We start from the raw sequence: 128845 nt of genomic DNA on the forward strand, positions 1-128845 counted from the left end.
CCTTCTTGGCCACAAGGGCACATTGTTGGCTCATGCTTCACTTGTTGTCCACCAGCACTCCCAGGTCCCTCTCTGCAGAGCTGCTTTCCGGCAGGCCAACCCCCAGCCTGTACTGCTGCATGGGATTATTCCTGCCTAGGTGCAGGACCTTGCACTTGCCTTTGTTGAACTTCCTGAGGTTCCTCTCCACCCAGCTCTCCAGCCTGTCCAGGTCCCTCTGAATGGCAGCACAGTCTTCTGGTGTGTCAGCCACTCCCACCAGTTTAGTATCATCAGCAAACTTGCTGAGGGTGCACTCTGTCCCTTCCTCCAGGTCATTGATGAATATGTTGAACAAGACTGGACCCAGGACTGACCCCTGGGGGACACCGCTAGCTACAGGCCTCCAACTAGACTCCGCACCACTGACCACAACCCTCTGAGCTCGGCCATCCAGCCACTTCTCAATCCACCTCACCGTCCACTCATCTAGCCCACACTTCCTGAGTTTACCTAGGAGGATGTGATGGGAGACAGTGTCAAAAGCCTTGCTGAAGTCCAGGGAGACAACATCCCCTGCTCTGCCCTCCTCTACCCAGCCAGTCACTCCATCAGAGAAGGCTATCAGATTGGTCAAGCATGATTTCCCTTTGGTGAATCCCTGCTGACTACTCCTGATCACCTTCTTGTCCTCCAGATGCTTAGTGATGACCTCCAGGAGGAGCTGTTCCATCACCTTTCCCGGGATGGAGGTGAGGCTGACAGGCCTGTAGTTTCCTGGCTCCTCCTTCTTGCCCTTTGTGAAGACTGGGGTGACAACGGCTTTCTTCCAGTCCTCAGGCACCTCTCCTGATCTCCAGGACCTTGCCAAGATGATGGAGAGTGGCCTACCAATAACATCCGCCAGCTCCCTCAGCACTCGTGGATGTATTCCATCGGGGCCCATGGATTTATGGATGTCAAGTTTGGACAAAAGATCTCTAACCTGATCCTCCTCAACCAAGGGAGAGTCTTCCTTTCTCCAGACTTCCTCTCTTGTCCCCAGGGTCTGGAATTCCTGAGGACTGGCCTTAGCAGTGAAGACTGAAGCAAAGGCAGCATTCAATAACTCTGCCTTCTCTATATCCTTGGTCACCAGGGCACCCGCCCCATTCAGCAGCGGACCCACATTTTCCCTAGTCTTCCTTTTGCTGTTGATGTATTTGAAGAAGGCCTTCTTGTTGTCCTTGACATCCCTTGCCAGATTTAATTCCAACTGGGCCTTAGCCTTCCTTGTCACATCCCTGCACCCTCTGACAACGTCCCTGTATTCCTCCCCAGTGGCCTGTCCCCTTTTCCACATTCTGTAGACGTCCTTCTTCTGTTGGAGTTTTGCCAGGAGTTCCTTGCTCCTCCATGCAGGTCTCCTGCCCACTTTGCTGGATTTCTTACTCAGAGGGATGCACCGATCTTGAGCCTGGAGGAGGTGATGCTTGAATATTAACCAGCTTTCTTGGACCCCTCTGGATGTCTGGAGATCATGCAGACCTACCCCCCCTGCTCAAGCAGGATCAGCTAGAGCAGGTTAGGTTACTCAGGGCTATGTCCAGTTGGGTTTTGAATATCTCCAAGAATGGAGACTCTACTTATGTTTAAAAGGATTTTCTTGTATTGCAGCTTGTGCCCATTGCCCTGTCACTGGATACCACTGGAAAGAGTCTGGCTCTGTCTTTACTTCTTCCCATCAGGCATTTATATACATTGATAAGATCCTCCCCTGCACCTTCTCTCCTCGATGCTAAACGATCCCAGCTCTCTCAGCCTTTCCTCATGTATCAGTTGCTCCACTCCCATAATTATCTTTGTGGCTCTTTGCTGGAGTCGCTCCAGTATCTCCGTGTCTCTCTTGTACTGGGAAGCCCAGAAGCAGACACAGCACTCCAGATGCATCTCGCCAGCGCTGAGTAGAGGGGAAGGATCACCTCCCTCAACCTGCTGGCAACACTCAACCTAACTTGCATTAGGTTGCTGTAAAAGATATTTTACTTTCCATTCTTGTTATCTTGAGACAGTACTTTCCTGAAAACAAAACTTTTAGATCGGCTTACTCCATCTCACTGTCAGTGTCACCAATTCATTCGCAAGAACATACCTCACAAAATCTGTAAATTTTGGTGTGTGGAAATCCGTTCCAAGAATAACGTAAGGACTAAAAGCAGAGAATTTCCCTAAGAAAAGTAAAGACATTCAGCTAACTCAGATCTATTCATTTTATCTAAACAGGGCTCTGTTGGCTTCAGCTATGTTGTTTGGTAAGATCCAAGCAAAGAATTCACAGCACCTTCAACTCTTTCCACAGACTTTTCTCCCACGTTTCTTTTAATTAATCAAAATGTGTCAAGTTTGATCTTGTTTCCTGTGCAGATTATATCTAGAAATGGCTGCAAACGGACTTTTGTGGACTTGCATAGGACTGCAGAGGGAGCAGACTACACTTCTCTTCCTTGTCAAATGCCTGTAGACAGAGGTAGTTTTTAATAAATGGCACATATCAAGCAAAGGTTGGATTTAAGTTTTATATTTTAGCATTTTCAACTTCTAGAGCTGCTTTATCTTTCCAAGAATTTTGCAAATCCACTACCAACTGCCAAATAATGGAAAGATCCAGGAAAAATGAGGTCCCTATGGTTTTCATGGTTTTGTATATCTGTAATGTTGATACAGAAATGTTGATACAGAAAAATACAGGATTAATGCTAAAGGTTAAATCACTTAAATGTGTATTTACTTATTCCTCCACCAACAGTATCAAACATCTAGTTTGAAGGTGCAATTTCTTGGTGAAATTCCTGTAACTTTGCTGTCTTAGGACGGATGTAAGGTCAGTGCCCACAGCTAGATGCAATCCAGAGAAGTGTGTCAGTTACAAAACCGTAGAAACATGGAAATTCTCACTGGCAGCAGTGGGACTGCTTGTACATAAAGGCATGCATAGATGTCCTCCTGGTTTGATTTTGAGCTCAGACTGCCAAAGGATGTCCTTTTTGGTTGGGATACTACCTTCTGTAGTGGTTAAATCATTGTTACAGTTCATTGCCAGAATAGTTCGTCTCCAATCTGGGGCTAAGTTTACCTGTCCACAACTCTGTAGAAAACATGTAGTCTGTTAGCAGTGTTCATTAATTTATTTATATGAGCCACTTGCTGATATGACCTATACTTAATATAATTCTTTTCTACAGTCTCAGAGCAGTTGTTAGTTCATTCTATATAACATTTGACCGAAAAGTAATTTTACATACATTTCTATTTTATTCTTTGTTTATAGTTACACAGTTCTTGATTGCTGAAGAGGGAAATAGGCATTCACCAGATGGTGTTACTTCAGATCATCTTGCTACTTCTGTTTACCCAAATGTTAAGTCTAAGAAAAACAGCTCTCATCAGTTGCTGCATAGTTTTTCTGTATGTTGTCAAACACACCTTCTAAAGAAGCTAGTTCCTTCAAGCCTTTGTATCTCCTAATTAAGAATCAATTTTTTTCATTACAGTTCTGCCTATTTTTTTTTCCTCCCCCTCTGTTCCTTCAGGCAAGCAGCAACAAAGCTCAAAATTCTGCAGAGATATTTTAGATATCTGTTTTAGATAGCTACAGATCTAACAGATCAGTCTGTCTATTGATGAAAAAAACAGATAGAATTAACTAATGTTTGGCATAGGCATACGGATAAGAAATCATATCAAGGCAACGAACATAACTGCTGATGAAACTGTGCTTGAAAGGCATAAGCACTTGCCATAAGCTGTGAGATCTTCTGACTGCCCACAACTGTTTTTAGATTGTTGTCTGCACGCCCTGAATAATCACAAGAATACGCCTGTTGTTTCATGAGGAATTGGCAAAAAGCCCACCTATCCTGAATTATGTCAATTACTTTTAAAAGCACCCATTCAGCTCGAGTTTTTGGTTTCAAAGAGGAGTCCAGATAACCTGCAACCTTGTGATTACCTACGAAACCCCTTGCCACTGAAAATTAATGTGGTACTCGGCAGAAAAACTCTGGAGAATGCTAATGAAAATTGCTTATTTTGTACTTTTAATGCTTTTAATGCTTAAAGTTTTAAACATTAGGTGTATTGCCCATATTTCAAATCCAATTGTTTCTGATAAGCTATAAGCAAAAAGTTAAGGCTTATATTTAATTAAATGGCACTTTCCAGAATTACTTTGTCAGTCGTACTATAATTAAATGATGTGAGAAGTCTTTGATACATATGCTCATATTCTTTGCTAATTCCAAAAATAGAATCTGTAGATCTGTAAATAGAAAAACTGGATGCATTAAGCACCAGGCCAGGAAGGCCACAGCCATTACCACATTCAATGGACTAATATTAATATGTCTCTAATGCAGCATTTTCAAACATTTCTTGTGTTCTGATGGGCTTTTCATAATTGACCTCCATAAGTCATAAAAATGATTACAAAAAGAATCTGGGAACTGTATGAATTGCTAATACCTCCTGGAATGATGCCACCTTATTTCCATCATTAGGTTACAACTGAATTCAGCAGTTGGGCCTGAATTCACCTCACTTAACTTCAGCCATCTGTAAGAGGGTTGTCTAGGCACCTCTCAATGAAAGAGAGAGGCAAGCCTAGCGAGAGAGCTCCTGAGTGCTGTTCTTTCTTTACTTACATATATCTACAAGGTGGGTGGAATAAATCATGCCCTGGAGGTGCCTCCTCCTTTTCTCTCTTAACAGTTAGAGGGCTTAAACTAGATGCTTCACTTTTAGACAGCTGAAGCTATATGAAGTGAAACCAGATCTTTGCCTCATGTTTTCAGGTGAGAGTTCAAAATTCTTGAAAAATGAAGATCCTCTGATAATAGAGCTTGTTCTTATGACTCAGTATTTGGATACCAGCCCAGGTCTGCCTGAATCTTTGATAGCAGCTTCTACAGACCCACCACACTTTATCAGCTTTTGTTATCTGAACGTTAATCCTAGCCCTTCTCTCTGCCAGGAACACCAGATTTAACACCATATTCCATGCTTTTGCTGTGAGCAGCTAGCCATTCAAACATTTAAAGCTTTTACTTCATACTTTTGCAAATGCCTCTGTACAACTGCAAAAGCTTTTCTGAACGTAAAAGCCTTTCTTTAGCTTTATTTGACACATCAGTAGGTCTGACAAAACATGTTAATTCTTCTTACAAGACCTGCCTCTAAAATCTTGCCCGCAAAATTTCTTTTGATGAGGAGGAAAGTGGTTCTGCCTCCTTACCTTTTGCAGTTCCTCTTCCTTTGGGCTATTTACATTAACTTTTAAACAGAGACTGCAGTTTTCTATTGTATGGGAAACACTGACATGGCTACTTCTCTTTTAAGAGCTTTTTGTAAGACACCTAAATATGATTAAAGATAAGGTTTGAAAATAGTTCTGAGAACTACTAACTGAGATGAGTGTGACTGATATAGAGATCAAACCTCTAACCATAGGTTAGAAATTTATTGACTTCTTGGCGAAAAGAGTCAGCCCTGTCTTGTGGCACCTAAACTAGGTACCTCAAAAAAGAAAAGGGAGGTAAAAAGGTGGTTCAGTAGTAGCTACCTATAGTTACATACACTGTTTATAAGAGCATGTTTGTGCAAAATTAGACTTGGTTGTTTCGCTGAGGCTTGATTTTAGAAGAAGTAGAAGAGCTTTCAGCTAGTATGCCTGTTTTCAGTGGGCTTCCTTGACTCTGCCCTTGAAAACAGACTTTCTGCTTGTACAGGTAGTAGAGTGGAGCCTTCAGCCTTTTTGTGTGTTTGGGACCCTATGTCTGCTGGCTCAGTACAGCTCCGTGCGCTCTCAGGGCTCCTGCAGCCTAGTGAGGTTAGGAGGCAGACAGGCCAGCCAGCATGCTGCACGTCTTTAAAGCAAAGTAGTCATAGCCACCATACTTGTTTTGAGCTTCAGGTGATCTAGGAGAAGCAGAGACTTTGCCTAACATGTAATAGGTTAGATTTCATTAGCCTTGAAAATCTCGCAGGTTGAGGTATCAGCTGAAGATCTGAAGGGGTAAGAGATGGATGACCTGCCATACCAGGCTAAGACAACAAGTGTAGTGGGCAGAACAGCATGAAAGCAGCATTTCCTTTCCTGCTTACCAGCAAGCAACATTCTTCTGATCAGAAAACAGAAGCTAGGAAAACAAGACCTTGTATGTATATGTTCTTGACCCACTCTTGGATTTATGTCAGAGGTATGTTTCTCTGTTAAGTTCAACAGGAAGTAGAAATATCAAAAAGGATAAAAAGCTGACTCTCTGCACTTTTTGTAAGTTGGTCCTGTTAGTCTTGCGCTTGCAAAATTACCGTGAACGTCTAATCTACTTCTGTCCATGAAAAAAATTGTAGGGTCAAACGGAATGACTGGTCATTAACCGATAGGGGGAGCTTGAGACCACACGTCAGAAGCAGAGACTTCTTGGTTTGGTAGGAGCTGAGCAATCTAATGGATGTTGTGTTAGAGGCAATGTCAGCCTGAAGTCTCTGGAGTTATTCCTGCCTGCTCCTAAAAGCTTAAAATATCTTAATGAAGCCCTTAGCTGCTATCTCTGTCCCTTTGTCTCCTAACTTCACCAAGTCCACTGAGGTCCCATCAGCTCTCAGTCTCAGTGCGAGCCTGACAGACTTTGAGCTGCTTCTTGGCAGAATCAGTTTGATGTCGCTGCGTTGGGCTGCTGCCTAGGTACACTGCCAGAGCTGACCTAAACCTGTGTTTATGAATCCTTGCGCCAAGATAATAAAACCTCCCAGAACTGGAGCACGGGGGACAATGACATAAAGAGGCTCTGCAGAAACCAGCTCAGGTGTGACAGGGACAAGCTGGGGTCATGTTGTTTTATGATATAAGTTCTGGGGATGCTTTGCGCAGTCACCCAAGTCTCTGCAGTGCGCTCTGCAGTACAACGCACACTTCCCCATCTGGCTGGCTTTGTCATTTGCTGAAGTTCTTGCAATCTCCTTCCTTTCCCTATAACCTAGAAAATGGAAAATTATATGTGAAATGCATAATGTAAAGCTAAAAAAAACCCCTTCTTGTTCTCTTTCAGTGTTAGATAAGCTCAGATCTCACAGATAATAAGTTAAAAAATGTTCCCTAATATCAGTATTTTTATTGGTGGTTCCCCCTTGTGCAAAGTCTCAGGAAATTTACTCGTATCTCACTTCTAAGACAAGTGCCAAACGATTAAACATATTAAAATATAATTATGTTACCTTTTGTTTCTTCCTACAACTTTTTTGGAAACACGTATTTTATGTGTTTTGCGCTAGCCCTCCCCTCAGCTGTGAGCAAGGCATTTCACCTTCTTTTCTCCAGTGGCAAAATAGGTCTCAAAGCCTTCCCCATTATTTTGCCTCTTTCTGAACAGTGCTATTGGAGAGCTAGGCAGTCTAGCATTAGGGCAACGGTGTTAGAAATTCTGTGGGCAAGTTCATGCAATGCTATCATACTTACTACAATTGTATTTAAGCAGAAACGATACTGATTGCATTCAGGTAGAGGGTGTTGTGATTCAGTCCTATAGTTCCATCCAGAATTACATTTCTTTGCTAGTCTTGTTCTGCTTGCGTGAATAAATGGAAGATTTTACGGTCTGGATCCATTGGGCTACCACTTTAATACAAAATCTACTCTCTAAAAAAGCAAAATTCACACCAGAAGACTGTGCTGCCATTCAGAGGGACCTGGACAGGCTGGAGAGCTGGGCGGAGAGGAACCTCAGGAAGTTCAACAAAGGCAAGTGCAAGGTCCTGCACCTAGGCAGGAGTAACCCCATGCAGCAGTACAGGCTGGGGGTTGGCCTGCTGGAAAGCAGCTCTGCAGAGAGGGACCTGGGAGTGCTGGTGGACAACAAGTGAAGCATGAGCCAGCAGTGTGTCCTTGTGGCCAAGAAGGCCAATGGTCTCCTGGGGTGCATTAGGCAGAGTGTTGCCAGCAGGTGGAGGGAGGTGATCCTGCCCCTCTCCTCAGCCCTGGGGAGGTCTCAGCTGGAGTCCTGTGTCCAGTTCTGGGCTCCCCAGAACAAGAGAGACATGGCACTCCTGGAGAGAGTCCAGCGGAGGGCTACCAAGATGATGAGGGGACTGGAGCACCTCTCCTATGAAGAAAGGCTGCAAGAGCTGGGCCTGTTCAGTCTGGAGGAGACTGAGAGGCGATCTCATCAACGCGTACAAGTATCTGAAGGGGGAGTGTCGAGAGGACGAGGCCAGCCTCTTCTCCGTGGTGCCCAGCAACAGGACAAGAGGCAACGGGCAGAAACTGAACCACAGGAAGTTCCATCTGAACCTGAGGAAAAACTTCTTTCGTGTGAGGGTGACAGAGCATTGGAAGAGGTTGCCCAGAGAGGTAGTGGCGTCTCCTTCGCTGGAGATATTCAAAACCCGTCTGGATGTGATCCTGGGCAATATGCTCTAGAGGCCCCTCCTTGAGCAGGGAGGTTGGACTAGATGATCTCCAGAGGTCCCTTCCAACCTAAACGATTCTGTGATTCTGTGAAAATAACTGTTTCATTTGCTACTTTTTGTGTATTTACTGCCTGTGAGATTTTTAAGAGATTAAAGACATGATACTTTGTTCTCATTTGTCTACCACAGGTTGAGGAAAAACTTATTTCTACATCAAGAAATGTTTAAAGAATTAGAGCAAGATTTTATATAATCTTCTCCTGAACTAGAGAGTACTCATCTGCAGTTTGCCCTTGAGCTTGCTAGACCTTGAATCTTCTGAGGTTTGCAACTGCACCTGTTAGAAAGAGCCAGTCTAACCTACTGTTCTTCGTTTTTTGTTTTTCTTTCCAAGTGGGTCAAAAACTTTCTGCACTTCACAGCTAATTGCTGACGGGAAACTTACACTGGTGCTAGGTATGTCTTTGATGTAAATTAAGGACTTGTTTTCATGACCCCAGTTTGGCATCAAATCTCACTGCAGCTAAATTTCTTTCGAAGCCAGGGCTATCCTACCAGTTACCTTTCTGATTTTTATTAGGTTTTCCTCTGGCTTATTCCAAGCTTGCTTGTTCCTTCTTGCGTTGGTACATCTTACTCCGACATAAGCATTTTCATCTCCAAATTCCTGAGTAGCCTTTGAATTAACTTCATTTTGGGAGCAGATAGGTTTTACATTTGGAAACTCTCTAATTTCAGTTCACTGATCCATAAAACAATGCCTTTATGCAACTTCTTTTAAATAAAGGGCAAGAAATACAGTTTTGCAGCAATTTAAAGCATGGATAAACTCCATTTTTTTAAAATAGAATTATTACTTGGCAGCTTATGCTATGCTCTCCCTGCTCACGCTTTTCTCACAGCCGTCAGAAAACCACATACTCAAAACATGACCCAAGGGATACTTAAATTTCAGACAGCACAGTGTGAGCCACAAAGGAACCTGTACAGGTGCCAGCTGGAAAACAATTAATGTAGCCTTAAAATAAGCTCAGGGGAAGGGTTACAATTTTTGAGGCTAAAAAAGAGATGGGCATGTAGGGATTTTAATCAGCCTTTTCACTTTTCCGTGCCCTGGGGCAGGGAGGGCCGTTGCAGAGGCTCTTCTGCCCCCGGGGCTCCGGTGAGGGGCCGGCACCCCCGGGCGCGGGCGGCCGTTACAGCCGTTGGTGGGAGGGGGGAGGTTCGAACGCAGCCCCTCCCCACCCCCCCCCCCCGGCGGCGCGCGCGCGCGCGCTGCAGGGCGGCGGGCAGCCAGCAGGGGGCGGGGTCGGCCCGCGCGGCGCCCGGCGGGCGGGCCGGCCGCGGCGAGAGCACGCCTTTCCAGAAACTTCCGGAAACAGCCGGGCGGAAGTGACGGCGTCGCGTTGACGAGACTTCCCGTTTGAGTCCGAGGAGAGGTGCCGCTGCCGCCGCCGCTGCCGTTGCGCCGGGCGGGCGGGGAGGGTGACGGCCGCGCTGCTGAGGCTCCGGGGCCGGTGAGTGCTGGGCGGGCCGCGGAAGGCCGTGGCGGCGGGCAGGGCGGGCCGGCCTCGGCCTCGGCTCTGGGCAGCGGTGTGGGGCCCGGCCCGGCTCGGCCCGGCTCGGCTCGGCCCGGCTGGGCGGCCGCCATGCTGCGGGCTGGCGCGGGGGCGCCGCGCTGGGGAGCCCCTGCGGCGGCTCCTGGGAGGCGGGAGCGAGGGCTGCGTGGGCAGCGGAGCGGGGCGGCGGGGATCCCCGGCCCTCGGGGGCGGGGAGCGGGGGAGCCGCCCCCGCGGGCAGCGGCCTCCTTGGGCTTATCCCGGGAGTCGCGGTGGCGGAGCGGCAGTTCGGGACTGCGCAGCGGAGGATCCCGAGGCGGCTCGGCCTCCTTCTCCTGTTTACGGCAAGCGCAGAAGGGCTAGGGGGAAAAAAATCCGCATTTCTGTTTTTGTTTGCATCGGTTGCCAGTAGCAAAAAGGTGAGGGGGAGTCTCTGTTCACCCATGACTCTTTTGAGTGTGTTGGATCGTCTTTTACTTGAACTTCTTTTATTCGTAGTTTACTTTTTGGTGTGTTTATAAACTGAATGTGCTTTTGCTTTTTTTTTTTTTTTTTGCGATGGAAGCTGTATTCTATTTTGCTGTTATTAACTTACAGAGTAGGCTCAGTATGATGTGCTGTGTTTGAGGGCAGCACATCATTTGAGTGGTGGCCAGAGGTGTCCAAGTTATAAATGGCTTTGTATTTTCAGGACTTAGGAGAGGGCCGTGGGTTGGGAAGTGAAGTTATTTATGACCAGTATTCCTGCTTGTAGTAACACTTTATGCTGTATTACAGTTTAACAGTCAGAGCTTGTGCTGGTTGATGAAATGCGCCACAGACTTGAGCGTTAGAAGAGACTGAAAACATTGAGCAAATCTATCATGAATTCTGATAATGAGATAATGCTTGGTTGATTTCATTTTGGCCAGGATAACATTATAGAAGCTGAATTTGCAGCGATGCTAATGTGCAAATGGTCAAACTTGCAACATTGCATAGTCAATCAGTTGTCAAGTGCTTTTTTTTTTTTTAATATGATGTAAAGCATCAAAGAGTGATAAGAACAAGGTGTTGACATAGTGTGACTAGCTGGAATGAAACTGGGTTCAAACTCTTGGTCCTCTGAGATTGCAGTTACTGCTGCTTGCTGGACTTAAGTTTTGTTTACACTTTGGGGAGCTCCTTGTTTTCCAGTCAGGAAGGATTATATGTTCAGTTGATGAATCAAGAGCCCAGTGGTTAAAGTACAATTTAGTTTGCTGGATTATGTTGTCAGAGAAGATTTGTTTGGACCAGTGAGTAAATGCTTTCATAAATTTTGTTCCTATGTTTACTTTTTTGTGTAGTTTGTTTCTTTTGCTTTTCTTTCTGGAGTCCTACAACTGACTGAAATGCCACACCACTTGTGTTAGCCATTCTGCTCTTGTGCTGCAGGCTGTAGAGAAGTAGTGCATCTTGACTGAGTCAATGTATTGGACTTTCAGGTTTCAGCAAACAGTCTGTTTTTACTGTATGTAGTGATGATTTTGATAGAAAATGTGAAGTCCAGCCTTGATTTTAGAAAATGTGAAGTCCAGCCTTGATTTTAGAAAATGTGAAGTCCAGCCTTGATTTTAGAAAATGTGAAGTCCAGCCTTGATTTTAGAAAATGTGAAGTCCAGCCTTGATTTTAGAAAATGTGAAGTCCAGCCTTGATTTTAGAAAATGTGAAGTCCAGCCTTGATTTTAGAAAATGTGAAGTCCAGCCTTGATTTTAGAAAATGTGAAGTCCAGCCTTGATTTTAGAAAATGTGAAGTCCAGCCTTGATTTTAGAAAATGTGAAGTCCAGCCTTGATTTTAGAAAATGTGAAGTCCAGCCTTGATTTTAGAAAATGTGAAGTCCAGCCTTGATTTTAGAAAATGTGAAGTCCAGCCTTGATTTTAGAAAATGTGAAGTCCAGCCTTGATTTTAGAAAATGTGAAGTCCAGCCTTGATTTTAGAAAATGTGAAGTCCAGCCTTGATTTTAGAAAATGTGAAGTCCAGCCTTGATTTTAGAAAATGTGAAGTCCAGCCTTGATTTTAGAAAATGTGAAGTCCAGCCTTGATTTTAGAAAATGTGAAGTCCAGCCTTGATTTTAGAAAATGTGAAGTCCAGCCTTGATTTTGAACGTAGAGTTGTGCAGTGTTTAGTATTCCAGTATTTTTCTCCTTACGTAGTAAATGATGCATTTCTTCAGTAGCATTTATGAAGAACCTAATCAGCAGTATCCTGAACTCATTTTCTGCTAACGGAAAATGATTTTTTTTTTTTTAAATCTATAAAGTAACTTGATTTATTCAAGGAATGGAAGGATTAGTGAAAACTTATCTAGCTCTGTTAAAGCTTAGTGGATCTTATGTATGATGATTGTGTATTTCAAGATAAATTTAAATCAAAACTCCTATATTTGATCTGGGGTTTAAATTATTGTTTTCTTTACTTTTGCATGAGATTTGAATGGATGTTAGATTTCTCTTGAATTTAGACTTAATGAAAGTTTAATTCTGTTTCTTTGCTTTACAACTAGGTAAGAAATAATTCATGCGTATAAACTTCACTCCTTAGGTTGGCATTTCTAGGTTTGGTTTCTGTTTTTCATTTGTTCTGAATGAATACTAAAATTCCATTGATATGAATGGGGACCCAGTCCTTCAGGTTGAAAACAGGAATATCAAGAGGGCCCAATGATGTTTTTGGGCTGTGTATGTTTCACAGATGGCTTGCCAGGTCATTTTTCCCTAGATAGAAGAAGAAAACTAGGATTCAAGTTTTTCAGTTCTTTCTTGATCTCTTACTTTAGTAGCTTAAGTTAGTTTTGCAGTATTTCTGCACAGTAGACTTTTTCTAAGGTTGAAAATTAAGAAATGATTGAATTGGAAATAGATCTGCTACAATGTTCACCTGAAAACTGAAATGTTTCCTCTAGGTACACAATTGAAATTAGTAGCATTTGAGGTTGGGCTCTTTAGTTCTTAATTTTTTTTTTTTTTTTTTTTTTACTTAAATCAGGTTATTAATCTATACTGCGGTCTGTCTTTACTGTTAAGGTTGAGGTTATGACAAGCTGGCTGGTCTTAAAATAGATTTAGTTATAATAAAAAGTTGTCTTCTGTATGTCCCACTTAATATTTTATTTAATTTTTGTATTGGTTTACAGTGTCTCTGTTTCTTTTCTGCTGAAGATAAGCCTGTGCTAAAAAGTCCTGTCGTTCATATTTCTATCCTTTTGAGACTGAAGCCATCCATGCCTATATTGCGGAACACTTACTGTTTAAAAACTTGTTTGCAAAGAAAAGTTATTTTGATTAGTAGAAATTTTTTTTCCATTCTAAAATGCAGTCTATATCTATAAAGTTTGTCTTTCTTTTTGTTATGAAAAAGAAACATTAATGTTGTTTCACTGGTTGGCATAGATAAAATTACTGCGACTGCAAAAACTAAATCAAGGGAAGTACGTAGAAACTGTAAACTTTTTTTTTTTTTCCCTAAAGGATCTTTTAGTTGCATGTGAGTATTTGGTTGAAATGTTCTGGACCCAGTCTCTGCCAGATGAGGCTTTTACTATTTTTTAAAGCTTAAACACACACAGATCAGGCATTTTAAAAAATGAGTTGGGAATATTTTTAGTGTATATAAAATAGCCTTTTATGGTTACTTTTAGGAAGGTGTCATTGCTTCAGAAATTTATATGACACAATTCCAAATTTAGACACCTGAATTTTTGTGCTTTGGAAAAATGCCCCTTTGATTTAAGGCATGATCATAGATCAGATAAGTAGTAGAGTATCAGCCAAGAGTATAAGGGTAACCTCTTCACTTGTCTACTTCCTTTTCCAGTTTTTGTTAGTTATTTTAAATTTCTTTCACAGATAAAGACTTTATTTCTTCTGTTTGCAATTTCTGTAGGTTAATTCTTTTTTTCTTACCTTTTTTCCTTATGTTTTCTTGCTGGTTGCCTTCTGCAGACTTTCTGTGTAACTACCATTAATACGAACAAGAAAGGTCTGTGGTTGTTGCCTGTTGCATCTTGCTCTCATTGGAGAGGAGGGTAGTGGACAGAGTTCTTGAACTCTTGCCTTGAGGGAGTGAGCCCTGTGGAGGTGGCTTTTTTCCAAGAACCTGAACTACAGGGTTGGTGGTTAGCCCAGCTATCTTTTTCCCCCTATGAGCTGTATCCTGTCTTACAGCAATCGCTGTATTCAAATCCACTCTGTTTTCCAACCCAGAGATAGAGTGTTTAGATTAAACATGGGATTAAACTAAGATTTTGAAAAGTTTATTTTGTTAGGTGCGTTTCATAGGGATGCTGTGGTAGTATTAGAGTAATGTGTGTACACGTTATGATGTAAGTGCCTTTTGTTAACTTTATATATATTGTAAACTGACAGACCTTTTATGGAATAGGAATTTAATTTCAGGGACCTGTACACAAGTTAACCTTTATGGGCAGCCTTTCTAAGCTCAGGTAGATGGAAGTGAAAGTACTAACGTTTTTAAGACACTTTGGTCTGTGTACGTATCAATGGAAAGAGGAATTTGATCTTGATGCATTGTTTAAATATATTTCTCAGATTAATTATGTAAATGACAAGCCTTAGAAAAAATTTCTTGCTTTGTTTGCAGCACTCATCAGAATTAAGGCAGCCTTTTTAGCTTCCTTTGCAATCTTAAACCTCGTTATGAAGACTTTCTGGTATACAGTGTGGATTTTTATGTTAGTGTTTGTGCTGAGTTAGCACAGTGGATCTTTGCTAGTGTAGCCCAGAGACTGCTGGTAGTCTCCTTCCAGTTACATAAGGCACATCCCAGACACTGTTGTTAGAACTGACAAAGATCTTTTATTTTATTAGGTGTTTAGCCAAGGTTTTGGAAGATGTATAAGTTTGTACGTTGCTGAGTTCTGCTACGTAAAATGCATTTGGTTGTCAACAGAGCGATGTGCACTGAAGAGTTGCAGTATAATGTTTTCCTTTTCTTGGTTACTTGACGTAGGATGACACAAGAGTGCAGATTCTATTACCAATACCTGTGTGTAGAAGGCAGTGACGTCTTCAAGCCACTAAGGACTATCCAAGCCACTGATACGAATGTGGCTTGGAAGCCTTGGCTAATACAGTGATAGTTAGTGCTTTATGGTTGACCTTTATTTTATACTTCATGGAGTGCATCTGAGATCTGTTGTATATGAGCAAGTGAAGTAACTGAATTTTGTCTGATATTTGTTACTTTTAGACTGAAAATGTTAGTATATGTCTCTCAATTTCCTGAACTTAAAAAGAAAAAAAACCTGCCAAAACAGAAACTCAGCAAAGGTGCCTTTGCTATATAACGATCAGATGAAAAACATCCTAAAGATTTTTTCAGAGTGGTTGTAGTGCATGCCATTTCTCTGTTATAGTCGTGGATCCACAGCAGTGTTAATATTACTGTAGTCTCATTCATAATTGAAGGCATTTAATAACTCATTGGATCTGGCACTAGGTGATAAAAATGCTGCCATTGCTTTCTAATAAAAACTCTTGGAACGTGGAAAATCACGTTTTTTCTTTAGGTATAGATTGTAATTCCCCAAAATTCTCAAGTGTGTTCATCACTTGCTCACTTCCCAGAGACATCTCAGAACTGCTCTATTGCTGTTGAGTAGATCAGACGTTCGCTTAAACCGAAGTGAGATTCAGAGCAGGGTATTTGTTCTTCTTCTGTTGCCAGCAGGATGTAGAAGGCAGACAGGTATTAGGAACTGAATGACTGCAGCACTTACATAGCCAGTGGATGACTGGCTTCTTCTGTAAGTTGCTTGAATTGGGAATTTGGAACTGGATCTCTCTCCGCTCAGGTGACTGCCCTGGTCACTAAGCTTTCAGCTATTCTGGAGTCTTTCAGGCCTCTCCATGCTATCCTGTTGCTTCATGGCTAGAAATAGATAACTTTTTCTGACTAAGCTGACTGCAAATGTGCATGCCTGTTGCTGTCATCTGAATTCACTCCTGACTGGTTTAAGAACTTCTTATTTACTTACTTTCCTCTTCTCTGTATTTAGTTAGGGGTGCTATTTCATCATCACTGAAGGTGATGCAGGTTGTGCATCTGACAGCTTTTTTTTTTTTTTTTCTTCTTCTCTCTGTCATAATGGCCTGATAAAATTTTATAGCTCTTCACTGGTCTTGCTTCTCTTATTCTCCTTATGCCTTTTATGTAGTTGAGGACTTTGCTGTTCAGTGAGTATATGAGACCCGTTTGAAGATAGCTGGAAACAGGCCTAGCTTTGGGCTGTACTGTAAGAGGGAGGTCTCAAACCGCTCATGTATTCCTAGCGCTTGCCTTGTGTCGGTATGAATGCTCATGGTTTCTGTTTGGTGAGCCTGAAAAGAACTGACTCCTTCCCCCGTGCTAACTGAGAGTTAAATCTATAAGCTAGTAAAACCTTCAGTTCACGTGAAGGTTGGGATGTTCGATTTGTTGGTGTTATAAAGGAGTTAAGAGTTAGCCGTTAACTTCATATAGACATAGTGAAATTATGAGCCCGAGTAACTGGACTTCTGCAGGCCAGCACCAAGGCCATGAAACAGTTTCTTTTGTCTGGAGTTTTCTTGCTCTTTTTTTTTTTTTTTTTTTCTGAGGCTTTGAAGATTTTCTGTGGTTGGAAGCAGGAAATTAGCTGATGTGGGCTGGATTCCTTGTGGCTTGGGAAAGATGTCTTGAGTGACTAGTTAATGACCTTTGCTTGTGTATTTGGAGACAAATTGTTTGACAGATTTGGAGTTGAGAGAACATTTCCTTCGTGTCATTGATTAGGGCAGTTGAGTATTTTTGCTTTTCACTTAGCAGGAAGGTTTATGGTTTGTTTCTTGGAATCGTCTGTGCGTTTCACCAAGCAGGTTCCTGCTGTGCTTAACGTTACTGATTTTTTTTTTTTTTGTCACTCGTATTCTGTTTTAAGTTTGTAAGTTGATGGTAGTTATTTTGCCGAGTGAATATTTCAAATATTCCTTCCCCCTAGAAAGATTGCAGGGTGAGGTCCTTTCCAGTTTGTGGGTATGGGTGGTGGTGTGCCTCGCTCTTCCCTGTTTACTAGAATTTGTGCTGAGTAACAGTCCAAGCCCTTTTAAAGGGGCTGAATCATACCTTATACTACCAGTTTTATGTTTTTGGGTGTTTATCCTAAGCTGCACCCAAAAAAACCCCTGGAAAAAAGCATATGTAAAAGTTAGTGTATTGAACCTGAACTGTTAACACTGGAGCACCTGTTGTTTAAACAATTGACCAGCTGAAGTATCTAAAGAAATCTCTCTTAAAATCAATACAACGGCCTGCATGAGGAAAGTTCTTTAATTGCTTATGGAAAAGTTATGATCTGTTTTTTTTTTTTTTTTTTTTACTTGAGAGAGTTGCTTTTTCCACCTCCTTGCTCCAGCAAGAAGATTGAATTTTATTCTTAAGACACCTGTCTAAATTGAGAGGAGTACTAATATAGTCTTGACTTTAAGGAAGAAAACAATAGGGAGGAAATACTTAAGTATGGTAAATGTTTGCGTGTGTTGTGGCTTCCCGCTCTTAGCTCTCTTATTTTTAGGCTTATATCTCTTGTTAGGAGGGGCTCTGACCTCTAGCCTTGAACTTGACTCATGCTAGATTTTTTTTCTCCTTTTTTTTCTTTTTTCTTTTTCTTTTTTTTTTTGGTTGCAGAAATGGTATGAAAAGCTTCATGATACTGATGAGCTTCTGGTCAAACTACTAATAGCAGAGCAGTCCTGTAACTAAAACTCTAAAGACTTTGATTCTGTGGGTTTTGTTTGTGGTTTTTTTTTTTAAATAGTGTATAGGGGACATGTAGTTTATTACTCATAGTTGGCTACATGGTTTGATAACATATTTAACCCATGGTAACCATACTCCTGGCCTGTGTATTCACAGAGCTCTTCTAAAATCATTGTTTGGGAAACAATAAATCTAGGGAGGCGAGCTGATTGCAAATATCCTGTGATGTTTCTTGCTAGCCCCTATCTTTTAAGTATTCAAGCTTGCCATTGTTACAATAGTATTGGCGTACTTAGTGATCAGTTTAATGCACGTAATGTCTCTAATTGTCCAACTTACCTTCTCCGTGTCAGTCACAACACTGAAATAAACAGTAAGGGTATAATTTAACATGAAGATTTCTTCAAGTGGCAAAGTCAAAGTGAGGTCTGTTCACCTGGTACAATTCAACGTCGGAGGTGTTTGTGGGATTATATGGTGAACCAGATGGCTAAACACAGGCTAAAACAACACAAGTTTTACAAAAATGTAGCTAACTCCAACACTTGTTTCTGTAAGCAGTTTGGAGGGGGGAGGTAATGTGGCCAGTTATCTCTTAAACTGGCTTTGCCACTTGAGGAAATGTTTACGTAGCCACATCCCTAATTAAAGTTAATTAGGCTTTAACCTACAACGGCAATATATTTTGAAAATATACAAATCATTTTAAAAAGGAAGTCTCTTTTTAATGTCTTTGTTGAAAGATATGTGTAGTACTAGTATACTAAGTAAATTTCAGAATACTTAGCTGGTGTATATTATAGTTGATTCTGTGAGGGCTTATGTAAAAGAACTGGAAAGTAAGACTTTGCCTGGTTTTGAAATGAGAAGTACTGGATGATTTAAAGAGGATGGGGGGGAAAAATGGATTCAGGGAATTTTTGATTCTGACACATGGATAAGAACTCTTGAATAATAAGTTCTTCTGTATTCTCTTACATCTGAACAATTTTGTATTCTGGGAGTTGATAGCGGATGGACAAGATCAGTGTTGCCTTGCTGATAAAGCTTGAAACTAACCTGTGAGAGTAGTAGGATGGAAAGCTGGTTGGAAGTCTTGGCGGAATGGAAGCTTGTTACAGGGACAGGAAGAGGAGGCTTAACAGTAAGAGATTAAATGTTGTTGAAATTCTTAGCAAGGTTCTTTAGTCTTAGGGGTCATTTAGTTGAAATAATGGCTGGTATGACTGTTCCTGATAACCATCCTTTAGTATTGATTAGAAACTATCATTCCTTAAGCTGGAGAAGGCAAATGCTTTTTCTTTTAACTTGTAGGTTTCTTAGGGCTCTTGTGAAACCTGGGACTTTTATCCTCTAACACTGAAGAGATACCACGATTGGGTTGCTGTTGTTGTTTTTCCTTTAAACAAGATGCCTCCTTTCTTTAGGCTGTTTAATAGTCTGACTATGTATTTGACATTGATAAATGTAAAGGAAGAAAATGGAATTTAGTAACTTTGATATGTTTTTTTTTAATATGACTTTTTGGATCATGATCCATTCTTGTGAAGGTCTGAATATAAGGAAGACTAGCTGGAAACTAGATACAACTTCACATTTCTGAGAACTGCACATGCTGTATGCTTTTCTTGAAGGGAGCATCACAGTAGAAGTAATATTTTGAGAAACATATGAAATACTGCCGTTTTTGTTTATGCTCGTATGTCCGTAGTAGGTGACATTAAGTGAACTTGGTATACGATTTGTTTTGTATTCAGAAGATAGTATATATTTAGAATTATGGCATACTGTGCCTGTTCCTCTTAATGTATTGATAGAGCTAGCTTTTTCACCTAATCTGATGCCAGGGACCTGTTGTTTAGGTAGATCTTTTTACGCTGTATATCAGTAGAATTAAGGACCATAAACACGAAATTAACAATCAAAGTAACTGTTTGATCTGTCAGCCTAGACTAAGGTAATTTTGTGTGCGTATGTGTCTGGAACATCTGAATTTATAAAAACAAGCAGCTCTGTATGGTCACGTTTGCTACCCGAAGGCACTAGGCTCCTACCTGATTTTTATGAAGTAGCATTACTGTGCGAGCTTCCTTTACAAGTTCTTCTTATTGCAGGACTTTAAAGACCAGCTGTTTTTAACCAAGACATTGAAACATGGTGGATTACTATGAAGTTCTGGGAGTGCAAAAGCATGCCTCACCAGAAGATATTAAAAAAGCGTAAGTGTCTCTTTGGTGTATCTCATATAAACTATATATTTTAATGAATAAATGTAATCACATGGTCTTTGGATACTTATTTTGTTATTAATATTAGCATGAGTAATAGTCATTTGTGTGATACTTTTACCAACAGAGAAATACTTGGTGGTCTGAAGAAAAAGCATTCACTCATTTTTATGAAATTGGGAGAAAAATCCTGTGTACATTTAAAGTGAAAATTATGTCAGTCACTTGTCATGGTCACTGTTAAATACAGTTCCATACAAGCGTGCCTTGAAGTTTGGTATGGTACAGGCAGTGATAGCTCCTTCTTCTGTAACTGAATGGAAGTTACTAGCCTTCCACTCCTTTTGCAGTGAGTTAGCTTGTTTTGCTGAGAATAATACTTTTTCCTAAGGGGTTAATAAGTATGTAGCACACTGCTGTTTTGGAAACTTAGCTCTTTCATCAGATGAGGCCTTCTGTGCCTAGATTTTAATACACGGAATACCTGTTACTATTTAAAAAAAAAAGAAAAGAAAAAGAAAAGTCAGTACCACATATAAATTAAGAATATTCAAAGAAATTTAATACAGTTCTTAATTTAGATTTACTACTTCTGTTAAAAATATCTACCTTAATACATATCTTTAAAAAAAGATTCCTTTTAGTTTTCCACGAACAGTTGGGAGGACACATTCCTGTAGTAGAATTTTCTAGTATAACAAAAATGTTTGACAGTCAGTTGCAGTTTCCAGTGACCTGGAAATGCTGTCTTTCTCTCTTGCCTTTTTCCTAAGCGCCTGAGCTTGATTAATCAAGCTGCCCTAGTCATAACAATTTGATTATTATTATTTTTTTTTCTCCCTTGTTCTTCAGCAAACTCCTGCAGATTCTTTGTAAACTCAAATGTCTGAACTGTGTTCTCATACCACTCTCTAAAACACTCCAAAGCACGTTCTGGTGCTCTGTTCCTCTAAGTAGTTATGAACGCTTTGCCTAAAATATTTCTCCTAAGGATAGGAGTTATATGCAAGTATAGCCTGCAGTCAAGCACACATGCCATTGATGTTAGATGCTCCCACAAATTGGAATCAGAGTATCCTTGCAGCCTTATCATCTCTGTACCAGAAGAGTATTCTTGATGCTTATCACAAGTTGGTTGGTTGTAGTATTGAATGATTGTGCTGCTCTAAGGAGCAGCCCGTGGCAGAAAAGTTACGGGATGGTCTTGTAATGTCTCCTTTACTTCTCTCTCCTTTTTGCTTAGACCTGCCAACTCCTTTGAATGAAAGGAAGCAGGTAGATCAGGTTGATTTCGTTATTTAAAAAAAAAAAAAAAAAAGCTTTGGAAATACTGTTAGAGGAGCAATCGATCCATTAAAAAAGCAGCATACTTCAATAGTGCATATTGTAAACAAAGTTGTGGATACCACCATAAAGTTTAGTAGCAACAGATGTTCAGCATCAGAATCGCACAGGAATAATTGATCTCAAAGAGCTACATTCTTCTAGCAGACGGGGCAGGTGGTTCTTTGCATACCCGCAAACTTTGTTGGTAGTGGTCTAGAGAAAAGATACAAAGCACTGAGAAATCTTAAATACCTTAATCCCTAACAACTTATTTGAGACTTTGTGTAGCCTTATAGCATATTTCTTTATTTTAAAGTATTGCATCTTTTTTCTCCTTCCTTTTAGGTACCGTAAATTGGCATTAAAATGGCACCCCGATAAAAATCCAGACAATAAAGAAGAGGCAGAGCGGCAATTTAAACAAGTAGCTGAGGCCTATGAAGTTTTGTCAGATAGTAAGTATTTTGAAAGGGCTCCTGAACTGTAGGTCTCTGGTTACTAGATATGACACTAGAAATGCTCAGGAGAACATTCATAGCACTTTAAAGGGATATTTTAAACTTGGTTCTCCATCCAGCTCAAGTACTGCCTTCCTGAAAGGAAGAAGGAAAAGGTGGAGGAGGTCTGCAGGTGATGCAGAATAAGCAGAAATTTTGAAACTGAAAATTCAGGATCTTCCTAGCTGAGTAGCTGAAACATTTACTTCTAGAAGCTGAAATCCTAGGCCCTGTGTGTGAATTTCTGAAGAGACATGTATGAATACCAACAGTTTACCTAGTACTTTGTAGGTAAAATCAGTTACTCTAAGGGAATTGTTAAGAGAGAAGCTTCAGGTATATGGTGCTCTTGTGCTGTGGCTGTGTGGTATTAGTTTTTAGGGAATTTCATTGAGTAATGCCAGTAAGCTGCTTCATGCATTTGATGTTTCAGTGAACCTTACTGTGGGAAATGGGAAAGGCTTACCAGTTTCTGTTTTAAGATATACCAATAAAAGCAGGTGAGACAATCTCTGAGCTATCAGCAGGCTTCATAGTTAGCTTCATATTCAAGTGTTTCTAGTTCCAGTAATACTACTTAGTCCTTACAAAGCCCAAGCCTTTTACAAACCTTGCTCAAAATTTGGATTTCCTTTGGATGAATTTCATAAATCCAATGAAGTATGATACCCAGGGAAACCTTTATATTTAGAATAGTTCTGAAACAGTTTTTTAGACTAATCCATGTGCTGCAAGAATTCAGCTTATAGTTCACCCCTATCTTTTTGCTTAAAAAGTAGCATTAGCTTTTCCTTGTGTTTTGGCAAAAGTAATCTGAATCACAACAAAGTGATTTAAGCAACTTTGATTATTTTTGCCTATAATTGGCTGCAGCTGTCTACATGCTATTTCTGAAGTGTCCTTGATTTCACCTGAGACCAATGAGCTTGGGAAAGCTAAATTTAAAGCAGCAGCATCTAGATTAGCTGTCAGAAGTTGGCCTGGTTTACCAAGCTGCAGACTTGGTCATCCTGTTTCCTTAGTTTTGATATTTAATTGGCATGGGAGAAACAGAGGTTAATTTATGGATGGTTCACTGCATTGTTGTCTTCTAGATCTGTTGAACCTTCTTAAGCACATTTTTGACGAAGGTCAAACAAGGATACTGATCTGGTTGATAGGCAGGTGATTAAGTTTCCTTGGAGACTACACTGCTAAAACTTTAGAACTTCTAAAAATGCTGACTCTTTTGGGGGCTAGACCAAATCCAAAGTTACTGGTGTCATAACTGTCACTTGTGCAGAAGACATAGCTGAATCCTGAACCCGGTGGTTGAGAGACGCTCAGCTGTCCTGAAGGTTTAATGAAATTATCTGACATCATTGCAGTCTTGAATAAAGATTTTTAGCAGAAGAATATTTTTGTAAGGGTTTACTTATGCAAGGAATGTTAGTGTTGTGTGATCATAGAAAACTCTTCCCTTGTGGTTTCGAGAACGCTAGGTTTTCAACATAAATTTCCAGTTCTGTGAGCCCTCAGGTCTCCCTTTTTCTGCTACTTTTCTGCAGTTTGTCCACCTTGCTACTTTGGTCCTTTTTTTATTGGTGGATAGGTTAACCTTTCTTTACAGCGTACCAGGCTTTCAGAAAAAATGAAACTAGCGCAAGTTTCTGTAACTTGTAAATGATGACCAGTATATAAAATCATAACTCCCTTTAGTTAGGAGTGTTTTACTTCTCAGCAGTTGTTTAAGGTAACTGCATGTTCTTTCCGTGATACTACTTAAATTTCAAAGAGTCCTTCACTGAAGAGATTCAAGTGGTATTCCCATACCATCCTGCTATTGAATCTAAAATCATGTCCCCTAACTCATTTTTTTTTGGCTTACGCTTTCAGAGCGGTGCATGCGAAATAAGATGACGTTCCACATGTTTAAGCTCTTCAGGTTCCACTTCAGTACCAGCGATGCAGTCTCATTTTACGTAGTAGTGCAGACTTAATTTGTTTCCTCCCCTTTCTTGTGGGTACTAGAAGGGTAATCTGCAGTGAAATTAAGAAAGAACCTTTCCATGCCTTCTAAAATAATACAAAGCAAGCAGTTTGAATCGATCCTTGCATAGCCCTTTTTGTGTGTGTTTTTAACTTGTCTTCCGTCCCCTTTATTAAACTGGAAATGATTATAATCAACTGGAGTGTTTTTGCAGTCACTGGTAGAAAACACCGTTCTTCCTTTTTTCATAACTGTGTCACAGTGGGTTTGGACAGGAGGCAGTGGTCTAGAGTTGTAGCAAGGGAAATTCCAGTTGGATAGAAGGAAAAAAAATGCCTGCAATGAGAGTGGTTAAGCACAAGGACAGGTTGACCAGAGAAACTGTGAACTCTGTCTTGGATACTGATGAGATCAGGGCTTTATCTAGTCAAGTTTTGATTAACTTTGAGATTAGCCTTGTTTGGAGGAGGGATTTGGACTGTACGACCTCCAGAGGTTCCTTCCAGCCCAAAGCTTTGCACAGTAGCTGTGTGAAGATCAAGACACTAGTATTTCTTTCAAAGACTATCTTCCTTCCAAGATTTGTCCTTATGCTAGAACTTACCACAGTATTGTTTCTGATACAGTAGGACCTGAGCTTCTAGAACTAAATGGTGATGAGTCTGAAGTTTAGTATCTGCTCTTTTAGTACCTAAACTGCTTTGGCAATCCTCAACAAAAATGTTTGTCAATTGCATGTCAGATCTTGCTTAAATAAGCTAGCTTTGTGGAGATGATTAGCTGAGAATACCAGTTAAGTGATTTTGGTTTTTTTTTCCAAATGTAATGTGCTTATTTACTGACACAATGTGCAACTTCTCTTTGTAGCTAAAAAACGTGACATCTATGACAAGTACGGAAAAGAAGGCTTAATAAACGGAGGTGGAGGTATGCTGACAACTAGCAATTCTGTTTCCTGTGTTCTAGTGGAAAGCTATTTTCTGCAGCTTTACAAGACAAGAATCTGGAAATGTCTGTGTCAAGGGCTAAAATATAATCCCCTGAAAATTGAAATTGCAAACCATTTACAACTTTTCTAGTTGTGGTAACAGATGCTACTGATATCTGGAATCGTACAAAAGAATTAAATGTGAAAAGCATTTTGTATACTTAAGTTAAATGGTATATATGAGAGAGAAATTTTAGAGAAAGTTCAGTGTTTTTGTATTTTCTTAGATGTTTCAAATACCATATGGGCATGAACTTTTTTGCTAGCATGAATGTGTGAGCATATTTGAAATGTAACTTCTTTTTCTGCAGAAGGAAGTCTATTTGATAATCAGTTTGAATTCGGATTCACATTCCGGAACCCAGAAGATGTCTTTAGGGAGTTCTTTGGTGGAAGGGATCCCTTTTCATTTGACTTCTTTGGTAAGTAATCCACTGTCTTTAGTTAAGTGCATTTAAATCATGGCTACAACTTACCTCTTACAAAACAAAAGTAGGTAATGTTAGCAGGATTATTAGAAGTAGCTCTGAAAATCGTGATAAACATTGCTGTAATCTTTTATGTTTAAAATGTCTGCTTGCTTCCTGTTACTTCGTGGTTTATTTGATGGTAAAGAACAGGTCTGGCTTGACAGTTCCTATTTTATCTAAAGGCATGGTTATTAAAAACGTAAAATCGTGGGTGCTGTTTCTCTGTAGGTTGGAAGGAACATTGGACAGAAAAGGTACATACTGGAATTTTTTCTCAACCTGCTGTGCTGAATTTGACCTCTTGTGGTGCGTAAATATTTAATGTAGCTTTGAGAGCTCTTGAACAGGATAGATAATTTGAACTGTTGAAATGTAGCTCTCAGTATGAGCTTATATCATACCAAGCATGATTTTCTTGTATCGAAACGTAAACTGCCCAATACATAATCTAGACACTTTCTCGGATTTCATATCATGTGCTTGTTTGGGGGGATGGAAGCCCCTAAAGACACGGATAACTTAAATAGCTACTAAGGTCTGTGTGTTTCCTTTACTTAAAGGAAACAATATGCGATGAAGTTGTGAAAGGGATCTTTTTGGCATAGTGCTTATGCTCTTTTGGCTTGTGATATTGCTTGCACAGTGTATGAAGGTCCTTTTGGAAGGGCTAGAGTTCTCATTCAGTCTTTCAGCGCAAATTCTACTGCGCAAAATGATGACCGACAAAGTGGAACACAACTTATGTTCAGTGTTTGCTTAGAGGAATCAAAGTTGTATGTAGAAAACTGCAGAAAGAGTACTTAAAATATCTACGTACACTACTGTGCAGATTAATATGAAGACACTGAACAGAAAGAGACTTATTTTTAAGATGGCTTTTTCACCTTTGCAAGGAGCCTTAACGGGCCTGTTAAGCTCAGATATAATTAAAATCTTTCTTTAGTTCCTATTCAGTGGTCATCACTTGCTTTTCAAAGGACTCTCGTGAAAGATTAGAAAGGGGTTTGAGCAGCTAGAAGTTGAATCCAGTAGAAGGTCAGTTGGAGAACCAGCGGAGCAGCTAGAAGAAGTATCCAGTATAGAATAAGTAGTAGAATTTGAGCCATTAGAGAAAGAATGCAGTGGAAGACAGATTGGAGGAAGCATCTAGCAGTATACAGATGGAGGAAATAGAGGATGACCTGGGAAGATGCAAGTCCTTCAGTATACCCCCAGCGGGAGAAGCATCTTGAGGCACTAGAAGAGGATTTCAGTGCAAGATCAAATGAGTTGTAGAAAAGCATAGAACATCTGAGCAAGATACTGAGTAGGAAGCCAGTGAGGAGAAGCTGGAGCAGGTATCTCGCTCTTAGAGTACCTTTTATTTATTTTTATTTCTAAATAAAACATTGGGTTCACGGTCAGATGTCGTTCACTAGAGTAAACTGTGTAGGTAAAATATGTTTTTGCTCTTAGGAGATTGGCATAGCCTATGCTTTATTCATTTATTTATTTTTTATTGTGCTTTACTTCAACAACACTCTCTCAAAAGATTTAACTTGGTGTCTCTGAAAGTGTCAATGTTCATGAGTGATCTTAAAACCCTGCAGTGAAGTTTTGCCCGTTAAATGGTGGTGATTATATGAGATCAAAAAAAAACCCCAAAGATATTACCTTTTGGATTCCTTACAAGGAAGGAAAGTTGTACAGTATATTGCCTATAACTCTCTAGCATATCAGATGGAGGTACCATTGCTGCCAAAGTTTTCCTAAACGATAACAGAAGTTTTGGTCTGACTTGCAGAGAAGTAGTGGTACATCTTACCCTGCAGAAACGTTGGACCGAAAACATAGCTCTGGTGATGCTGGTGGCATCAGGGTATGCTTCAGCACCCTCCCCAAGCAAAGAAACAGGATTTTATTTAAAGCAGGTTTTGTGTGTGAGGTATGTATTGATCACTATAGTCGTCAGCTTTAAGAGTAGGAGTTCTTGTAACGCAAGTTCTACTTCTTGCCAAGTAAGAATCTGGCACGGTTAGCAATGTCCCATATACTCCAGTTGATGAAAACTAATCGTTTCAAGGCTGCCTCCACTATGTGAACACTGCAGCGTCAGTTACCTCAATTCTAAAACCTGTGTTAAGCCTTGGATTCTACGTGAAAGTGCTTGCGATTTTTCTGGCCAGAAGGCTGCAACGTGAGCATCTCTTACTTTCGTCCTTTTTTCTTTTTTTGCTGTAATTATGAAGCTTAAGACAGTCTTTAATATGGAAAAGTATAATTCAACAAATTACTCCATTTTCTAGAAAGTGTTTGAGGCAGTCCCTGCAAGATTTTAAATCAATGTTTAATGTAGTACAAAATGAAGTCGATGTAGTGCATTTAATAGTGTTAAGAGAAAGCAGTAGTGTTCTGTGTAGAGCGTGAATGTTTCTGTTGAACTAGATAGCGTTCTAGATACTGCTGTCTTGAAACACTGGTAGGACAGCTGAAGAACGAGCTAGTTCCTCATCTGAAAATGAGGAATTTTCAACTTGATCAATTGTATGTGAAGCCAGTGACTTTTTAAGGTGCTACTCACATAGACCATAATTAATTTTTTAGTCAACTGAATAAAGACTGAGGTCATGCTTTCTATAAACATGTTGATGAAATGAAAGATGAAGTTGAACAAATACGTTAAAATGTTTGCACCTTTTGTACGATTTAAAGTGGAATGGGGTGAAGCCCACAGAGTGCAGGTGGGGTTCTGTATATCCTGATTACCATTTAGTATTCCAAAGGGCAGCATTCAGATGCATAATCTCTGTAAATTTATGGGTGTGAAGAATTTCTCAATTGTGCTGTGAATATAGTCTGTTTAAATTCCATTGGTCTATGTTGCACTGCTACTCAGCTACCTCTGCTAATAAAGAAAACTTTTTATATCTATTTATCTGTAGAAAAGAGGAGAATACGTGAAAATTTCTTCAGAGATTTTCATATATATATTTTTATGTATTTATCCTTATATAAACTGATGGGTCCTTTCAGACTTCTCAAAAGAACATTTATAATGCTCTGTTATAGACGGCTCTGAAAACTTCCAAATTCAGCAAAGTTGACGTTAAGTTACAACTTTACTTTTAGCGTTGCACTGGAATTAGCCCAGCCAATGAGAATTTCTCGTCTGATTTGCAGGCAAAAACTTTGTGAAAGTAAGGGTGTGCAAAGGCTACTCCTCTTTTTTTTTTTAACTTGTCAAGGTAATATGACAGAAGATCAGTTCTGCAACTTATGAGGCATGTGGGCTTACTTTCTGTGACATCTTGTTAGAGCATGATCTGCTTTTTCCTACAGAACTTTCTGTGATAACTTTCATTCTGTTTGATGTATGGGCATGTGATAATCCTTGTAACAGGAAGGAAGGAAAAGTGTGTTGTACTATACTAGCAGCAGAATGTGGTACTGCTGTACATATTGCAAAGTACTGCCTTGAACCATCAGTGTTTGTGTAATTGTTATTCCTCTCTATACTACATAGCTCTTTGCAACTTTGACTACCTTTGATATCAGAACTGAGCAGTTGCTCTTGATACAGGGATTGATTTCTCATTTTGATAAGTTTATTTTATAATTAAACTACCACATACTCAACTCGTTTGTGATGCTTGCCTTGATTTGGTTTGTGTGTGTTCCAGGCAGTGTTTTGTTCATTTTTGCTTGTAAACTTTCAGGGACGTTCTTCTGTATTTTAGCAGTTCGTAAAGAGGGAAGGAGCTCAGTGTTACCATTGGTAATGGAAGGATAGTCCTTAATTTAAGGGTGTCTCATCCAAGCATTGTGAAGAACAAAAGCTGTTGTGTTTCAGTGTAGGCAAAACCACTTCACTGTGATTCTGGGCTCTTAAAGAATTGACTTACTTTTGGTTTAGAGGCTTATCAGATTCACGCTTCAAGAACAGGTTACGTATTAGAAGGGATCATCGTTGAGGCGTTGCATTGAAGTAATGGAATGGACATCACAGGGGCACAAAACTAACCTGGAAGGCAATTTAGTGGTGCAGACAACCCCTAAAGTAGCTGAGTCACCTTTAATGTACATTGAGCTTTGCACATAGGCATGTGGTGCCATTTGAGATGGCCTAGGGTATCTTAAGATGCCTGGGTATTTTCAGCATGACCTGGAACCTGTAGGACCTATAGGAGACCACTCGGACTTGTAAGAGACCGTTATCTTGCAGCAGCAATAGCTAGAAGCTAGACAGGATGTTTTAGGGCCTATCAAATGGCATTAGATGCCTGTGTGTCTAGTCAACTGAATCCCAGCAGGAAATGTTCTTTCTCTGTGGTCAAATGCGTAGAAAAGTTACTCTAGAAGGGATGTCCTCTCTAGTTTTTGATGAAGGCTGTTAGAGGAGTCTGTGGAGTATCTTCCTACGTAGTTAGTTATCTCAGCGTTTTTGCTATAGTGTGTTTAAATGCCTAGTGTTCCCAGGGTACCTTCTGAGATAGTGCTTAATAAATGCCTGAATAGATGTTTTTCTTAGTCCGTGGAGTGGAATTTAGGATGTATTTTAATCTAAGCTTAATATCAAATGAGGCATTTAAACCTTTATATATTCTGTGTAATTTTCTCTTCAGAATCCTAGTTACCTGATTACTTTGATTTTTCAAAAATCTGTACTGTTGGAACACAAAGGTGAGCTTAAACTAACACCTCTGTATGGCTAGCTAGCCATAGGAGAATGTGTGTGTGTAGCTTGGTTCCATTAAACAGCAGGATTCTTGCAGATTGATTACTGTGACATTGATTACATAAAATAATATGTTAGTGTTCTGGAAAAGTATAAGAAGTTGCTTTAAGCATCCAGGCTAAGGAGTCTTCACTAGAAGAGAAAGAGGAAAATCTATGTGCAGTAGTCACTGCATATCCTATATCTTAGGATGCTGTTTCAGGAATGGGCTGGTTTCATGTTTTAGCCTCAGGGACAGAAAGTGACTAATAATCAGTCCAGGGTAGAAATTTCAGCTTCTTCCATCCTGAGATGGAAAGTTCTAACGATGAATTTAAAATTTGTTAGTTGATAAAATGCTTGTTGGGGCAAAAAGGTTTTCATAACAGTCAGATCATGACCTTAACCCACATGTAATCCCATTTTGTGATAATTATGATGTGCAGGTGTTTTAATGCAAAATATATCTGTTACTCAACTAGCTTCTTAAATTTGAAATGGAGGAGGCTTTCAATTAAAGCCATCCTGCACAACAGTGTCCTCTTTGTAATTAATCTTTTTGTTGACACAAATTACAACCTTTTCGTATTTCTGAAGTGCTCAGACACTTGCGTGTTCATTCATTGCTTTGGCATGAACGGGCACAGTTGTTTATTTGTATTTTTCAAGCACCAGTCTTAGGTCATGGCCATTCAGTGAATAACTCAAATCTGTCTGAAAAATTCATTCTAGCAAGAACTTCTGTTGAATTCAAAGTTTGTATTTACGTTGCAGGAATCATCTCGCCTAGACGTGACTATCAGTTGAGAAGCTGTAGAAGTAGGGCTGTGACTCAACTAACACAGTGTCTGCTTCTGAAAGGGAGGAGGCCGTGGTCCAAATTCTTATGTCTCTTAAAATTTGAATAATCTTTGACTAATGTCCATTAGATGTGTTGAGGAGCTGTTTGACAGCATACTGGTCAAATGTGTGTGTTACTTTTATTTAATAGTTTTATTTACACTATACTTTTAGTTAGTTTTTGTGTTCATTGTGTGCCTCTGTGAGTCAGTTCAGCTCGTTAGTCCCTTGGAAAATTCTAGGTTTTTTGGGGTCGTGGGGTGTGTGGGTTTTTTTATTGTTGTTCGTTTGTTTTTCTTGAATGGCTAGTGAATTAAATTGGTCTTCTGAGGAGTGTGGCAAATGCTGAACCTAGCACAAGGTGAGCAGATCAAGTAATGGTAGTGGAAGATTCTTCCAGTTTTAAGGTGTGCCTGAGCATTTGGGCAGCAATCTAATAAATATTAAATGCTTTGTAGAGTTGGACTTAACCCTAACCTAACATCTGTGTAGTTATGGCATAGATGGAGTTCAAAGGTAGTGTCCTAAGTTTTCATTGCCAGGAAGTTAGTAATCCTAGGATATCTATTATATGTTATTATAAAGACTTTCAAATGCTATGATACTTCTGCTGGTAACCTTTCTTAAGAAACTGAGGTAAGCATCTGTTTGTGCAACTTGTGGAAATGAGCAGTTATAAAAGACCATGTTAAAACACTCTTAAACAGGTGAAACAACAATGTGTGCGATGGCATCTTAGTATCTCCTCTGAGTAAACAGCATCTACAGTATGTTTATTTTGTACTCAAGGAAGAGACTATTTCCATGCAAATTGTCTGTAGGTTTTGATGGCTTTGCTGTGCAGTTCTAGTGATACCCTTTGTGCTTTGCATGTAGTCCAGAACTTAGCACCAGCTTCTGGGTGTAGTTACTTCAAATATGCATTTTGGAAACTTTTTTTTGAATAGGAGACAAGATAGAAACACCTCCCCTGAGAATCATGTTTTATTATATATATATCATACATCTGTAGCCTTTTGCATAAGCACCTTATTCAGTCACATTTGTTATACTTGATTCTTGCGTGATTTGTTAGGTCACTTACAGTATGTTTTTGATACAAAGCAGCAGGGTGGGCAGGCAGCATGTACACTCCCTTGGCATATGGAAACTCTGCAGACTATAACACTGAATGCAGTTTGACCTCTCCCTCGTGTAAGGGATAGAGCAACCTTTCAGCATTACTTTGCTCAGTCCATTGCAGTTGCGTTGTCATCTTCCTGCATCTGTAATCCAGGTGTTCAGCTTTTCCTCAGTGTCATATTTTGGCAGAGGTGTTAGCGTGGCTCTGATCTCAAAGAATAAAGTAAGATGCCGGGTTGGCGGAATAGTCCAGTGAGTGGTAACTAAACAGTGATCCTGTTTATACAGAGTAATGTTCCTTTGAATGCTGTCCTTATAAGTTTATTAACATCTCTAGCTGCAGCAGCATGTGCGTGTGAGAGAACATCTGCTGGCAGTGCTCGATTTATCTTGACTCTTATTTTCTGGCCATGAACGACGGCACAGCACTGGAATGTGCTGAACGCTTTCATCAGGGATAACCTGGCAGTGGCGCTGAAAGCATCTTCCCAGTTCAGACTGTCCTGTGGTGATTTGAGCTAATGCTTTAGATGAATTGAATGAATAATGAATATCCTGAAATTTAACTGAATTACAGCCTGCTTCAAATTGGAAGGAGGGAGACAAGCACAGAACCTTTCCTTTCCTGCCCTGTTGTGCTATTCCACCTGCTTTCTGTCAGATCTGCCAGTTTTGCCAGTACTGAGTCAGACTAGCTCATGGAGGCAGCAGAAAGCTAGCGATGCAAGCGATTAATGCTTTCTTTTGGGTCACTGAATTAGTGCAACTTGCCATGCCGTTCCATGATCACAAGGCAGGAGGAACCGCTGAAGAAGAACAAGTAGGCCCACTTCTTTTTAGTAGTAGTCTCTGATCGGATCATGTTGCTCAGAGTGAGAAAGCGCTGTTTCTGTATTACAGCGGTAGACTCGTGAGGGTCCTCATTTTGAACTGTGGCGAGATATTTAGTGTTGTTGTTGACTTGTGAGGTTAATTTCTTTCCTCGTGTGTGAGGACAGAAACTTAAGGTAGGATTCTGTGATATGCGGTGAGCTGGTGTAACGTTTTATCCGGATGAAAGTGGCAGTGGTTGTGCGTTTGAATAAGTGCAAAAATTTTTCTGATGAAAGTAAACTTCTTGGGGAACATGTTACCTCTAACTTCAGAATTTTCAGATGGATGTTAATCTGCAAGCTTTTGTGTTGCTGGTGGTTTTGCGTTCCATCCATACGCGTTCCTACCTTCACATCAACTCCCTGGCTTCTGGAACTGCAGTCTCCCTAGGAACAGCAAGAGCATGGGAGTCCTTCATTGTATCATGAGTTCTTTGCTTAAGCATCTGACTTCCTGTTGTTGATCCACTAGAAGTCTGTCTCACTGGCTTCCTAGAAATTGTTCCCATTTTGGTCTGTCTTTGTCCTTGTTTTGCCAGTTTTATCTTGGAAGCATGCTGCAACGTTTCTGATGAAACAATCTGGTATTTTAATACTCTTCCAGGGTTCTGGTAGTACTTAGATTAGAATCAACACTCTAAGGTGAAACTTACCCAGCATTTAAGTTTTCTGAAGCTTTTTAAAATTCATAGTATTTATATAATATTTTCCACTTTTTTAGAAGGGCGTTCACTTGTGGGTTGTTTTTTTTCCTTTCCTGCTTCAAACATCCGGTAGAATTACAAGAGTTTTAAGTTGCACAAAGGTGACTGTCATAAGAGGGGTCATAATAAACAGCTGATATCGTGGTATTCACTTCTTTTGAACCATTCAGGAAAAGCCAGCTATATGAAAAGGTTATCATGCATGGAAAGGCTCTGCTAAATCGCAACAATAGACCTACCAGGCTGGATTATTATTTTATTGAGTGGTACTATTCATCACCTGGATTTATGGACTAAAAGCATAAGCAAGGTCTGAGAGATTGTAAGGTCATACACTACGCTATACTGATGTGTAGTTGGTGGGGAATATAACAAGTGACAGTGCAGAACCCTTCTACTGACTGCTCCCCTCAATTTTTTTTGGCACACTTTGCATACTGTACCTGGATGTCTGTAAGCATGGTCCTAAGGGAATATTCCCTCCCTGCCCACCTTCCCAACTCCGAAAAATCCCTGTCTTGCAGTGGCCACAGAGGATTCATTAGTCAACTGCCGGACTGGTTTGGGTATCTTATTTTTTTTTGGAGAGGATTACTGGAACAGTGTTAGAGGATTATTAGCTCTGGCCTGTGGCAGGGTTGCAAACAGAAATCACCCAAGGCTAGAACACTTGCTGAAGCGGAGCATTGACCTCTTTTGTTGCTGTATAAAGTTGCCAAAGTCTATAAAGGCATGCCCGAGTCTAGGTTAGGTTTTTGCGTCACTAGGCATCGGCAAGGTTATAATCCGTTTAGAAGTCCAGTTAATAGCAGGGACCTCTGGGAGGTTCTGTGATCTTCCCTTAGCCTTTGCACTTCTGCTGCTGTTGTGCAGACAGTAGAATAGACTGACAGTGCGGAGGTTTATAAACTCAAGCTTACATTGCAGGTTGTTCTGTTTTTATTTTAACTCCAGGTAGCTGAAGAAAAATTGGTCTATAAATAGAAGGCTTAACAGGGGGAGTAATATAATATAGACCATTTGTACACGTGAGTGAATGACCTTCATAACTAACCTGTGAGTCATTCCAGCAAGAATAAATTGGACTGCACAACCATTAACTGCAGTGGTTTTACTTGCTAGTTAATATGCTAGTCTTAAATAGCTTTTTTTATGATACAGTGCTTGCTTTGGAAATACTAATTTTCATGGTAGGTTCCTATATTTCTGTGTCAAGAGTTGGTTTTGTTTCTTTTATTTTAATGGTAAAAACAGGTCCTCTTTATATTGAAGATAAGCTTGTTCTGCATTTAAAAAAAAAAAGCTGGAGCACAAGAATATGGGGAAAAATAGGGAAGAAAAAACCTGAACATTTTTTAAGTGACTGTATGTAAGATAAACTTTGTTCCTCTCATGTTTAACTGAAAACTATGGCTACTACTTTTTTGCTGGCCTTTTATATCTTCATTGATGGGAGTATGTGTTTGGACCCGAGAAGCTGTCTTTGTTCAGCCTAAGTACATTGCAACATGTCACTTCTTAAGTAATTGCATGTAAACCAAAATGTAAAGGTAGCTAAAATCTTTTTGTTCTCAGCTTGTTTGTTTTATTGATGTTTCCGCTGCGTTAGCTTGATCATTTATTATAAATCAACTTGGATTTTTGCAGTGGTAACAGAGGTGGGATAAATACTACTTTTCTGACCTTTGCTCTGTCAATTTGTAGTTCTAAACAGTCATGCAGTAATAAGTCTTATTTTGCTTTCATACTTCTGTTACTGCTATCTGCAGTTTCTGCATTTTTTTTCAGTATGGTGTAGCTTATTCTGAGCAGTGTTTAAAAATGTTATCTTTCAATATTAAATCCACAAGTGGAAAGCTTGGTAGAAGATCACTAGTACCGTACTGCACTAGTTCTGGGAGAGTTTGAATTGATGGAAAGAGTAGTTATGAAGCTCAAACTTCTTGATTTAACAGAAGTGTTATGTTTATTGAGTATCTGTTACGTGATTGCAATTTTCTGTTTTGTTCTTTTGGTTTTAAGAGCCCTCATAAAATGGAATTTTCAGATAATTCTAATAATACCTTTCCTATTTTTTTTTAGGAAAATTTCATTATCCAAGTAAAAATGGATTGCTTGTGTCTGTGTTTTGTGTGTGTGTGTGTATATATATGTGTGTGTGTGTGTATATATATGTGTGTGTGTGTGTATATATATGTGTGTGTGTGTGTATATATATGTGTGTGTGTGTATATATATGTGTGTGTGTGTGTATATATGTATGTATGTATATATTCACTCACTTAGAAAGAGACTATTGTCTTCCTGTTGAGAAATGGATTAGATAACTGCTGCTGTTCTGAATGACCTAAGTGTTGTACTTGAGTTTGAAGTAGTATTTTATTCGTGACCCTTTTCTCTTATATCTCTCTTCTTCCTGCGCAGCCTTTCCGGGTCAGTAGGGCCTGTATGCTTCTTTGGGATACAGTACACAAACCTCCTTGTTACCTAAATGTGCACCAGAGTATGTGTGTTTGAGGTACCTAATGTCGCTGTTGCTAAGATAAACGATCTCTTAGATCACTTTAAGGTTATGAGTCATCAGTCCCTGACTGCTCTTTTTATATTTCACTTGTTCAGTATAGCATATCTGGAAGTTGCTTTTCAGAGCATTCATTGTGGTGGTCCACAATAAGTCTTGAGCAGAAATAAGCCAGAAAGTTTGGGTACGTGGGTGTGATAGCGCAAGCTTTGTTAAATTCAAATTCTAAAAGTTTGTTTTTGTCTGCAGTGTTACTTTTCATTCTGTATTTGGGAAAACCTCCCTTTGACAGTGGGGAGTTCTGTAGAGACGTAACTGAGGGACTTGCCTTACAGTGACTTTGCCTCTAAAACTCATGATTATGCCTCTAAAAAGTTCCAAATCTCTCAAACGCTAACTAATTGGACATAGTTAACTTCAAATAAATTTTTTTTACCATATCTGCAGTGTACTATGCTGTGTGTGATGTGTATATATGCTGTTTATGCAGTTCTTACTGCTTTTATTCTATTGATAAACGAGCAGGAGTTTGTATGAGTGTTTACAGTTTTTAATAGTAAACAGGTAAAATAAGGAAATCAACTACTTTTAAAAATTACTTGGAGTTCTGAAAGGGAGGCAGAATTTAGTCTAAAAGGAGTGCAGGAATTGCCTTCCTGGTGGGCTGCTTAGCTCAGTGGCATCAGATATTTCGAAGGAAGGTGATGTCTTATCTGTAACAGGTGTGAGGGTTTTTTTTGTTTGTTTGTTTAATTGAAGAACCCATAATGATTATTCGCGGCAATGACTCAGTAAAGTTGACCTCTTAAATGTGTTTTTTTTTTTCTCTTGTTTTGTAGAAGACCCTTTTGAGGACTTCTTTGGGGGCAGGCGAGGTCCAAGGGGAACCAGAAGCAGAGGTGGTGGATCATTTTTTTCTGCCTTTGGTGGATTCCCTGCTTTTGGAAGTGGTTTTTCTTCATTTGACACAGGTAAATATCTCACAGTTTCACAATGAATGCATTATTTGTTCACAGGGGATTTCAATGAAATAAGTTGATAAATTCTTTTTTAAAAATTGCCTTCTTCATTCAGGAAATTCTGAGGCTATTTTTGAATTAAAACTGCTCTCTGAAAAGTCGCTCAGAGTAAACAACCTCAGTTAGTGTTTGGTATACCCGAAAGTTCATGGGGGGAAAAAAACAAACCGCTGAGAAGTAGGATGTATTGTGTTCTTAGCTTTTGGTGCTACAGTTTCTCTATGATTTAGATTTGTTTTTGATCTGTTTGCTTTTTGATGTTGGTGTGATGACCTTAATTTAAGGTCCTGAAAATACACTGGGGAAAACGTGTGCCTAAAACCTATGGTATTAGCGTCAGTTCTGGGGTACTCAGCTGGAATTGCGAAGTTTAATGTTTGTATCTGAGAATTTGATGAGAGTTGCCAGGAGCCAGCACTCTTCAAGTATTAAGATTCTGGGTTTTAGTTGGGAAGTTACGGGTGCAAAACTTACTCAGTCTGCTAACATCCCAAAATCTATATTTAAAAAAAAAAAAAGAGACTTATTAAAGTTTCTACTTTTACCTTAAGGGAAAAAATGATTTAATGGCTGAGTTCAGCTGACAGGCTTGAATGCCTTTTCTTCAAGGAAGGTGAGCAGTCTTCTGACAAGACTCTGCACAAGGAGCCCAAACTGTGGGTCCATATAGGAGAAATAAATGGGCCTGGAGGCATATATTTTATCCTCTCGTGGAGGATGCTTGGTGGTGCTGTGTTGACACAACCAACAAAGACACCCTGAAGTTACGATGTAGTCCAAGCAGCTGATAAATTTGGATTCCCACGGTCGTACAAGTATACATGTCTTTGGTCAAATACCTTTCATGTCAAATTTTTTTCTCAATAGGTTTTACTTCGTTTGGTCCACTGGGACATGGAGGCCTTACTTCGTTCTCCTCTACGTCATTTGGTGGCAGTGGGATGGGTAACTTCAAATCAGTATCAACTTCAACTAAAATAGTTAATGGCAGAAAAATTACTACGAAGAGGTAACAGTCATCTAAATATGTTCTTATGAAACTATACATATATATGTATCTGTATGTATTTTTACTTTTAATATTGTGGCTATCATAGAGTTTGAATTTCTCTGAATTGAGAAAAAAAAAAAAAAAGACAGTAAAGATGAGATTTGGATTCTCTGGCTGCTCTTGCCATTGTTGAAATGGGGAAAATAGTTTTTTTCTGAACTTCTGACCGTTGAGGAGGACTGAGACGTGGAAGACCTGCTGTCAGAACTGCCCTGCTGAAAATGAAGTCAGCAATTAGTTGCTGCTTGAAAGGGAGGTGACAGTGGAGTTCTTTCCAGGCCTTCAGAACCATCCGTTTTTTGATACTTTTTTTTTTATCATGGTGCCTGACTACTGTTCATCAGGTAAACTTGGCCTTCTGGAAAGGAGAAACTTGCTTGTTTTCTGTTGTCTCCGGGCAATGAGGAAGCCTTTCTATTTGGTAGACGTTATGAACTGTGAAACACTTTTCCCTAACTTCTGCTGTAGTGTGCTTTTCCAAGGCAGTGTTTGAGGGAAGCTAATGTTTTATGTAACAAGTAATTTTATTTCATCTGTTAAGTGAAACAAGCAGCTGAAGCCTGCTTTGGGAAATAAGTTCCTGTGTACTGGAAAGTGGATTTTCAAGCACTAGACACAGCCCGCTGCCTGACTGCTTCATGCTGGTGATGGGGAACCCTTGCGTATAGGAAACCCAAATATTAGTTAGCAATAGGGTAATGTATGTAACACTATGATCAGTAAGTTTTAGGAACGCTGAACAAGTAATTAGATGTCATTTCAGTACTTAACCTCTCTGGAAAAGCAAGGGAGAACCAATTATTTGGTTAATAATTTAAATAATTTAAATTTGCATCCTCTTCCCATTTGTAAATCTTTTTTCATGAGTTCTGCAAGTGTGTTGCTGTCAGAACTGAACTGTTTCGTGATTGTATTTTAAAACAAAATATCAAAAAGTTCTTGGCTCTTTAATGATGCCTAACTCCATTCAGAGATGCTTAAATTCGGTCTAGTACGTGCTAGCCATAAACTTGGCATGCAATATGCCTCCAAATTAATTGCTTTGATCAAATTAAAAATGGATTAAAGACTGTCTTGTGTGCCTTTTATCATCCAAAATTGTGATTGGATCTAAAATATTATGCATATAACAAATGGGGCAGATATTAAATGCAACATCAAGACTGTACACTTCAAATCTGTCAAAAGGCATTTAGTTCTAGATAATAGTGAATAGTATCCCTGCCGTTGTGAGCATGTATGAAGTGACAGCTGTAACTGGAGGATTCAAACCTCCAGAAAGCAACTTTCTTGCTATCAATGAGCAATATCAATGAGGCAGTGCAGATGGTTACTAGTCACAGCTTCTGCACTGTTAAATACAAAAAGCTTGCCAGCTACAGTTGCATTCAGTAGTCGCTACTCCAGATATGGCATTAAACTTAATTATCTAACAACCTACCTCTGGTGTATGTTTTCAGGCAGCTTACAGGGCTTAAAAATGTCTGTGTTGTGTGATGTCTTTTTTTATTTTTTTTGTCTTACAGAATTGTTGAGAATGGACAAGAGAGAGTAGAAGTTGAAGAAGATGGCCAGTTAAGGTCGCTAACAATAAATGGTAAGGAGCAGCTGCTACGCTTGGATAACAAGTAATTCAACGCACGCATTTAACAGAAATTTTAAGCTCTAACAGCCACCATTTGAGGATTGACAGGAACATTTTTTGAAGATTTCAAACGAACTCAACTTTCTGTATATCCGTACTTAATCTTAAGTAGTATAAATAGCTCACCGGAGCTTGTATTTGTCATAGACTTTTGAGTTAATTGTTGGGACCACATCAATAGGACCATTTTTTGTCCTTAAAATTGTTGTAAATTTCTGTATGCACTTTTCTTTTTATTATATATGATCCAAGGTGAACCATGATCCTTCAGAAGTGCTAGGGCGAGATGTACACTAACACTAGCATGAATCTTGCTTTTTTTCCAATTTGTTTGAAATGTGAGCCAATTAGTAGTTTAAGTCTGCTGTGAAGTTAACATTTCCAGGATAACATTTTTAGTAATTTCAACTTTTTTTTAAATATTTAGTAGTGAACAATGTTAATACATTTCTGGTAATGCATTTCTGGTTTAAATAAATTAAGGATGTTTTCTAGTTGTGCATGAACGCAGACAACTTAGTAAGTTTTGACAAATGTTTAAATGTGTAATGTAAGCAAACAGTAAACAAAAGTGAAGCCAGTGAGCTGGGTCTTTTGTCATTTGCTTAAAAAAAAAAAATTCAATATGAATAAATGCTGATGTTTGTGGTGCATTCTTTCACGAATGGCATTGGTAACCTTCCTGTGTCTGTGTGTGATTTGGGCTTCTTGGGAAAACAGTGCTTTTCTTTTCTTCTCTGTTTTTCTCCTCCCAACACTCTTTCCTTCAAGCTTAAGGATGAGGGCCTTTATTCTTTGCAGATGTTTTCGTCAATGTGAGTGAAAACATGATTTTTAATTTCTTTTCTAAACTTGTATTTGAAGCACCTATTTTCAAGGAGTATTCAGAGGTTGACTTTCTCGCTCCATCTTTCACCTTAATATATTACTTTTTTTTCTTTGGTCCTACATTTTAAAACAAACAAACAAAAAAAAACCCTCTGAAGCTGTAAGTTGAGACCCCTTTAAACAATGATCTGTATTGGGCATAAACACCCAAGGAAACAATTAAACAAAAAAACTTTATGAATTATAACATTTTTTACTCATATTGGGGATGAGCATGATTGCTTTGGAGAAGGCTTACAAAACGAAAATGAAAGCTAACTAAAGTATCTTGCTAAAATATCTCTTATTTTTACACATTAACCCAAAGTAAAAAAAAATTGGTGAATTCCTTTGTTACATTAATGAATGAAGCAAAATGTTAATCTCTTAGATAAGACCAGATTTTCAAAGTTTCGTGAAAGAAATTACTGTCTGTGATGTCATAGATAAAGCATGCAAATAAGTATTGCCACATGTGAACACCTGCCAGGCCTTGGATACTTTTGTGCATTCATGGATGTGCAGTTTTTAGTCTCTTTACCAGCTTTGAACATCTGGCCTTCACTGAGCTCTGCAGGCTGGCTAACTGTTTTTAAAGGAGAGGGGAAAAAAAAGAAAAAAAGCATAGTATTTTCAAATGATCAGTTAATGTCTTTTACTGAGCACCGTCTGCTTTGTACTAACAAATGCAGCTATTACTAAATACTGCAAGGAGTTGCTCATGTTTCATGCCAGATAACTTAACCCAAGAACAATACTAACAAATTGCTGCAGTAGAATTCAGATTCGTGTTAACATGCTTCCCTCTGCCATTAGTGTCAGTTGCATAGAACTAAACAAAATAGCAGAGGCAGGAGAAGGAATAAACGTATACTTCAGTTTTGGGACAACGAAAGTTATGCACCTTTTAAAGTTTTTGCAGATTTTTGGCTACTTCAGTGTTGTGGTTTTGGTGCAGAAGCACAAACTTGGGCTAGAAACTCTATAAACAGTGTTTTTATTTTTGTCAGTCTTGCGGTGTTTTTGTTTTGGGGGGTTTTTTGGCTTCCTCGTGTGTGTTTCTTCTTGATAGAGATGATAACAGTTTATTTCAAAATCTGGTGGTCTTGTGATGTCTTGAGTTATTAAAAGAAAAATGTTAATTTACGTAGATTTATAGGACACACTGCTCCGTTATGTAAACTGTAAAAAGTGCTTCGAAACTGGTTTACCAACTCAAATAAAATTAGGACAATCTGGAGTTGTTTGAATTCCTTTTCATAGATACCTGTAGGTTTTATGCTCAGCTGGGCAAGCTTTACCTTCTGTTTTAATCCCAGTTTATCTTCCCTAGGTTCACTCAAGTTAAGAACGTGATGATGATGGTACAGCTGCCAGGGCAAATCTTTACCCATATGTTTAGCTTTGATCTTACCAGAAACATGTGGTCCTTCACGCACTATGAGCTACATATTAAACCATTCATTCAGGGGTTCCATAATGAAATATTTTAACTGTGTAAATTCCCTGAAGATGCAGTGTTTTGGATGGTCTCTCTTCTGCACTTAGATTCCTGAGGCTGGTGTTGTCAGAGCTGGACAAAATGAAGCATTAAATGTCAGCGTTGCACTTCCTTGATAGGAAGAGAAACTGATAAGACAGAGAAGTAGACCAGAAGAAATGAGTCAGCACTATTTAAATTAATCAGTAAAGATTTCTGCAATAGTAAGCAGATACCTATACATTGGTATTTGAATAGACTGACAGATGAACTGGATGAATATTTGGTCTTGGTCCAAGCATAATATTGGACTCCCCTTGCCAGTTTCAGATATAAAAATTGGTGCCATATTACACTTCTCCTAAGCCTATTAGTCTGTGGATCTAATATAAATTCTTCTTTTTCTGCTTATTCTGTTAAATGTTCAGACTTTCTTCTTAATTTTACTGCTGAAATGAGTTTCTTTTCTTGAGAAAATACGCTTACTAGGTTGCTCTGAAAACTTTTGCGTAGTTTCTTACTAATACATACTTTGCATGCAAAGTATACAAAACTGACTTAATAGGAGTAATGGGTCATCTAGGGCAACAAATTTCCTTAAACTTTCTTTTTGGCATAAATAGCACAACATACTAATGAAAGAGATTTCTAATTCTAGTAAATGACGTGCATCAAAGGTGAAGTGGGATGAGAGCTTTCAAAATCTAGTACTGCTTAAAAGTACCATTTCTTCATATGGGAAGGAGGGATTCATTTTCAATGTTTGGGGACACCATCCAGTTTAAATTGAGCTTCCTCCAGTGGTCTGGAAAAACTAAGATGGAGTTCTTGAAACTACTAGGTCACTCTTGTTCAGAACTTTTTCATGCTCTGCTTCAGAGTTTATAGACGGAATACAGTAATTTTGTAGTGCTTTTTCTTGGTGCAAACTCTGTCTCGTGTGTGACAGTAATTTCAGTGTATTGCACTGAAAAACTAAATTTCTCTTTAGATTGCATGGCATCTACCCCTTTCACTAGTAGAAATGCTTTACTGAAGAAGTTTAGGTTATACCTTAGAATATTTCACACACTAAAATTGCTGACTGCCGTTCTCCATTTTTACGATATCTGATGTGGTGAGAATCACAGATACTGTTTTGTGATATGTGGTGAAGCTATTGTGCAGAGAAAGTGTATATAACACTTGAAAGACACATGTACTATGTCAACTTGTGACTCATAGATGGATCGAGTCTTAGGCCGCTGAACATGAGACAAAAAAGAGGAAAAAAAAAATACTGAAGTGACCTCAGACAAGTCCAAGTTTTTGACACGGCTCTGTCAGTGTGTGTTTGACTTTCCAGTTTACTTGCCTGTTTCAGTGTGTTAGCTTCATATATAAGCGGAGGTTTGTCTATGTTGTATTTAGTTGTGCTTCTGTGTTTCAGACCATCTGTGGGATTGTTCAGTGGTGAGGGAAGTTAGATTTGTGGAGTCTTCCTTGAGTTCTGTTCCTGAACCTGCTGCTGTTCTGTTCAACAAAGTGAGCTTATTTCCTACTTTGCCTTAGTTTTTGTCTGTGATCATAAAAGGATAACGTCAACCTCCAGGATGACAGCATTGTAAAGTGAGTGTGCTATAGCTGTAGGATGCTTAGGAACAGAGTACTTTTCAAAAACCCCCCGTATTAACATAATGTTTATTTTAAGTTAACGCTAGAATTCTTGTTAACCTTTTCATTGAAGCCTTTCAGAATTGTTTTTTGGAAAACCTGTCTCTTCGCTCCTCATGTTTGGATGTCCTAGTATTTAGGCTTGTTTTAAGTCATTATTTTCTCACAAGATAGTGACAGTGTAGAGTTCAGTAACCTGTCGGTCAGCTACAACCCTGTCTTTGAAACTCTTTAATGGAAGAAAAGTGTCTGCTCCCTCTGGTCTTGTTTGCTTTGTAGCTGAATTGTCACCAAGAAGTTGCTTTACGTACTGCTAAACAAACAATTTTGGTTCTCTTCCTGTTATCACTTGGCTTAAACTGGTTGTCTAAGTGAAAAGCTTTTTATCTCCCACCTGAAACATTGAAGTTGTCCTCACCTTGCCTTACTGTTGGAACCAAGCAAATTTGCTTTGTTGGCGATAGAAACTATACTTTTGAATTCTTAATTGTAGCGGATCTACTGCTTGACCTGCCCCTGTTTTGAGGGAAAAAGGCCTGCACTAGAGCTGGTTGTTCAGTGCAGTGTTGTCCGCGCTGCACTATTGAAATGTTATAGGGGGGAAGACGTTGGCTTGTGTTCTGCCATGTAGGTTTTGAATTCAAAAGACATTAAATGCCTTTTCTGAGATACTGCAGTTTAAAAAAAAAAAAAAAAAAAAGTTGCTGTGACCAATAATCCTGAACCTATGTGAACTGACTGCTGTTTCAAACTTACTGAAACTTTCTGAGAACTAACTTTTTGATGTGGCAGACTAGTGCTTGGTTAGGTATCTGACTTACCTACAGTTGGTGGAAAGCTACCTGAAAAGCTGCATGAATACTGTATCCCCTGCCATGCTTACAGAGTCCAAAATGCATGCAGTAGTTTGGATTGGATAATAGATATATCTGAAAGATATGAATGAACAGCACATACTAAAAATTACAGAAATTAAAAATTTGTCATCCTGTTGCGATACTTGTCTTATTCGGCAATACAGGATGGCCACTCGAATAGGTAAAGACCGTAGCATCGTTAGTATCAGGCTATCATTCTTCTAAAGAGAGTTAGACTATGGATACTTTTAAAATTGCTTTGGACTTCTCTATGAAAGCATTTCTGGAGGAAAATGGAAAAAAAAAAATCACATCACCAAAGCTCAGTCTTCCCTCCAGTCTCTTTACTAGAGTCCTAGGGCTAGACATTTGGTCTTTGAAGGACCTTTGCTAGGCTTTACTTAATAATACCGCCTTTCATCAGAAGGCACTTTGGTATTTGATTTGCTTGGACGTGCCCTGTTACAGTAATCATTCAGGCACCTCCCAAAATAAATCTCCTAATCTCTACCTACACATTTCTTACTACTAGGTGCTAGGAGATCCAGTCAGCTCCCTATTATCAAGTATATTGAAAGAGTTTCAGTAAAGAAAGGGAGTATTGAGCTCTGCAGTGCAAAGTGGGAGCTGGATGCTCAGGAGAGCAGTAGAGAGCTGGGCATGCACTTAAGCTGTTTTGGATGCACCTGGTGTACTTGTGAGCATTGAGTAGTGTTCACAGACTTCTTGGCTTCACGCTCTGACTTTGCTCCCGAGTGAGTCCAAACTGGTAGAGGATTTTTTTCCCTCGAGACCTTCTGAGTTAGACACCAGAACAACTGCCAAGGCACTCCTTTCATTAAATACCTCCAGTGCCACTTCATATTTTCTGAGCTTGTGTGTTTTAGCCCCAAGAAGAAAGACAGATCTTAACATTGTTGGTATTGCATGCTGCTGCTTCACAGTGTAACCTGAAGGGCGTGAAACCAATAAGGGAGAAGCAGGAAGCCATCAAAGCCTCTTTTGTCCTCTTGACATGAATCCCAAGGCCTTATTTGGGAAAGGCCTTTTCCTTATTTGGCCTTTGCCTTTCTCATCGAGAAAACCTGACCGAGAGTTACCACAGTGAATCCAGAAGCAAAGGGCAAATGCCTGTATCGCCTGTTCACCCTGCCTACTCTTTGCTGGCAAATCCTCTGTGCTATCTTGGAGGCTGGTTCCTCAGCTGCTGCTGGAAAAGGAGGTGCTTCTACAGGCCCAGAGCTATGTGCCAAGTTCCAATTTTCATTCTAAAGAAATGCGTACGTTAGTAAGATAAAACTGTGGCTATTAAAGGTCATCTTGGTTGGAAGAAGGGTATAAACATTTGTATAAGGCTAGACAAATTCGAATGAGAAGATAAACATAAGTTTAACATGTGCGTGATTAACCATTGGAAGAACCTGCCAAGAGCAGGTTTCTCAGCTCTTGGGTGTCTTCAAGACTGTCTTTTCTGAAAGATACGTTTCAGTGAGGAGTGAGTGGTTGGAGCTCTATGCAGAAATAGCCTAGGCTTCGGAAGGCTAGGGTCAAGATGCAACATATGGCTCTGTGTTCCTTCAGGCCTTTGTTTATATTCATAGTCTGTCTTTCAGCATGATTTTGTCATACTCTTATTTCTTTCTTCCCTCCCTCCCCATCGCTGATGTGTTAACATGAATGCATAATGCTGTATCCTCTTACTGTGGTTTTGAGACTGTGGGTATCCTTTTGTGGTGAAGGAATTTGAGGGATGGTTGAGGTTGCATTCGGTTGCTCTTGCGACTGTTCGGATTGGGTGTGGAAGCCGGGTAGGAGAGGAGACAACACATGCAGCTAGGGCATGGATATTACTTCCATGATGACTATTGCCTGAAAGAATCCTCTTCAGGATGTGTAGGTGCCAAGAGTGGAAGTCATGTGGGAGAAGACATTCTAAATCTATTAAGGTAAGTAGTTGCTTTTTTATGGTGGACAAATTGGATGTTTAGTGATGAGGAGGAAACCAGGGTGAGGACCTTGGTGACTGTCCTAAGGAGTTTGCTTTGGAACGTGCTTTGCAATGAACCCCTGTATGTCTCCTGTCTCTTCTCACCAAAAACAGGCTGCAGAGCTTGAGGGAGCCTGATTCCAGCTCCTGAGGTGAAGAGTAAGAGGTCTCTTGTTAAAGTAATGTTATGACAAAGTTTCATTTGTCAGAACGTGCTGCTTTTTAAATGTAGACAAAGTTTTAGCAGGTTAAAGTTTTTATTTTTAGGGTGTGTTAAGTCTTACGTGGATGGCACTTTGTGTGTTTGAATTTTGAGTTATTACAATGGAAAAAGCTGCCTTTTTTAAATTAGATCGTTTTTGGTAGCGTGCTACATATCTAAGACTGCATTATGTTGGAAAAATAGTTCTACAGGGAACCGCCAGAGAAGCATCTCCTACAGGGCTTATGTGTGTGAAAACACTGTCTGTAGGCATGCATTTGTCTTGAACGTACCCAGGGTTGCATTTGTTAATAATCATTTTTAATTAATTAAGTTTGTTTCTAAGTGAAGCTTGTGGACAGCCACGTTCCTGGAATTGTTACTCGGTAGCATTTGGGTCGTATAACTGTAAAACACATCTTGGATCACAACCAAAAAGTTAAGCACTTATATGGCAAAATCCCTCTATTTCTAAGCCCTTCCTAACTTTCTTTGAAAGATACTCTGCTTGGAGAATAACACAGCTCCAGTGCTAAGACTTCAATTCTTCTACAGAAATTTACTGTAGTTTGAGATCTAAACGGCTGCTTTCTGTATAGGTTATGTTATGAAAACTTTCACTTTACTGATAAAAAGCTGGATCAAAGCAGTGTAGCTTCACCGATGTAGACGTAGCCATAGGAACAAGGAGACTTGCTGAAGGAAAAGCAAACAAGTGTATGTGCTGTACTGCTGAGCCCTTTTTCTGATTTAAAAGAAACAAGTCTCTAGCAGAAATTTTTGTATAGCTGCCCGAGCATATAGCCAGTGGGCACCCTGTAATTTTTGACTCTTTGTCAGCAGAAAAAATTATCTATTTTAATACCTTTTTAAATGGTGTCAGAGCTATAAATTGTCAAAGCAGACTGATTTTATCCAAGTGTTCTAAGTAATTTCAAAAATTGTGTTATAGCCTATATAGAAACCTACTTGAAAGATAGCAAATGCGATTCTGTTCTCTGTACAGCTCAAGACCACCTATTACGTCAGTAGAAAAGACATCATCAGGTATTCTAGGGCAAAAAACAATTCATCTAGAGAATCACGTAGAAAATGACAAAGTAGATTAGTTTTTGCCACTGCCAAGTAAAAAGAGAAGCTTACAATACATGGATTCTTATGTTTTTGAGGTATTATGTAGTATTTGCTGGCACTTCTATAGGATAAGACTTGTAATATGGGGCTATGTCATCACTTCCAAAAATATTTCTAAAACATAAGAATTGACCTATTTTTTTGATCCATTTTCAAGGTGTTAGCCAAAAAGAGTTGGAAGACAGTCCTATTTTAAAGATTTAAACAAACAAACAAACAAAAAGGAAAGTTGAGTGTTACTGTCCTGAATCTTGTTCTTAACAGGCTTGTGGCCTATAGTATTTTTTCCTTTTTTTAACTACACAAATATAACTTGTCTTGCACTCAAAAAAAAAAAAAAAGGCTTCATACAGAAGGAGGTGAATTCAAGTGCGTCTAACACAGTGAATAATCTAGAAGATGCTTTTTGAAATTATCCATTTAAAGAAGGAGCTAAAAACTGACGGAAGCATTTTTTTTTTTTGATAAGACACAGGTGTCTAATCCTTATTTTTCTTGATTAACAAATTCAAGAACAAAAGATGCTCTGATTCCTCTTAACATAGTTCCAGCTCTTCTCAGAGCAACTGTCAAAGGAGAGAGATCATGTGTGTGCTTTGCCCCTGAAATGTTTATATAGAAGATGACTGGATCCCTGGTAACTGTTTGCTTAGAATAAATGGCCAAGCCGAGTGCACAGACATGCCCTGCGTTTGGTTGCAGGGGAGGCGCTTGTTGCCCCGGGCAGAATAGTTTCCTCCTGTGGAGAGCCTTTTGTGCAAGAGCTGTTTGGGGGTTTGTGGGGGGGGTGTTGCCTAGTGTCTCCCAGCTACCTTTATCAGTTTGTTTGAAATAAAAAAACCGAGATGTTTATTCCCATCTGGCTCCAGCTTCAGCTTACTGTTGTGCTTTTTGGGTGTGGTTGTAAAATTCCCCCAATTATTGGGTGTCTCACATGTTGAGTATGCCTGTATAGTTACAGGCTATGTGCCTGTAAGTGGCATATAGCCATGTCTGGCAACTTGAAACGCGGCTTTAGTGTAGGTTAGACCAATATATTACTAATATAGGTCAAAGTCTCTTCAGTTTTTGTAATTTTTTTTTTTTTTTGTTCTGGCTAATGTCTTCTTAAAACATAGGCCCTACAAGTCTTCAGCTGAAATTGTGGTAGAGATTGACCTTTTCAAGTGCTAGCACTGTTTTCCTTTGAATTGTAACCAGTGACTTATCCAGAACATTAGGATACGCTAGAGCAGTTTTATTTATCAGTTTATCTTCTAACTGGAAAGTCAGTGCTTTGCAGGCTTCCACTAACAAATTCCATCCCTACGAATATGGCTAGCTGTATATATGAAATTACGGCATTGTGGTTTTTTTCACTATTCGTTCTTGGGTAAACACAACATTTTCTATAGAGAAATTGTATATTTTTTTTAAAGTATGGAAAAAAATGTACTGTAAAAAGAAAGTTTTCCTGCAGAAATGCTGCAGTGTATCTAATACAGAGAGTTCAGGCAAGGCCAGAATTTTAATTGGAAAGTCTTTAATTGTTCTCGAAAGTGTAAAATTCAGGGCTTCTAATGACAGTTACTGACTTTCTTAATAACAAGTGTATGCAAATGTAAGCTTTCTCTTTTGTGAATCTCTTCTAGGTTTCCTTTTTGTATCGGAGTGTTGACTGTAGGATGTCTTCAGTAACTGTAGAGTGAACAATGCTAACTTTTACATGACTGAGGGAAAATATTGTGGATTAAATGATGTTTGATGTTTTTGAAACTTAGTAAAACTCTTGGCAAATGTTTCTGAGAAGGCTTTGATTTTAGTGGTGCTCTTGAAAGAGGCTGATTAGTTTTGATGGATCCCGCACTTTGGTCTGGTAGTAGTACAAAATTGTCTTTCTGGTTAAACAATTAGAACAATTAATTGCAGTGAACGATTTTTAGTGTTTTTTCAAATACTTAGTGATACAGTGAGTCTGCTGACAAATACTTAAATATTTGGAAGAGCTCTTATTGGCGTTGCAGAAATACAGGAGATGCAGGTATGTCCATACTGTAGGTGATTTTGCGCAGATGCTAGATACGGTTGTAAGGTGTTCAGTCATTCTCCTGTGGTCTGGTTTCTGTCCAGGTCCATGACCTCCACTGACAAATTCTGCCCTCCTCGAGAGCTGCCGGGCATGCACACATCTTTCATGCGTCCTCCAGGAACTTTGTGTTCTCCGATTTCTCTTCCTTTAAGGAAGCATTCAATATTGTCCCTTCTTTTTCCACTTTGGCCCCAGAGGTTGTGGTTGGAAGCAGCTGTTATTGTGCTTAGTGCTTCATCCCACAGACCTCAAAGGGGATGTGAAGAGAGGAGGAGGTAGAGAAGTAGGAGGGTGCCACCACGAAGGCCTGCAATGGCAGTAGCGGTCGCCTCATACGGGAAGAGCTTTGTTGCCTATTTGCCTGTGGCGTGGCAGCCTTTTCCTGGCTGGATGATGCATGGCCTTGCTGAGTAGTAAAAACGAAATACTGATGTCAATATTTGAACTTTGTTTCTATTTCAAAAACTCCCAAAGCTCTCTTGGTAAAAGCTCTTTCTCTTTGTTCACCTTGGCTATCTTCAGAAGGAGCGTATAAAGTGGCTGATGGTACTGTTTCCAGGCACAAAAGATAATTGTAAGTATTCTTTTGTTGGCTCGTAGTAATGTTTCTGTTTTGGTGGTGGTTTTTTTTTTTTTTTTTTAATTGAGAAAATTGTAATTCCTGTGCTCTCCACTTACTGTTATTGGTTACTCTGAGAACTTCAGGTCCCAGTGGGATACACAGAGCAAGTTTTTCTTTTCGTGTATATAAACATACGCATGTTTTGTTATTGAAAGGCCTTGGATTTGAAAAGCTGTAATTATCCCTAGTATTCCTAAACTATGGTGAATTTTAAGGCAGAGATTGAACAGCTTGACTACGTGAAAAAGAGTGGTCATCTGGAAACTTTGAGAGTTTCCTTGATGGACTGGAGATGCTCAACAATGAGAAGTGGCACAGCTGGAGAATCCAGTCTCATGTACAGCCTGTTTACAGGTTCCTAATTAAAGTATTTAGTCAAAATTAGTCTCAAAAGTCAACTTGAAATAAGATTATTTTTCAAATTCAAGTTTCTCATTAGTGTGTCAGTATTATTGAACAGAAATCAAATGATTGCTTAGTGTTCTTTATTTTCAGGAAGATGTCAAAAATAGGTTTGGATTTTGTGGTGAAGGTTCATCAAATATTTTGAAGTCAGAAATCTGACTGTTAGAGATTTCCTGTTACTAAAGAGCATATGATGTTCTGAGGGTCAAGGTCAATTAAAAGGTTATGCTATGCTTCATATATATGTCGTTTTGAAAATCGGGGTTATGTGCAAACATTAGCAGATAGCACTGGGAACTGGGTTTTGCTTGCCTTAGTCCTAGTAATGCAGAAAGAGATAAGAAACGAACTACGGGTTGTGGGGTGTAATTTCAGAGGGCGTAGCCATCTCTTCTTTCTCGTAATTAGCATGTGAACTTGTTAGTGTCTTATTTAAAACCTAAGGTACAAGACAGGATATTTTCAAATGATTAACCTGAAAAGGTGAGAGCTTCTAAACTAAGCAAGGACAATGCAATATAAAATGTGGAACATGCTCTTACTGTCTTGTGTCTGTAAGATTTCAACAGCTCTAATAGCCATTTGATCGAAATACAAACTTGATATTTTTGTGCTTTTGCCAAATTACTATGGAAGTGTTGACAAAACAGCTGTGGAATTCATTCATTACATTTTTGCCAAGTCAGTCATCAGATTCTTCTTTAACTTAACTGCATGGCTTTTTGCTTTATATATAATTCTTTTTCTCTTACAGTAATCTGGAATTTGCTGTACATAAAGTTTTCAAAGACTTTTTTAAAGCTGATAACCAATGGAAAAAAAAATGCCTAAACAAAACTGCTTTAAATATGTTGCTTTTAGTAACAGCCACTAACATGAATACAAGATGTTGTTGTAGTTTTAAAACAAACAAACAAACAAAAAAAAACCAAAAAAAAAAAGTTAAAGATCCGTTCATTGTGAAAAAAGAGGAGCAGTTTTCTTCTGGTTGCTGCCTGTAGAGGTTTTTTATTTAGTTAAAAGCCAATTCTGAAGTGATTGACCTGGTAGTGGTAACCCCTAGAAGGGATGAAGGCAAGAAGCAACGTGAGGGCGAAGGGGCACTTAACGTGGGACCTGTTAATCTGACGCTTAAAAGTTCTCAAGTACAAGGGAGAGCGACGTGCAGATGTCGGAGTGGATCTCGCGTGAGCGCTCTAGACCAAAGAATGTGTTCAGTCACAGGGTTAAGAGGCAGCTGCGTTTGGAGGCTCATGAACCAGTAGCAGGGTGTTGGCGGACCAGCACAGGAATTGCTGTGTTCAGATGAGTGGTGCGATAGTTGTTTCTGGAGGCCGAGGGATGATGGAAGAGAGGGAGACAGTTGCTCATCAGTGTCTCATCTTAACATTGTGTTAGAGGAGCATGTTTCATAAATAAAACTTGGGGACGAGTAGCCACCACTCTTTTCTGTTCCAGTCCCAGTTAGTGTGGAAAGCGTGCAGTTGGTCTACCTTGAAATAATTTGGGATGGAGGAGGCCTTACGCTATCAGAAACAAGTAGAGGACCTCTTTTTTTAGTCATTTTAACATGGAAGTCCAGTTTGTCCAAGAAGGGACCGGAGGCTTTTATGCTTGAAAGGATCGGCCAGAAAAAAATCAAAAATCTTTTTAACAATAGGAGTCCCTGGTGCAACTTTTTAAGCTGGTCTAGCGGAGGTTGTTGTTGAAACATAATGGAATACAAGTTAATTGGAGGAAAATATGGTAGAGACCTGATGTGAACCAGCAACAAAGTGGAAATAGACAGTGAGTCCCTGAAGTTTTCTACTTGATCTCTATTCATTTGGCCCGAAAAGTGTAAGAAATACTGTTGCTTTTCTTTTTCGTTCCTCATTCTTTACTTTCCTCATCCTTTCAGAATTCATGCATCAATGTATAAAAGACCCACGTGTGATAAAGTTTGTGGAGTTTTTTTGTTTAAGTTAAAGTTCAGTTTGAGCAGCAGCGTGCAAATGAGGTCATTTCTCTGCTTGCTGGAAACATGAGGACTCCTGTTACCTGCTGCCATTTGTATTGCCCATATTCAAAGTCGTTAGGAAGAGAACAGCTGACATAATCTAGAGATGGAGCCCCTGGGCTGCTTCTACAGAAGCAAAATGACTGCCCAAAGGCCTAATTGTGCTAAGTGTGCAGTTCTCTCTGTCCTCAAACTTAATCCAGGACCACTGGGTTTTATACAAACCCGATTTTGGCAGAAATTCTGTGTTCTGGTCAGTAAATTTTGGTAGTGAGGAGGAGGTAAATTCAAAATCTCTGCCAGTTGCTCAGTAACTCCCCTAGTTGTATCTTAGCCTGCAGAATTCAGTGTTAGCTGATATGGTCAAACAGGAGTTGCTTTAGCCATCAGTTGTGAACCACTCGGAGGGGAACCAGTGAGGTGACGTTTCCCTTGGAAGTATCTATTTGCAGCACTGCAGCAGTTAGTGTCTGGTATACTCATTTTCCCAGTTTGTGGCAAACATCTCTTCTTACATAGCTTGGTGTGCTATAAATGCAGGATTCATGTACGTACATGCTAGGCTGAAGTACAGTACATAATTGTCGTCTTAAGTGTGTGGGCGATGATATGTTGAGTACAGAGGGCTCCTTATGTGAGTGCCCACGTGTGTAAAGCACCAAGTCTTTTGTTTTACCTGTCCTGTTTCTTTTGCAGGTCCCATGCCGTAGTGTCAGGGAGCAGCGTAGCGAAGTGCAGAATAGGCAAAATGTTGTAACGGAGTCGTTCTCTGGTGTACGAAACCCAAGGTGGGAATTTCCTGGCCCTCCCCTCTTACCACCGGCAGTACAGATTGTGCAGGAACAGCATGAGCTGGCAGGGGAGTAGCTGGGCATGAGGGCAAAAATAAAAGGAGTGAGCCCGTTGCCAACTTTTAAAGCCAGAAGAGCACCGGTTTGCTATGTGTGTTAAGCAAAAAGCATTGAGCCCTGCCCTTTCCCAGATCCTAAACATGCTGCAGCCATGGCGCTCTCGTGCCAGAAATAGAGCTGCAATATTTGCTTCATCAGGCTGTGTCCTTGTTCTCGAATCCATTTGGCTTCCTGGTGACTTCACCAGCACCTCGCATGCTTCATCCTGTCGTTTGTTAACTTCTTGCCTGTTCTGCGTAGGCTCACAGATAGTTGTGGTGGCCCCGCTCTGATGCGGTTCCCCGGTTCCCAGGCACGGGGCTCGTTTTTTGCGTGCCTGAGACGTACCCAGCCCATGCCACCAGCAGCCTGTGGGGCTCAGGGGACGCTGCGGGAAGGGACGAGGGCCGGGGCAGTGCCGCAAGCGAGACTTACCGCCTAAGGCCTAGCAAGAAGTGTAGTCCTTACAGCATAAGGAATAGTAGTGCTCGTCTGCCTGGGAAACTTGGGTCAAAATTTTCAGAGTTATAACCTTAATTAGGAGGTTTTGATTTGGGTTTAGGAGCAGGTAGATATAATAGGTGTTCAGGTTCTGCAGAATAACGTTGGTGAAGGCAGCGCTGTGCAGGCGTTGCACTGACTGAGTGCGTGTGAGATGGAAAAAGGATGAAGTGGGACATCGTAGCAAGTTTCCAGGGAGAGAGCTGATGAAGAACTTACAGCGTGTTTAGTTTTTAATCAGCTGAGCGCGCTGGATGCCACTCAGTCTAGACTAAGTATTTCCTAGCATTTTGCATGAAGGATACTAGTCACTGAGGCAAACCGTTTATCTCCCAGCGTTCTCATTTTGGGTACAGTGGTGACATTGAGGCACGGGCAATGATGCCTGAAGAAAAGCGATACCCAGGAGTCGGTCAGAGCAACTGATTTGTGCGAGACCACTCAAAATTGCACCCTCCATTTTTGTACTTCAGCTGATGAATATCAGTGTTGAAATAAATTCCCTTTACGGTTTGTAAAAACTCTGCCATTGTAATGCTGGTGTGGGTTTTGCAGCTGTCCTCACATTCCATGAATGGTTTCGGAATGATTTCAGTCTCTTTTGGCTCGAGACACTAATTGCATTTTTTATCAGTAGCATTTAAAATGGCTGCTTTCTCTCATAAGCATCATATCAAATAGCAAGCGAGATATATATATATATATATATATATATATATATATATATATATATTTTTTTTTTTTTTTAAGACTTTCACTGTCCAACTAAGACAGCTACGTTTCCAAAAAAGACTTGATGAAAAATTTAGTTTCTGCTGAGTGTGATGAAATCTACGGAGCACATACTTAAATGGATTTTATAACTCATGTGGCTAAGCTTTGCCAGTGTTAGTGTTTCCTGGAATTTAGAAACAAGTTTAGGAACAATTAATCAGAAGAACTTGGTCAGCATAGCCTACAGTAAGGTTGATGGAGCAGCGTATTTTCTTGACTTAGCATGTTGCTTACAATTTCAAGAGTAATATGCGCGTATGCGTGCCTGTATGCACTTTGGGGAAAAATCCTGGGCCTGGTTTCTGGTAATTGCTGTCTCCCACTTCCAATGTAAATTAGAAGAAGCTCTGGTGGTTTGGCAACTCTCTGAAATGAGGATTCAAGTTTGTTGCCCACAATTGTTCTGGGTTTCCGTATAGTTAGTTGGTCACCTGATGCTTTGTCTGTGCTATGATATATCTAACACGGATCTTGAAGAGGAGCTTTCAAGAGGAAAAACTAAAAAACCAGGTAATCTCCCGGAATTTTTCCGTGTAGTGTCATCTGGGACTGCAGACTGGTTGTTTTCATTGCACAAGTTCTCAGCTGTAATGGGCTGTTCTAAACTGTCAATCATTGGTTGGTAAATGTGATTTTAATCTCACTGGAACTCTGGTATCCTCTGTTAATATAAGGCAAATCTTGATACTGCAGCTGTTGTAATACTGAAAAGGCTTACCGATTTAAAAAAAAAAAAAAAAAAAAAATCTTATCATGAACAGAATATAAAGATCATAGAGCTATGGACAGTTTTGACTTCAGACAAATATATTTTAGTGGGGATTACCTCGTTCTTTCAGTTGCTTCTTCGGTTGCAGCTCTAGTCGTCCCAGCAGCATATGGAGTTGAGTCATCAGAAACTCCAGTGCCCGCACGAGGCTCAGCGTAAATTCCAGGTCCTTGTAATAACAGGAAAGAGCAGTCAAGCAAAGCTCTGGTGGTGGTGGTCGCACTCAGTAGCAGCTACGATTGGGAACTCCTTGAACATAGTTTGAATAAATATTTCCAGTTCCGAGCCCTCTCTAAAAACAAGAATATGTTTCCCCTCTCTGACTTTCTTAAATTACATTATCTCAAATCAATCTCTTGAAGATTAAATGTATTTGAATTATCTTAGTCTTAAAGTGTTAGACAGACAGACAGATACTTTGATGGCCATCATCAAGAAAGAAAGATTTGATGGAGTATGTTTCCTGTAAGCCATTCTTATAAAAAATGGGTTGTTCAGAGCCTTATTTTGTCGGTAGATAATAATAGGCCTCCCTCACAAATTGCATCTTTTTCTAGTGTTGACTGCAGCAAGGGTGAAGCGCTGTTCACATGCTCAAGGAAGTTCTCCTCTGGATGGAGTAAACCAGTTTGTCTAATTTTTGTTTCTTAATACAGGAGAAAATCCTGATTCTTTTTTTTTTTTAAGTTGTTTAAGAAAATAACATGCAAATAGTAGGTCTTCCGTCCTGGAACCACAAGTTGAGGCTTCCTTTTGCACAGGAAATGACATGATAAAATTAAATAAGTGGTTCAATATCCTCAGGATGTTTACCCCAGTTTGATTTGCAAATTTCTCTTAATTCCTATATTGCCAGTAATTAGTGCTGATTTCTGGTAGGAATTCAGTCCAGTTCTGAATAGCCAGGAGGTATACTAATGCTACCTAAAATGTAACACAAAAGAATTATGCTGCTTCTGAAACAGAGTGCTTTTTTTTGGTAGTTGGATATCTGGCGGGGAGAGTTAACCCTTTGCAAAATGAGAACCTTTTACGCGGACTGTAGTTTTGTCATCATCGTACGTTCTGCATTGCGTAGGAGTGATCATTAGCCATGCTTGTAAAACACGTTTCAATAAAATGCTTTTTTTGTTTCCGTAGTACCTTACTCCTGAAGTGAACGTGGCTTTCTTCATCTAGTCACTGTGTAGCTGGGGATCGCTAGCTCCCACTTTACAGGTGAAAAGTAGAGGTACTTGAAGTGATTTTGAAGAATATATGAATTCTGTGGCAGAATCAAAAAAAAAACAAAAAACCCCACCCTTTTGGTTACATCCCATGTTTTAAACTCTCAAAATCAGTCTACGTTTTAATAGTAGCTGTCTACATGTTAATGGTAGCTGGGGCTCGGGTGTGGATAGGTAGGTAAGAATATGCGTGTAGAAAAAGGCTACAGTGCAGGGCTTTTATTTTATTTTTCTAAGGAAGGGCTTAGTGAACTGTCCCACCCTCACTGAAGTATTACCTACCCTGCTGTTTTTATTCCTGTGTCTCTTATTTCCGTTTTCCAGGAGCGAATATGGACTTCTCTGTTACGGTTGGTGGCTCCCCCCCCACCTAGTCAGAGAATTGTGCTCAGTGTGTGTTAAACGTACGGAGTCGATAGGTTACCAAATCAATAAGAGTTGCCAGCCAGTTGTTTCCTCTCGTGATAGGCAATATTGCCCTCTACTGGTTAATTATAGGTTAAAGAATCTAGCTGTTCTCCTTTTGTGCAACAGGAATTTGGGATGACAGATTATTTTTCTGCTCAAGGGCCTAATACTGCAGGGTGGCGCAGAAGGCAGATTTTGGTCCTAAGGCAGCTTTTCAGGACGTTACAACTTGCGTTTGAGAGTGGTGTGGTTTGTTTTTATTTTTATTTTTTTTAACCATCACCAGAAGTTGCTTTTCGTTTGAGAGAACCTGATGCACCTGAAAACCAAACTTACAATTATTGCTTAATTATTAACTATGAGTTTCGAAACAGAGTAGCAATTCTGAATCCCTAATTTGCAGAAATAACCTGTAGAATTATAACTTCTCCAGCCTGGTTTTGCAAGTGAAATAAGTGCAAGGTCTTCAATTATTAGTTGTATTAGCAGAATAAGACCTTCGCTTAAGACCACAATTTGAATGCCAGCCTCCGCAGCCACTGCCAGCTCAGCCCTTCGCCTGCCGCTGTTGTGTGGCTGCGCGATGAGCTGGAGCCAGGGCCTGCGCAGGGTTAAAAATAAGCTCACAGAAAGAGTGTTTATTTTTATCCTGGATGGGTTCCCTGAGCTAGTCTTGCGTGGGGGTGGCGGAGGGGCGCTTTGGGGGCAGGCGAGAGGGCAGAGATGAGCCGCGGTGGGGAAAGGAAGGCTGCACAGGGCAGGACTGTCTCCGAAAAAGGCTCGTCAAACTAAGTCTCAAATAGTCCAGGTTTAAACTCGGTTATAGAGCTCCGTGGGCCTCCGGGGCGTCGTGAAAGCCTTTTTCAGTGCAGGTATCTTGGCTAACAAAACTCGAGCAACGTTTAAGCACTTCTTTGTGATGATGTCCTGTGATGGCAGAGCTTTTCAGTGGTAGATTCTCCTTTTCAGTTTGTATGGCTTGTTGTATTCATAGCATGGCTTGAATTTTGCAAACCAGAACATTACAATATGTGGAAAAAGAGAAAACAAATAGTTAACGCAAATAGCAACTTTGTTTTGCTTTACCAGGGATAATAAAGGCAGACCAGAGAAGAGCTTTGAAGGCTCATACTGTGCCCAACATAGTTTTTGATTCAATACTTGGTTTGCAGCGGACTTGATACTACAGCATTTAGCTACATCGTGATGCACCTCCTGTTCTCCTGCAGCTAAGAAAGGGGAAACATCTCAGACAATTTTTTCATTTATCTGTTCAACTAAAACTTGTCTTTAGCTCAGGGGAAGATGGAAGAAAAATCTAATGACTCTGTTGTGTGAGCAAGATGGATTTAGCTGCAGAACTGCTGCCCGCGTGATGGGTAGGAAGCAGCCGCATGTCCCATGGGGCCGCCTCTGTGGAGGAAGGGAAGGACGGGTAGGGACAGGCATCCCTGAAATGGGAAGCAGAGATTACTCTTGTGGAGGAAAACTAGGTGACTTTGTGGTTCAATTAAAGTTAATAGAGTATTTCACTTCGGTTATCACTGTATTACAAAATCTGCTTTGCAGCAAGTCTTGTGTCGTGCTGCTGCATCGTCTCCCTGGCGTACAGCTGCTGTCATGCTGCACCCCGGGGCAGTATAATAGCACCTGGGGCAGCCTGAGAGGGGATTTCTTGCAGTATAACGTAGTCCAGGTTAGCAAAATGTTAACTACTGCTCCACCATGATAGAAAGTGCAGGAGCTTACAAAGAAAGGTTTAAAACCAACTTCCGAACAGATCCTGGCTCACCCTGAATTCAATATCAAACAACCACCCTCTGCTTTTCAATGTAGATCGTCACCTCCTTCTGGACCAGAGGGAGGTTTGAACCAGTTTGGAGACACCTCGTTCATCATTTGCTCTCTGCTGACGGTCCTGCAGCTTTTCGTACGGATCCCCCGCTAATGACATCAGCTCTTCCGTGCTTAGCCACAGCTGCATCACCCACAGGCCTCGGACCTGCCTGGGGCAAACCAGGCGGTGGGAAGCAGCATGGCAGCCTCCTTTGGCAGCGCTGTGTGCAGCCGTGTCTCGCCTGACTTCATCAGGGCACTGTGGTGGCACAGTGAAAGGTCCAGGTGCAGGACTTAGTTTTTGATTGTTTTCAAGGGGAAGAGAAACATGCCTTCAGCTGTCTGTATCAGCACCGCAGGAACTGTCTAACTTTTTTTATTGGTATATCATCTTTCATGTAGTAATGGAAATATGGACCCCATTAGAGTGGGGTGCGGCGTCTGAAGAGATTATCTTTGCTTCAGACTGTTTGCAGAAGAACCACGGTTGGAGAGCAATACAGGCAAAGCCTCCGGGAGGCACATCGCGACTTTTCATAGTTGAAAAGTGACCAAATGTCCCAAAACTCACAGGAGGTCTGTGAGAGCCAGGCACTGGCTTCTTGCAGAGCATGAGCCTTGCTCATGACTGTCAGGAGCTGCAGGCTGAGATGTGCTGTGGAGAGTATCTCTCAGAGGATTTGATAGAAGATGACTAACTCTAATATCTCTTTCTAGGTTGCAGCTGAGTTTAATTGGAAAGTTGAGAGCACTGGGTGTGTTTCATATTTTTTTTTTTAGCTTGGACTCTTAGAAAGCCTGAGCTTAGAAGGGCTTAGAAAGCCTCAATGCTTGCTGGCAAATCTTTCTGCTTCTTGCTTAAGCTGACTGCTTTACGGGGTTGGTAACCCAACACGACTCAAAGCAGTTGAGCTCTACAGGAGCATTTCCAGCAAGTGGCCAATCGAGGAGGCGTAACAGGGCAAGAGGTGTAGCACGGGACGATACCATGCCTGTGTCACCAGGGAGTAAGACAATTACTTCGCATTCTTCCAATTTTAAACTGCTCCTTTCACGCTAGCTGACTTAGACTAAAGCTGTGGAGATCCACCTCTGACGTGGAACTAATTGGCGTGTTTGTAGCATCTGGTTTAATACTTTACCTGTGGTTGTACCCATCATGTCAGAGTCCCTTTGAGATGCGTGCAAACTCAGAGCGTGAAGAAAGGCCTCCGGTACGTTCCTCACCCTGCCTCTGCCTGCTCATATGAATTTGAAACCTGCGTCCAGCAGACTTTGTGCAGCAGAAGGCAAGCGATGCAGCTTGTGTTTTCATGGGAGGGGAGGCGTCTCCTAGTTCTGGTGCACTATAATTTGTTAGGAAGTGACCTCTCTTGGCTGTTTTCTTGTTTGTCTGTTTGCAAGAGACTGGTGTATGTGGTTTTCCTGTTCATTTTTATTGCTACCCTTTTTCATAGATCTGGTAACCTCAGGGTGTACGCTTAAGCACTGCTCGTGCCAGTTGCTCTGTGCATCCACCATCTTCAGTGATGGTGCACAAGCATGAAAACCTGTAGTCACTTACGGGAGGCTGGGAGCGGGGTTTGCCCTGAATGCAGCGTCTCGCTGGAGCTTTTTTTGCCTGCTGCCTTCTCGCAGCTGAAGCGCTTTGCCTCAAGTGAGGGGAAAAAAATGGTTTTTGTCTTGTTTGCTTGTGCCTTTGAAAAAGTGCAGGAGTCTTCACTGTAAAGGAGTGTGAGCGTGTTGAGGGGGGATCCGTGCCCGACTGAAACGGGGTTGCCTCCGTAACGCCTGCACACGCGGGGCGCCCTCCGAGGCCGGGGTGAGCAATGCGAGCCACGCGCTGGAGCCCTCCCGCTCCCCCAGGCCCCCAGGGCCACCCTGGGCTCTGAAATGACTCTTTAAAAAATGCCTTGCCTCCTTTTCCTCATGCCCTCAGAAGGATCTCCCGATACGTGGTTACCAGGTAAAGACAGCGGAGCTTGTTGTGTTTGCAAGTGTCGGCTGTTCGGTGCACACAGTGAACCAGGTGTTGCTACAGGTGTTGCTTAATGCCTACGTGGTGCTTTTTCCATCTTCAAAGCATTTTTGCAGCCGCTGAGTAGCAGCACACGCCCCTCCCGGAGCAGCTGATGCCGTGACCTCGCAGGGCAAACTTCCCGCGGGTGACACACTGCTCTTGATGCAAATAAAGTGACGCCATCTTTCATTAGCTCTGTTAAAAGTGCTTAAGTCATTGAATTAGTGGAACTTTAAAAACCCTTTAAAAGACAGATGTCTTTTAAAGGCGCACACCTTCCTTCTCCCTCTTTCTCGTTTGCTTTTGTTTTCCCCATTGTATGACTTTGGCTTTTTTACTTGTTCTTTACTTGTACTTAGTGTTTCCTTTTCCGCGGTGGTGTTTCACTGTGTGTGTGTGCGCATGTCAGGGTACCTGAACACTTAATAGCATTGGTGCTGTTACAGTTCCTGCGGCAAAGGAAAGCCGAGTCTTCATCAGCAAAATAGCATGAGCATCGCAGGAGTACCTCATCTTTCATGTTGTTTTTTCACATTGGGTTTTTATTTCCACTGTGTTCCTCTCCTTTGCTGCGTGCCTGTCTTGCCCCCCGGATCGTGCTTCACCTCTTACGCCCTCAGCCCCGTCCACCTCCTCGTTCGGTCCTTCCTGCTTCTCTGCCATCCTTCCCGCTAGGGATGTCCGGCCTCGCCGACCCGCCTCTGCTGTGTTTTTGCCATGGGTGTTTCACCCTCCTTCCCGCGAGCAGGGCCAGCCCTTCCTGGGCCGGGCGCTGGGGCCATCGCACCCGGCGGCCTTTTGTTTGGGGGGATCCGGCGTGGCGAGGGGCGAAGCTGGGCATGCTCGGCTGCGGCTGGGTCGCGATGCCGCGGGGAGGCTGGGGTGAGCTGCCGAAGCCGCCCGGCGGAGCGGCAAGGCAGTAGTTTAGCGATGCCCAAGTTTCAGCTCGGTTTCCGGTTGTTTCAGGCTAACCTGAAAGCCTTTTGGGCGCAGCTCGCTTTTCACCAACTCTTTGCTTTTCCAGGTGAGGCAGACGAGGAAGCCTTCGCCGAGGAGTGCAGACGGAGAGGACAACAGGCGCTGCCTTTCCAGCCCACCAACCCTCGCCTCCTGAAGCCTCACAAGCCCGCCGGCTCCCCCAAATACGCCTCTCACTACAATAGCGATGAGGTGGAAGAGCAAGATAGAGCCCGGGTTACCAGCGGCTTGGAGAGCCCTTTTTATTTATCAGGTGTGCACAAACGCGTTAATGAGAAATACGCAGAAAAGGCTCCGCCGGCCAGCCGGCGGGCAAAAACCAGGAGCCGAGCGCGAAGCTGGTGCTGTGTGCTGACTTAACGCTCGCCCTCCCCGGTAGATAATAAAGGGCCGCTTGCGTGCCTTCCTCCTGCCTTAGCTCTGCTCTTCCATTTAGTCTAGACAAACGCCCTGGGATATCCTGGGCCTCTACTCTACGGATCGCCGTGATGACCCAGTGGGAATAGTGTTGTGCTGCTGAAGTGCCTGTGTGCTTTGTCCTCAAAAATGAAGGCTTTTTAGAGATTAACTAATCGCCATACTGCGCGCGTTCGTTTGTTTAAGCTGTTCTTGTCTTCCTTGCTGAAGGAGGAGTTCAGACTTTGGCATTTTAATATTAATTCTGGAAGGTGTGATTTTAAGCATGTAAATCTGAACAGAGAGAGCGGAGGCTGTTCAGGCAACAAGGAAGCACAACAGTTGTCCTGGTTATTTTTGGAAGTAATTAGTCCTTTGACAGCTTTCCTGGCCTGTAGTGTTTGGGGAATATAGTCCGCAGGCTATCTTGGACAGTGAAATCCTTGCAACTATTTGATTTAATTTGAATTTGCAGTCAACGATCGCTCGGGACTGCCAGGACAGGCTTTTCTGAAACATGTGGATGCCTTTCTGCTCTACTGCATGCCCAAACCACGGGCCCTTTCCAGCAGTGCTGAATTAGGCCGACTGCGGGGAAGCGTGAGTGTGGTTAGGCTCCGGGAGGTGGACGCAGCTCAGGAGAAACATGCCTTGGAGGGGAGGAGAGAACAAACAAACAAAAACAAAAAAAGGCTTGCACTCCCCCCCCCCCCCCCAAAAACATGCGCACACACCCCAGTGCTGTACTGACTCCTGCTGTGCTCATTATCCTTTAAATCCAATGCTATATCTGTGCAGAAGACCTCGAGATACCACGTGGGATGATAGCTTGAGGAAATAATCAGAAACAAGTGACCCTTTCAGATCTTTAGGGATGCCTAAATTAAATCTTTTATCAAAAAAAAAAAAGTTTGAAATTTCTCTGTAGAAGCCTGAATCTAACTTCTGGGCTGTTTTGAAATATCTTGGACAAGGGTTACATGTTTTGTCTCCTATGTCGGTATGCGGCATAACAAAGCTTTAGATGTAATTTGGACGCATCCGGTTTTCTGCAACTATAACAGAATATTTGGTAATTGTTTCCAAAGAACATCTGAGTTTGATACACAACTGCAATTTTTGGAGTGATTTTAACATTGCTTAGGACTTTTAGCTGAAAATCTGTTTACGCTTTTAGACGCACGAGTTTACAATTAAAACGCATTTCCAGAAGTATTCGCACAGTCACAAAAACCTCTAGTCTACCACTAGATTGTGAGTTACCTTAAAGCTCTATATCATTTCATCATTTTTCAGGTTTAAAAGATTCAGGATAAAACCTTGATTTCAGTAAGGCTAAGATTTCCCTGTTGCTTGAAATATTTTGCCTGCCGTTCCTCTGATAAACAGTGGCCGCTGAAAGGCGAATTGAGTTGGTCATAAAAAGCTATGCGAGTGCCTCAATCTCTCTCTGAGAAGTTGGTACGTGAGAGCAAGCCAACAGTGCGTTTCTCCTTCGTGGGTGTTCACCTCTGTGGAGCGACGTCCCCCAGGGAGCAGGCCTGGCTTGCAGAGCTTTGCAATTACATAGACCGTTTACTTGCTCCCCGTTGGCTTCTCATTCATCACTGCGACAGCTGCTGCTCTTCCGTGGGGTGGTGCTGGGAAAGAATAGCACCCCTCAGTCCTTGATCCAAAGCCCGCTCACTTCAATGGAAAATCGTTAGCTTCAGCGCCTTAAATCTGGCAAGGTTCCACCTTGAATCAGATAGTTTTGCCACTGCTGGCACATGGCCCTTGGCAGCTCTACTGCGCAGCGGTTTTAGACCTCATCCCAAAGGGAGTATGTAAAGTAAATTCTCCATAGTTAGCAATTCTCCTGCAGCCGAAGTAGTTTCCTTTCCCAACTCTAAGAGTGGGAACGTTTGATTTTTAATTTGTGAATGCCTAATACATTTAAATGAAAGAAAGGGAGATAAGATTCATCTTGACTCATGTTTAGGTGCCTTGTCTAATCATCCAGGCTCCTTCTGTTAGTGGAAAGTAGCAGCATCACTGAAGCATGAGGTCCGTTTCATCTATTGGAAACTCAGGTTAGGTGGTAGGAATCACTCTGGAAGTGCCCATCTCTTCCCTACTGTCTACAGAGGAAGTTTGGCTGACTTGTTTAAATGAACGTGCAATATTCAGCACATTTCAGTGAGATATGAGATGAATCCTCTCCTTAGTGAGGATTTCCATTCATTACAGCATATTTTTAATAAAAAGCATAAAGAATTAAACTCGATTCTCCATCTGACTTTGACACTTTGCGGTTTCAGTAGACGTTGCTCTGGGTTTCACTTCGTTGACTACTCTCATAACAGCCATTTGCAAAAAAAACTTCATCTCCTGTGCTCTGAAGTTGCTGCTTATCTCAAACAGTTTTATAGCTCTCAACAAGTAAATTTTTTGTAAAAAGTTGAATTTGACGAATAATGCACTCTCAGATTGTATGATATATGTCTGACTAGTGGTAGCCACGCTGTACTAAAGTAGTGTTCAGGCCAGCACAGACCTGGGGGTTTCAGCCACTAGTGGTATAGTGGTATCTGTCCCTAAAAAAAACAACTGCTCTGGTTTTGACAATTTTGACATTTATTTAGCAAGAATGGTTGAAATGTTTTATTGTTAAAAAACTGAAAAATACGTGAAGCAAAAGATTTTTATTTGCAAGTTAATATTGCAAGGTTTGATCTTCCTTTTGAATGAAATAGCTTGCATTAACCTAAAACTTACAACATTAATAATTCATTTTGGTCCATTTTCATCTGCTGGCATCACTGCAGAAGAAAGCACTTTAAAAGAACTGGTTTAACTAATCTTGATCTTTTCTGGCATGGATTATTCTCCTGGAAAGTCGAGCTATTTGAACTTTATTCCATCCTTGATGCAGTCTCCCTTCTTTTTACCAACACACAATTTCCTAAATTACATATCACTAACTAGTAAAATCGATGTGCTGGTTATGCTAACTAATTACCTTATAATTCCTCCGCATACTTGTATCTGGGTATGTAATGGAAAGAGAATGGAAAGCAGATCTGCTCTGTTTTCTGTGGGAATCTAATATGCAAGGAATGTCAGAGGTGCGGAGATGGCAGTAAATTAACTTTTCCTTTGCTCTACATCCCACAGTGCAGCTCCCTGGCTGGAAGTGGGATGTGGCAACAGCCGTGTTCTGCAGGCAGAGGGTGGAGGATTGGCCAGTGGACTTGGAGACTGGCTCGTTGCCCTCGGCTTAGCCTTTGTGCATGCCTTTGTGCATGTTTTTTTTGGCTGCTAGTAGGAAAGCATCTCTTTCCCCAGCATTTGTTTCCCATAGACAATGGCTGAGTTATGCATGGAAAGGCTTCCAAGGCTGCGGAGCCTTGCAAGCTTTTGCTTGCCATGTGGGAGGAAAACCTTGGACTCTATTCAGCAGTAGTATTACCTTAATTAAGAGCAGGCAAGCAGGTTGTATCTGGCTTGGTATGTTCTTGTGGCAATTCTAGGCACAACTGGTAATGTAAATAGTATGGTGAGCAAGCATGAAGGAAGGCCCCACTAAGTTGCCAAAGCTTTTGAGTGCCCTAAAAGATCACAGTTTAAATTACGTCATAGGGTTGGACAGTGAAACTGAAGAACTCGCCTCTTGGATTCAACAGTGAGGTTAATTAAACAGTGGAGTACCGTACCTAGACAGGGTGGGATGTTTTGTCACCTCAGACCTTTCTGTACCGACTGCTTCTCTTTCTAAGATGCTCTGTGGCATGGATAGAGGCTGTGGATGCGGCGAGAGCATTAGTAGGTCAGGTTGTGGTGTGTGTTGGGCAGTGGCTTGGGCTGAAGGGAGGGTATGTGAAAATATATAGCGTACAGCTATAATTGTGAATGGAGTCACACCCATGAAATTACACCAAAGCTGTGATTGGGATGAAATTTTACAATGGCACATGGAACTGTGCTCAATCTGAAATAATAGATGATGGCTCCAACTCAAGGGTAAGCAAGTTACCTTTGAAAACAATGTAAAATTTTGGCTACAGAAATACCTCTAACAGCAGAAAATAGAAAGCATACTCTGCAGAGGGACCCTTGCCACATGACCCTTGGCCTGTTAAAACCTTGTATGCCTGATGGAGCTGTGACTGCTTTCCTGGTTTGAAGGTGGGTGAAGAATCGCTGCAGTGTTAAGGAGTTAACAGATCCTGGAAACGATTTCATCTGGGACTTTAGCGGAAAGCATGACTCCCCTGCGCCTGCAACTCACGCAGTGCAAGGAACAGCACTTCGGAGCCTGGAAATGGAAGGAGGCTCTATTCCTGGCTCCACATTTGCAGGATTTCTACCATAAAAATTAGGCCACAGCCTTATTACTAACTGATGTGGGTCAAGAAGCAGAGAGGGAGGGAACAGTGTGAGCTAATAGTCTGTCATGACTGAACGCGCTGTTTCCTACTGCCGCCGCCGACCTGCTCGCTCGCTCCCACGCTCTCCGTTGCTGGCAGGAGGTGGCTGGAGCAGGCACAAGGCTGCTCTCCGCTCCTGGCGGAGCAGGCAGATGTCAAGCAGGGCAGGGAGAAGTAGGATGCCACGAATAGGTTGGGTCGGAGTGCTTTCCACAGGACGCTTGTCCCTTGGGATATGGCACTCAATGCATACGCATGCCTCGTGGTTGTCTTGCAAGAACATGATGAGTTTTGAAGTCCATGACAGAAGAAATCCGTGTCTTTAGAAGGTGCAGATGAGGCAGAGAAACAAAAAGTCAGAAGGAAAATCTTTAAAGTGTGTTCCCCCCCCCCCCCCCAAAAAAAAAAAAAAAAAAAAAGAGCTTCTATGCTGTTTATCTTTCTTCTGGAATAGAAGGGAGGGGAATGAATAGGTCAGCAGGTCAGCAGATGCTGTTTATTTTACACAAGAACTCTCCAGGTTGTAAAACAGGTGTAGTTCCAAATGGTGCTGGTTCTTGCTTCATCCATCTCTGTTCCTGGCAGCTAACAAAAGCAAGAACATACCAAGTTAGGCTGATGTCTATTTGCATTTGACTAAATCTGGTTTCCAAACAGCAAAGCTCTGGGAAGTGCTCCTTCCACCCTTCCCTGAGCCTCTTTATGGTAATGTAGTGTATTTCTAGTATTTAGATGGATAACAATCCCTTCTACGGGTGGAAGGCCACAACTGTTTGGCTGAAGCCCGTTCAGCCAGGCACTAAAAATGGGAGGTTTTCATGACTGCTTCATGATGCTGGCAAGTCACCGCAACACGGGTTTATGACAGATTAACCAAGCAGTAATGGAGTTGCTGCTTTCTAATTCAGATTTGTTCTCTTGTGACTTTGAGGCTAGCCTTCTAACCTCAGATGTGCTTCTAATGAGTGCTGGTTGAAGCATGCAAGTGAAATACCCATTGATGGGTTACGTCTTTGGTGTGTGAATTTAGTTTTTGTTAGGAGCTGCTCTTCAGATCAGGTTTTCAGCTGCACTCATTCAGCATAGCATCAGCAGAGCCAGCAGACTGACAGAGTTAGACCTGTCCATCCTTTTTAGGTGAGGGTAGAAAGGGAAACGGTTACGAGTGAAGTTATTTATCACAGCAGCCTGGAAACAGAAACAACCTGGCAGTTTTCTCTTGAGGAATACTCTGTATTTGTGTGTTATCTCCTACTTTGGCCAATCTGTTTCTGTGTGTCAGTGATAACACTTGAAAGATTTCCGCTTTTTACCCTTATCGTTCCAGAGGCTAGTAAGAGACCATGTTGTCAAATGCCTGAATATCTTCTTACCACATTATTTTAACATTTGAGTTGTTTCATTTATAACACAATGAGTTATATGACATTTATTTCAAGTCATAATTCACTTTGGCTTATTTACAGTATTTTTAAGGAAGGGTTGTTAGAATTGCTTTCAAATAGTCAAAGAAAAGAAAATGGATTGTTGTTTAAAAAAAAAAAAGGGTGTGTGTGGGGGGGGGGGTAGGTTATAAAATAGCAGTGTCAAAAGCAATCGTGCCTGTATGTGGAAACCTTTTAGAAATACTGACAGTGTTTTGAGAATGAAAAATGAGAAAATGATGAAGCTAATAACTTGCTAGGTTTTAATGATCCTTTTCCAAACATTTCCATAAATAGTTCATAGTTATTACATAGACTAGTTCTGATCAGCGATACGATGCTGCCCTTTTCCCCCAATAAAGGGAAGACTCCTTTGAATAACATCCCTGGAAAAACTAATTCTCAAGAGTCGGCGTGCCGCCTCCTCCTCCTCCTGCACTGGCCTCTGTGGAAAAGCAGAGAGGTGTCAGAGCCCTTCTAGGATATGTCCCTTACAGCATCTTTTAATGCAGTGAACCACATGTCAAGGAATCCTGGTTTTGCCAGTGTACCGGTGACAGAGGGGCTTACTTTCATGGATGGGACTCTTAGGAAATGTAGCTGTGATGTCCCTCTAGGACAGAAGGGTATCTCAGCAGGGTGGTAGGATGCAGGGCATGCAAAGAGTGTCGTCAGCAGGTCTGCAAATTACCATCAGAATGCTGCCAGTCTTTCTCTTCCTTAAACAATAAAACTGGTTTCCACTCTAATTTTGCGCAGGCTAATCACTCATAGCAGAATTGCTAAATAAATGTCCTGATTCTTGACTCAGATGATGTGAAGTAATGCTGTTGATACAGCGTAGGAGCTAGAACGATAACCTAGGAACAGTTTTCCTGTGCTACAAGGGAGTGTACTTCCTCCAATGCACAAGCTTTTGCTAATGTCTGACATAAATTTAGCCCAAGGACTAAATTTAAATCCATGGTTCTCCCAATGTCTTAAATGTAAGCTGAAGTACTGTGATTCTGAGGGGGGCATAGCTGCTGTGGGAGGAGGTCTGATTCGGAGCAGGCTGAAGCCCCACAGGGACTTTATAACACTGGTATCGTAATCCTTAGATCTCATAGGCCTTCATTTTTCCCTCTTAGTTTTACTGTTGGCACTAAAATGCAGAAGCAGGTCCTACTGTGACATGAATCACTAGCAATAAATTATTACCTGAATTTAGTACTTCCATGCGACGTAGGAGTTGCAGAAGGATATAACCTGGGGTGCGTACCTCAGCGTGAGCAGGCGAAAGACCTGCATATAAAGTGCTTATTGTTAAACACTGAGCACCTTCTTATTTACTCAGGAGTCTCTGCATTTCCCTATTCTTAACATGGGAATGCAAATATCATGGTAACTTGGACTACTATGAGCAGGAAACGCCAGTACTTAAATAGCTCCTGCTGTATACATACAAGTCTTATTGCTTCCTTTTGAAAGTACTCCAGTTTTGCATGTGCTCTAATTTTTAAAGCTTTTCCTGAATGGCTTTGAAGTCTTTTGAAAGTTCCCTAGGTCTTTTCAGACTTCAAAGATTTGTAAAATGTTTTCTTTCTATCCTATAGTCATAAGGGATTTAGTAGAACTAATCTTTAAAAAAAAAAAAAAAAAAAAAAAAAAAAGCAGATTCGACCTTTTCTTAATCTTCCTTATACCATTCAGAGAACATGTGCTTTTTATAGAGGAAAAGTCCATGAATGCTGTGAACAGTGTTTTACAAGCCATGTTTCCTCAGGACACAAAGAAGGCAGCAAGAGGAGGAAGCAGAAGCAGAGAGAGGAACAGAAGAAGAAGAAGTCAACCAAAGGGAGTTACTAAAATGGACTTCTCTGCCATGCCAATACCTTTATAATAATGCCAACTTACGTTACATTTGAGCACACCTCCTTTGTGTATATTTTTTGATTGTTCACATTGCTAGTAAGGAAGTGACTCGTGTTTAAAACTGTACTAAAATTGCACTATATTATTCTTTTTAGTTTCACGGAGTGGCTTTCTTGCCAGTCAGGTTGGGGAATTTGAGCGAGGCTGATCTTGGTTAGAAGTGTGTTATGTTTGAAGATTGGAAAGCTTTACAGAATTTCTTACCTCTTCCTTCCCTGGGACTAAAACTACCGTAGTCTAGTGTGTGTTTGCTTTCTTGGATCTCAAGGGATGTGAAAATGCCTGTTTGTTCAGTCACTCTAGCATCATCAGGACTGTTGAAAGAAGAGTTAAACCTCAATCCTATTCGCTCAAGGCACTGGGAGTAGGATTGAGACATTAGCTCTTTTACAGTAATTTATGCAAACTTTATACGTTACAGTTTTTTCCCAAGTTGGGCAGCAAAGGTTTGTCCCTCTTATTAAAATGTTCCTTCATTTTAAATTGTATCATGAAGTTATATCCTCTAATTTTAAGAAAGCTAGGATGATGACAGTCTCCGGTAAGCCCTCCTACTGATTTCTTTAAACATAGTTGACTCCCAATGAATCATTTAGTGAAATCATTCCTTATTTTAAAATTTTATTTTCAGAAACTAGAGACAAATGATCTAAGTGCTACTTTAAAACTGCTCTTTGTTTCTGCTGAGTAGATTTTAGATAATGAGCATTTTTTCAGGATCCGTTTAAGATTTTATCAAGTTGTTTCTGCAAAGAACTTGCACCTTTATGTATGAAAGTATTTTACATTGGTTTAATTGCAGGACTAATTTTTTTAGTTTGAAAATATTTCTTCAGTTTCAAAGTAGTACATATTTTCTGGCAAGATTACTTCCTTGCTTCCCATAATTGTCTCATGTGCATGATACATTGCTTCTTTTAACCATGTGGTTTGTATCAAGTCCTTCTGTTGCCGTACGCATTTACCTGCATGTTTCTTGTCAGTATGTTGCTTCCTCTTTTTAACCTCCCAGTAGAAGTTATCAGTCTGTTGTTTTGTTTTGTTTCTTTTGTCTTTTTTCCTCTTGCCAATATGTTGTTGATGTAACAGACTTAAACCTGGCAATATTGAAAGTCCACAGTTCCTGGAGAAACTCACTCATCCTAATGTTTAAAAAAAAAAAATGTAGCAAAGCACATAATGATGTAAGGAAGAAGCTAAACGAAAATCAAGTCTGCTTTCTAGCATGGTTCGATACAAAGAATTCTGGTGTCTGTGGTATTTGAATGGTTTAGCTTCTCGTGCTTACGTTACGTCATGTAACCTTAGGCAAACATATAACCTTACATGAGCTCTGTTAGGGTATTTAAATTATGGTTAATATGAAATAAGACTGAGTACTGGTTTTCCGTCACTTAAGTACCACTTTTTTGTTTTGTGCAGTGTTACTAATATTTAAAAATAAAGAAAATTCTCCTTTATACTTTGTCTTTTTGCACTGTACTGTAGAACCACAGCTGGCATCAATTGTACGTGTTTCAAGTAAAATTTAGGCTTCAGCACAAGGGGGAGAGCCCACATTCAGAAAATGCCCACAAGTATACAGAGTTGTTCCTTTTGCTAAGCCCACAAGCAGGTCGATACGTTCCCCATGCTGCAGAACTAGGGTTCGTTCTGGCCAGAAACATCATCGTAGTTGCACAGAAATCACACACAGCTTTTGCAATAGCCATACATGGGACGTTCACACTGGGTAGTGCACAGCACTGAATTGTATCCCCTGCAGCACCCCACCTGTATTCTGGGAGAAGTTTTTGCATCCTTTGGAAAAGCAGGCGACGTGGAGGAAGGGAGAAGCAAGACTAGCTTCGGGCTGGTCTCTGCAGGACCATCCCCGTGCTCTGAGCAGCCTGAGGACACAGTGGCTCCGTATCAGGAATGTGCCTTGGAGAGTTAGAGCAGACCTGGTTTTGGGTACATAAATATTTTTTTGGCTCTGAGCCTTGTATTAGGTTTGAAGAAGGAAAACAGTGCCTTAATTAGTTAGGAGCCTTGAGTATTTTATTAGTCCTAGGCCTAGGGAGTGGGAAATGAAGTATGCTGCAGTACAGTCTATGATGCAATGATGCAAGCGTGCCCCTGTTGAGAGTGAGGGCCATATCCAAGAAGAACCTACAGAAATGGTAGCTCAGATGGTCTGTACCTGATACAAGCACCTCAGTCCAAAAGTACAACCTACTCCTGTCAACAGCAACCCAACCCTTTGAAACCCCAGTCACCAGGGGCATCCTTACCTAACCCAAAAGGTGTCCATGTACATGCAGCTGTGGACTTACACCCAACACTTCCTCTTGGTGAAACTTCTGGGAAATGCAGAGTCCCCAGAGGAGGAAGTCATGGACAAAATCTTTTATGTAACTATAATATCTGCCCATGCTTACCCTGAAATTCCAGATGTGGCCATTGGGCTTAATTCCTTCCTTCAACCTCATTACTTCTGGGTTTTAACTGGAAAGCAACTGTCTAATCAAGTACTGTGGAGCAGGGTTGTCACCGCGGGTCATAGTAACATGCCTGTGTGGCTATGTTGCTTGCAAGGCAGCCTCAACACAGTGCCATATCTGCCATGTGTATGTGAGCAGGCACATAGAGCAGGTCTCTGTATCCCAGTGTGTCCATCTGCTAAAGGGGAAGGCTGCGTCATGGTGTGGTTATTTCAAATATGCGCTGGAGCAGGAAAAATTGCAGATGCGTGTGAGACACCACAACTGACAAAAGATACTGTTGGCCCAAGAGTGGCTGTGAATAAATGTATCACAACAGTTAGAAAAGGTTTCCTGACCGTGCTGCAAGACTTTCATAGAAGAGCTAAGGTCGGAAACAGAGCTAGTTTAAATATAGATCTAATACAATTTATATAACGTATTGCCAAATGATTCTTTACAGAGCAGGCATCCAGGTTCAGTGACCACCAGTGTTTTCAAGCCAGCGTTTTTGTATCATCATCTTTAGAGAGAGAGAGAGGAAAGAAGATCTCTTTTAGTGTCCCATAAGAAAATTAAATTATTAGAGTAGAGAGCACAGAGTGAGCTGAATAACAGCACGGTTAAAATGAGACACTGAAAGCAAGATAATTTTATCGTGAGATCTGGATACATGATTACAAACAAGCAAATTAGCAGGAGTAAGAGTTCCTGCTCCTCACTCGGAAGCTGCCACTATGAAAATGGTTTAAATTCAGTAGTTTTTCCTCACGTTTTAGAGAAGTGCACACTCTGCTCTTTGAACTAAGGTTTGGCAGCACTTTGATCTCAAGTAAATGATCTCAGAGCGTGTAGGTGTCAAAAGGAAAAAAAGAAGTATTGTTCGGGTTTTTGCCCAGTCGCTGATCAGAGTTATGCCCACCTCTGTGGGTAGCTTTCAGACCTGCTGACCCCTGGAAGTACTTGTCCTGGAGGTAAGACAAAACTCAGTTGTGCTCTGTCTGCTCTGCTGCCTCTAGAAAGACTTGCTTTTTCCCTAAATTTCAGAAGAATCTCATAATCCTGTGTGTATATTTCTAGAAATAGCATTGCCAAAAGAGGCTTCTTTTGAACACAAAAAAGCCAGATACCCAGAAGATGTGTGATAATCAGGAGGGCTGTGCTAACTTGCCTGTTTTCCTAACCCCTTCTGAAGTGTGCAATTTCTTAGACCCACTTGTTCTTCAGGAACATTTCTAGACATGTGCCACAAAATTGCATTTCTTTGTTTCATTCTGTCTATATAATTTTTTCATGTCTAATTTCTCTCTCTCTCTCTCTCTTTTTTTTTTTTGGTGCCAGTTACACACTACTGTTCATTCCTGGGATATACAGATTAATTATTGCTGCATTTCAGATCTCAGTTGTCTTCCTTCATGTGCAGTCCTGCTCCTTTACGTCCAAACTTTGCTCACATTTTAGTCTTCTCTCTCTTTCTCACATTATCTCACCTAGGGAGCACTTTACTTCCTTCCCTGTAAGTCATGTGCTGAAGGGTGAAATGGGACAATTGCCCGTTATTAGGTATAGTTAGTTCTCCTTCTTCCAGTGAGCAAGTTGAAATCCAGTCTTAAGAGACTCTTTAAACTGCCACTGTTTGCACTATTTTGCTCATTGGTACACATAGCGCTGAAAACTCTAGGCAAGACAAAGAAATTCTCCTCTCCACTGGTTAGAACTAAAATGGTACACTTAAATCCACTTACAGATGCTCTGTTTTAATAAATGTTCGTATTTGACATTGTGATAAATTCAGCTGTCCTGTGCCACCACACTGTGACTTCTCACAAGTTTTTCTGAGTGTTGGGAAGTGTCAGCTTTGTTAAATATTTGTCTTGGTGACCTCTTAACCACTAGTTGTTAACTACTGACAGTGGAAGAAGCACTTCTGAGGTAGCTGAGGTGACCTCAGATGACATTTCCAAGTCTGTGGTTAGTTAACTTACTGCTCTTATCACACGCAGAGACTTCACATGTCATTTTGCATAACCTAAATTGTAGCTTCAATTATCCCAGATACTTCTGCAGCCTCTTTCACAAGACTTCATGTTGTCACTGCAAAGCCAGCACAAAATGCAAGAAGCAAATGCAAGAAGAAGATTCAAACGTGTTCCTGTAACAAGTCTGAATGCTTTGAATTCAGGTAAACACCTACATGTCTGCCTGGAAGCGATCACAGATTTTCTATAATTTCTCCAAGGAGGAGTGAGACCTCACTGTACTGCTTAGATGGTTAATTGCATCTCTTTATCACTTGTTTCCTTTAGCATGCACCTACACCTTTCTACTTAACTAGCATATGTAATTTTTTCTATCCCTATTTTGGGAAGTGGTCATCCTTTGGTCAATGCAAAGGCTTTGGCTTGTTCGTGTTCAGTTGTTGCAATTTAGTGAAGTTTTGTGATATGGAAGGTGTTATTTTCACATCATCTCATTATTAAAGAGTTATGGTTGGCAAAATTCTCTTTAATTTAAAAAGCAAAGTTTACTTCCGAGTTTTTAAGATGATAGATAACAGGACAAAATTGTGGAGCACTCCAAACACAGTAGGCCAATACATCCCTTAAATGTAGTGGGTTAAAACACATGAAATACATGTTTCTAACTTAGAGTCTTGATGTGTGACATCTTTGAATGCTTTAATAGTTTAAGCTGAGCCATGCTGTTTGCAGATTGCTACGTGAGGCTAAGAGATAGGTTGAAGCTCCTTTAATAGCCTGAAGACTTACAGCAGAGGAAGGGAAGGAGCTGCCACATTAAGGAGACTCTTCCCAAGGCACTTGGTGGTGACATTCACCAAAGGCGCATGGCTTGGTCTGGCCGCAGACGCAAGCCACAACCTGCCGTACTGGGTTTTACAGCCTCAAGAAGGATTCAAGGTGAGCAAGTAAGCAACACTAGAGCCTTCCCAGTATTGTGAGTCATGTTTTTTACTCATAAAAATGATTTGTCAACTGCCTAGCCCTCTTTGGCAATGTCTAATGCTGAATGTCTAAGAGAGCACATAGGCGCAGGCTAAGCATGCAATTATACTCCCCTGTAATGTTTTCCCACCTGCGGTAGTCTGTGGTTCAGAGCATTCTGGATCCAGAAATTGAGTCTCTCTGTAATTTTTTCCATGGACTTGTGCAGTTACCTCTTAACCTGGGTAACCGTTCAATATCCACAATGTCCTATGGCAAGGAATTCCTCAGTGGACTGTGTTCGGTAAAGAAACATCCCCTTTGTTTTAAATCTTTCTCCTGTGAGCTTCCTTCAGTTTCCTTCTCTCTTCCAACCTTACACTGGAAGTGACAGTGAACACCACCTGGTGGTGGTCCTCATTCACCTTTTCCATGCAACTCATGATTTTGCAGATTTCGTTTATATCAGCCTTCAGTTAACTCTTTTATGCACTCAGGAGGCCCAGCCCATTTAATCATTCTTCATACCTTTGACCATCCTCTCTGTTAGCTTAGGAAGACTTGTTTCATTGTAGCTGTCACTCAGTTCCTTAAATTGTCACGAATGCCCAGATGAACATGAGTAGCATTTTAGCAACTTGCTAATACCCTGTATCAGCCTGACAGAAAGAGAACGCTACATAAAGCCAGTCTTCCCTGGGTCTCAGGAATAGCAGACTGACGTTTCAGAATTGGTGCTAATGCCTTCAGTCTTGCCAGGCTGTATGGGCTCTGGAATGGGAATGTGTGATCTCATTGAAAAGATGGTATCTCCAGAGTGTGGTCTCACACACCTTCATCTTCCTTCCCATCCCCTCAAAAAAATCACGTCATGGGGCATTCCTTGGCAGCTGACTTGAAGCACCACCTTCTTACTCATGCGCTGCTCTGGCAGCGGTTCATTGTTCCTTAGGTTCACTCTGATCTAACCATTAACTGTCTTCAACTCTCTTAGCTGACAAGGTCACAGCACGTGAACTATGGGGTACATGTTCTTATAAGAAGTTCCTGGTGTGATCACTGCCAGTCTGCCTGCTCCTATGGAAAAATGACATTGGCTGTGTGACCACATCTGTCAAACAGAAAGATGGGTCCAGTAGCCTTGGGAAGACACCTTGTTCTTGGTGTGACATATCACTTCAGGCAGTGCCTGGAGATGCAGGCACTGCTATTGCAGGTAGCCCATATTTCTGCAGACCAGCTTTTCTTCCAACTCCTTTTTGTCCAATATGCACATGGTATTATTGCCCATCTACAGTGATTTGGGTTTGGCTTTCCCTACTGGTATCAGTATGTTCTGTGTAGGGGGAGCTGTGTGCAAGTGCTCTCTTTACTGGGTTTTAGGGTCACTGACTTGATCTGGGAAATCTTGGGAGTCAGTCGTCAAGAAACAACAGTGGATCTAGAGGGTCTAGAAAGATGGGGAGGATGCAGGACATGCAAACATTGATTCTTTAAGTGCAAAGTCAAAACCGGCCTATTGCCTAGCCCAATCCAAACCCCAGAAAGGTTGTGTTAGCATCTGTCAAAGATCAGAGTGTGTCTGGCTCTGAAGTTCTGGTTCAGATGCATCTCCACTTTAAATACGATTTTGCCTAATAGGGCTTCCATTCATTTCAGTGCAGACATGGACTCAACCTACAGGCCGTCTCTGCTCACTGTGCCTCTGCTCTGGCGGACAGCCCTGCTGTGGTTTGCAGGATGATCTTGTGTGTGCACCTGAGCCCACAGCCTCTTCTTTCTCAGCCGAATTCAAGTTCATTGTTGGTTTTTTTAACCAACAAAATGACTTCCCTTGGAAGCACAGATTTTTCTATCATGAACACTTAGGAAAATATTATTCAGCTAATGTGTAATGAAATTCTCATGTTGCATTAGGAGATGGGATGTGATAGAACACGATGGTAATGAGTCATCTAGTATCATGCTTTATTGTGATGTGTCAGCTGAGAAAGCTGGACAGGTATAGGTGTTTCTACCAGCCCCAATTATGAAACAGCTGCTGCTTCATGCCGAGATTACAAAGTTTTTCCTAGGCTACTTTGCAGATAGGTTTAGATCTGTGATTTAGCAACATTTTGTTTAGGTTGCTAATAATGGGCTGCCTCAGAATCTGTTTCCCATCCAGAAAAATCTGCAGAGTATCTGGTCACCAAGGGTTACAGAATCACAGAATCACAGAATCGTTTAGGTTGGAAGGGACCTCTGGAGATCATCTAGTCCAACCTCCCTGCTCGAGGAGGGACCTCTAGAGCATATTGCCCACGATCACATCCAGACGGGTTTTGAATATCTCCAGCGAAGGAGGCTCCACTACCTCTCTGGGCAACCTGTTCCAATGCTCCTGTTCCAAGGGGTTACCCTTGCTTGAAAACTCAAGTCATCAAAATGAGAACCGTCTCTCCCAGCAGGGGGGAAGGTCTGTGAGATTTAGAGCTGCTTTCTGCTGATATTAACTAGAAAAGTGCCGTCACTTGCTTGATACCGTCACCTGTCGCTGCTGTGGAAGAACTAACAATATGGAGACATCATCTGCAGAGTTAGGAGGTCAGAAAATGGCCTTATACTTTTCAGTTTAATCCAGAACAACAGATGCCCAGAGACAGGTAGAAACGCTCAAATGGCTTTCTAGGCAGGCTTTTCGTTTTCTTTGCTGCTGGCTGCTCTGCTGGCAGTCACTAAAAAGAAGCATGGAGCATCCTTCAGGATGTTACACCAGCCACGGGTATGAAGCTGTGGCTATGGGACACAGGTGATGGGACTGGTGGAGGCCAAGATCCTCAGGACATGGGTCTCAGTCTCTCCCTGCGACTGGTTTGGTGAGCTCTTCAGCCAACTGTTTTGCCTCCATCTGAAACGCGCATGGATTTGCCAGGGCTGTGCAAGCAAATGGCTTCCCAGCTGTGCAATTTGCAAGTATCTCATGTACATGATCTGCTATGGTGAGGATGGATGAGGGTTTTTTTATGTGTTCAGGTGAAACGTGAGAATAAGGACTTGTAAGTTCAACTTATTGTCTAGCATTGCTATTTATCTGGAAGGTGAGTGAGCTCAGAGGGTGGGCTGCAGCTCCTGACCTCTCACATACAGGACCAATTTGGGGCGGGTAGATGTGTCTCCCACAGCTCTGGGGCTTCACCTGACTGTAGCTTTTCTACTGTCCCTGTCCCTTTTGCCCTATGGCTTTCTGCAGCAGAAAGGTCAATTTAGTGAAATGCTCTAGGACTTTTGTTGTGCTAACAAAAAGAGACCAGGCTAGGACCTTTCAGTTCATTGTTATACTGTGCTTTGAACTCCCTTCTCTAAAGCGCCGTGCTCTGTCCATTAACCCACCACAGCCCCAGTTTGAGGAGGAGGCTTACAGTGGGGTTATAAATGCCTCAGAAGAGCCATCAGGGGAAGGAAGTTAAATAATGAAAATGTTGGCAACCGTTTCTTACATACCCTATACATTCTTACTTAATTTCTTTGCTTTTGTCTCCTGCTTTTATATGGTTTTTCCCTGCTGATCAATAGTGTTCATCCTACTCTGTGAGCATACTTGATTCTGTTTTTATGGTGCAAAAATTATTGTTGCTTTGACTGGCTCCTATTACTAGGTGACACTGCTTGGCAGAAAACAATGAATCTTCCTATTATTTGGAAAATAAATGTGATTTATGGGAGCAGCAATCAATAGCGGTCTGCATCTTGCAATCAGAGTGCTTGCTTTCCTGAAATAAGGCTTTCACCTTCGGAGTGTGACGGCTGTTTGTCTAGTGCTGTGGAGCAATTTGTAATTTTATTTTAAATCTCAGCTTTTATTAAGAATTTTTTATGAAGAGGATGATAAGGAAAACAATTACTCTTGTCTTATTGAAGCTTCGATGCCTATGGGGAAAGCATGAGTGTGAAGTTAAGCATGATGGCAGGGAAGGACACTACGTGGGAACAGCGATGCAGGAGGGAGATCTGAGTTGGAGGAGGAAGGGGAAAGTGGACCAGAGAGCACCCTTTAGGGTTCCCCTTCACTAAGTAGAGAGCACCGAGCATTTATTATTGAAATCCCACAGTACTGATAGCAAGAAATGGACCGGTTTAACTGCAGGGAAGCAGGACTCTTTTATCTGATAGCTGTGCAAGACATTAGCAAGTGATGGCTGGGGAGGCTTTTCCAATTTCTTCTGTTCATTCTTGTTTTTCTGCAGCAACGTCTCTGCTGCCCACTGCTTGGCCTTATCTGTCACAGGCAAATGCTGCTTCCAGATAGCACAGGTGTGGACCCACTTTCCCCACTGCCTGTCCCAAAAACATCTTAGGTTTCTTGGCAGGTTACTAAATAACCAGCTTACATATTCGGTGAGCCCTCTCTTCTTTTCGTTTCTCTCCTAGGGCAAAGGAACTAAGGGAGCTCCTCTTTTCTTCTCTTTTTTATATTTTTTTGTTTTTTTTTAAATAGATGTGGTCTCCAAGTCTCTTCAGCTCTTAGGCTTAACTGAGGTAGCATGGCTTGGATTACCAGTGAGTTAAACCACCAGATGCACTTGCATACAATTCTCGTGTATTCGTATCTAGAGGAGGTTGTGCTGCACTCCCTGCAGTTGAAGCTGAGCCCTGAGCGTTTCCTGGTAGCTGTACTTCCCGTGCCGAGGACAAGACAGCACAGCTCTCCACGCACAGCACCGCTGGGGGCCATCGCAGCCCGGGACGTGCCGAGCCCCTGCTGGCAGACACCAGGGCTGTGAGGAAAGATGCCCTGTGCCTCCAGCTCCATGGGGGAAGTTTGTGCTTCCTGGGAATCGAATGAAACCTCCTCAAATGAAATCTGTCCCATGCCAGTACGGGAATCAGTCCCATGCACTGCCAACGCCTGCTGGCTTATTTGCAGCCCCATGCTGCTCCTCAGCATCTGTAACTCAGCACGGCCTGGCTGGTCCCCAGGGGCAACGGCAGCTCACGCTGCCTAAGGGTCCGTGCTTTTTGCAAAATTACTGGTGAAAGAGGCACTGCATCCCAAAAAGGTAAAAACCTGCAGTTTTGCACAGGAAAGGATGAACACTGAATATACAGCTCTTGCTGCTGCAGAAAGAGCCAAGGACTCAGCCAGCCACTCTTGGCCCAAGTGACACTCTCCCAGGGCACTTGACTCCAAATTAATTCTCTGCCTAAAATTGGGCTTTTCAGAAAAGCAGTTAACTGAGAGATTTTTCATTAAGGTATTTTGACAAAGATGAATGTTCCCTTAGAAAACAGGTACATCATCAGGAGAGAAACTGATCATTAATTTTAAAAAGTCAATTTTCTGTCAAATAGTTTTTTTGTGAAAATGTTTTACTAACTCTTCCTATTAGCCTTCTTACTCTGCTTTGAGTCTGATTTCTGGGCAAGCTGAAGTGAACACCTGAACGTTGGTTTTTAATTCATCGAAATAAATACACGTATGTACATCTATATATGTACCTGAGCACTCTCCTGGATATTTTCAACTTCTTTTCTTAGGCCAGGAGGATGGATACTGCACCTGCAGGTAGGAGGATCAAGCGAACTGGGTTTGGCTTTATCAGATAGTCTTGAAGCACTGGAATCCGCAGCTTTCTGAACACCTTTGGGCCATTTTTAGGTCTCTGAGTTTATGCTCAGGTAGTGCCGAGCACTGGGGTGCTCTAATCCTGACTTGAGACTCCTCAGTTGAATGTATTTGTTCTACAGCCAAGAAGTCAATATTATGAATACATGCTCTGACCTGCTACACTACATGGGGCCACATAATCTCATCTAATAATACCTGCCCAGAGGTTATGATCCCAACCTAGAGTATATCTCAGAGAGAAACAGCCAGCCATAACTGGAATAATTATCATTTGAGGCAGTCTCTTACAGAATGTACTTCAATTTGGCTGACTCCTAAAAAACCAACTGCTTCCAGGTGGCTGTTTGTCTGTCTGCAATGTCTTTACACCAGGAGGCAGTTCAGAGCTGGAAGCAGGTAGGACTGTCTCTGGACAGGTGTAAACATAGGGTTTGTGCTGAGCTAGCTGTAAGGAATGGGTTTCAGTGGGCTAAACAGCATAAATACAACCGTCAGTGCAGCTTATAATTACACTTTGATAAATATACTTTGATAAATATAATTATACTATTTTTAAAGGGTCTTTGACTGGTGCAGTTTATCTCCTTACACTTACAAGAGTTAATATAAACAGAAAGCAGTTAAAGTAGGCCCATGGTGCTATTTCCTTATCTGAAATTAGAGCCCCAGGACACAGCTGTATTCTTGCCCTTTGGAGATGAAATCAAAATAAAAATCATACATCTTGTATCAGGTTTTTCCCTTCTGTCTGGGATTTTTGTCACATGTGTGAACTTACTGTAGGTGGAGCTTTGCCTGCTGTCCCACTTCAGAGATGTCCCTAATGCATTTGTGTGTGTTTGTTTTGCTGTTGGTGCAGGACTCAGCACTGTATGATTTAGCACTGTGTTTCTAAAGATGGTAAGCGCCTTTACAGGGATAACGTGAAGAGGTGTAATACATTAACTATACCAGCACACATAGTTTAAGGTGCAATTCTGGATGTATTTAAGGCTTCACACATGTACCATAAATAAGCTATTTTATATATATCATTACATTGAATCTCACTCTTAAAAGATATTTTATTTTGATCGGGAATAACCAAGAAGCAGAAGTAACATGTTTCTGTCTCTGAATCTGGTCATAATTTGATGACATTAAGGATGCACCCTACACGAAAGATCCTGTGAAGGTCTTCCCATTTAAATTATGCCTTTGTGGAGCGTACAACACTTTTCTGAACGGAACTAACCAAACCTTAATTTAGCCCTGGCAGTTGCTGTGCTATTTCCACTAATGATATTCAGTGAATTAAATCATGATGCATCCTTCCAAGTGCAGTGGTTAAGAAATCCCGTCAACCCACATTAAGTTAAAGCAGCCTTCGCCAACCAATTCATATTGCTCCAAAACGCAGAGCTCTTTACTGTGATTAGTTAACTCCAATACTGACGCAGTAAAAACCAAAATCCTGCTATCATTTATGAGCCTAGAAGGAGCTTTGTTTGCTCCACTAAGCTTAATGTACTCCCGTCAGGTTCCTGACTTCATAAATAAAGCAGTGCTCTGCTTTCCCTCTAGTAAGACAGTGTCATATCCCTGACTCTTTAGGTCAAATTGAAACTGTTACTAAAACACCTTTTTGGCATCAGCCAAGAGCTTTTCCCATTGTAAGCTACCTCATCCTTATTTTTGACACAGCTGAATTTCCTACAGCATTAGTCTAATATTTACCAGCTTTGTAAAAAATCTGTTATGATTCCTTCTTTAGAGTCTTTCTGGCCTTCTGCAATTTCTAAGCATTTGGGGCTGCAAAGCGTATTCATCTGGAAGCACAATTTTTGCTCGAGGAATCAACCCTTACAGATATGAAGTTCAAAGTTGGAAATCTGATGAAGGGAGGGTGGGCTGGAGGCAGAAGGTGGCTTGATGCAGGATACATGGCCACATTACAAGCATAACTCTGTACTCGAGAAGAAGGCTTTTATGGTGGAGAGAGCAGCCTGGGATTTGGAGGTTTTATATGCAGTTCTTGACACTGCTACTGACTTTTTAAGGCAATCTTAAACTGGTCACCGATCAGCCCATCTCTCTTTTCCATATGTATAAAGTAAGGTAATTTAATCCCTTTCTCTTGCACTTCATCCAATCTATTTAGCTCATTAATTCTTCAGAGCAGGAACTCAATTGTGTTATTTCATCAGGCAAGCACATAGAGAATTAATGTGGAGCAATATAGATTAAATACTTTTGTAGCCTATCAGAAAGAAATTCAAGCCTACAGAACCAACAGTGAAACAACAAATTTATCCCTGTCCCTTAAATCTTGACGCAGAGGAAACACAGCTGGGTGTGATCAGCTGCGATGTGCTCCACCTTTCAGCCAGCATGGCAGTGGTTCCTGTTGAAGGTCCTCTCCATCCGCCCAGTTGTATTTGAAGTGCAAGTATTTGTACAATCACAGCTGTATCTAAGGGCTTTCCCAGTGATAAGGGGTTTTATTTTGCTTGCATTGAGAGCTATCAGCAAAATAATGTAATTAGCTGATCCCATGTTTGTCAAGAGAAAACAAAGCTGAACAGATTAAATTGAATTTGGAGGAACTGTTTTGGCAACACATTTCTGCCCTTTGGCATATTTCAGCCTGTAAATCTTTATTCAGCAGTTCCTGCGCTATGTCCATGACTCCTGGATGTGACACAGAGCAGGGCTTTAGGAAGATACCTTCTTGATTTACAGGAAAATTCGACCACTTCCATCCCAGGAGGGCTATTCAACGCCTGCAAATGTTTATCTATCTTCTGCGTTTGTAACCTGTCCTTCCGCAGGTACTCAATTTTCAGGGAGTGCGTAAACGCAGCAGCCACATAACAAGAGTCTTTCCTGGCTTTCCTTCAGCTCTGCCCTCAGCATGCGGGACCTGACCCAGATGCTGGAGCGGAGCAGATCCTTCAAGTGTCCTCTGTGAAGAGTTTAAATATTTTTTCTGCTTGTTAGACAAACCTAGTATAACTGTCCAGGCCAACTAATGTTGTAAAAAGATGCACCATAAGAAGTCAGAGCAGAATCCAGCACAGAAGGAGGAGCCTTGAAACAGGTCCCAACAACAGCTGCATTTAATGGAATTAGATAGTTTATCTAAATAAGTAAGGAGAAGCTATTTCTTGTGGAAAAAAAATCTCAGTGATTTCCCCTGAGGTAAAATCAGTAAAGCAAAAAAAAAAAAAGTAATCTAAAAAAAACCCTTACCATAAATCCAAAGGGACTTGTCAGCTCCACAGCAGAAATTGGAGAGACCACTCAAGCAAGAAGAGGATTAGGCTATCTCCTATCAAAGCACACACGGATTGGATTTTTACAGTAAGTTAAATAGAAAGCGGGGTGTTTTTTTTTTTTTCATTTCCAGCTGTGGCAGAGACTGGAAAAAATATATATACAATACAGTCCCTAAAGTGAGGGCTGTCCAGTGGGACCAGTGCCTACTTCCTCCTTCGAGGTCCATCAATCTTAACAATTACAAAACTGCTCTGCTGAGCACAGCGACCCCAAAGTCAGTCTGAAGCACACATACCTTTGGTTAATTCTGTGGAGATCAATGCACGCTGCAGCTGAATTTGGAAGTGAGCTGGCTGGCCTGTGGGAAGGAAAGGACATCATTAGTGATGAGGTCTGCTATGAAGGACCTACGGAGCACCAGCCTTAGCAAGATGAAAATTTTCCTGGGAGGCCCAGGCCTCGCACAGTCAGTGTGAAGAAATTTTATCATCTTGGCTGTTTTGCCCCAAAGAGCTTGTATTTTGCTTGGTAACTCTACAGCAGATTATACATACTCGCGACAGGACACGGGTAAAACCCGAGCTGCCCGTTTGCGGGTGAGGGTGCTGCCACGGAGCCTGGACGCTACCTGACGCAGGAGAGCTGAAAGCAACTGCTTGCGCCCATGTGGCCTGCTACCACAGATCCTGCCTCCTCAATCCTGTCTGACCCAGGCTCCTGATCCCCAGACACATCAGCACGCAGCTATTTTGAATCTCCTCAGGCTTCCAAAAATACCAGGCATGCTCCGAGCAAGCTCACATTAGCACAGCCTCCGCTGGGAGACCGTAACATAAGCTTGTTTGCACTGTGCTAGGCTGAGCCTCCTTCCCACCGCTGTAGGACACTGCGGCTCTATTTACGAGTAAAAGAAACTGGGCAACCTGTTAATAGAATACAAATAAATGACTCTGTTAAAATCCAAGATCTTCTCACTGAGCCTTCAGCTTTTCAAACTGCGTCTTTCCCAAAGTGTGGAGTTGATTGCTGGTGTGAAGGAGGGGGTGGTGGTGGTAATTGCAGCTTTGCTCCGGCACAAGCTGCCTGGCTGCCCTGGTCCTTCTCTGCCGTGACGAGGTCCTTCCAGGCCCTGTCTCCTCCTGGCTCTGTCTGGCTGCAGCCAGCTCTTGTTCATCACTGCAGCTTTGCAGGTTGGGCTGGTGGCAGCTTTCAGGGTCCCAGATGGGCTCGCCCCCATCTGATGCGTTCCTGGACTTACCTACTCTAGGGCTCCTGCACTCAGCTTCAAGTAAACTATGCCAGGGCAGCGCAGCTGGGCATCTTCACTTCTTTTTCTTCAGACCTGCTGGTGCAGTGTACATTTGGTGGCTGTTCCTTCATTGTCACACGGCAATTCAGCCCCCACTCCAACAGTCCGGCTTGGGTCTTTAACCAGTTTCTTCCTACAAGAGAAAAAATACGGTTTTAATTTGGATTCTGTTTCTGAGCCTTTAATCCATTCTTCTAAAAATTACTAATTCCCGAACAGAAGTTTCTTTTCTTTCAGCTTTGAATTCTGTTGCCATTGAGGCAACGTGTCCATTGCTGTCTGCTTTTAGTTATAAAGCCTTTGCCAGTGTAATAACTGTCTGTCTTTCATTTTCTAGATTTATCTTTGCCACTCTGCTGCCAGCTAGGGAAAAAATGTTATCTCCTTTCTGTGCGCAAGGCATGAAGAGATGAAAATGCAATTCTGATGCCAAAGTTCAAAGTCTACCCATCCAGCCCTCTGCTGCCACCCCTCCTTGGCTAAACCTGACAGTGTCCTAAATCTGTAGCCTTTTCAGTTTCTCTTGGAGGTTTCGCTAAACACTGCATATGTTCTGCAGTGCAGCGAGGCACACAGCCACCATGTCTAGGGAGCACTTGAGTACCTTTTCTTAGTCACCAAGAAGCTCTTGTTGCCCATTTTCACCTTCAGGTTCTACTGGGGAAGGCCCACGTGCCTAAGGATGGCCTTAATTTACGCCTGCCAAAAATAATTGCCCAAAGGGCTTCAGAGTATTATCTTCTGCCCGCAAGGCTTGGAGGCAGAAGCGAAACTGGGCATCTTTAAATAGCTGGTCAAGGATTTCATACAGAGTAGGAAAGCTTCGACTGGAGAATGTACCCGATGCCAGAACTGCTGTGCACGGTGCCTACAATCCAGGAGTGCTGTGCAACAGGCTGCACATTGCCTTTTGCAAAAATCAGTAGCCTTGACTTCAGTAAAGAGTTGCCGCAGGAGAACGTCGCTAGCGGTGGGTTTTCTTAGCCCCTTCCCTTACTGCAGCGTGCGAGGTTGGTTTACCTTATCATGCTGCCGTTCCCTAAGGTGCTCAGTGCCTCCTTTAGGTAGCAGGTGCTCAAGTTCTGTTCATAAATCTGATCATAAGTGACTTACCCAGCTGAAAATAGGGAATTTATTCTGAAACGAAGATTAACATCAAAACTCCTAAATACAATTGCCTCAGTATGTAAATATATTATCAAATGGTATTCCCTACTGATCTACATATGGCTGTATTCTGTAGGACACAATTCATTACTGAGTATACACTTCAAGTGATGTCCATACCTTTACAAGTTTATACATTTAGCTTCATGTATTTCATTATGACTGGCACTAAAGATCAAGTTTTAAAATAAACATATGTATATTGTTCTATATTGTAAGGGAAGTGACCACAATTCCCCTACCTTGTCTAGCTTTCCTTTTTAAAAAAATTCTTCCCCCTGGGATTTTGTAGACTGGTACTGCCGTCTGTGAATTATTTCAGGAGAATAATTCTGAGGCCTGGGAAATAACTTACTGACACCCTTCCTCCTCCTGACCCCAAGAAAACCCATTCATATTTTAAAAACCTAAAAGAAAACCAGAAATTTGCCACTTCCCAAATGTGATTTGCTTTTTATTGCATACCTCTGGAGCGCTTCCAGAAGCTCTCATCGCTCCATTAGTGAGGTACACACAGCTATTTCAGCATAACGTATGGCTGTGGACAAGGCGTAGGCACACGAAAATAATGGCTGCTGATTTTGCTATCAAAATGCTCTTTGACCTTGACACTTGGCTGGAAAGCACTATATTATTAATTCAAGTCTCATGCTGTCTTTTCTCTTTACTTGTAACTTGTGTTATGTATAGCCTTTATTACTAAGAATTGCTTACAGATTTCACAAACCGGGAATAAAAATCACCTCATTAGCATTACACCCCTAAATATCAATCTGTCCACTAGGTTTCTTACGGAAGCTAGTTCCTGTTTGCGCTATCTTGACCCTTTCCTATTGACACAGCACAGGAACAGAACTAATATTAGAATAGTGCAGTATAGACTATTATAATGTATATTATATTATATTATAGTAATGTTATAATGTATATTATAGAACAGTATTAAGTGTTAAACTTTTATGAGAAAGTGTTAGAAAGTGTCGAACTAATACTAGAAAGTGTTCAACTTGTTTTTAGTATAGGATGGTTTTATTTAACACCACTAGCCTAAATCCCAACTGAATTTATTTGCCAAAACACGAGCCCTCAGTGTAGCACAGATACTATTTTTTTTTTGCATGACACCATAGTTTTTTTGCTTTAAAAGAATTATATGATATTAATTACCTAGTTGCATTTAGGTTGCTTGAATCAGTTCATGCCGTAAACTAACTGCTTGAACACTCGCTAAAGCTGATGACTTAAATAGCCCTCCTGGGCTGGAGAGAGATGTTGCTGTTACAGTTTATGGGTATCATACATCGCAGCTGTTTGTTACCGTGCTACCTGTGCTATTGTATATACAAAAGGAATAGTGCCAGCAGGAGTAACCCACTTATTTTGGAAGCAGCAGCTGCTCTGCAAAGAGGAGACAATGCGAAAAGCCAGCTGGAAATGTCTCTGATAGCCTGTGGAAGCACTCGAGGACGTGTCCACATGGAGAAGGAGCCTGAAGAATGTTATTATGAAGTGGTTACTACATGTTTTATTTTACAGTAAAACAACTTGTACTCCTGCTTTCGTTGCCGGACTTGGTGCTTTCATGCTGAATGCTCTCCCTCTGGAAGCAGTGTCACAGGAGCTGCGTATCCTTTTTCAGGGTCTACGCGGCTGGAGTCTGGTCCCCGTGATAGTGATATGTGTCTCCTCTTTTGTCCCCAAGGACTACTGGACTGGGGCCCAGACCTGCATTTCAGTGCCTCTCTAAACCGTTTAAGGCTTGGGTGAAGGTAAATCCTCTTAAAATTGCAGGCCAAACATCCGTCTTTTTTGCATTATCTACATAAGCTCATTTTTTATTAGCTGGTGGCACAATTCCTCCAGTTCCCAGGTTTACACTTTCAGCTGGTCGCGTATGTGTTGGCCGGCGCAAAGCAGCCAGGATTGGCCTGGGCCAGTTCCCAATGGAGTCAATGGGCTCTGAGGCAGGCCAGCTGCCCATGGCTGGGAGCTGTAAAGCAAATATTTCTCTTAAACACCGAGCATCTCGACTATTTCAAGAATGTCTCAAAAGCAGACCGAGGATATGCCAGATCTTCTTCATGTCCAAAGGGGAAAATAAAAATCCTTTCAGAACTGAAGCATGGGAAGTATGTACCACTGAGATATGTCATTGTCTAAACCTCAGGCAGGGTGGGATGTTAGGGAAGGTTTCCAGGGAACCAGAAAAACTTTCACAAACTTATTGGCTGACATCCATGGCAAATGTCATTCCAGATATGGCAGAGAATTAAGCAGCTCTGCGGTGAAATAAAACCACATCCAAAAATTAAGATCGTAACACTTGCATTTTAATATTAAATGGTAAAAATCTGACTGTTTTAAAAGTCAGTGACACTGGGGAAAAGACTTATGCTCTGATTCCTGGTAGTACTTGAATGAATTATTTTCTGTGATTCTGGTAAAAAGTTAAGTGTTTACATGAATTTAAGTGCGTGACGTGTTTCCTGGATTTTAGTGGGACTAATCTGTTAGTTACACACACGCTTATGTGTCTTGCTGAACTGTGGACTGAATCGCTCTGACATGTTTAGTGATGGGACATGCTGTGATGAGGATAAAAAGTATTTCTTACTTAAATTGTCTGTTTAGATCTAATCTACAGATAAACAAAAAAAAAAACCCTACCTTTCAAGGAAGTCCATCTAGGACTCCAAAAATCCTCACTCAGCCTATATAAAACTATTTAAAAAAATTGATCTCAGGTCAAAGTAAGTAACTGTCTTCAGGTGGCCGAATCGCCCTCGGGGCTCCACTGGCCAGAATGACTGTGACCGTAACGGGCCCAAGACACCAACCACACGGGCAGACACCTAGATGTCTGTGTCCTAATCACAGAATCACAGAATGGCCAAGGTTGGAAGGGAACCTCTGGAGATCATCTAGTTCAACCCCCCCTGCTCAAGCAGGGCCATTCATTAGGAGCTGAATCCTGCCTTTGCTCCCCAGACTAAAATCCCGGCATGACCTTGTGGATATCCAGCCATTGATTTTGGTTCTTCAGTCTCTCCTCACAATGTCCCCTCCTTTCTACATCCTTTCCTAGCCGTGGCAGGTGCCTGGCACTCAGACTGCTAAGCAGGCAACCATATTAGTTGGGATTTAGCTGAGCTGTGAATAACTAAAAATCTCACTGCTTCTTGCTTGCTGACTTCTTCAACAGCCAACCTTTCCTAGTAAAGCACACTGGTAGACCTCTCCCCCCAGGCACTTGTTTTGTTCCTACATTATGGCAGGTTCCTCTCCTTTGCCCCTGAGAAATGCAGCCTTACCCTGCTCCTATCCAAAGATGCATCAAAAATCACTCTCTCGTTGGATCACCGCTCACCTCTGTTTTCCCAGACCTTCACTGACATCTTTGTCTCAGTTGTATTGAACATAAGCTTCTTGCCTTTGCTCTCAGGGCCCATCTTGGCTGGTTCAGCACCTTACACATCAGCTTTCATTCCCTGCTGAGGCGGTTACTCCCTGCCTGGTGCCATCATCCAGTGGTTAAATTTTCCAGCAAGTACCTTTCTTCCATCAGGCCCTCGGGCTTGGGAGAGACACCCTGCAAACAGCCACAAAGCTACATCATTATCTGCCTTCAAAGCTCTTCTGTAAATTCACCTTTGCCATAAGGCTTAAGAAAAAACCTTTGACGTTACACAGACAAGAGTATATTACGCTAAATAATAGATTTTTTTTTCACGATTTCCCATATTTCCTGTATATATTTTTTTACACTTAGATAATAAACTCTTTGTGTTAAAAGTTGTATTCAGGGGTAAGACTCCAAGAACCGGGGAGATGTCCATACACAATAGGATAAGTAATAATAGTAATAGTTCTTCATTAAACACCTGAATGTCTTACCAGTCTGGTCGTTCTGAATGCCATCAGGAGAAGCGGGTATCGACATCCCTTCGCCTAATCCGTCCAGCGGATACTGACCTTTCTTTCTAAGGCAATAAGGAATGTTGTTCGCCTCGGGAGCCCTGATTGCACCTGATTTCACCCAGCGCTCTACCACTTCTTCTCTAAAGCTGCAGTTTTTGGAGAAGCCACTGGAGGGACACCTCCGCTGCGAAACCGCCAACAGCTGGGACCTGCGTGAAAGCCTCCGGCGCCCGTGGCGTGTGCTGCCTCTCAAACGGCAGACTGCGAGCACAGGAGTTATTTCTGGTTAAAAATCAGAGACCTAACATGACCTAAAGTTATTGGTTTCATGGACATAAGAGGAAAAAGAAAGCAAGGCAAAAACGCTTCCGCGTCACTTCGGACTGACATGAATCACAGAATCACAGAACGGTTGAGGTTGGAAGGGACCTCTGGAGATCATCTAGTCCAACCTCCCTGCTCTAGCAGGGTCCTCTACAGCATATTGCCCACGATCACATCCAGACGGGTTTTGAATATCTCCAGGGAAGGAGACTCCACTACCTCTTTGGGCAACCTGAAAACTCAAAACTTCTTAGAGCAGGCGTCACAGGGCCTGTTCCTGCAAATCCCAATTTGCAGAGCGCTCGTGGCTGAAGCCGGGCCGGGAAAGGACGCGTTTAGGCAAACGAGTCGTCCCTGGTGGCCGGGCTGCTCCTCTTGCTGCTGCGTGTTTCTGTAGCACAGCTGCGGTCGTCTCACCCCGAATCTTCTGCGAGCTGCCGAACATCCCTTTCCTTTTCCTTATCAAATCCACCTCCGTTATTGCAAGGCCAGTCACGATTGCCAACTCACCGTTTTTTTCTCAGCTAAATAAACTAATATTTATGGTGATCATCTTCACTACTTTTCTGTAACAATAACAGTCACCCAAAAAAGTGGCAATGTGGGGAAGATGTGCTGAATGCGACTAAAACATATCCCCGTGTAAATGTGATTCTATTTTTGTCTGAGACAGAAGGCAGGAAACATTTATATTCCTGAGTATCTAAATTTATCTTGGAGAGAATATTTATTAAGTCTCCATAGAAACAAAAACTTAAAACTATTAGACTTAGTGCAGTTTTTACAGTTACTATTTCCTCCACAGCATGTTCTGTTATACAGCAAATAATGACTGCCGAGGATGTGCCGTACCTTATTCTAGAGATTTCTGCTTCTTGAGGAAAAACCCCCACAACTTTCTTGGCGTGTAACACTGCCCTTTCACATTCCTTGCGAAAAGAGAAAAACTTGGAATATTTATGCAGAAGTAAAAATACAAGGAGAAAGCTTGAACTTGTCCTGCATGATCTTTTAGGGCAGTGTCAGGAAATGTTTATCAGATTTAAAAGTGCTTTTTCATCTGGTGATTAATAAGTAAGCCCTTTGGCTACATGTACTCCATTAACAAAGAGTCCGCTCTTCAAGGCAGCGCAACGGCCGCTGTAAATCCAAAGTGTTAATAGGTGTCTCAGCTACTGCTTTTAAAGCCCCTTTAAAAATTATCGGTCACTGACTTGCCAGCAACCATTTTTGTACCATTATCTTTTTAACCAAAGTTTCCCTTGGTTAAGCCAGAGATGTGAGACAGCCCAACTTCCGTCTTGGTCCGAGATTGAAAACTGTGTTTTATGAGGGCGATTACACACGTTACCTTCCTGCCAAATTCCCTCACATCGACTGCTTCTGGGTGACTGTATTTGATGTGAGAACTATTTTGGTTAGAGAGCTTTCTGTGAACAACCCTCCTACAAATGCCAAGCTCAGAAATAACTGTTTGCGTGTGCTAAAAAACAACTTTTACTGCTGGTTAGACGTGTTCTGTAAAGAACCAAGCAGGATATATTTCCACTGTTATTTGGTGCAGCGTTTCGTGCTTGCTATTTAGTACAGTGGCTATTTCAGATTAACAGTAAGAGTTTCATGGTTTACAATATGGTTCATACAAACTTCCTATCATGGAAGCTTCACCTTTTCTTGATGATATATTTTCTAAAAGCGACAATGTAATGCTGTAGGCCCAGGTTATATTTATCACAGCTGGCTTAGGCAGAGACAGAATTAATTTGGAAGTGTCTCAAATGTCAGCTCATTAAATGAAATTGTAAAAAGGTAAATTGTAGTCTTCGGTGAGCAGATATTTCACAAAATGAATATAGATCCTTGAAACAGAGTGCAATCGTTGTAAAATATTCACTTATTTACAATTGCTTATAGGGACAATGTACATACTTCCACATAAACACTAAAAGTTTCTAAATTGATGTGAAGGTCAGCATAGAGGTCATGATCAGGAGTTTCTTTTGGTCTCTGAGGAATGACTAAACACTGAACAAATATTTAATTTGCATTTTACGTTACTATTGAATCCACTTTTCTTCTTCAAAAGAAGCCCCTAGAGTTTATTTCAGCTCTTCTTTTTTGGTTGAAAAACTAAAGGAATGAGATGAAAAAACAAGGTATACATAACAAACAGCTAACACTTAAAAAACTACCCCCTTTTTATCATTTCAATGCCAAAAAGGTACTGTAATACAGAAAAAAGGAAAAACGCAGCATATTTTTCATTCATTCCATTCCAAAGGGCCAACTTTTCCACCCCTGAAATCAATACTCAGACTCAATAGTAGAAACGCATTTTAGCTGGAGAAACTCTTGTAATAATCATTCTTGCAAAATCATGATTGTGAAGTCTGTTATTTTAATGCGCTACTTGATTCCCGTGACTCACGGGAGATTTCTGCATCATGATGCTAGCTGTTACTCGTTACAAAAGGTAACAAGTTAAGACAAAAAGCAGCATGTGGGGCATGGCATATTATACTCCTCCCTTCTGCAAATCAATCTGTTCACACTGAAGCCGTGTCAAGGTAACACATTATGAAAACGGATGCTTTGAAAGGGATCCCATCCATGCACCGGGCTGTTTTGTAGGCCGTTTGATGAACGTACGAACCCTTGCTGCTTGCTGACTTTGCAGCACTGACACTATGCAGAAAACGCCTGGAGTACCTGTGCAAACGCGAGGGTACACAAGCCCTTCTCACTGCGAGAGCTGGGGTTACGGAGCTGCAGTGAGGAGGAAAGTCGCATTGAAAGCAAATGCACTCTTTCTTCCCGCTGCCTCTAGTATACAGATCTATAGGCTGAGACGATGAATGTATAGTAGCAGAGGCTGTTAGCAGGTCGTTATAGTGTTCTGGCCAAGTTATATTAATGTTAAAAATAGCATCTATGAAGCAGTGGCCCCAAACGTGCTAGCATTTATTTAAGGAGATCTTTTCTGGTTAAGATGAAAAGAAGGAGGTTTCCCCAGAACCTGCAGCTTGTCTGAGGGCGCCCAACTCCCTGACCTCACGGCTTCAGTCATAGGGCTGGGTCCCTGTTGTGTTAAAATCTGTGGGTCTTATTCCTCCTGCACTGAGAAGCGACAGGAACGGTTCTGGGGGTGGCCAACCCTGCAGGGATCCCTTGCTGGGGTTTCTCCCCAGTTGCTGGGTTGCAGAGATGGTCGCTGCCGTCCTTTACTCTGCAGGATAGGTTGGAGAACCCGTTCCTTATCTGATTGAGCGCTCGGAAAGCCAAATCCACTTATATGGAAGCCCTCTGTCCCTATACGATGTTTTTCCCCTACACAACATTTTTGACAGTGCTACCTTTGATCTCTGGCACAATCCCAATAGACCTTGGAAGAAGGGTTTTCAGCAAAAAAGTAAACATATACTCATCTGTTCCTGTCTCTGTCTCCCTCCACAGTGCTGGAGAAGGGTGGCTAGATTCTGCCCCACTCTGTTTCACAATCCTAAATTCACTGATAAAGAGGTGGCTGTGGCACGGAGAGCAGATGCCCCTCTGCGCTTGGTATGTCACTCCCTGGGACTGTATGAGAGACTGGAAGTCACGAATGAGACCGGGGTATTGTAAGGTAGCTGTGAACTGCAGCTCAGGCCCCGGGACTCATAGATTTGAAGCTGGACAGCTTTGAAATCCGTGTTTCAACACTGTCCCTGTGGCCCACCTTTTCTTAGACTGTGTCAATGCATATCGGCACCCACAGGTGTACGTACAGTAGCTGGACCTAAGGTATGAGCTGATACTCACTCATGTTCATAACCCGCTGTAATGCAGAAAGTGTTCCCACCTAGAACTTGGCAACTCTACATTATATCTGTCAGACTCTCAGCACTTAGTGAGACTGGAAGTATATGCCAGTAAAAATGTCTATGTGCTTAAAGAAATCCAAAAGGCACTGACCATCAGCCTCTAATCTTCCTCCAATCTTGCTGAATTACTTTGATTCAATCTTCCTTTATGTTCTTACCTGATATCACACTTACCGCTTCATGCATGTTCCTCCTATTGAAAGTACAAGCCTTAGTCATCTGTTAAGAGGGCACAGTGAATGTTGCATGAGTGTATTCTTGGGAACTTTTTCTTTGTGAGCTGTTAAAATTGCTTCTTGAGGATGTGAATGCCTTTTATGGCTGTCTCCACTCCTCCGTCTTCCTCTTTGACGCTGAAGACATTTGAGAAGTGTGGGTCATGTTGCATGGGGGCATGGGATGTATGAAGTTTTAATGCATGAATCACCGATATTCTGTTGTGTTCATAAAGAAGATATAATTGGGGATTTTGTTTTCTCTTAAAAGGATGTTTTTCTACCATCAGACTGATGCTGGGCATTTTCTTAAAAGAAAGGAGATTTCTTTTTTGAGACAGCAGTAATAACAGATAAGGTCTGCCTGCTTTTTGTTTCATACTATATAGTGATTAGCCTTAAATAGAGATCAATTATATTTGTACAAGACCATTTTTCCTCGCTGTTTTTAGCCTTGTGCATTGCTCTGATTAAGGGGAATTGATCTTTGCTGCCATATGAAAATGGGAAAGCAAACAGGAGCTGAATGATTGTATATGATGGGCTCGAGGGCCATAATGCGAGAGAAGGAGAATGCTTTGTGGATTTAGTCAGGCCATGCAGACGAGTCTATCAAATGTACAGCGTGTCATATACAGATTTCTGTTTAGTGGACCTTTCTGTCCCAGCCTCCACATTTATCATTGTCTCCCTGACAGGAGCTCTGCCCTGTTATCCTGACTTGTATGTCATTTATCAGTGTTAAGTACAACAAAAGAGTATCTCTTTAAACCCCCTTTACCCTTTCACATGCTTCTGCCCTTGAATAATGATATCTGTCTCTGCAGCCACAAATATTCCATTTCATCCTTTCCTTTATATTATGTTAGTTGCCCAATAAATGATTAAAATGGCATTAGTGCACTTTAAAATGAGAATTATAATATTATTGTTGAAGTCATGTGTAAGAGAAGAGATAAAAGCACTTGGGTGCCATTGCCCCCCTTTTTAGGGCTGTCAAGTCAAAAGAGTTTTGTATTTGAAAAAATCCACAAAGTCAAAACATTGCAATGCCAATGAAGCAATGAAGCCCAAATCACATAGCCCCAGCCCAAAATCTGAACTTTCAGCCATGGATATAAATCACTCTCTCCAGAGCAAAAACAGTGAATTATGGTATAAACACAGAAGTCAAAATTAAGATGGCATTAGTGGTTTTTTCAAGATATTGCCACAAATGACTAATTCTTTTATTCAGGAACAAAGAGGAAGATTGGGGGGGGGGGTAGGGATGGGAGGAAGATAAACCTCAGAAAGGATGTTCCACAAAAGGTGAAAACAGTTGTTGGAAAATATATTTTCAAGCAGCATTTCACGGCTGTGTCTGCTGCCATTTTTATTAATAAAAGACAGTCGTTATAGCAAGTTGGTCGTATGCTGGAAATCATAAGCTTCACAGAATCTGTGTCTAGCCACCGCCTGTGGCATTTTATAGAGATGTGTCCCTGGCACCCCTCACCCCTGTGCTGTATCCCCTTGGGTGCCCCTGGAAGGATGCTGAGAACCACACAATGAGGGAGTATCTGCAGGGGGAAAGAGCGCTTCGTGGCATGGCTAGCGCAGACCGATCACATGCACGCTGGGCAACAGTGATGCGATCCCTGTCCATACACCAGATCTAGGTCCTGAGAGAATCATCAAGATCGTTTATATTTGTGTCACGCGTGCTAGAGCCCCTCTGATGAAGATGCTGTAAGGTGAGATGAAAGTTCCTGATGCTGAAGGGATGCCCAAGCAGGGGTTACTGGATGAAAATCAGGTCTCAGCTCCTGAAGCTGCTACAGCAGCAGGAATAGGAGTAAAAATGGAAATTAGGGAGTCATCTGGAAGGCAGGGCATCTCTGGGAATTTGTGATTCTTGGCAGCTGAAAAGCCTCTTGGGGAGTCTAGGAACTAGAGTTGGGTTGCCATCTCTGAGTAGAACTGCATTTTGTATTTGTTTTCCTTGTGACCATTAGCCTCCAAGCTGTAACTAAGAGCCTCACCATATGTCCTTGCTGATTGCATGGTCTCTTGTTTTACTGTTGAGTTTGCTCGATCCCCTGTGTACGCTGATCTTGAATACAATTAGGCTGGAAATTAGAAGATTTTTATCCAGTTGAGGAATCAGGTTCTGGACCAGTCTTTCAGTAGGAACAGTTGCAGGAAAAAAAAACCCTTAAGTTTACAAAAAAGACCATTTAATACCATATAACGGTGTTTGCAGCAGCTGTGTGCTGGCAAGTGAGACTGTAAGGTATCTGGGGAGTCTGAGTGATCCCCGGAGGTAGGGTGATGTCTGCTGTTCCTTGATGAGTTCCCATTACAGACTGGAGATTTAGCCTAGGCCTTCTAGGAATAATTCTCTCACAAAGGATGGCATCTGGCAGTATAAATCATTCGACTAGCGGGGAAGTCCCAACCTCTGACTTTCCTAAGAGCATCTCTGGTCTGAGAGGGTCTGAACGCCCTGCACCTTCTGGGCCCTCTGCACTTAACAAAAGCTGGACAGCTGTGTACATCACAGTGCATGCAGTGTTTCAGATGAGCCCCTATCCATAGCCTTAGTGAAAGACATTATGACAGCATTTTCCCAGAAATGACATACAGTGATCTAACAGCCACTTCCCAACAGGTGAAGGACCTACTCCTTTCTCTTTTCCTCACCTCTGATCCCAGCTACATGCTTTTGTCGTTTGTCATGCAGCAGATCGAGATCTCTCTGGATCCCTCCACAAATGGATTCAGCTTATTAACTTAGCAAATACATTGCTTTTTTTTTTTCATTGGATACCAAAAATGACACACAGCTGACAGGCTACAGAAGACTCTAAGAAGGGTCTAAGGAAAGCTAGAGCTATTGTACATGATGGGACCATGTGCCTGAGAGCAGGGAAAGGGTATGGGACTAATGTCTCCCTTTTTAAGGCCGTACTGAGCCATTAGATCAGCCCACCGGGTCGTGATACTTCATCTTAACACATCCCTAAATCTCCTAGAAATACTGCTCCTGGTGTAGCTGAAGATAGCCTCAGAGCTCCCCAGGCTAGTGTCTCACAGCTGCTCTACCACCAACTCATGACTTCTCAGTGATTTGCCAATGATGAGATCCCACCTACAGTAGGTGTTTTGTAGGATGTTAGCGCCAGGCTCATCCGTTTGTATTTTGCACTTTGAATTAATTTCACCCCATTCCCATTATTCCAGTCCAAAGTGTCATGCAATTCCTTCTGTACAACATCCCATTTCTTCTCTGTTTAGGAACACCTTCCAGCTTTGTGCCATCAACATATATCATCAACATACTCGTGACATTTGTGCAAATTTAGCATTTGCATTTAGGCTACATTTTCAATAAACCACATGCTAATTCATATACCGTGATGGAGGATGACTTAACCCCACTTCATCACTTGCTACAGCACTTGATGCTAAACGCACCCCCGGCAAGATTGTTATAGCTCCCTCAGAAACCAAAAGGGGTCTTTCCATTGATGTTAGTATGGCAGGCCACAACACTGAGCAGTCTGAAAAGGCTAGTTTCAGTTTAAGATCACAAAGTGCTAAATTGTGAAGAAAATGGTTTGAATATGCCAATTTTTAGAGCAAAATTTTGTAGCTTTATAGCGATCAATATAATGGGAAAAAATCTCTGCGTTTAAACAGAATTACAGTAAATTGCTCAAAGGCAAAACAAAATTCTCTGCTCAGCTGTTTGGCTCACATTCATCTCCCTTTACTCCTATAGAAGTGACATTTTAATTAACTGTGTCAGGTGGATGTGTAACATCTCCGCTGAAAAGCCTGTATCTGCTCAGCTGTGTGTCATAGTTTCTATACTGCTAACATCTACGAGAGGTCATGCTTTTGTGGTAGGAGGATCCAAAATCTAAAAAAAACCCTTCATAATGCATAACCCGTCTAAGCTTTTCTTCTGCTTGCACAAATCTACAGCAAGTAGTGGCCTCCTTGGATTATTTAAATGCATCACATTTTTTGTGAGCAAGCAAAAAAATCTCTATAGCTGGATCAAAAACTAGTTCTTTGTGGGTAATAAACATTCTTGCATGGGACTGGCTGCCTAAAGTGATTTTGTTCCTCGAGTGAGTGCTTTTAGCTATGAATACGTAAGTGTGCAAATGTAAAATGCTGCTTCTGCAAACGTATGTGCAGCTCTGAGGTTCACTTTCTGTGAATGTTAATGGAAACAGAATTCAATCACATGAATATTCAAAGAAAGTGAACACAAAAGAAGCACAAGTGTAGTTGAAGCAAAGACATTTAAAATTGTAAGCCAAGAATTATAGCTTTTTTCCCCCTCTAGAGTGACTGCCAAAAACTTGGAGAGCTTTACAGTATTGAGGGGACACGGCATTTTTCAGGTAAATGCAAGTTTGACACAGTAGTTTCCAGAGTCCTGTGAGGAAAGTATGGGTTGTATCACTAAGTTTGATTTGGATCTGAAGCTCTCACGGTCAACTGTCAGCTTAGACCTAGTTCAGAAAACTGGTACAGGAAATACTTCTGGGCTGACGAGGAGATGGTCAAAGGAGAGGCTCACTAGCATTAATTATATGAGTACCTTGTCAAATTAGGAATAAGGGTGCGTAAGCAGAGAAATGCATGGGTTCTGCAAAAGATGAGGGGTGAAAGTAAGTTATACTTTTGCTCAAAGTATCATAATAACGTATCCTGGGGTTTAAATAGCAAGTATGTGATTATCACATCAGTGAGTGGGAGGGGAGAAACAAAAGAAAAATGCAAAACCGTGTACACAATTTCATATTTTTTATACATATATATATATATAAACATACATTCTCAATCTGCCACTGTAAGACGGGCCCACTTAGCTGCAGCTGTGAGTGGGAACCTCTGAAAGAGTCACTGAAGCGGAGTGGGCATACAAATATAATTAAACTCCAGGAGGCTGGAGTGCTGCATTTTGTTATTCAGGAACTGTACTGATGCATTTTGATTTCACCCATAAAGAAATTATGCACAGACGCACTCTACAGGGAAAGAACGTTGGTGGTTGGGAACAAAACCAGTTAAAATTCAAGTGAGGCAACAGAGACCTTTGGAAAAGTTAATGGCATTTTTCCAAGTACATTATGAACATATGACCTCTGGCAGCTCACCCTGCAACTGGGACATGAGTAAATGGCATCTCCCACAGTGACGGCAGGGAAACTGAGGCACATATGTGACTGGGGCTGTGATTCTGTGAACACATGCTTTAAACACTGCACAGTCTCCCTGATGTTAAATGCTTGCTTTCCTGAATATATTAACTTAGATGTTTGCCTCAGATGGCCCCTCTTTAAAACAGGGAAGATACTATGTGCTGACTCAAGACTTGGGTCTCCCTAGATACCTTTCTGCGACACCAACCTGAGCAGCAGATACTAGGGACGGGCCTACCTTCTCCCCTCATTCACTTTGCAAGGGATGTGCAAGATGTTGCAGGGCAGGAACAGGCCCATTTCTTTTCTGTATGTTCCTCTCTGATCCTCCCCTTACAAACTGAAGTAAGGCTGCAGTGATTAGTGAAGCCTCTTTGGCCACAATCTGCCACCTTCACTTCTGCCACACAGTAACTCCTTTCTTCAATAGTTTCAAGAGAACGTACATTATATTCATTTATTTAGCCAGTATGATTGAGTTGGGTAACGCAGTTGTTCTGTTAGATCTTGATAGCTGTTCTAGCTGCCAAACAGCTGGCAACAGACCCTCAATAATCAAATCTAAATGCATTTTCAAGCAAATTAAGCAATACCTTCACTGTACTAATATTATCTTACTGGCACTATGTCAGCTGCCATCTTACTGATACTCCTCCAGGAAAGTCAGATCTGATAAAAAGTTGCATTTCTGTTTACATTGTTTATCAGAATTTTACTTTTGGGATTCTGTGGCTGCATTTGTAAATGTCTCATAAATGTAATAACTGCAACACTATCTACGCGTGACTGCATTAAGACCTACCGAAACTCTAGCACAGGAGATCCCTGGCTCTCTGTGTGGTTCCAGCACAGAACAGTTCTTTCCCCCTTCCACTCTGTGTCAGCACATCCTGCCTTTTCTGGAAATGGCACCAAATGACTTGGGTGGCATAAACAGATCATTGAAATCAATTTACTTAAAAAGACTGTAAACCTGGATATGCGGAGAGATTTGCTTTGATGACTAAGGGATGTTACTAGTAAGGTTGGTACTGCCTGGCAGTTTATCTGTTTGTCTTCCACGAGAGGAGCTGATGAAGATGGAGAATTTAGGTAGGTTTCAGCTCCCCTGAGTCATTAAGGAATTAGGCACGTAGTCACACCAGCCACATGGGGTCCCTCTACATTCAGTGTACAGGCACCGTCATCCCACTTGGGTTCACAGAGATTATGCCAAGGGGCTGCTCCGTGACTTTGGAGAGTCCCTCCTCAGAAGATCTACTTTTCATCTGCTGTGATAGCCCAAAATGCTGTCATCAGAAAAAAAATGATTGCCAGAAAGTTTATTTCTAAGTGCCTTTTTCATGAAAACTTGTGTGTTCTTTGAAAACATTCCAATACTTTACTTGAAACAGTATTAAAACACTGGAATAAAACCTAAACAATGTCTTGTTGCTAATTTTCTTTTTTCCGTATTCCAGTGCTCCCTGCTTTCTCTCGATTTTTCTCTGTATTTTCCTTCCATTTTCCAGTAGAGGGGTAATGGAAGGGAAAATACGAAGAAAGAGGAAGATTTAACTGACCATTTAACTACGCTGTCTGACTACACAGCCAGCGACCCATTCAGGACTTACAAGGTGGGTATGACTTCACCACAGGATTTTCTCCATAGAGTTGTAGGGGATCAGGTGAGCAGAGTTACCTTCTCACTTTGTATTCAGGCATTAAACCCCATCAATGTTCTCTTCATAGTCTTGGTTTTCTCTAAATAAAAGGGATAAGGGAGAATTTACTGTAATGGCTCGTTTCTGCCAGATCTGGGCCCTGGTAGCAGATAGTCTGCTCCTTTCGTCAACTGGGTGGCTCAAAGCAGGCAGGATGCTGTAAGTAAGTCACACAGAGCAGCCTGGCTGATTATTCTGCAAATATTTTGCTTTTTCAAATTTGCTTACATATCAAAATATGGCTTTAGCTGATAGAAGCCAACAGCTCCATCAAAGTCCATTAAAATCTATCAGACAAATACTAAGTGATTTCCAAATTAGTTCATGGACTACAATACATCCAAGTGATCTTTATAATCTCTCTTGTAAAAAAAAATCTACTGTTACAAGAATTACCTAAATATGGATTTACCAGGCAGAGAGCTTGCAATGTAAATGACTTGTGTTTGGACAGCTAGAATGCATATCAAAATGCATGCTCAAATGGGAGGCCATACTGACTCTTTCCAAGCTGTTATGGTCTATTAGATAAATATTATCTTGATTCAGGTTTGTGGTATTTTCTATATGCACAGTTTCCTGATAAGCCACATGGACTCTCAGATAAAACTGTGTCTTCAGATTTAGAAAGTGATATGGCTGAATAGCTGTAATGAGTATCAGAAAACCCCTGTTAACCAATTAATCAGAATGTGTCACTGAGCTTCCCCCCCACTTTTGTGTTAATATACGCCACAACACATACCTACAACGTTGGAGTTTCAGCAAACATGCTCTGCTTGGTGGTATTTTGACACAAAACACATGCCAAGGATGTTAAAGCCATGGCAACCAATCACATGGAATAATTTGAGCATGTGAGGGGGGTTGTGCCCCTACACTTTGCGGTATCAACCATCTTTCCAACGACTTTCTGTATTGTTCATACAAATGCACATATACTCCCTGCTGAGGCTCACCAATATTAACAGAAAGAACTTCACTGATTTCAAAGACAATGGTTTCACCTATGTAGTGGTTTATTTCACTTCATAACAGTTCACTAAATGCATATTCCGTTCCTCAACAGCAAACACTCGGTCAAATCATCACATTTCATCGCCATGGGATGTAAACTTCAGGGAACCTCTGCACACCTCGTAAAGAGCTGTTAAAGGTTTGTAAACCACTGAACCTTCCCACACTCCTCCCAGCAGAAAAAACACCGATGACTGCTGGGTAGAATGCTCCCAGAAAACTGGAGCAGATGGGTCTCACCTTGAAAAAGGGATGGTCTAGATATGCGCAAGGCTGTGAGTGCCGTTACATTATTCCTCATAAAAGGTTTAATCAATCAGCTTTATTTTAGACCATTGCTTATTTTTTCTCCAGATCATAGAACCTAAGGCAACAGATGGCATACTAAGGATGTGATTCTAGCAGGTAAGGAATATATCTTCATCCTTTCCTCTCTGTTCCATGCCTTGTTTGACATCTTAATATTATTTAAAAGTAGCTCTGCTTTGAATGGCTAAATTCATTCTCTGAAGCATGCTGCTGAAATTTAAACATCATGTAACTTTGATTTCCTATGAATATAGAACACATGCTGTTACTGAAAAGAACATACAAGATTGCCCTGCTTTTGGAAATCAAATGTTAATTATGAGTTAGAATTGGAGGACACAACAAGCTTTTGCCTGTTCAGTGTGTCCAAAGATAATTTCCAAGCCTCTACAAAAATCATACTTTGTAAGTCTCTCTGGATTCCCGTGTTTTATTAGGCGAGCACTAGTTCCAGCTCCTAGCGCTTCTACATGAAGCTGTGGCTGCAAGCGTTGTCTAACGCTGTTGCTTACCTTTGCAAAAGGATATCAACTTCTTGCCTGTGCTCGTGTTCACAGCTATCTTCCACAAATGGTTGTTAAGATGCCCAGCCTTAAAAAGCTCTGTCATATTGTAAATGTGCTATTGATGCTTTTACAAGCTACATTACACAATGGGTTTTCATGAAAATATAGCTCTTTGTGTGAATATTTAGTGTGTACGTGAAGCTTGGAATGAGTGAACAGTACAGTAATGAGCCTGAAGCTTCAAGAGCAAACAGGTGCTTTATCCTCCCAACAGTTCTGCCAGAGGCATTTCTATCTAAAGCGTGAGGCTGTTTCCAAGTGAAGATGAAGGCCTGATTTTCAGTAGCAATTGGATCCAGTGAAACGTGTAACTTAGCGAATCAAGGTTGCTCAAGGTAGCTTTGTCTTTCCCTTGCATGTCCATACTCCAATATTTTATGCAGCTCGATTATTTTAATTGATCTTAAAAAATAAAGAGTTGAGTATTATTGATAATAATGTTTCAAAGTTCTCCTAAAACAAGTAAAAATGAGAGATGGTAAAAAAGCACCGTGACTGTTAATATGCATGTTGACTAGCAAAACCCTAGGTAAGGGCACCATCCCCTCCCACTTCCAGCAGGTAGTCATTTGGGAGGAACTCACAGCGCTGGGCAGAGGATAAATGGCAAGAAATAAAACATGCTTTATTCTTGCCGCCACAGTGTAGGTCATTGCAAGAACTCAGCTCACTTTATTCAAGTAACTTCTCTGGGAATAGGCTATGTTTCTGCAACTTGTAGTTCAGCACACCACCTGCATTGTCAAAATCTAAAAACAGTAAAGCACTTCAAGGATAGCTATTCTGAAGATAGATATCCCTTCCATTCTCCAGGAAATACTGTTCTCATGAGATTTCCAGCACAGCCCATGCTCTGTTCAAAAGCCTTGGACAGGCTTGAATAAACATCTGACCTTCTTCAGGAAGAAAATGTAAACCTCCCTCCCCTCCCACCCCAGCTGTGATTCTTTTGAGCTTCTTTTCTACTATTTGTCTTTATTTATCAAGCAAAGACAATATGCTTGACCCAGTATAAGGACAGAAGACTCAGATTTGAAGAAGCTTTCAATAGCTAGAATAGAGACAAGTGAAGAAGTTCAAAAGTGTGAAGAAGTTCAAAAGTGTGAATAAATATGACAAAGTTTGTACGAAGGAAATTTTTGTTTTCAGTTTTTACGTCGGGAAGAATACACAGAAGAAATATAAAGCCTCGTGCTTCTATACACACAGCATGTGATGAGCCCCATCCCTGGTCCAGTGTGACAACTGCTCCTATAATTGTTTTACAGCTTTCATGGAAGAAGTGCAAAACTTTGTAGCTTGATCAGCCAGGACTTGTAAGCTCTTTCATGTTTTTATTTTACTAAGGCATTGTTATTTTCAGCCAGTTTTAATGTGTGCCATCAAAAACTAAAAATATCTATCTTAAATAGATGTTTTTTCTTCTAAATGCATGCCTTTCACCTGCCTTTTTTTTCACTGAACATTTCATGTCCTCCTTCAAGTTGTTCTAGGTTCAGCCTCCAAGAGAGTAGCGAAGGAAAATCAGGCCATTTAAAAATAAAATAGATTACTTCTGCACGACTTTCTTTAATCAAAATCATTATAACTGATGGCTTAGAGCCTTGATTACACCTCTTCAGAGGGTACCCCTTGATTTTGCGCAACATCCCTGATTATTTTATTTACTTATTTATTTATTTATTAGCTTTTACTTTCTGCCTTGATTTCTAGGTCATCGAGTTGAGGTTTGTTCTTGCTTTAAATGAATTTGCTCGTTTCTCAGTGGCAGGTTATTTTTCTTACAGGGGCTATGAGTAAACATGCCCCTTTTTCAGTAGAAGATGAAAATTCCCGTGATCACATAGACTTCTTTTTTTCCTTAGCCCCTGCAGAGAGAGAGACTGGAGCAAGAGTCATTCCTCCCGACCTCTCCCGAGCCCCTGTGGAGCTAAGGGCCAAAAGGTCACTTTCTCAGGTTCCCTCTGGAGGGAGAATCCAAAGGTCATTCCCTCCCTCCCCAAGCACCCCAAGTGCTTGAGAGACATTCAAAACTCTTTTCAAGAGAGAGAGAGGAGAGACTGAGTCCATTTGCTTTACCTACTGCCCCTCGACAGCAGAGATGTGAACCAGGGCTGTGCATGAAATGTTTGCCTTGAAACTCAAACCTACTCAGACCTGGGCTCATGTTCAAGGTTTGGAACTTTGTAACCTTCAGCAGGGATGGGCAGAACTTGTTCACACAGCTGAGGAGGGAGTCTGTTTCTGCTTCCTCTTATGTTCCCCAAATCAGCCTTCTCCGTCCCACGGCCCCCCCAGTCTTCTTTCTTCACATCCAAGAGCAAGGCCTGGGTTTCACTAGGAATTAATCAAATGCCGTTAGGCAGCGTGGTTGAAGAGCTCTGAGCTTCCCAATGTACCAGGCTAGCCCGTGCCTGGTTCTTGGGAACCAACCTGCAGGGATCATTTTATGAGTCACCTTGGAAAACAAACCCAGACAGATTCACACAGCCTCTCCCTGAGCCTCTGCTGCTGCCCACTGTACCATCATCTGTGAATGCCGCAGATCTACACTGGAACTACTGTGTTTCCGAAGACAGAAGGAAATAATAAAGATTAACATCTCTAAATTTCTGACCCATCCCTTTAAAGGAAAAAGTTCATTTTTTTCTTGTTTTCCTAATGATGAAGTAAAAAAGGGGTAGATTCCTCCTAGTTAATTTCCTTGACCTGACTGAGAAAGGAAGGAAGAGAAGAGCAACAGTTATTTCACAAGGTCCCCTGCAGAAGAGGGGCAGTAAGGGTCACTTCCTCTCAATCTGTCCCATCCAAAGCAGAGCAGATAGGCTGTGTCAATGCCACGGTCTCTTTTGTGGTGCACAGGCAGCCGGAGGTCATCTCGCTGCCCCGCCTTTGCTCTTGCTGCATAGACACACACACTCTCTCTCGCGTTCATTCTTTCCCTCTCGCATGGGGGGCAGGGGAGATTAGTTCTTTTTTCCTGTCTCCCTCTTTGTACGGAGGGGAACTCACAAGTCACTACCTGGGCCTCTTTTGGAAAGAGAGAATAACAAAAGGACAGTTCCTAGTTTTCTGGTTTTGAAGGTTTTTCAGGGAGGTTCCTGAGGCATAGTGGAATTGGTCAAGCAAAGCCTTTTAAATCCAAATAAAAGTGAAATGCTGAAGTATACGTTTTGAGCCACTTGCAGGTTTTAGTGATGCTGATAGAAATGCCCTGTGCAGCTGCAAATTAGTAGCAAATTTCCTACTGATGCTTCTGTACACACTGGCCCTATATCTGGGAAAAACACTATACTCCTGTGAATCACTGTGAGAGAGCAAGCAACAAGTGAAATACACTGGAAAAATTCAAGTTCTGTCTTAACAGACATGAAACAATGAATAAAAAGACAGTCGTCCTTCCTGTTGTCTTGTTGCAGATCACTCCGTTAGGGCTTGATCCAACTCCTTTGCAATCAGTGCAAACGTTACATGCTTATGACTGAACTTCACGTGCTTGAGTTCAGGCAGTGACGAGGCTTCAGTCTTTTGATTAGTCTCTGGGAAGATCTTTAGGGAACTGATTTGGAATTAAGATTCCTTGTCAAGAGCTATGCTTTCGCAGATGATCTTCTGATTCTTTCAAGTCTTAGGCCCAAATGTTGCTCAAAGAAACGGGTTTGCAGTTCCCACTGAAGTCAATGATCTAGTCTCTCCTCCCTTCAAAGGAGAGCCAATGGAAATAAAAGTTTTGTGCATGCTTACCTTGGAATGAGAATTTGGCCCTAAGGTTAAAGTAGAAAACACACCTCTACATCATAAAGGCATTCTAAAATTTCAGCTTCCAAAATTTTAAATGACAGATACAGCAAGCTGCTCTCAAAAGATGCACAGGCTTTCTGTGCGCTTGCTTGTAAGATTGGCTGAGCAGAGAAACTAATCTGATACTGTAAATTACCCAAGAACCTCCAGGTAAAATTCCTAGCAAGATTCAAAGCTCCCTGTGACATACTCTAATACAACTTACAGGACAACCCACTTGTAGTGTAGACTTTTTTCCTTCCTTTCTCCTCCTTCCTACTCCATCTGCAAAGTCAGAATGGTTTCTCTCAAAGCAGTTGTTCATCTCCAGCACTGTGACTGCTCATTTCAGTGCACTGAAGTGATTCAGGACTCTCCTCTTAGCTCCTGGGATGCTGCATTGTCTCTACAGAGGTAGTAGCACTTGAGTGTGGAACACTATAGCCTTTATTCGATAGATGACACGTATCTCCATGATGCTGTGAGACTTGGCTGGTAAATGTTGCAAAATGCTTTAAGATCCCTGCAGAAGCGTGAAATATCATTATGCTATAGCATTTCTCCACAGTAGAGTTTAGGACAGACGCCATCCATCAGTGCTTTAGATGACCCACTTTACAAATGGAGGATTTAGCCTTTGCAAATAAATGGGGCGTATTATTCTGTATACTTGGTATTAAGTTGCATGTAAGTGGTACTCTGCTCTTGGGCACAGAACCGAGCCTTCCTGCCTGCTCCCGGTGTCATTCAAGGATATGAGTGGGAACAGGATCCACTCTCATGAATGGACTTGCTGGACTCACTCTTGAATGAACTCCCTTTCCCATCTGTGCCTGTGGATCCAGGGCTCTGCCTTGGAGCGCTCTACACTTCAAATTGAGCATGCGAAGATTCTTTATTAATTGTGATGATTTTGTTAAGTAAGTTACAGCCACACAGTGCTGCTTGTTAAGAACAATGCAATGAATTTCAGTCATTGTAGTATCCTTTCCTCCCTTCCTTCCCCAAACGCAAAGTGCAAATCCACTTAAAATGCTGAGATCTTTTGACTTCCAGCAGAAACTTTTATCCGCATAAGAGGATAAGAAATTCATTAGCTTAAGTTGTATGATTGTAACAGCTCATTAGAGAGCACTGTGCCTTTCAGTGTGAGCATGCCTCCAGCTCTATACTGAATCTGTCAAAGTTAAGGATAAAGGTATGGGACAACTTAACCATCCTGGAAGGCAATTTCTTATTTTTTACCAAGCAGACCACAGGGTTCATTAAATGATTTTAATGCGCAGTCATAGGCTGATTTTCAAATCTTCATTTGTGTCTAACTGCAACCAAAATATGAAATTGCCAAATAAATCCTCCTTGCCAAGGACATAAAATGTAAATTTTAATTTACAATCAATAATTATGCTTTCAGTTTCATTGTGACTAATTGTTGTTTTATTTTTGTAAGGTAAGATAAACATTTTGATTTATGGTTTAACAGCTGCAAAATACTTCTGGAAAAATCTTACATGGCTTCTCTTCAGACAAGGCGAAACCAGTCACTTTTAAGTAGAACATATAGTAATTAATTAGTCCTACTAAGCTGTCCAAAGAAATGAATGAATGAAACAGAAATCTCAGCCATTTGTCAGGTCCAAAAAGTTTGTGCTATTTTATTTTTTCAGCTCTGAAATCTCAGAAGGCATCGCCTTGACAAAGCAGGTCATTTGCAACATTTTATAAAATATACCAAGGGGAGACTGGGATGCATTTTTCAATCTTCCTCTGGCAGCCTTCACGGCTTTAGTCAATTTATGCATCATCTGTTAAAGTTCAATATGGGGCACTGGGTCCCAAAATGTACTTTGAAGCATCCATAGCAAATCTTCTAATCTCAGCTTCCACTATCTGAGCAACATATGCATTAGAGTGGAATTTGGGATAGGCTTTTAGGCTGAGGGGTGAAACATTTACTTAGATAACCTACAGTATCTTGGCTCCAAGTGTAATGTTCAGGTTCAGATAAATGATTGCTTTTCATTTTCCCCGAAGATAAATGATAAAAGATATAGTTTTATACCAGGATTTATAGACCTCTGTACCTGTGTGTACGTGGACACATTGTATTTCTTTTTAAATTCAGGTTAAATACAGATATTCCAAAAACATGCATTTGCTTTATGCCAGTTCTGAGAAAAATGGTATTATTTTACAGAACATGATGGCTGCAATAAGCCACCATCCTGTGTCTTTAGCATCAATGAGCTTTCCTGGCTACAACATTCTTATTTAATCTAAACAAAGCTCAATACCTTTCCTCCCCCTCAAAGTAAGCAAAGGGAATTATGACTTTATACCAGTTAACAAGACTTCACAAAAGAACTGCATGTGGGATGGCTCACTTCTTTCTGTATTTTCCTTTCAAAGTATAGATTCTACTACGGCAGATTTTCTTTTTTTGTAGCTATTCTGTTTCCAGACTTGCTGCGTTTCGTGCTTTGTTCTCTCGTATGTCATCTCAAAACAATGCGTGTGTCATCGGAGGTTAGACAAGCTATTAGCATGGAAGGGTGAAGTCACAAAATAGTAATTACTGATGGAGGCTGCAACTTAGAATAAAGAAAAAAAAAAGCAATCTACAAGCTGATCCTTTTGAAAGTAGATCTCTCAGTTGCGGACTACTGCAGTGAGCTGTAGCAGATTTATTTCTGCTTCGGATAGGCCAAAGTCACGTTTGTGGAATTATGCAGCTATTTGCAGCTAAGAATCTAGTGTTTCATTAGGAAAATGCATTTCCACAGGTTTTGGGCTAGACATAAAACCAGCATTTCAGGAGTGCTTTTTCCTCAGACAAATTATCTTCAAGACAAAAGGGCGTTTTAAAATACACGCTTTTCTTTACAGTAACGAAAAAAAAAATCATTATTCCGCATCCCATCGATCAAAAAGCCACCACACCTTTTAGCCTCGATACCCCTCGCACTTATTCCAACCAGCTTGTTCAGGTTTGGCCGGCCAGGCTTCCAGGATTACCTAATCCCCCCCAAAACAAATACTCCACCTCCCCCGCGCAGCGCCGGCCCGCCCTGCCCCCGCCGCGCGGCGAGCCGTTAGCGGGGGCCTCGCGCAGGCCCGCGGCCGCCTGCGCGCCTAACGGCCCTGCCCGCCGGGCGGCAGCGCCTCCGTCTCTGCCGCCCTGCCTGATTGGCTGAGCGGCGTCAGAAAGCCGGCGCCCGATTGGCTGGGGCCGGCTGCTGTTGCTATGACTCTGTTGCTAGGGTCTCGGCTGTCTCCGGGCCCTGCAGGAAACATGTAATGAATTATGGATGGTTGATTTGCTCAAAGCGGCCTGATCTGTAATGCAGATGAGCTGCAAGGCCCCCCCCTTTTCTTCTGGGTTCTTTAAAAAAAAAAAAAAGTATTGAAGAAAAAAAAAAAACCCTGAGTTTTAAATCAGAATCTGGCATTTGCGGAGTCCCCAGTCACAGCAGTGACTCCTGAATACTGATGTTAATTCTTATGCAAAGATAGGGCCAGAGGTCACTATCTGTTATTTGTTCAGGAAAAGCTTGTAGGATTTTCACTGAACTCTGTGACCCTTTGGGGTGTTATTTTTCCCCTCCCCTCTTTGCTTCAGAGACAAAATAGGATGCAAGCACCAGAAGTGGTATTTTCTAACAGTTGGAGAGGAAACTGTCCCCTTGGAGCATGATGAAGTTGGAGGAGTCTAGCAGCCAGGCTGGCTAACGGACAGCTTTTCTCACTTCCTGAAAGATACCTTTGCCCAAATATGTCCTAAACCCCCCTGTCCGCATCGCTCGCGCAGTTTAGGTCTCCTCAGTCCATGCTTTCCATAGCCTTTGGCTGAAGAGGGGTTCGCTGCCTGGTACATGGAGAGTATGCCCACTTCACACAAGTGCAAAACCGCATGCTTTTACCCACATGTAACGCCCCAGCCGGAGCACCCTGCATGGACAAAGGGGCTGAGGCTTTACACTTAGGTAGCAGGAAAATAAACCTTTAATTTCCCTAATCTTCATCCATTAAGAAGTATGGTGGATGCCATGCTGCAGAAATTATTGTATTTTCTTATACTTCATGAATACTGATGGCAGAAGAGAGACCTCTCTTCTGCTCGTGCAGAGTTTTAGTATTTTTTTCATACCAGTGACAAATTATTTCAGTCCTTTCTGTGTCAAGCCTCTATGGACAAATGCGAATGGAAAAATTATTAGCGCAATTTAGAGGAAATAATGAGCCTGATTCTTATTTCATGTTAGATTTAAGCTGGTGTAATTCGGGCATATATTCAACTAAGTGAAGGCCTTCCTCAGCTGGCCAAACATTGACTTGCAGGGAGGTGCCGTGGAGGTTCGTGCCCCACGTGAGGGAAGAGTCAGTCCCCTTCCCCTTTGAAGCCTGGCATTTACGGCAACTGCACACTAAGCACTTTACTCAGCAACGAGTAAATCCCGTGATTTGGAGTAGAATGATACCTTGTTTCCAGGATTATTAAACAAAATGTTCTACTGTGTAAAAACCAAAGAGCACTGCAAGATAATAAACCAAGAAAGTCTGTGGGACACTGGGTACAGACGATGAAAACACCTATGCTCAGCTCTGGCCATCAGGCAGTCACTAAGAGCTTCAGCTGCAATAGCCTTTATGTTTTATTATTTTCTTTTATTAACATGTTCTATATTGATGAAAATGGTTAAGGCAAAACTGTATTGCCTATCCCATCCTTTCCTGACAGTGCATTCGTCAAATTCCATTAAAAAAAAAAATCCAGGCTATAGATGTGTCATTAGAGACCCAATGATGCTTAAAGCTCAGAAATGTCTGAGAGATGCAGTTTGCTGAGAACACAGTATTAATGTTTGTATATATGGACATATTAAATTTGACTTTTTTTTTTGTAGCAGTGGCTCCGTGCAACATACATTGAAATGAAAAACACATTAGCTGTTTGCACGCGTGGGAAATGTAGGCCATGTTTTTGTAAACCAAATAACTGAGTTTTAAACTTTTCATTTGGCGATTTTTATTTTTGTATATAATACTGTAGGCCTGGCCCGTAGGAGAATGATTGTTCCCATGCCTTTGTAAATGCAGCATGCACTATGAGATTGGGAATAGCTTACATACTCAGCAAAGAGACAGCAAATGAGTTAAGCAGATTTGCAATTTAAACACACACGTATTTCCAGTGCTATAAATTGTCCCCATTATCTCCCTATGGCTTTTATTGAGGAGGCACAAGCAATTCAACCAGCAGTGGTCTAGCTCTTCCATTGGATATGCTGTCAGGTTGTGGGAAAGTCTTAGTAAAGCTGGGCATGGTCACTACGTCTGCAGAACAGCCTCTGCCTTCATGCAGTGGTCCCAAAATTCACTAAGAGAGGGCCTGAACTTGCAGGGCAGACAGACCTCATCTGCAGAGAGCCTGCGTCTGCCCCACAATATTTTGCCAGTAGCTCCTCAGGAGTAACCTTGCTGCGTTTTCCTGATTCAGATTTTACAATTCTCACTGCTGTGTTTGTGTGCTGAGCGATGAAGGAAAGGCTGCTTTGCCTGGAGTCTTTATGGCATGGACCTAACAAACTGACCCCAAAAGATACAATATCTACTGGACAACAGTTCGAGTGTGAGAAGCTCCGTTGTCATCGACAGTGAGAAAAGTGATGCAGGAAGCTTTCACAAAAGATGCATCTCTTAAGGAAAGACCTGAATGAGGCAGGGAACGTTTTTGGTGCGTGATGAGTGGGAGGTTGGTGCGTGGCCAGGGCGATGCGTGAGGCAATCTTCAGAAAGCAGGAATGGTTATGAGAAAGGAAGGAGAGGAAGGAAATTTCATTTGTTTTTTTCTTTGTACCTACAGCATCTGATTGAAAAATGCAAATCTGTTTCCACTGAAAATATCGAAGTTATTTTATTTTTATTTTTTCCAAATTTGCAATGTTGTTATTTCTGTAGAATTTTCTTTTTTAAAAAGAAAGGGCTTTTTTCATTTTAGTTGGAAAAGGACAAGCTTTTTAGGGGCTCCTTTTGTATTAAGGAATGTATAAATGAAAAAGCATTGCATTTTTAACAAGATAATAAAAGTTTTAAAAGAGTGCTTTGGCGCTTTCCTTTGAGAGATCCTTCTGTAATTTAAAAAACTTTCGGCTCAAGTAATTTCAACCAGTTTATACTGTCAATAATCTTCATAGAGTTTACATTAATCCAGAAACATTGTATAGTGCGATGAAGCTGATGAGAATCAACAAAGGATAAAAGAGAGTATCCCATACAGAAACCCACTGTTTAATGCCAGCTGCTCAGGAAATGTCAAAAGTAAAGCGAGTTTCAGGTCAAGGGCACTGGGAACACTCTGTTAGCAAACCCTAAGGCAGGCAGCTCTTGTTATTAGTATGAACAGGGATATGGTAAGTCCTTTTTAATCTATCTCTGGGCCTCCCTCTAGCATCCCAGACAGAAATCTATCCCATTTGGGCTCACCTTTTTGAGACTGCTGGGAGTTTTTCAAAACATAACCTCTCTGGTCTTTCTAACGTTCCCTATCAGATTTGCTAAAGGCTTGGAGTTCAGCGATAGCTCTGCTTCGAGGCACCGTGTTGGCTCAGTGCCAGGTATGTTGAAGCTGAAGAAAGTAGTGGGTAATCGTTCTTTTTAAAGTTTCCATGACAGCGTGGATCTTTCTTCACTCCTTATTTTTCTGCCACAGCATCTTCATAGTGCCCAAAACAAGTCCTTTTCCATCTTGCATACCTTTGCCTTGGAACGCTTTGGCATGCCGTCCCGGAGCATTTGGATGGAGGATTGTGAGCGTGCCTTGTTTGCCACTGGCTGAGAGAGCTGTTCCTTTTACTACAACACTGAACTGAGAGGCAAAACTTCTGAAGAGATATGGCTAGAGTGTGGGCAGGTTAATAACTTCGTGCACCTTTCTACAGGGAGTCCTTTTGTGGAGGAGGAGACACTATTTCTTGTGACTAGGAATTACAGAAGCTGATCTGAGAGAACTAAGACAATATGCACCAATGTGGTTTGACGAAATGTCCCCCATAAGGTGCTGCAAAATTGGAAGAGCGTTGACATCCACTCTAGAATGAACAACAAAGCAGCTTGGCCCTGTGATATTACAGTCGTAATAGGCGCTTTCTGTTCCTGAATTTCCTGTCTATGTCCTGTAGATGTGTGCAAAGTCTGCTGTGAAATACAGGGAACTCTGCAATGACTGTTCAGAATTTTGCAGGTTAACAGCACGGTTTGATGCTTTCCTTGATGTTTTACTACCTCTACGAATGTTCCAGGTTCTCCTAAATGCATATTTACTGCTTGAATGCTATGCTTTGTACCGGAGGAAAATTCCTACCGCTGTGCGGTGTACTGCCTAACCTGCATGCTATTAACATGAAGCGGGATATGGCTCATACATCTCTTGACACATCACTAGAAAACAAACTTTTTGTAGTATGAAGTCCATAAGCTCAACCAGAGCATTGATCAAACTGTGAGGCCTGCTCATGTAAGAGGTGCCAAGTGGTTATAATATGCAAATATATTGTCACAGTTTTATTGTTTGCATAAAGGATATCAGGAGATATAGATTGGGCGGAGAGGGCTGTGGGTGGCTGGGAACCTGTTGGTGCCACAGAGCTTTTTCCTTCTTACAGCAAGGCAGTGTTTCAGAATTGGTCCCATTTCCAAAGGACTCATCCTTTTGTGTGCTGGCAAGAGAATGAAGAAAGAGCCACCGATGTGATGCCATCTACTGGGGATCGAAACCTTCCTCTTCCTGGTGATAGGCTTTATCTTATCCTATGCTAGGTGTTTCGAGAGAAGACATCTACAGCCGATCTAGTCAACCCAGGCAGTGGAAAGAAACAGGCCTTTTTCATGCGTAATTCGCCTGACCTATTTTGGTTGTGTTCTCCTTAGGGGGACATGAACTGTATCTTGAAATTGCATGGACTGCGATCACTAAACCCAAAACAGCGTGCTGTCTCACTGGGGAGCAATCACTAAAGCTCTTCAGTGAACAGTGTGTATATCCTGAGAAAGAGCCCTATATCACCTGGAATCTTCTTAGCTATGCTGGTCTGAGAAAAAGCAATAGCATAAGACGAATAACGGGAGTTTGGATTTGGATCGTGTATCCTGTAATTCCATTGACTTTCATATAGCTTCCATTAGGCATCCCACAATGACTTGGGGAAAAAATCTCCCAGTTTGTGGGATCGTTCTGGAGAAAGGACCATGATACCAGAATTTTAGCTGTTTCATAAGGAGCAAGTCTCCATGCTGTAGAAGCATTGATATGGAGCACTTAGCATAGACAATTAATATGTAATAGTTAATGTTACTCAGCATATTTGCAAACAAAAACTCCAATTCCCCTTCAGCAAACTGTGTGTAACCCAGTGGGCGGCTGTACTGCAAATTAGCTGGATTTTCAAAGAGGTCTCTGGCTCACAGCTACTAGGAAAGTTATTCGGCCTGTTGAAACATGCCTTTACGTGAGCTTGGAATTTATAGGAATTTCATTGGCATTGGTATCAAAACTCATATTATGATTAATGGAAACAGGATTAAACCTTGATTCCCTAGAATGATTTCCTCTAAGATGAGAAAGGAAAATAAGATCATCCAGTTTGACCTCCTGCATAATGCAATTCATTCATTTTAATCCAATACACATGTATTTCCAGCACGATGATATTCGTTAGATTAAAGCACTTATGTCTTCAGGGATAACAGTTGCATGCTACAAGCACAGAACAGAAAGAACAAACTGTGGTGCCAAGTATGTGTGAGGCCCCTGCAATGATGGAGAAGTTATTAAATTGGACATGCCTAATTAGTTGCAATTAGTGAAAGTAATACCTTCTCCTGTCTTTTAACCAGTTTCTTGCCAATTTGACCCGAGAAAATCTCTCCAGTTTTAAAACTGCCAATCTGTATGATTCTGTGAACGTAAGCCAGGAATGCTAACAAAGTATCTAAGAACATTTTTGTCTTTCTGTCTAACACACAGATCTGGTTTGTTTGGTGTCTTCTTGTCAGTTATGGTCAGTGAGTAATTCTGAAAAAAAAAAAAAAAGCAAATAAACAAAAATCCCCAAACCCCAAACCATCTCCATCTGGCCAATTGTGCATGAGAGAGAAGGGGAATCCTTCCTACCCTCCTTGCTGATCGGATGTATGGGATACGAACCTAGTCATGTCTTAATGTGTTATGAGCGCAACCAGACAACGAGCACACGAGTAGTACAATTTACTTCTGTGGCTGAGTTAAGCCACATCTGTTAAGAAGGTATTTGCTATCACCTTAAAACCTCCAGCGAAGAGTGGGACCTCCACCTTGAATGATAATCTTTTACAGTGTTTAATTACTCTGTCTGCCAGAAAATTACATCTTATTTCAAGGCTGAATTTGTCTAACTTCAACTTTCAGGCATTCAATCTTGTACAAGCTTTTGTCAACAAGATTGAAAGCCCATTATTAGGTATCTTCTCCACCAGTAAGTACCTATATAAATGGATAGAGTCATTTTGTAACTTACCTGAAGCTCTGCCTCTAAAAAGGCACTTTTCCACTCTTGCTCTCCCCCCATCTTTCTGATGGAGCTCCTTTTCTTCTACACGCTGCCTGTTTGGAAAAAGCAACGCTCTCTTCTGGCAAGTGACGGGGAAAGAGAAAGAAATTAACTACGAAGGAAAGAGGAGAGGTTCAAAAGGATTTGCTTAATGATTGATCACTCTTCTAGTATTCAGAAGAGGCATTTTCTCTTGATAGATAAATCTATCATCTGAAACATTTTCCCCACCCCCAGCAGTCCATCAGCTCATTTCTACACTACTAATACTCAATGTTTGCAAAGCAATGCCTCTGTCCTAGACCACATCTAACATAATCAGCTAAGCTCCAATGAGATCATTTCCTCAAAAAAGGTCAATGGAGCTATAGCAGGTTTTATCATTTCAGGATGTAGCAAATGCTTTGCAAAGAGGCGTGTGGATGATACTGAACACTGGCGAAAGCAGTGAAAGCCTGGAAGAACTTGTATGGTGTTCTGCGTCCTTAATTCTACTACCTTTAGTAAGAATATAGGGCCCCTCGAAACACTCCTGGGGAATGGAGTCACACCAAAATCACAGAAGAGCCCAACCAATTAACTTAGCGAGTCAATACTAAACATAAAGGAGCAGTAAAAATTTCACTACCGATCTTCTGTTCATAAGTCCAGTTTCTCACCCTACCTGTCCAGTTATTCATATATTTAATTACTATTTAACTTCCATGTTACAAAAATAGCAAGAGGGACCTACCAGTCTAGGACATCACTGGATTAGGCTTAGACAAAAATGTAATTAGTCCCAGCAATCCCAGCAAGCTTGTGGGACTGTAACATAAACTATTTGTAGCTGAGCAGATCCAAGCATTTAGCCCGGAAGGAATGAGGGAGCCAAAATAAGAAGGTGAATATGGCTCTTCACCAAGAAGGAGCTAATGATCAAAATTTATCACTTGCCGGTGTTGTAGTTTCCGCTCATGTCCTACAGGGGTGAGTTCTGCAGAAGTGATTTATTTCAAACATCTTCATTTTCTTTTTCTCAGAATGAAGCAAATGGTTTAAATTACAGCTATAAAACAGAGAGAGAATTTAACTAAAGCACAGCTATGAGTCATGAAAATGTTCGTGCCTTATTTTCAGGGTAATAACTAAACACCTGCTAAATTACATTTTAAAAAATTATCCGGTATTTCACAGTATGTTTTACCCTTTTGTTTTTTATTTTCTCCCTTAAGTCCCACTCTTGATCGTTGATCTGCATGGAAAGATTGTCTCATCCATGCAGAGCTCCCAAAACTCAGCAAAGCTCTGCGTGTACCGATGCTCTGGCCATGTAGGTCTGATTACAGGACGAGGCCTGAGGTTTGTGCAGCAGGGACAGCACTTCACTGTGTGTTCAGGAAGATGTAACACAGGCCCAACACTGTGTGCACCAACACAACTCAAGAAAAGAGATCATTACACAGAAAAAAAACAGTTCTTGAAAGCTTGTGCAACTGAAATAAGGAATACCGTTAAAAGTGACTCATCTATGTTGATTCTGTCTAACCTTTACCTTCCCACATGTTACTGTTTTCTTCGGTTAGCAACTTCAGGACAGTAAAAGAGCCTCGCTGGGGAGGAGAATCCAGTAGACTGGCATTATCTTCCATAAGACATGGAACGTCTTCAGTTACTGAGCCTCTTGGGAACGTGGTAGAGCGCTTACGCTCCGTTGTCTGTTTTGTTTTTTATATTTTCTTTAGTTGTTTTTCTCTCTGGCACTGAGTGGGAAGACAAGACTCGTGAACAATCTGTAATTATACAGTGTCACAGTTGATGAGGTTACAAAGGAGTAAATATGTAGTTGGTATGAGAGAGGATATTTTTAACAATACTCACTCTACATCTAATAGAGTGCATCTGTGTCCTCTGTGGGCACTCTGCCTTGGATAATATAAAAGGAGAGCAATGGGAAAGAGAGAAGTATAATAATATATGCATAGTCTTCAGCGGAATCAGTTTCTGCAAATACACACTTGACACTTGAACTCTTTCATGCCAGTGCTACTCCTATCGATGCCAGTGGCATCTTTGCCCTTGAATAGGAATCAGATTGAAATCTGACTGTCGAAACCCTTATAAGGGAGAGGTGGAAGTTTCCCAGTGTGTTCTGATTGCCACAGTCAAAGAGAGGAGTTTTACCAGGCCGTTGTGTCAGTAACTCTTGACATGGGGTCAGGACTGCGTCTCAGGGAGGCACAACCACTCTCCTTTCTGGCTTGTGGGGAGAGAACAGCAATCTGATGTATGTGCTGTTGTAACATGGGTCACAGTACAAAACAGAATAAAAAATTATTTCATCTTGCTGCCTCTGCTGGGTTGTTACCTGCTGTGTTTCCACTTCTGCTAGCCAAATTTTGGCATCCCAGTGATACAGAACAGCGTGCCCTGGACAGTTGCACATGTCTAAAGTCATGCAATCATATTGTATTTATACCACTCAGAACGGAGGGAAATAGTCTTTTAAAGTGTCCAAGGGCCAATTTTATTTTATGATGGCAACGTAAAAAGATCCATTTAAAACGTCATTGAATACTAAGGCATGATGTTCCACGCCTGAAGCAGTTACTACACACGCTCTTTGTCTTCTTTATTAGTTATTTGTATTCCAGCAGCACCCACAAATTCATGTATCTTATCTGAACCTATAGAATGACATTACCTGAAAGACTGGAATTTCCAGCTCTCAGGGCAGATGTGAGTAGCTGCGCTGACTCTCCTCAAACAATGTCGATTTGCCTCAGCCATTGATCTAATAACGTGAGCATGTGACTCAGGCTGTTGGGAACAACATCTCCCCACTTTTCAGCTTAAATATTCAAAGTATTCCAAACCTACTGATCTTCAGGAATGACACACTTCTCTGCGCGCATTACGCTGTAATGGTTGGACTCCCCTGTGCAGGGGGATATTCCCTGACTAATAGCGTGGCAATAAAGGAAACAGCACTTTGTTTACACCTTGAAGAAAACAGGAAAAAAATAAGAGAAAAGGCAGCAGAAAGCTCCCTTTACCAAAACCTGGGCAGAAGTGCAGACCTGCATTCTTTTCTAAAGCCGTTTGCTGAATTCCTGACGAAATAGCTAATCATTTGTTTTCATTTTCCTTGCCGTGCTCCATCTCTTTCTTCCTCAAATCATGATGGCTTTCGGCCTCTGACAATAGCACCACCTACACGATGCAGCAGAAATGATCAAGAAATGAGGGGAGGGGTTAGCTGAGCTGCTTCTTAAGAGCCGGCTAGGAGCCATCTTCGGTATGAATGAGCGAAGTCAGAAGCTGCGTAGGAGAAATGCAACCAGAGCTCGCTTTTTTTTCTCTCTCTCTCTCTTTCCACTGGCCGCAGGAGTGGACCGAAGTAAACTCAAGCCCCCTGGGCCTATTGTGGCATAGAGGGATTATCTCTTTGCCAAGCATGAAGGGTGATTTGTCACTTTTGTTGTGTGTGCCTGCTGTTTGCTCTGTTTTCCCCGTTTGGGGGTTTTCCCTCTCTCATTTAAATAGTGTTTCTCTGTTTTAGGTAGCAAGATGCACAAGGCATGGCAAAGTGCCTTGTGCAAACAGTCCTTTTCCCTTGAGCTTTAGTGTATTTTGTGGGATCTCTGCCTGACGTCATTCCCCTTCTCTGCCTCTGCTCCTCCTTTGGTCTATCCATTCAAATGCTTCTCTTGCTACTAATTCCCCCCTTGGCATTTAAAACCTCAACATTGAGGCGATGACTGCCATCTCACCTCCTCTTTGCTCATATTTCTGTGAGGTGAGTGAAGCCATTAGCAACGGAAGGAGGAGATGAGAAATCCCCGAAGAAATATCACAGGTTCTTAAAATAATCTGGAGCAAAAATCCCTGCAGGTTTTTTCGAAAACACCTCCCCCCTCCCTCTTCCCAACGCACACAGATTTATTTGTCTGCTTTCCTGCATTTTGCTTACGTCAAGAGCCGGATCGCTCGTGTGCAGCCCCCTCGCCAGGCAGACAATTGCTACATGTCCTTTTATATTGCTGCCACCACCTCCACCATCGTGCACTTTCTCAAACAGTCGCCCGCGCATCCTTGGAGCAATCTATCTCCCTCCAGACACTAGGATAACAGTGCTTTGATATTAGGGGTCTCCCAGGAGCTGCTGAGCGCCTTGCCTCTTTTCTTGAAAATCAAATGCAGTAAATACGGCGCCTTTCTCCTTCCTTTCCTAGATCATTAGCAAAGACGTTAAATAAAACTGGGCTATCTCCATGACAGCTCCATCCTCTTCTCGATGGTCTCTCGATGGTTGGCCATCGCTTCCACGCAGACAGACCGACTTGATGCATTGTCATTTATCATTACCTTTTGTTTACAGCTGCTCAGCCAGTTGTCGCTCTGTGTGACAGTGCCCATATTCAAGCCAATATGGATTTATTTTTCAAGGGAAACTTCTTGAGCGTAGAGCTTGGATGCGTCACTAAGGATCCAGCTATGCTGCTTTGGTGGCAAGACTTTTTTTCCTCTACCATCAGCCATTTATATTTCTGATTCAACAAAATATAACATAGCCTGGCCTTTCTGTGCTTGCTATTTACTGCTCAGGGTGTCTTCCAGATTCTCATGCTTATTTTTTTCAATTGGATATTCATTTAATTGCATTGCTATGCATTTGGGCCGTAGTAATGCTTAGGATTTCTTTGATTTAGCCCACCTGCAAGTCCAAAGGGTAGTTTCCTCCTTAGCTCCCTGGACAAGGGACTGCCAGACTCCCACGGGCCTGGGACCTATCATCTGCAGTCAGCTGGAGACACCAGCAGCACTGGGACTAGCTACGGACCCCGATTTTTGTCCCGGGAGAAGGGTGCCTCTGACAAACGTGACATCAATGCACGTGAGATGAACAGCTTTTCAGTAGGTCACTGCTAGGTAAAGGTGGTAGGAGAAGTGGCAGCCACAGCAGAGCACCTGCCGTGGAGAGCTGGGCCTGCCCTGCCCGTGCGGGTGCAGGTAACACACTTCTGCCATGGCAATGGATGGGTGCAGGAGGATGCGCTCACCCGCTGGCTCAACCCGCTGGCATTACTGAGTTGCCTTCTGGGTGTTAAATAAAGCAAAGCTGGACAGAGAAAATCCTGCAGTGACCTCTTGGCTGTGCTGCATGTCAGAAGCGTGATGAGCAAGATGAAGTTTGCTGTGCTGTGGACTAGTAGCAAACGTCCTTCCACTTTTTCTCCATTGTTAATACACTGATTGCCAAAGCCAGTATTTCATCTCCCACTGCTAATGCAGCCTGAGTATGGTTTCTCAGGTATGTAATCCCTCCCCTAGTCTCTCCTACCCCAGCAGCAAACCAGGTGATATAATCGCACACAAGAGATCGAGGGACTAAGGACATAAATTTAGCTTCCTCCAGACCGTCTCCAATTTAGGAATTACAATATGGAAGACAGAAGTACAGGAACTATTTTATGTGAAATTTTTGATGAACTATAAAGAGTCCATGATACTAAGTCTTTAATTCAGAACAGATGTTATTTCACTGAGATTTTCAAATTTCATGGAAAGATTACTTCTTTTTAATACTATCAGAGTGGCATATTCTAATATTTTATCCAAAAACACTTTCAAATTAGAAACTGCATAAAAATTAATTTCAGAAAAATTTAAAATGCTTGACTTTGAAAGGAAAATATATTATTTTGGTAAATGAAACATTTTGTGTTTCCTGAAATAATGACTTAAAAAATAATTCTGTTTGCTGTTAATTAATGAACGATTGAAGAATGAGACAAAATCATTTCAATTATATTTTTCCAGAGCTACCAGTGAGCTAAAAAATCCGTTATCTGCAAAGCTCAGAGTGGATGGTTTAATGAAGACTGTGTTGAAAATCACGTCCATTGCTTTGCTCTTTAGATGATAGATGTTGTGCATTCATGTATATATATGTGTGTGTGTCTATATATACATATATGCATGTGTGAGTATGCATCTTTGTATCTGTAAACCACAAATAACCTGTGCCATAGCAGTTTTCTCCTCAAATATAGTAACTCAGCATAACTTCTGGAGGGGAGTGCAGTCTACATTATTACAGATAGTATTTCTCTGTAGCTTTGGACCCATTCCAAGATTTAAGCACGTACTTTAAGCACATGTTTATTGTAATTGCACTGAGCTTTACTGGAAAATTTTCCTTGGAAGTCTTTCCTAAAAGTCTTCTATGAATATGCAGTATAGGATTTTGTTAATAACCCTTTAAATAGTCCCCACTATCCCTCATTTTCGTCTGTATTTTGGAAACTACAACAGCACTGCCACTGGAATATATATGTAACGTGGCCTCATGTGCTGTGTGTGTTAAGCAAGTATTTGGGATTGCTGCAAACAGGACAAAACAGGCTGGACTGTAGCGTGCTGTAGCGCTCCAGCCGTCATGGTCCAGATGTCCGTTGCCAGAACCTCAGAGAGCAGATCTGCTAGTGCTGCCAGGAGCGGTTAAGGTGCTCAGGGCAGTGGCTGCTTCTTGAGGTGAGAGAGACATAGCCCTTCAAGTAGGTGTGTTTGCCCCCATCCCTGGCAATATCCAGATCAGCAAATTCAACTCACCGAGGTGCTCCCCCTTCCTCTTTCTCCTTCTATGGCAGGCCCAGATCCAGCAACCAAACCCTGAGCCGTCATCTTCAAGGCAGCAAATTCAGTTTTGCCTGCCTGCCCCCCGAGACAGATTGAGCAAGGTTTGCCTTGAGATATATGTAGTGTGTCAAGAGCAAAAGGCACAACCATAGTAGCGCAAACTGCTCAGCGGTGCTTAACCTGTGAGGTCCATCAGGGCTCAGATGCCACCTCACTCTCTAGGTGACCTGAAAGAAACCAGCTCTGCCTCTGCAGAGGACCACAGATCAGCGCCCCGGTGCACGACTCCCCGCTGATGGACAGAAACGCATTGTGGAGGCAGTGTAGCATAGCTTGTTTAATGCTGCGTTATGTTAATACATGCTGGAGAGCCATAAACCTGGGGATCTTAGATTTAAAATGCAATGAATGACACAATTCAATGTTTTGTGTCAGTGTGTACTCCAGAGTCATAAGCGTGCAATTTTTTGATCAAGTTTCAGCCCAAAGCAAATTTCCACAGCTGAGTAGCTCACTGATCTATCTATCCAGCAAATATGTATTTATTTTTGATAAAATTTATTAATATTTACCAAACACATAGTGACAGTGTTATTTTACCCAAGGTGCATACTTTACGTATTAAATGTTAAACAATCTTTCTAAAACCAAATTAAGCAAAAAAAATAAGCATCACTCCATTGCAAGTAGGCAGTATTTTTAAAATATAGATGTTTTCAAACACTAGAGTGAATGGAAAAATATTGCGGCCTTGACTGTCAGATTACATTTCCTTCCTACTGACGCTAAGTGGGTTAAATTAAGTGGTTAATTAACTATGCATCTGCACAATTAGGTGGGCATTTTTATTCCATTTAACTTATATATATATTTCTAGCCTGGGAAGAAAGGAACCATAACATGACAAAGGGAAGAACATCTTCCAGAATTAGAGATTCCCAGTAGCACTATCGTATTATAGATTTTATGACCATTTCCATTATAGCATTGTCAATTCATTGGGTTTATAACTCAGGCATGAATAGCTGCTCCATGTTGAAATGTCTCAATCAGAGGAAATTTTGCTAAATTTTATTTACTGTAGATTTTGGGCTATAAATGCTGTAACAATGTTTACCAAAAATAACAGTCTTTCTTACAGGCTTTCTGAGTTTCTTCTTGTCATTAACTGATTTGGCCCAATCTATCATGTAGGTGCCATTTCCAAAACCACTTGCTGAGCTGCTCCCTTACCTAATTGATACCTATATTTTGGTCTGTGGTGTGTGAAGGCAAGTAAATGTTGATGCTGCTTTGCAGCTAAGAAACTGCTCGGCTCGTCTAGCAAGAGGCTGCTCTCTCCTTTCACTTGCTCCAAACTCAGACCTGCCACCCCGCACGGGTGCCACGGGTGCAGCGAGCCTAGTGCAGGACGTGGAGAGGAGCTGCCCGCCTTGTTCCTGCGCCGTCCGCCGTTAGTGCAGCTGGATGCAGCCTTGTGCTGTATTTCTAGAAGATTTCCCCCAAATAGCGCAAACACAAGTGCTTTTCAGCGCTTGCCGTGTGCCTAACGCCCTTTCAGAGACCGTTTCTGTCTTGGTGCCTGCCAGAAGCCTGGTAGCTGCCGAGTACAAATGCTGTAAATGGACTAATGCGGGCCCAGCAAGCGCTGGGCCTCCTGCCTTGAGCAGCGCCTTTGAAAATAATGAACTGGATTGTCACAACCCTCGGTCAGCAATGCCAGAGAATAAAAACCCCGCCGCTCCCCGCTCCGCTTGCGACTCCAGCTGCTGGCAGTGGCAGCCATTCAGCTGACATTCCCCCCAGTGAGAAAGGTCTCTGGCAACATGGAAATGTTTTTTTTTTTTTCCTTCTCCCCTGTAACTTTTGTTTTTTGGCATCAGCTGCCTTGTGTCCTCATACAAAAGTGCTTCTCTTTTCTTTTTCTTTTTTTAAGCTGACATTTTGATTCTGCTTTAATTAAACCACTTTGGAAGCAGCATGACTCTGTTTTGGAATGAGTTGTGCTGGTACAAGTTTTGTGCGGAGGCATCTCTATTTCGGAGTGCCTACATCCCTTCTGACAGCCCTCCCACAGCTAGCCCACCTTGCCTTGCTTCATGCCTGCAGCCGTCTTTTTTTTTTTCACCTGCGTGCACCCTGCTGCTCGGCGAGCATCCTGACCGGATGTCGCAGGGTTGTTTATATGCGGAGAGGCAACCAGCTTCACTCCTTTGCTCTGCTGCTTGCCTGATGCTCTTCGTGCTCCTTTCCCCCTCCTTGCCTCTTCCAATTACTGACCCATTGAGGATGCTGTGCCCTAGGATTGCTGAGGGTCTTTTTCTCTCTCAGGAGAAGAGCATCTCCAGTCTGAACTGAATTGTAGTCAGCGCAATGCCGTGACCTCCCCGTAGGACAGGCAGGACGTGCCGGGGGAAAGCAATTGCAGGGACAAGGGCCAGCACCTCACCAAATCCAAGGATCGCTGGTGCCATGACTAGCATACAAATCCACTCTGTTACTACTCCCTCTACCTGAAGGTCTGCACCTGATTTTTGCCAAGTTGTAAGTAGCAATAGCAGTGATTCTCTTGCTGCTGTTTATCTCCAAAGCCTCCCCCATCCTGTCCTGCTCGTCCAGGGCTCATACAGCTTTAAACTTTTTGTTTTGTTTGAAGTACCTAATTCTGCAGTTGTTGGCCAAATGAGCTTTTCCTCATGCCCATGTGCTTTGACTTTCTCTGTCGTGCCTATTTGACCAACATTACCTTCTTCCCTCTCTCCCCACAGCACAGTAGGCGTTAAAGTATCAATATTTAGCAGGGCATGTTTACTAGGGTAGAAGAAATTCTGGTCCACAAGACCGTGAGTGAGCACTCCCTTGTTTTTTTAACTCCATTTATACCAGAGGAGGTAAATTGCCAAAATTAAACCATGAAGGCATTACAAAAATCCATGGTGATGATAAGGCAGAAATTCCCAGACATTCTCTCTTGCAATGCCTCTTCCAGGCTCATGACCTCATCCCGGCCAGAATTTCCCGTTTTGGGTGCGTGCCCCAGTCTGGAAACCCCCGTTACAAGGAACTCTTGGCTATTTTTAATCAAATCCTTGGAACTGTTAACAATTCAGGTTCAAACTTATTATCTAACTATTCTGAAGTGCACTTTTTATGACTGAAAAACATACAGAAGAGGATTTAAGCAAAGAGAATTTGTGCTCAATGTCAATGCATGCATTATAGATTAATACAGAGCCTCCTCAGGGCTGTGTTTGCTCAATTTTTCCTTCCTACTCCAGCAAGACCTCTGCATTGGTCCCTTTTTCTGGTATTTTAGAGTCTTTTAAAACAATATCCATTTTTGTATTGCAGCCCAACACTTCAAGATAACATCTGACAACAGAAGGGCAATCCACGGAGGGGAAGAAATAATTACAAACCTATGCAGAACTATTATAATTACAAATATTTTTGACCTGTGCTGTTGGTTAGCGGTTTAAAAAAAAAACTGGGCCTGCTTTGATGAATTAAATGAAATGTGGGAGGAAGACTGTTGGGAAGTGATTAGCTGGTCCCAAAGTCCATTAGGTTTTGGTGTACTTCCTCTAGTGCACTCTGAGGAACTTCACTGCATCCCCAGAGCCAAGCGGTCGGATGCTATATCATAGGGTATCTTTGCTATATCATAGAGTATCTTCCTAGGACACTACACAGTTATTCTGAAAAAAATCCAGCACTGCAATAAACATGAGAAGCATTTAAAACTAGCTTTAAAAAAAATCTCCCTGAATATGCTTAATAGAAATCTTATATTAAATAAACTTTCTTAGACTTGTTGCTTAACAGGATAGAAAGATGGCAGGCAGGATTCAGTAAATTGTGGAGTTCTGGCTCCATGCACTTGCTCTCTTAGAGGGGAGAGAAAAAAAGTACTTTACTTCCAGGAAAAGAAGTGCAGCAACTATTTCTTCCCTGAGCAAGCAAAGAACAGGAGGCAAGCTGTGATGCCTCCCTGTTCTGCCCTACGCCGGGACAGCTATGAGCTGTCTCCTCGTCAAGGCAGACAGTGAAACTGCATCCTCGCATAGTGGCCTAGTGGGATTACTGGTAGCCACAATAGCTATGTTTAGTGGTGGGTATTTTCAGAATCAGGATTTTGGGTTGTAACCTACGTCACACAGCACCTGACTGGCAGATGCCTGGATACACAGCAAGGCTTTGAGGAATTGGGAGCTTGGGAGCGCTGAAGATACTTTAAAGCGGCTATTTTAATCATATTGTCTTTATTCCAAAACTGAATTTCTAACTACACCTGCAGTTCCAGGTCGGCGAAGAGCCGTAATTCACATATAAAAACAGTCCAATCTTGAATGCTATAAAAATGATGAGATCTTTAAAAATCTGTCAGATCATTAATAAATAATAATCACATAGCAGCTTGCCTTGAAATCATGAGTAGATAAAATCTCAATTTGCTGATAACTAAATGAATTTTAGAACATTAAATGTGGGT

General features: G+C 41.5%; 1 protein-coding gene across 2 annotated transcripts; it reads left to right on the forward strand.

The window, feature by feature from the left end:
* Window positions 1-9795: 9795 nt before the first annotated feature.
* DNAJB6 (DnaJ heat shock protein family (Hsp40) member B6) lies at window positions 9796-71966 on the forward strand. 2 transcript variants are annotated; one of them, XM_068934283.1, is made up of 10 exons: window positions 9796-9938; window positions 19857-19961; window positions 21642-21751; window positions 24630-24689; window positions 25062-25172; window positions 36812-36943; window positions 37859-38000; window positions 39569-39639; window positions 62410-62616; window positions 70358-71966. In XM_068934283.1, the coding sequence occupies exons 2-10, from the start codon at window positions 19897-19899 to the stop codon at window positions 70438-70440; spliced, it is 981 nt and encodes a 326-aa protein (XP_068790384.1). In that variant the 5' UTR covers window positions 9796-9938; window positions 19857-19896; the 3' UTR covers window positions 70441-71966. The 2 variants fall into 2 exon arrangements, with proteins under 2 accessions (XP_068790384.1, XP_068790383.1); XM_068934282.1 differs by lacking the exon at window positions 70358-71966 and having other exon boundaries at window positions 62410-62818.
* Window positions 71967-128845: the final 56879 nt, after the last annotated feature.

Source organism: Struthio camelus, chromosome 2 (genome assembly GCF_040807025.1).
Source record: "Struthio camelus isolate bStrCam1 chromosome 2, bStrCam1.hap1, whole genome shotgun sequence".
Classification (NCBI taxonomy): Eukaryota; Metazoa; Chordata; class Aves; order Struthioniformes; family Struthionidae; genus Struthio; species Struthio camelus.

Coding starts and splice junctions, on each gene's coding strand:
- DNAJB6 (XM_068934282.1), top strand. CDS start 19,897: ATGGTGGATTACTATGAAGTTCTGGGAGTGCAAAAGCATGCCTCACCA. Junction 19,962..21,641: donor CCAGAAGATATTAAAAAAGC/GTAAGTGTCTCT, acceptor CCTTCCTTTTAG/GTACCGTAAATTGGCATTAA. Junction 21,752..24,629: donor CTATGAAGTTTTGTCAGATA/GTAAGTATTTTG, acceptor TTCTCTTTGTAG/CTAAAAAACGTGACATCTAT.